Here is a 144,179-nt window from a genome sequence, read left to right as displayed (position 1 = left end):
CACTCCTGTGGAATAAGCTTCAAATACAATCTGAAAGTTGTTGATTACCCCCTTAACACTGATACCATTACTGTGCCAGAAGTCACCTCTTGCCTAGCAGATTGTTGCTCAGGATTCACTCTGGATAAGACTGTTGATAACTTTTCTTTCCCAACAGCCTGCCTAGCCCGAAAGCTATCCAGCAGGGAGGAAGCTCCAATTCAGTTCCAGCTTGAGTTCTTTATTCCTTTATGCTCTGCAGTCAAAGTGTATGGTGTCTTCAGCAATGGAGTCTCACTGTTAGTTCTGGTGGTCTTTCTGGGCCTGAGTACCTCACTTGGTATGGTTTCCGATTCCATCCTTTTTCCTACAAAATTCATGATTTCATTTTTCTCTACAGCTAAGTGAAATCCCAGCTAAGTGAAATATATACCACATTTTCATCACCCATACACCAACTGGTGAACATCTAGGCTGATCCCATATCCTCACAATTACAAATAAAGTGGCAAAGAATATGGATATGCAGATATCTCTGTCCTGAGGTAAGAGTCACTGTGTATATACCCAGAAGTAATATAGCAGCTTTTTAAGGAATTTTCATGTTAATTTCTGCAAGGGTTGTACCAGATTACACTCCCATCAGCAATGGCTAAGGGCTCCTCTTTCCTGCTTCCCTGCCAGCATTAACCACATCCGTTTTCTGGATAATAGCCATTCTGACCAGGGTAACATGAAATCTCAAAGTAATTTGATTTGCTTTTCTCTGGTGGTTAAGGATGTTGCACATATTTTAAAAGATTTATTAACCATTATGTTTCTTCTTTTGAAAACTCTGCTCAGTTCCATAGACTATTTCTTAAGCAGGCTGTCTGTTTTCTTTATATTCATGTTATTAGCACTCTGTATATTCTAGATTTGAATATCTTTCTCTCCTGCCAAATGTAGCTGGCAAAGATTTCTTCCCATTCTACAGGTTGCTTTTTTGTCCCCTGCATTAACAGTTTATTTTGAAGCACAGCAACTTTGTAATTTCTTGAATTCCTACTCATCAGTTACTGCAGGGCTATTCATAAAACTTTACCTATGCCTGTATCTTGAGGCATACTGCCTATTTATCCTCTGGCAGTTTCAGAGTTTCAGACCTAACGCTGAAGTCTTTGATCAATTTGTAATTGGTTTTCGAGAAGGGTGAGAGATCTAGTTTCATTCTTCTGCACATGGCTATCCAGCTTTCACAGAAACATTTGCTGAAGACGTCGTCTTTTGCTCCGGTGTTTTCTTTGTTTGTTTGGTTTTGGTTTTTTTGTTTGTTTGTTTTTGGTTTTTGGTTTTTGAAGACAGGGTTTCTCTGTGTAGCTTTGTGCCTTTCCTGGAACTCACTTGGTAGACCAGGCTGCCCTCGAACTCACAGAGCTCCACCTGTCTCTGCCTCCCAAGTGCTGGGATCAAAGGCTTGTGCCACCACCACCTGGCCTGGTGTGTATTTTTGGCATCTTCAAAAAACAAAACAAAACAAAACAAGACAAACAAACAAACAAACAAACAAACAAAACCATCTAGTGGCTGTAGTTGACTGAACTTTTCTGGCTCCTCTATTATTCAGTATACACTCTGAAAAACAAATTTCAAGTAACAAAAGATTCCTGAAGACGTGCTCTACTTTTTTAGCCATTAGGGAAATACCGGTCAAAAGCACATGAAATGTCCTCCCATCCCACTGAGATCATTATTTATCAAAAAGATAAAAATTGAAAAATGCTGTCAAAAATTGTAGCAAAAGGGTATCTATAGATACTGTTAATGAAATTGAAAATTAATATAGCCATTATAGAGTATAGTGTAGAGGTTCCTTAAGAAATGAAAAACGGGGCTGGAGAGATGGTTCAGTGGTTAAGATTACTGACTGCTCTCCCAGAGAACCTTAGTTCCATTCTGAGCACCCACAGACTGGCTGGCTCACCACCATCTGTAAATCAAGTTCTAGGAGATTCAACACCCATTTCTGGCCCCCATGTGCACCAAGTACAAATGTGGTATACAGACAAAACACCCATACATATTAACACTGATAAAGATTTTAAAATAAAAGAAATGAAAACAGAACTGTAATATTCTACAGCACTCCTGCTTCTGGGAATGTATTCAGAGGAAGTCAGAACTGTGATCCTGTAGACCAATATTTGCTGCTGCACTATCGTCAGTGTTAAGACAGGTAAACACCTAGATGCCAATCAACCCATGAACCAATAAAGAAAATATGAGCTAAATAGAAACATAAAATAGAATATTTCTCAGCTATAGAAAAGAAGGATATCCTACCACTTTCAGAAATATGGATGGAACTAGAAGATGTTATTCCAAACAAAATGTGTTAGATGAAGAAAGGCAAATCTAATGTTCTCTTGTATGCAAATTTTTTAAGATAAATCAGAATGTCTTATAGTGATTACTACAGCCTGGGAAAGGCAGGGCAAAGAGGGAACGGTGGAACGTTAATGACCAGGTGCGAAATACAGTTATATGGAAACCATAAGCTCAAATGATCTACATTATAGTGGGATGAACTATTCTGATTTAATCAGCACACATTGCATATATTCATTGAAATATCACACTGTATCCTTCGAATATGTATAAACACCACATATTAAACATTACTAAATATTTAAGGAGACAGAAACTTTAGCTGTTCTGATTTGATCATTATATGCTGCATAAATATACTAAATTATCACAATAGACCCCCACAAATTTGTATAATTCAGAATTTTGTAAAATTAAATTAATTATAAAATTAAAAAATAAAATAAATAAATAAAAATTCAAAAGGAAGATATGAGTCAACAGAGCATTGTATGTGCAGGTTATTTATAGTCAATGAAACAAATAATTAAATGAAAAAATTCATAGTTTTTGTATCAAAATAAAAATGTTAACTTAGAACCCTAGGTAATCATACCAAGACACTGGAAGAGAATCTTTAATTAGCCAGGTGTCTCAATTTTTGTTGTGTTAAGAACAAAAATATTTTGATAGTAATTTATATTCAAGTATATGAGTGAAGATGTAGTTTACAAATAATTTAAAACCAAAGTAAAGGGGAATAAATGTCCAGGTACTGGGCGGCAGAATGGTGGAAATGAAGACAATTGGCGACTCTTAAAAGCACCCTATGTTGCAACTTGCTGCCTCCGGTGACTCCTTAGTAGAGCCAGAGGTGTTCCCAGGGCCCTGTCTGCCAGGAAAGTGGTTGAAGGACTCATGTCTACTCCATTCCAATAGCTCAGATCCCACGCTGAATTCTCCAGATTATCCTCAAAACAATCTCACAAATGTGCAAATATTCCACTCAAAAGACAAAGCTCTTCAGATGAGATACTTTTAACCCAATCACATGCTGTTTACCAGAAGCACACCATAACAATAAAGGTACAAAGTGGTTATATGTGAAAGACAGAGAAAGGTTTAGCATGGTATATAGACCACAAAAGGCAAGCATATCCATATTAACACCAGACAAAGCAGACCCTAAGGACAGAAATGTGATTAAGGAAAGAGAAGCAGGGAGAGGAAATGGCAGAGATGGTTCAGATGTCAGGAGCACTTCATGAGGACTGGAACAGAGATCCCAACCCCCACATAACAAGGTGCATGTCTAGCACACATTCGCAATCACAGTTCTGAGGTGGATGGAAACCAGAGGGTGGCTGGGGCTAGCTGGCTTCCAGTCTTAAGGGAGAAAACGTAAACCCTAGGTTCAGGGAGAGGCCCTGCCTCAAAGGAACAAGCAGACATCCAACACTCACAAGTGCACAGGCATGCACACTCACACACATTTATTTGCATACACTCACACAGACCCATACCCACACTAATAAATAATAAGTAAATAGTTCTTTCTCAAAAATAGAAATAATAAAGATGCAATCCACCAGAGAGAATTTGCAGCTGAAAATCTCAATGCACCAAATAGCAAAAACTCAGCACACATGAGGCAAGTGTCGATCATGACCATACCACCCAATACTTTGTAGTACATTTTTAAAACATGTGCAGGGGAAAAAAAAAATCAAAAGAATTCACAGCAATGCAATAGGACTGAATGAATAAATAGAAATTATGTATTTATTCATGTCTTTATTGGGGGGCACTAAGAAATGAACTCAGGGCCTTGCACATGCTAAGCACACACTCTACACTGAGCTAGAGCCATAGCCTCTTAATAGTTTCTTTTTAACCAACTCAGCTCTCTGAATTCATTTTGCCCTTGGCAATTTTCTTTGTTTTATTTCTGGCCTAGCAAATTTTAAAGTTATGCATGCTATCTTTGGTTGTATTTTAACAACATAGGCTTTCAGAGGGCCTAGTTCACTACCAGAAGAACAAGCCCATCACAATAGTTACTGTTAAAATTTTCCATGTCTGTTGTCACTGCAGGACTGATCTGTGTTTTCCACTATTTCCACTATGCTTTAATGGCAATTAAAGTGGAGAATCATGTCAGTTTACATTCAGAAATATGTCTTGAGCCCCAAATCAATACCAGTTGATAGCAGGAGAAGCAGTTGCTAGTTTAAAAAATACACAAATAAACCGGGCCGTGGTGGCACACGCCTTTAATCCCAGCACTTGGGAGGCAGAGCCAGGCAGGTCTCTGTAAATTCAAGGCCATTCTGGTCTATAGAGCAAGATCCAGGACAGGCACCAATACTACACAGAGAAACCATGTCTCAGAAAAAAAAAATACACAAACAAATTAATATGTCCTAATCAATGCAAAGAAGATATGAAGGCTACAGGAATACATACAAGGAGAACAGACCTCGTCTAGGAGCTCAGAGTATGCTGTAAGTAGAAGCCAAGAGTTCAGCTTAATACTGAAGAGGCTCAGTTCTCCTATGTGCTCCCAGCACAGGCCCCTGCTTCATGACCACGCTCCCTCTGTCCTTCTAGGATGTGCTCTTAACTCAAGCCTGCCGACACTAAATCCCGGTACCTACAGCGTGTTCAAGGATTGGCTATGTCTTACCAAGACCATTGATATCGGAATATCTTTCTTACAAACCCCAAATCCCATCGAGGGGAACTTTCCATGAGTTCAAAAGACCTTTTTATACCTTAAGACACCATAGTTCGAAGACAGATAGGTCGCCTTGTTTCATCATCTATATGCACAGGTTTGAGGATGAGTCTGGACTTGGAAATTTAGTCTCTATGTCTTGTGTGCTTCTGGGTAAATTGTTTAATCTCTCAGCTCTGTGTTCCTTTACTAAAAAAAAAATCATAACTGGTTTATGAGTACTCAATGAAATGATCTGGGGCAATATCTAAAAGAAACTCAGTCTTGCTTGGCAATTATGGCACAGAGGGTCACATTTAGTACCTAGTCGGTGTCAAATACGTTAGTAATTTCACGAGACCCATGGTCATGTTTTCTGAGCCTTAATTCTCATTGCCATTCCCTCTTGTAGGGGCTCCTTCAAACTTCTTTGGAGTTCTGTGTTGTGGAATATTTGTTTAACAAAGCAATGATGTGTTACATTTGTTTACGCTGCATTTGTTTAATGATGTAAAGATGTGTTGCTGTTTTACCTTGCCTGCCCAAAGCACCTGATTGGTCTAATGAAAAGCTGAATGGCTGATAGCTAGGTAAAAGAGTGATAAGTGGGGCTGGTGGGCAGAGAGAATAAATAGGAGGGGATGAGAGGAGAAGAATGAGAGAAAAGAATGAGGGAAAAAGAGGGATACACCTGGGGCCAGAAGCCAGGCAGCTGCCAGCCAGCCACAGGAAAGTCAGACTTACAGAATGAAAGAAAAGTAAAAAACAAACAAACAAAAAAACCCAAGGCAAAACACAAAGAGAAACAGATTAAAATAAGAACTAAGATAAGGTCTTGCATTCAGAACCAATAGTAAGGTTTTTTTTTTTTGTTTTTTTTTTTTTTAGGGATGGGCTGGTTGGTGGCCTAACAGAAAGCCTGCTACAGCTCTGTGGGTTTTTTGTTTGTTTGTTTTTTATTTTTGCTTTGTTTTTGTTTTCTGGGGGTTTTTGAGACAGGGTTTCTCTGTGTAGCTTTGCGCCTTTCCTGGAACTCACTCTGTAGCCCAGTCCTGTTTTTAATATTTCCCCTCTGTAAACAACAAAAGGTGCAGCAGCTGTGATCTTAATACAGTATCTTAGTTTGAGAACTGTGCAATGAACACACCCCACTGCCCAAGTCCCAGATGGGAAGATTTTAACAGTTCTTTTCAATTCTGCTTCATCAATCCCTCCTGGAAATGGGCCATTGCATTCCACAGACTCAAATTCTCATTTGGGTAGGGGAAAAAAGGTCAGAGTGCACAGGATTGTTGCCATCATCTGCTGGCTCAGGGAAGTGTCGGTTCCAGAGGAAAGAGCAGAAGTGTGTATGGAGAACAGGTAGACAAACAATGGAGCCGGTGGATGGATGGAATCATTTACAGCTAACACTGAATGTCCCAAATAAAATGAGATACCATGAGGACTATGTGAAGGGGATGCTTACAGGACATGCAACACAGGATGTCGAGTCAGGGTACTGGATCATAAGCCGGAGGGATTTGACAGGGTTACCCCATCACTGTTCTCTCCTCAGCAGAATGACTTCTATGGGACAGTTGTGGAGATGGTGATGGTTTCTCCAAGCATTAGCGAGAACATCCTCTCAGAGCCTTTCATTGACACACAGTACCACAGTCTGGACAGCCGTACTTTCTTTACACACGGAATGGGTGGGGAAAGGAGGTCAGGAGAACTACTTCAGCTATATCACAAGATACAAATGGAGGGGCCAGTGACAGGAAGACATGGGTGTGGAACAGAATCCAAGGTGCAACTCCAGCCCTCTCTCTACAGACTGAAAAAGTGCTAATTGCGGATCCTCCCAGTGTATCAAGAGAATCCACACAGGCAGCACAGGAACACAGAGAAGCTGGTCCCCTAATGTGAACTGTGGACTGAAGGTCCAGCACTACCTGTGTGAGGCAGTGTTTTTTTAAGATTTTTTTTTATTTCACTTATTTATGGTCACTTTTAAAAAGCATAAACAAAACAAAACAAAAACCCAGCTCTCCATTCAAAGGGAGTAAGAGAGTTTATTCCGAAGCTAAAATGGGAGTGGCCATTTAGCATTTAGGCTTCCTCTCAATAGAGTGTTCCAACATGGAAACAGTTGAATGGAGTTTTTATGGTAACAAAACAAAGAAAGTTATAAATCAAGGCATTTTTAAAATACATTGGTGAAAACACTGGGGATGTGGGTTACCTCACCAGATGGGGAAATCTCAACTATAGGCTTCAAACGTCTTCCAATAGCATTCTTAGCCCTTCCGTTGGTGGAGGATAGTGTTTGGTTGATACATTCCAAAGGATTTATCTCTTTATTCATATGTTGGGCCTGACACAGATGTGGACAAGGAATTGTTGGATTAGGTCTAAAGACAGAAGAGAGAAATTGTAATTAGACTCTTCACCTTGCAACGTTCCAATGTCCCAAACCTTCCACAGTCACTGAAGTTTTATTCAGCTTTTGTAGATACAGCTTCTTTTCAGAAATTCGAGTTTATTATTTATTAATTGCTTGGCTGATTGATTGGTTGATGATTGATTGATTTAGTAGGGGCACACAGACGAAACAGAACAGTTAGATGTTAGAGGACAACCTGTGGGAATTGGTTCTCTGCCTGCACCTTATGGGTCCCGGGGATTGAAGCCTGATATTCAGGCTTGCTGGCAAGCTCCTTTACCACTGAACCACTTTGCCAGCCCAAAAGGCAGCACAAAGCTTAACAATTGGATCAACATGATCAGAACAAGCCACCACCACCATAGCACATTTGCCTACCCGAGCTCAAATCATCTCAATACCTCTGAAATAGTCTTGCAGGTTCTTTTCAAAGTGCTTACAGTCGCTGGGTTCAGACCCCTCCTCAACACTGCAAATCTATGTGTGCGCAAGTGCATTCATTCATACTCTAGTGCAAAGGATCCTTAACAAAACTACTGTTAAAAAAAGACAAAATATAGACTGCATGGCTCTTTGCTCTTCCCTCTTCCCCTACTGCAGAACTGTAGCCTATGGCAAGATGTCCCCACCCTGTCCACAAACATCATTAAACAACCCCCACACTCATTCATTTCAGAAAGAACCAGAGAAAATCTCATCGTTACTTTCAGAAGATCCAACATGCTACCCTGTGCCTGGTGCCATTTTATTCCTGTCTCTTGCAGCATCTCTATCTGTCAAATGGCCCCAGAACGCTTCCAGCAAAGAGGACTCCATGAGGAAGGACGGTCCCTCCATTGATTCTATCTATATTCTCGTGACTGTTCATGGCCAATATCTTGCAGTTTTGTTTTGTTTTTTCCTAAACCAGCACTTTTGAGGCTTACCAATGGCCTTGCGCATTTACCATGGTGCTTAGATTTGATTCCAGTTAGGCCTGGGCTAGGAGACAAATCTAAGGGAAAATACAGCGGGCTTGGCTCAGAATGGCCCTTCCTCCCTGGTGACTCGGTTTTTGTGACTTAGCCAAGATTATTTTCTTTCAATCTGATTCTCTTCCATTAGCGTGAATTGCATCCTGGGGCAGATGGAGGTGGGGACGACCTGACTGGGACCTTCACGTGTTGACTTAACGGGGCAGGCAGTACTGAAGCCCAAGGACAGGACGGTAGCACTTGCCTCATTCATTCATGATCGTTATCATCAACAACTTTTTAAAATTAGACTCCAAAGAAACTCTTTTAATGAATTGTTTGGGTTTGTAGTGGTGGTCTGAAGGTATTTAAAATACCTCTTGTGGGAAGAACAAATGTTTCTAAGACCCAAAATAGACAAATTGCACTGGCCTAGTTTATACCAAGTCCTAACAAGGCATAAACAATTTAAAATAATAATAATAATAATAATAATAATAATAATAAAATAAAAAAACCTCCCGATTTTCTTCCAGTCTTAACCAGAAATAGGAAAGTGTTGAAATCTGCCTTGCAGTTTTCAGCCAGTCAAGAGACTACTTTTTTGAACTGTAGCATAGGGCAGCTGGCACCCAGGGGCAGCTCCAAATTTTCTGCACATACATGCCCAGCCAAAAAAAATGAGGGACAAGGGAGGAGAGACTGCAAATGGTCTTTCTGCTCATAGCTAATAAATTTACCATTGGGGGAAAAAAAAAAAGAAAAGAAAAGAAATGTATCTTTGTGGGTAGGATCAATGGACTCCCTAATGAAAACCACATTGCACTGCCTGCCCTAACGAGATTCCTGGGAGAGCAGGGAGCAGCAAGCCTGAGTTCTGTGCAGCTTTCAACCCTAACTGCTTCCAGGTGCCCAAGGATAGGACTCTAAGAGCTAGGCTAGTGTTATTTTCAACCTTGTGCCGAGCTGTCTTTGTTCCTGGGAGTGTAAAGTTTCCCCTCATTCCCCTTTTTATGACCCCAGGTCTCTGGGTTGCCTAACACCCAATACAAGAGCACCAAAGGACTTTGGTTTTATTGTTTGGTTGTGTTTTATTGACTACAAGTTTTATTCGGCTAATGCTTGCTGGGAAGAGAGGCAGTAACAGCTCACTTACACCACCCCAGTTTCTCCTCTTCTCAAGTGCCCAGCAGACTTTTTATTACATCCACATGCAGATGTTTTGGTTTTTGTTTTTGTTTAAAAAAAAAAAAAAAAGACACAAAGGAGGAGCAGAGGCACTTGGTAAAAGTGTCAAAGCTGGACCCTGCTCCTTCCAAGAGTGATCCTTGAAGGCCAAGTGTTTTCCAAAGAGTAGCTAGCGGTTTGTTCCTGCTGTGGGCATGGAAGCAACGTTCCACCCATCCATCACAGTCCTCTGCTCCCACTCCTCACCCATCTCCTTCTCTTTGGAGTGAAGCCAAGGTACATTTCTTCTCATTTGCAAACCGGGGCTCGAGGAGAGTGCTTCGTTTTGCAGCAAGTCTCCAGGTACCCATCCAGCCTTCCGGTTTAGTGACTGACAGCTCAGCAAAGATGATATCTCCTCCACTCCCTGGGTTCTGATCTTATAGTCCTCAGTCCCCATAACTTCGCCAAGTCATATGTCAGAAACCACAGAAGCTTGAGCTTCAGAATCAGAGAAACCAGGGATGAAGTCCCAGCTCCAGTCTCTCCTTGGCACTGTGAACAAGTTCCTTAATTTGTCTAAGCTTTGATTTTCTCACCCATAACCTGGGAACGAAGGCACTGGCTGTAGAGTTACTGGGAATCCCCTATAAGACCATTACAAACATCACAGCTTGCCTGAATGTTACACTTGTTTGCATAGCATCCTAATTAGGTTTCTATTGTTGTGATAAACACTACGCCCAAAAACAATTTGGGGGAAAGGCTTTATTTTAGCTTACCATGTATAGTTCATCATGAAGGGAAGTCAGGGCAGAAACTTAAGGCAGGAACTAGGAGGTAGGAGTTGAAGCAGAGGCCAGAGAGAAGCATTACTTACTGGCTTTCTCCCCATGGCTTGCTTAGGCTGCTTTCTTCACAACCCAGGGCCACTTACCTAGGTGCCGTATCACCCACAATGAGCTGGACCCTCCCCACATGAACCATTAATCAAGAAAATGCCACAGAGACTTGCCTACAGGCCAATCTTAGGGAAGCATTTTCTCTATTGAGATTCCCTCTTCCCTGATGACTGCAGCTTGTGTCAACTTAACAAAAAAATTAAAAACTCACCAGCACACATAGTTATAAAAACACCCCCTCAATGTTTGCTCTTTGCTTATTGACACTTATTATCATAGGTTAATTGTGCAGAATAATGAGCCTATTATATTACTGCCATTTGTTACATTGGTAGCACATCAGTAGTTGTACACTGTATTCATGTTGTTTTACGTTTCATTGGTCATAATCTTCTACTGAGTAGAGGTATCGTGATGTTTTAGCCATTTCTTCATTATACAACATTTAAATTTTCCTTTACACTTTTCCTCTGACACATTTGTACATAACTTCCCCAACATTAATGCCTAACCCTTAAGACAGACGACTTGAAGAGAGCCTATAGTGTCAGAAGCTGCAAGTCTTGACTCAATACTTATTCCTGAACTGTTTCCTAAAAAACTTCTCCTGACATTTTACAACAATGCTAACATCATTAAGTCAACAGAAGTGGAAAGCCCCAATTTGGCTTCTTTCATGAAAAATTCATATTGGAGCACAAAGGCCATCCTCTCGACATTGCAAGAGAAATAGAAAACAGTAGCATCTATGCAGCATCCAGAGGTTAACAAGGAAGTGACTGTTAAACTGGCTGAATATTTTCTCAATTGTCCACCTTCCTTTTCCAGACATAATCTCAAGACCACAGTCCATTCTGAAGGTCAAATGGTTTTGATCATAGAGTAAAAATAATTATGAACTAAGGCACTCAGTGTCTGAAGGGAATCCCCACACAGCAGGGGCTCCCTCCTGGTCCCCAGATTAGGCACAAACCACATCCAAACACCTATTTTTACAGAGAGATCCTTTATTAAGTGGAGGAGAAAAGTTAAAGTGGCCGCTTTCTGACTCAGGCAGAAAACAGCAGCAGCTGACCTTTGCAGGTGTCATTGTTAAGAGGAGAAGAAGGGGAGGTCTGGGTTAGAATGTGTCAGGATGTGGTGGTAAAGGTGATAGAGGATGAGGGAGAAGGGGAAGAGGACAAGGAAAAGGGGGCAGGGATATTTGTCCCTGAGAGACAAAGGACTGCCTCTGGACAGAGGAGACAGACATGACATATAAGCAAATGGCAGTTTATAAAAGCAAAGGGGAAACCCCGTGTTAGGATGAGGTGTTTAATTTTAATCAGGTACATAAATTAGGTAAACCAAAGGGGGCTTTTGTTTGCCTGACTTTGGTAATCAGCCTCTGGAGGAGGAAGTGGCCAAATAAGGGACTAGACCATTGTGGATAGCTTTAGGAATGTAATCTAATGGTTTTTAGCAGGGCAGAGGGAGTGGGGGAGAAGGGCAAGGCCTGCCAGAGCCACATGCTCCAGTGAGCTAGTGTCTCTTCAGCTACCCTTATGGGTGGAACAGGCATTTCGATCAATGAATTTGAAAGTCAGACAGGAGAGAATAGTTTGGGTGTGACCATGAATGAAGAGATAATACCACAGTAGAAGGTTATAGGTGACCCACCGCAAGATCTGATAATTAAATAGAAACCAAGAGAATTGAAGGCCTCTACCCAGCTAATCAGCAAGTAGGGGCATGACAAGGCAGCTGTACAGGGGACGGTCATCCATATAGTCTTCCACCTAACACCACTGAAAGACAGTGACCTTCTAGAGATAGCCCGATTCTAAGGCCTGCAGCCACCAGACTTATGAACCCTGATAGATGCAGCTGTGTCTGAGTTCAGAAAAAGCCATCAGCATGCACTATGTGAGGATAACACATGGTGAAGTTCTGCCCTGCCTGTAGGAGGTAGGCACAGAAGGTCTCGCTGAGGCAGCCACAGTCTGAGCTTTGGTGCAAGCTCAACCACACTGTTCCATCCACCTCCCCACATCTGACATGTTCCACTTCCACTCAGGGAAGAGTTGCAGAGGTTTGCTCTGTAACAGAGCAGAGCTTCCAGGGTAATTCTTGTCCTCAAAAGACAGCAAGTGTCCTTGGCTGTTCAGTGGTCTGCACTTTCACAGACAAACTCATCTGTTAATTTTCATATGGCCTTTGAGCCAAGAATGACTTTCATATCTTTTTAATAATCTTTTACATTGTGTGTATGTGGAAGTACACGTGTACATGCACCACAGTGTATGTCCAGAGGTTACAGGACAACCTTCAGGAGCTGGTTCTCTTCATGCAACGCGTAGGTCCAGAGACTCAAGCTCGGCGGCGGCAGGCACCCTTACTAGCTGAACTACCTCTCTCAGATTCAAGTTCTGTATTTGCTTAAGAGTGGGGTAAGAAATAAGGCATAAGGACATACAGAAGAAGCTTTATAGCCTGACAAGCCCAGGGGGTCTTCTCTCTGGGTCTCTACAGAGAAAAGTTACCAACCCTTGACTAGACTGTAGATTAACAAGTGTTATTTTCAAAGCTCTGACTTACGTTCTCTCTCTCTCTCTCTCTCTCTCTCTCTCTCTCTCTCTCTCTCTCTCTCCCTTGTTTTTTTAAGACAAGGTTTCTCTGTGTAGCCCTGGCTGTCCTAAAACTCACTCTGTAGACCACATTGGCCTGGAACTTAAAGATCTACCTGTCTCTGCTTCCTGAATGCTTGGATTAAAGGCATGCCCTAACATTTTGCCTCTTCTCAAAACCAAGGTGGGGGATACCGCTCAGTGGCAGCGAGTTTATCCAGAAAGCATGAGGTCTTAAGTTCAATCCACAGGAGAAAACTGGAATTCAGAGGTAGCATTGTGGTTCGGAACACAGATTTCAGGATCAATAGGCCCATAGTCTAAGACAGTCTCTCCACCATTCATGAGGGATACCTTGGACAAATTGCTGTAGTTCCAGGAGTCAAGATTTTCTCCAACATGGAGGGAACTATACTAACCTCAAAAGGTTGTCATGGGAGTTACATGAAATTATACATGTATTGCATAAACTGGTTTCTAAACTATGAAATCCTCCACAGGTAAAGTACAGCTTTTACCCATTAGACCTGAGACGAAAATTCATTTAAAGAGACAAAGTTTGTCCAGACTACAGGGCAATGACTTTCCATCTTTGGAATGGATGTCTCTTGAGAATGTCCCCATGCTATTGAGCTCTTGGCCCAGTGACTCTCAACCTTCCTAATGCTGGGACCCTTTTATACAATCCCTCATGTGGTGGTGACCCCAGCCATAAAGTGATTTTTGTTGCTACTTCATAACTGTAGTTTTGCTACTGTGCTGTGTCTCAGTTCCTAAGAGCGTTGGAAATCTATGCTTTCTGATGGCTTCAATCCACAGGTTGAGAACCACTGTCTTAGGCACACTAAAGAAGGTTGTGGTAAGGGGACAGAAATGGGAAGGAGCAAGAGACATGGACTTCTTGTGTTAGCACTACTTGCTGCCTCATGTAGTCACGTGACAGTGATCTGTGCACTGACAGGCTCAGGCCAGGCTGTAAGCAATAGCATGTGTGCATGGATATTTTTAAATCCTCTAGAAAGAACTAGCAGGCTGTCCAGAAGAGAGCTACTCAGACCTTTGTCTTCCACCTCTGCCCTCTGCTGAGTGTGCAGTTCAGCCTCCAAGTCCGAAGATGAATGCCTGTCCATTCCCAAGCATTAGGTTCATGTTTTGAGCAGGGAGAATGAGGAAAGAATCAAAGTGTTAAGGACCAAGAGCTTCTCTCTTTAAACAGAGTTTCCATGGAGTTGGCTGGGCCACCAACAGTAGATGGAATTAAAAATGAAGAGAGAATACATCAAGAGAAAGGAATGATGTCACAGTCTGTGGGCATATCTTTAGCTCTCATCCTTACCATCTCATCCTTACCATCACCCATGGGAGAAGTTCTCATCTACACCCCTAGTTTTGAGATGAAGAAAGAAACTCCAAAGCAATTATAAGACTTTCTTTAGATCACAGTGAGTAAAAACAGGAAGAGCTGGGAACATAGTTCAGTCGGTCCCTTGTCCTTACCTCACAATGACCTGAGTTCAGTTCCCAGAACCCACATAAAAATGCCAGGTGTGGTGAAGTATTCTTGTAATCTCGGCCCTGGGGAAGTTGAGGCAGGAAATTTTGTGGGGCTTGTTGGCCAGCCCGTCTAGCCTAATTGGTGAACTGTGGGCCCATGAGGGATCCTGTCTCTCAAATAAATGTGGACAAGGTTCTGGAGGATGACACCCAAGGTTTTTCTCTGGCTTTCACATGCATACACCACACACACACACACACACACACACACACACACACACCTATAAAGAATGAGGAAGTGAAGGTCTAAGAAGTGATTATCTTGCAGAACCAACCAACTCACATACCCAAGTGCAAGTCTACCCACTGCCTTCCACGTATCCTGCACAGACGGGGCCTGGAGCCACTAGGGTTCTAGGCAACATTTCCTCTTGACAAGAAAATATTACTGAAATGATGCAACACACAAATGCTTTTGCAGTATGCCATCCATATGATGGTGTCGACTTCCAAGCTCCATCTGAAGGACATATCGTTCTATAACCTATTGCAGAATGGTATGGGCAGGAAGCATTTCCTCGTCAGGAAGTAGGGTAACAAAAAAATGGCTTCAGTATATATTTATTCCACTTGAAGTGGGGGGGGTGGGAGGTCTGTGAGCAGTTGTACTTTCATGTTAATTCTCTACCATTTGTCTACCACTACAGTATATGAGTCACTGTGCATATTTTAGCTTTCAATCCTAGGCACAGTAATGTAGTCTATAGTTTCATTTTGAAGCTTTTAAAGGCAGAATCAAAATTAAAAGCATTTTTAATCAAAAGGCTGAAAATTAGTACATGTCACCTTGATGATTTAAACCATTTATTTAGTGTTTTATTTCTCATATCAATTATTGGTAGGAAGTGTTATTTGTTTGGCACTTTTTTATTTTCATCTCAGTGTACCAAGCTATATCCTTTAGTCCTCATATTAATTGGAAATACCCCACCAGGTCTGATTCTGTGTGCGGGGAACTTTATTCTTATGACAACGACAGTATTCAATTTTAAAATCTCTACTGTATTATTCTAGAAGGTATAATTTATGCCCAGAAGCTTTTGTTAATATTGCTACAAACTGGGATTCCTTTGTCTGGGTTTCATTGTACCACCGATTTCCAAAAGCTGAAACGCACGTCCGTTTCTCCCCTGCCTTCTCAGAACAATTCAGCTCTCAGAGACACTGTCTCCCAGACCAATGAAACCGAAGGAAGCCTTCCTCTACAGACACACCACAGGACCCATGCAGAGCCTCAGAGGAGAGAGGGAAGCCCTGGGGCTGTAACGCCTGCATTTTACTTCATTTTATTTCCTCTGCAATGGTTTCTGAACGTGTGATGCAGGAGACTCCTGGTTGAGGGTTGGAGACCCTGATCTTTGTGGCAAATGCCCTGGGCCAACGTGTCCTTTTCAAATAGTGACTTGAACCTCTCTGCTCTGTGAAGCTTTGTTCTTCCAGAATGGCTCCGATATTTGTAACTTTAAAAAACATTGTCAAATGTGGTGGTTAGTCTTCATTGTTAACTGGGCTGGCTTTTAAATCACTGTGGGAACATGTCTCTGGGTAAGACTGTGAAGATATTTCCAGAGATATTTAATTAAGGATGGGAGACCCATCCCATGGGCTGAACCAGCCCAGACTGAAAGTGAGCCGGGCCCCACCTTTCATCTCCCTGCTTCCTGATGGAGAAACAATGTGACCCAGTGCCTCAAACTGTGGGGCAAAATAAACCCTTCCTCCCTCAAGTCGCTTTTATTGGGTGTTGTATCAGCCATGAGAAAAGTAGCTAATGGAGAAGGTTAAAATGGGAACTAGAATGAATCTGAGCAGTTACCTGGATAAGCAAAATATTCACATTTGCATTGTGTTTCTTAAGTGACAAAGCAGGGTTGTGTGCCTGGTCTTATTTGAATAATCCAGTAATGTTGTGTGGCAGAGAAGAGGTTACTAAGAACTCAGGTCCCCACCCTGCCTCCACTATTAGCATGTGGCTTTGAGCAGTTCACTTACCTGCTTTGCACCTTAGCACATCCTCAATATGAAAGCTAGGTGAAGAGTTCTTATGATGAGCAGTAAGGGAGGAAAGAGAGGAAAGGATGTCAGGCCACACACAATGCAAGCCACACACTCAGATGGATGCCAACCATGACCATGTCTTCTTCACCTCCTTGGAGCTTGCACTTGCTGTGCTCCCAGGGAACCGGGAGCTTCAAGTAGAGGATTCTATTGAGGGGCTTACATGGTTCCTACACTTCCCGACTTCTGGTATACCTCCCTGAAGTCATAATCTGCAAAAGTAAGTTCATTTCCCAGACTCCATTAGATTAGAGTCCTGAATATGATGTCTGTTTGACTATCTGATGGGTTTGGGTAGGGCTCCAGACACTTGCTTGACTGATTAGCAATGGAGTGCCTTTCTGGAATTGTCGGTCATCATGGAAGCTACCTGATCAGGCTCTGCTATCTCTATAGAGACATGGGTGGGTTGGGTGGTTCACTTAGGTTTCTGGCTTTTAGAGTTGTTCCAAGAAGCCCAAGCTGACATCTGTTTCTTGCATGTCCACTGTGATATTATATACTTTTATATACTATTTTTGTAGAACCAAAAGGAACGATTCTGTTGTCTACAACTAAGAAGAATCTCAATAGAGAGGATGCAGGCACTTCCCCTATTTTATAGACAAACTACAGAAGATCAAACTGTGATTCAGAGGCTGATATTTATTCTGCCACATCACAAGAAGGGAAAGGAACAGTGGCCAATATGAAGCTGGATTCATTAATAAGTCTGTGAAACACAATCATAATCACACCATGCTGGAAGAAATATACTGGACAATGGGACTGTTCCTGAGTTCCAATGAAGCTCACTGAATTGTCCTTAGAGTACTCTGAATCAGTTGAAGAGGAAAAAAACTAAAGAAAGTAACAAAGATAATCTATGATAGAAGTACTTTCATGAAGACATAAATCTATATAGATATCGATAAATAGCTATATAGATATATATTCAATTAATTTTTAAAGTTAGAATAGAAAGTGATGGATTTCATTATTGTATATGTTAGGCTTTATTATGGAAAACATTGCAAAAGGCCTCCATATCACACACAGGGCTGAAATGTGGCTCAGTGGTTAGAGGCACTGGTTTCACTTTAAAGGACCCAGATTTGATTCCCCAGGACATCATGGCAGGTCACAACAGTGTCACTCCAGTCCCAGAGGATCTGAAACCTTCTTCTAGCCTCTGAGGGCCCTGAATGCATATGGCATATGGACAGGCATGCAGTCAAATCACCCACGCACACAAAACAGTAGTCTTCAACACTACCCAGCCTGTGACTTACAACAGTGACCTTCCTACAAGATGTACTGGTACAACAGCAGCACAGATGCTGTGAGAATAACCAACCACTTTTCACTTGGATTTAAGGCTTACTCTATGAGATACATACTGACTGGTAAAAATGACCCAGGACCTGAGACAAGGTACAGGTCATGGACTTAGGGAAGAACTTACAACTGTTATTTTGTTAAAGACACACAGCAATAAAATGACTTCTAGTGACATACTGCTATACCTATAGCTCAGACTACCACTCACCCCTCATCAGAGAAGCTCTTCTTGCAGTAGATTGTCATTAACAAAGAGATCCACAATGGAATAATGTTCAAAGAGCAAGAGACTTTGAAGCACTGGGCCCTAAATGGTATGTGTTTATCAAATGCCTCACCTCAAGGCTCAGGAATCTATCCAGAAGGGAGATGGAAAGATTATAAGAGGATGGTGAATGAATCCAAGGAAATAATATCTGTGGGACACAATAAAACCAATACACATATGAACTCACAGAAACGGTGATAACACGGACAAGACCTGCTCAGGCTCAAACCAGACAAAATCTCAGCATGGAAAAGGGGAATTGGACATGAAGTCCCACCCCTAACCATGATGCTATTTGAAATTGGTAACTTCTGGAAAGGGAAGATTGTTTATCTCCAGTGGAGTGCCACTGGGTGTATCACCTATACTCGAGGCCCTGCCTCATGCCCAGGAGTAGTCAGCCAACATGAAACAGGATCCATGTGTTTTTTGTTCACCTTTGTTTGTTGGGTCTTTTTTATTTGGTCTCAGTGATTTCCTTCATTTTAGTTTATCCATTTTGATTTTCATTATTGTTCTTTTCTTGTTGCTTTTTTGAGAAAGAAAGGGAGAGAATATGAAGTTTAGACAGGGAGATGGTAGGATTTGGAATGAGTTGGGGGAGGGAAAAGAATATGACTAAAATATGTTGTATAAAAAATTAATAAAAAATTAAATTTAAAATAATAATAAATTCTAAAATTTAAAAACATCACACACAAAATTAACTAGAACCAAAGTCCATGTATCTCAATGAACTTCCATACAGTTAGAATTGTGGTTGATATATTGTACACCCCAATAAACCATCATTTGGAAAAAAAGCTGTGGAGCTTCATATTGGGTTTTGTACATTCACTGTCAAATATCTTTGTAAGCACCTAACAATCACTGAAACCAAAAAATCCAAGACAGTTAGAACTAGATAAATGATTAGCTTTCCATATATATCATTATATTGCTTTCTTATTCAGCTACCTCCTTTATTATCTTCCCCAGCACCCTTGACCACCTCTCTCTGCCTTTCTTTCTCCACAAATTCTGTCTTCCACTCTCATGTCACATATATTTCCTTATCCCCTTCCCCACTCCCATCCACTCCTTTAAGAAATCTACTTCCTTCTAATGGTCCCCCTCCTTTACATACACACACACACACACACACACACACACACACATACACACACACACACACACCAGAGAGCCTGTACAGCATTGGAAGCATCAGGATAGATTTCTCACGTGCCATCAGAAAAGATGAATGGGAAGGAAGCAATTCCAGACAATGGCAACATCACACCCAGGGGCATGGAGCACACCACCACCCACGGTATTTATGTGGTTATTCTGCTATTCAAATAAAAATCAGCATTATTTCATTTAATATTGTATTAGACTAAAATTATTATACTTCATAACCATTCTTCTACATTCTTAGTATTACTAGGTATTAGATAAGATTTAGACCATCTACATAAAAGCTGTGTAAAAAGGCAGTAAGTTAGCAAAAAAAAAGTGTATGATTGTAGAACATTTGGACTTAATTTCATTAATATAAATTGTCATTCTCTTTTTAGGACAATCAGAAGCCACTGTGAATGTAAAGATGCTGTCCTCAGTCTTCAAGAATCCTGCATACTTGCACAGTGTCATGTGCTAGAGCAGACTGGGAATACCAGAACCTTTGGCTTATTATTATTAAAAAATTAACTGACTGGTCTGGAGAGATGGCTCAGTGATTAAGAACACTGGCTTCTTTTCCAGAGGTCCTGGGTTGGATTCATAGACTCCATATGGTGGCTTACAATCATTCATAACTCCAGTTTCAGAACTGTTCAGGCCTTTGTGAGACTTCAGGTATCTATGACTCCAACCCTTTGTCACCTTCCTGCACCCTGAGGTTTATGGGAAACGTGCTCGCTTGTTTCACTTCTTCACTCTTGACGATCTCCTGCCTGCCTCCAACCCTCAAGCCTATCTTAGAAGCCCAACTTAAGTGCTACAGATCTCCTGTTTAAGACATCGGAGGACTCCACAGCACATGGTGGTAGAAATACAAAGAGAATGAGGAACTTGGGGATCATCTGATGACCTTGAGTCCGTGGCACAGTCACATCGCCTCCCTGTGACCCCAAGTTCTATTTGGAAAAATCTCACCAAGATACAGGTCTTCCCAAGGCTCTGCTGGAGCCTGAGCTCTCCATGATAGTGAGCCTGTGGGAAGAGAAGTGTCTCTCAGCAATAGATGCCTTTGTGTTGGGTGGGAAGAAACATGAATGGGAGGGTGTCTGTTCTGTCTGTTGTTTAGAACTGGAGGGGATTGAAAAAAGCATGGAACTCTTCAATCTGTGATTCTAGGGTTAAAAAACTCTACACACATTGGCAGTGCCCACTACTGAAGTGGCGAGCAGCTGAGGTAAATGATTCACACAGTGCCTATAGAATGAATAACCAAGGAAACAGATATCTGAGTAATGGAAGGGAAATATAATTCCCTAATGTGACCAGCTGGCTCATACAGGCTTCTGTTATCATCTTAAGAAGTAGAATTTTTTTCAAATCAAAAGTTGAATAAATAAGATGAAATTCAATTACAGACGCCGTCTGGACGAAAAGACTTCCAAAGGCCTGTTGAGGAAGGGAAAGTCAGAAAGTCTGATTCTCAGCTGGGTCTGCATCCCATCCATGCGGCTCTCTACTTCCAGGTAGCCAGCCCACAGTCTTTAACTCCATGCCAAGACAATCACAGGGTGCCAGGGAAGCTCAGTGGTAACTGAGAAAGGGAGAGCATTTCACTGGGTCTCACTGAACATCTCTGGGGGATTCCAAGTTGTGTGGGAGTCCTGGGCTCCCAGTTCTTCTCTTGTATATAAAGTAGACTTCATGCATGATCTGCTGAGCAGGAGATACTGAGCACATTTGGTTCTCACAACAAGCCTCCCACCTCCTATTGCACAGAGAAAGGACCTCAGATTCAGAAGATGTCCAAATTTGCACAGCTAATAGGAAAAAGCAGAGCAGAGGCACAGACCAAGGGCTCAAGGGCACAGTGAGAAGTTGTTTAGTTTGTGGATGTTCTATCGGATCCAGCCTCGTCTTCAGGCTGCTGTTGGATATTCTCCATCAATTTCCAAGTGATAAAGAATGCAAAAGCTGCTGTCTATGAATGGTCCAATACTAGCATTTTCCCAGCCCCTCACCTCTCATCCTCTTCACTCCAACATGAAACCAGGATCCAGAAGAAGAGAGGGTTTGCAAAAGTGTATAGCTAAACAGCCAGGATGAAAAGTTCTATGTTTAAACCACATAAACTATGTTTAAACCGGATATAGAGATAGAGATAGATAGATAGATAGATAGATAGATAGATAGATAGATAGATAGATAGATAGATAGATGATAGATAGATGACAGATAGATAGATAGATAGATAGATAGATAGATAGATAGATAGATAGAGATGATATACATTTACACCTAAAGAAATCATAAGAAAATAGACTCTAGGCATGAAAAGAAAGACTCTCAACCCTTACTGTAGAAAGCACAGGAGACATGAAAACAATTCCATGTACAAGATTCTTCCTTAGGAAGGATTAAAAGGTAAGGACCACAGTTGTCTTCAGAGTCACTCATGAACTGTAAGTGAGTGTGTTTCAGATGACCAAAGGATTCTGTGACTACTCAAAAGCATTTCAGCATCCACCTTGAACAATAAGTGGCTTGCCTGAGACACAACCGCTGCTTTTAGCTCCGGTTAGAATCATTTTTAAAAAGCTTTCTCAGGTTTTAGGTGGAAGTGCAAGCCAACACGTTGGGCAGCCAAATGTAGCAGAAGTTTTCTCCAGTCCTGCCCAGGCCTCACAGTCCCACATTCCTACGGTGCCATCCTGGCCCCTGCAGTCCAGTGGCTGCTTATAAAATAATCATTCAGAGGCTTGATATTAATTACCAGTTGCATGGCCTATGGCAAGCTTCTTGCTAGCTAGAGCTTATAACTTAAATTAACCCATTTCTATTAATCTGTGCTTGCCCTGTGTTCTATGGCTTTACCAGTCTGCTGGCATGTTGTTCCTTAGGCAGCAGGCTGGCGTCTCCCTCACCCCTGCCTTTCTTCTTCCTGTCTCTCTCTTGGATTTCTTGCCTGCCTCTAAGCTGCCTTGACATAGGCCAAAGCAGCTTCTTTATTAACCAGTGCGAACAACAAATATTCACAGCATACAGAAAGACATCCTCCTTCAGAGAGCCTATTCCATAGATGGTGCTGGCAACACTGGATATCCATCTGCAGAAGAATGAAATTAGATACATAATTTTCACCTTGTACAAAAATCAGTTTTCACTGATCAAAGACAACCTTAATTTTAAAACCTGGAATGCTGAAGCTACTAGAGGGGAACACAGGAAATCCTCTTCAAGACACTGAGGCTGGCCAGAACTTTCTGGACAGAGCATTAGTAGCACAGAAACTAGCCCCGAGTGTCCACAGATGAGTGAACAGACAGCCCAGAGAGCAGAGGAAAGTCCGCACCAGCTGCACAGGTAGCTAATGTCCAGAATTTACAAAGCATGGCAGGAATGACAGGCTGGAGGGGTGGCTCAGCACTCATGAGCAGCTGTTGCTCTTGCAGAGGACTTGATAGCGCACAACCATCCCTAACTTCAGTTCCACAGCATCTGATCCGCTCTTCCTAACTTCAAGGGCACTAGGCACACGTGTGTTGGACATACATGTATACATTCAGGCAAAGCACTCACACACATTGTGTCGGCTCACCTTAGTTGTGGATTTAACCATGTCCAGAATCAACTAAAACCCAAGCTGCTGGACACACCTGTGAGAGATTTTCCTAACCAGATTATCAGAAGCAGGAAGACACACCTTAAATCTGTGCCACACCTGGTGGCAGCCCAAATAAAAGGAGACGGAAGAAGAAAATCTTGCTTCTTGCCTGCTTGTCCTTGCTCTCCCTGGCAAGGCTGGCCATCCTCCTGCTTAAGCCAGTATTAATTTCAGTTTCTTTAGCATTCCAACATAGACTGAAGGCCAGCAGCTCTCCAAGAACCTTGCAGGGATTCCTGATTGGGATTCAGACTGGGACTGCTGAGCCCTCCAGCTTCAAGGACTGACCCACTACTGGATTCTCAGCCTTTGGTCCAACAGACATTGTTGACGAACATAGACCACAGCCTGCAAGCTAGTCTAATAAATCCTATATACCCATATATATCCATATATTAATACATTAGCACATATATATAGTCAGTTATGTTCCTAACTTTTTCAAAGATTAAATAACAGAGATTAAATAACAAGGAAACAAAACTGCCAATCAACATCAGTGTAATGGAGTGAATAGTTTTCAAAAGAAGAAACACAGACAGCCAATAACTGTTTTAAAAGTTTTAAAAATGTTCCACATCCTTAGTCATCATGAAAATGCAAATTAAACCTACTTTGAGATACCATCTCACCCCAGTCGGAGTGGCCATCATCAGGAATTATGGCAATCATCGGAGAGGCTGTGGAGAGAGAGAAATCCTTATTAGCTGCTGGTGTGGGTGCAAAGTAGTACAGTCATTATGACAATCGGTTTGGAAGGTCCTCGAAACATTAAAAGTATAACTGTCTTATGACCAGTTATTCTAGTCTTTGGCACACATCCAGAGAATTCCACATCCTGCCATAAAGGTGTTCATACACCTGTCTTATTGCTGATCTAATTATGACAGCGAGAAATAGAACCAGCCTAGATGTTCATCAACAGATGACCAGATAATGAAAATCTGGCATGTATATATAATGGAATATTATTCAGCTGGAAAGAAAATGAAATTTGCAGGGAAATCATTGGATTTAGCATGTACAATATTAAGCAAGTTCAGCCAAACTCAGAAAAGAAACAAAAACCACATGTTCTCCGGCATATCAGGTCTTACCTTTCAGTGTGTGCATCTTGATATATAAACAGCTGGAAGTGTGGGCATAGGATAACATGTAGGAAGGAGTCCAGAAGGGCAGCTAATATTAGATGGCTAGTGAATGAAAAAAAAGAAATAAAAAGGAGGACATGAATGCTCCTAGGCATGGTGGAGGAGAAGGCTTATTGTAGATATCAGGGAGAGCACAGCAGAGGCAGAGACATCTGGGAGAGTCCAGAGTGGACATGACATTGAGCTAGGCCATGTGAGGGAAGGAGAAAGGGGAATGGGGAGAGCCAGGTGACCAAGAGTCCAGGAGGGCAAGGGGTAAAAGCAGATTAAAATGGACCGGCCTAGCCAGAACGGCTAGATTATATAGGGGAGGGCAGCAGAGAGAAGGGCAGCCCAGCCCCTAGGCTGGAGAGTTCAGGGCAGAGAGCAGGGTATGCCAGCCCAAGGCTGTAACTGATAAGGACTGAGGGATGCTGGGAGAACCTGAAGGCCAGGTCTGCTTTGACATGTTAAATGGGCACCTTAGTTAGCCCTTTTCCGGGGGTTTGAGACCTAACATTAAGGAAAACAGATTCAGACAAAAAGGCACATGAGTCCTGAAGGAGGATGTGAAGACAATTGTTTTTCTAGTCAGTGCTTTTTTCCCCTTGTGTGAGGTTGGGGTGGGATGGATACAGCCATAAAAAAAAAAAAGTTGACAGTGTAAGTACCAAGCTCTAAGCAAAGCTCCATGGCTATGACGCCCATTTTAACCGCATAGAAGTTCACTGAGATACAGAGTTTGAGACGGGCAAGTGTCTGAGTGGCTTCCTTAAACTAACTGTGTGATATTTTAATTTGTGTGTGTGTGTTATTTTAATTTGTGAGCCCATTACAATAAAGTGATTTTCAATAAATAAATAAGTAAACTAAAAATAGGCCTGTCTAAGTCAGAGAATCTAAAATCATAAACATGTAGAATAAAGAAGTCAAAAGATGGAGCTGGGGATTTAGCTCAGTGGTAGAGCGCTTGCTTAGCAAGTGAAAGGCCCTGGGTTTGATCCTCAGCTCAAAAAAAAAAAAAAAGTCAAAAGATCTCTTGTGTAACCCAAGTCATCTAATTCACAGCAGTGAGATTCCTTTTTTTTTAAAGTAAGTACTCTTTTTTATTTCTTTTTAATTTATTTTTATGTGTATTGGTGTTTTGCCTGCATGTATGTTTGTGAGTGTTACAGACAGTTGTGCACTGCCATGGGGGTGCCGGGAATTAAACCCGGGTCCTCTGGAAGAGCAGTCAGTGCTCTTAACCACTGAGCCATCTCTCCGGCTTGCCTAGCAGTGAGATTCTTATGTTCAGATATTTTGCTGAAGGAGATTGCAACTTCTCTTGCCACAGAGAGAGAACAGTATGTCAGTGTGTGACAGGACGTCCGTCACATCATTCCTCCGCTGTCACCTGTTGACTGCACATGTGTCTTCTGACACTGTGTTGCACACTTTGAATGTACCCAACAAATTTTATTTTATACAATTTAACCCAACCATTTCATTTTAAGGATTATGTCTCAATGAAATCATTTTTGATATGCACAAAGATGTCTATGGATATAATAATGGTGGAATAATTTTCTCACTGTCTGTATCAGAGTATACAAGAAATACTCACATTCTCTGTAGCTTTTAAAGCAAAATAACATAGTATCAATCCCATTCAATCCTGCCTGAATGGGGACGTGAGTAGACCCCTTTGAGGGAGTTCTTTATCATTCTGGGACATTTAGAATCTGCAAGCTCTGCACACAGCAGCCACCCCATGTCCTGGAGGCAGTACTTCCTTATTTCTGGGCCTTGCTTGTAGACAGGGATGTTTCTAAGCTTGTGCCTTCAGTGCCCAAGGTCAGACCTCAGCAGCATGACCCAGGGAGGTCCTGCCACTCTGGGGCACAGTCAGCCACAGGCTCCTGTCTCTCTTCTCACACCCTCCCTTTTAGGACCCCAAACTCCTCTCCCAGACAAAAGCCACTTTATTCTTTGCATAATCCCCTCAATAAACTGAGATTTACTCAAACAAAGGCCAGGAAGAAAGAACCTCTTCAGAGCCCCCAGGACAAAGGAGCCCAGAGGCTCCAACTCAGTTCTTGAAAAGGGGCAAGAGTGAAAACTGGGCAGAGTGGCCAGGACACGGCTGTGACTCTTTCGAATCCACCAGCCACCTAGACAAAAGCAAACTGCCAAGTCGTCTTCGCGAACTGTTCTTGCCCCGTTGGGAGAGCAAAGCTCCTGGCAATAAAAGAAGTGATTTGTAACGTGAGGATATTCAATTCATTACACTCTCCCCATGTGAGGAAAGGTCAAACTCAATGCAGAAGGCTTCATCCCAGACAGTAACACAAAAGACAGGGGAGGCAAGGACAAGGAGGTGGACACATTTCAATGCACTGCCATTTCTAGAAACTCAGAGTTGATAGAATTAAAGGAATATGATTGTACATGTGTCTATGGATGCATATACATATACTCTATAATATACAAATGTACCACGCAATGCTCACCCTGCACGGTGGAATTTTACATGTTTTTCTCCTTGATTGAATCTATACAATGCCATGTCCTATATTTGTGGCTAAGTTTCCCTCTGCTGACAGCAGCTTCAGGCCTCCGTCCTTGGCTGGCTTGGGGTTCTGGCAACTGCCTCCAGACTGCTAAGTTGGAAGCAGAAAGAGCAGAGCCCCATGTCATGTGAGTTATAATTGAAAACATTCTTCAAGGGCTTTAAAAGCTTTATTGGCTCATCATTCCCTGCTGAGGACTCATGAGCCTGAGTCTGCATCACAGGGACCAGGCCATGCAAGGTGCAAGCTCCTGGAAGGGAGGACGTGCAAACCAGAGGGAGGAGAAGGGAAGGGGAGGAGAGGGGAGGGGTGGGAGGAGGGAGCATGAAGAGGCAGTGCTCTTCTGACTCTTCCTAGAACAGGAGGTAGAATCTGTGGACAGGCTGGCTGGCTCCTGGCCTGTGTATGCATGATGCCTGGTTTACAGTGCTGTGGTAAGGAGTTTTCAAGAACGCAGTTGTGGCTGTCTAGCACTGCCCCAAATATCTTACTATACGTGTGCCTGAGGAAGCTGAGCAGGCATCAATGGATTGCAATTGCCAAATCAAACTAAAGGTTTCTCAAGGGCAGGGCAGGAAACGTGAAGGTTAGGAAGCCTGTGGACCAGTGTGGGCTCTGCACTAGCAAGCCCTGGGGCTTGGAGAAGGCTCCAGTCTCCTACACACCTGAGTCCCCTGGAACAAAAGGCCGGGTCTGCGCTGGATCAGTGCTTGGTGGGGTCAACTATAAGAAGCCATAAGTGTCCCTGTGGAACTGGGTGGGGGTGCCATGGGACAACCCTGAATAATTGGTTCCCTCTCTTTCTCTCTTCTTCCCCTTCATTTTAAAAACATTAGTGGCCCCCAAAGGGAGTGACACTATTAGGTGTGGGTTTGTTGGAGTGGGTGTGGCCTTGTTGGAGGAAGTGTGTCACTGTGGGGGTGGGCTTTGAGGTTTTCTAGGCTCAGGATACCACCCAGTGTGTCAGTCAACTTCCTGTTGCCTGCAAGATGTAACACTCTCAGCTCTGGCACCACATCTGCCTGTATGCCACCATGCTCTCCACCATGATGATAATGGACTGAACCTCTGAACTGTGAGTGAGCCCTAATTAAATGTTCTGTCTTGTAAGAATTGCCATGGTCATGGTGTGTCTTCACAGCAATAGAAAACCCTAACAAAGACACTTAGAACTGATGGGACTTGATCCTGCACTTCCTTTCCATTGAATCCGTTGATGATTTTTCTTTTCTTTTTGGCCATGGCAGAAGCAATTGGATAATTCTATACAATATTAACTACTTTCTTCATTGATGTGACCAAATACCTAACAAGAAGGGCCTTAAGAAGGAGATATTTGTCTCATAGTTTGAGGGATCCAGTCCATCACAGAGAGGAAGGCATGGCAGGGTTCAGGGTGATATGAGTGGGCAGTTTAGGTGCCGTACATCTCACCCCACATCTCACCTCACATCTCAGCAAACCAGGAAGCAGAGGGGAAAGGCAGAAAGTGGAACCAAACTGTAAACCTCAAGTCCAGCCCTCCCCTGCACCACTATTATTTCCTTCAGCTAGCCCTTACCTCTGAAATGTTCCACAACCTTCCAGAACAATGCTACCATCTGGGAACCAAGTATTCAGACACACAAACCAGCTGGGGACATTTTACATCTATACCACAGAAGCTACCAATGTTGAAAGGTCACATGCGGCAAAAGAGCTGCCCAATACAGGTGCCTGTCTGGACTCAGAGCTTTTGCTACATCTTCTCTCTTCTTACTTAAAAGAAACTAAGACATCCCCTGGGCTGCCAGAAGATGATGGGCCCTGAGCACCAGGGCCATGCACTACGTGGGGAGCCAACCCTACCTCCCTCTACCCTGACTGTGCTCAGCAAATTCTGGGCTGAGCTTTTTCCTGTCTTGACCTGAGGCTGGATGCGAATGCCCCAAAGGCAGTGTCCAGTTTTAAAATGACCGGGAGATGAAGAGTTAAACACAATCTGCTGTAGGAATTTCTAAGGTTGGTTCTCCAGGGGAAAAACAAAACAAAAATGTGAGCTAGAAACAATAAATAAATCTGAGTTAGCAAACCGCCCTCCCCCTGCCCCCATTCCTTCTCTCTGTACTTTACTATCATGAAGGGAACTATAGGCAAACAAATAAAAAAAAAAAAAAAAAAAAACAGTTTGGAAGAAATTAGAAGAACATTCTCTCATGATTTTGCATGGTTTCAGCAATGTGCATTGGAATTCTTTCCAGAATAAGATGCAATTAAGTACTCCATGGAGACAAAAGACAGAGAGCCTCATAAACAGAAACACAGACCAGGGCACCGAATGGGAGACACAGGGAATCATAAAGGGTTTTTTTTTTTCCCAATAACTTGAGCTCAGTCCAAATGCCTAACACACAAAATGAGTCTGAGGCCTCAACAAGGCCTCATGGAAAGTGCAGGAGTCAACTGGGGATGGTCAGAGAAGAGAATAAGAGAGGGGCAAAGAAAAGAAAGAGCAACGGACAGGCTGCCAGTTCCATGCCCTGCCTGAGTGGCTAAGGGCATGGAGCACCAGGGTCTCTATTCTCCCTGTAATGCCAAAGAAGAGAGGACAGTCCATCTTCTGATGGAAGTGGACATGGCACTATGTGGAAAATAGGACTGATGAGGGCTGTTATGTGTGCGCTCTGTCTCTGTCTCTGTCTCTGTCTCTGTCTCTCTCTGTCTCTCTCTCTGTCTCTGTCTCTCTCTCTCTCTGTCTCTGTCTCTCTCTCTGTCTCTCTCTGTGTCTCTGTGTCTCTCTGTCTGTCTGTCTCTGTCTGTCTGTCTGTCTGTCTGTCTCTCTCTCTCTCTCTGTGTCTCTCTCTCCCTTCCCATCTCCCTCCTTTCCTCCCTCCATCATCTCCCCTACTTGAACTACTTTACACAAATCTCTCATTGCATGTTGCAGTACAATCGTTTCCAGACATCAACATGAAGCAGCACTCACTATCCTCCAAGCCTGTCCCACTGCACTAGGGTCCACCCAGCCTCAAGCTCTGCCCTGGCTCCTTAAGCCTTGTGACAGGTTCTGGGCCCTGGAAGCAGTAAGTTTATGACATGTAAGCATAGAGAGAAAACCCCAGAGACATAGCTAGAAAGAAGATAGAAAGAAGAAGATTGGTGGCGTACGCTTTAATCCCAGCACTCGGGAGGCAGAGCCAGCCGGATCTCTGTGAGTTCGAGGCTAGCCTGGTCTCCAATGCGAGTTCCAGGAAAGGCACAAAGCTACACAGAGAAACCCTGTATCAAAAAAAGAAAGAAAGAAAGAAAAAAAGAAAGAAAGAAAGAAAGAAAGAAAGAAAGAAAGAAAGAAGATAGGATGCTAGGACATGTCTCAGATGCCCCTAAGGAAGCCCTGGGCCAGAGAGGTGCTGCTAAGCTACTGGGGTTTATTCAGATGTGTTCTGTTTGCTTTTCCTAAGAGTCTGACTTTTCACTTTCCCTTATTACTTGCTTAACTCTGGCCGTGCATCCTGCTGTCCTCCACACTCTACCCACCCGAAGTCCACACCAGCAGCAGCAGCAGCCAAGGTCCGTCCACCTGGGCTCTACAGCAGCCAAGGTCCACTGTGTGCTTCCCAGCAGGGGACTGTTCTGAGCACCTTCCAGCAGTTTCCAGTGACCTCATTCCCAAATGATGGCAGTGAATCTTAGAAAGGTTGTTCCTTACCCAAAGCTGCCTGTGGAGTCCATGCCTTAGAGCACGGCCCTCTACTAGCTCAGTAGATGCAACTGATGAATGTGTAAACAGGTGGGCCACTGGTAAAACCTAACCCCAGCTCAGAAGTCAACACAAGGATATATTACAACTCCATCTGACATACATACTCCCCACAGTAGGATATCAGAGGACCGGATCTGATAAGTTCCTAGGACCTGTACTTGGGCAAAGGTGTAGAGGGCTTGCAGGCTGAACTTTATGAGTTAGGTTTGAAGAAGCAAGGACACGATAAAGCTTTGAGTACACACATGTACACACACACACACCCACACACACACACCAAAACAAGCCCCCTGGACTACATGAAGTCCAAGCCATGGAGTAAGAATTGATGAGTTGGTGAGGGTAAACAAAGACGCACTGAGAATTACAATTAAACCAAGCAGGATAAGCCTTTGCAGCGGAGCAGAGGCCTGGCTATGACAGTGCAGGTCCGCAGTCAGCTTGCGGCCACATAAACTCAGAGCTTGGCTGAAGTCCAGGGCATGAGTACTGGCGGGCCTCCAGGCTCATATGCATCTCACCCCTTCTCTGCCTGGCAAAGCTGAAGGACATTTCCAGTGACTGTGGACCCTACCAGCCAGGAGTTCTCCCTGTCACTCTCTACCTAATGGGTGACACTGTCTTCTGCTGAATTCTCCCTAGAAGGGTTCACCCATTTGTCAGCTCTCTCCCAAGACTCAGAAACCTGACCCCAGATAAGATTATTGCTATCCTCTTCTAGACCAGGAAGAGGCCCGGCCTTTGTATCTTCATAGTCTTGTATGGAAGGATGTAGCTGATCCTGGGTAGGCACAGGCCACCTAGCTCCATGAAGTTGCAGTTACCTCCAAGTCTGGGCTCAGAGCACTAAGGCCATTTTCTATAGAAAGGACCTGTGTCCACCACCTCTGAGTACCTGGGCACAGTGTCCATGGTTCACCTCAAGACAGACAGGCAACTCTGGTGGACACTCCCTGGGTGGCTCTAGTCGCCTGAGTCATGTGGGATATCAGACAACCCGGCACTCCCTCGCTCTGCCCTGTAGATGAGAATCCCACCCTCATTGCTCTGTCTTCTTTGTGTCTCCTGGCCAAGGAGACTCCTAAGAATGAGTGGGGCTCAGACTACCCAGGGCTTTTGGGGCCCCAGCCTTTGAAGGGCTTCTCTCAGTAACAGGTTTTCTGTCCCCACCAAATTTCACTGTCTGAAATTTCCTTTGACGAAAGTTCTCAATGATGTGAAAGGTAAAACCACTGGGCCATGTGGCCAGAGCAAGTACCTTCCAGCTGTGGCATTCCATCATCCTATGACAATTCCAGGCACCAGGTGTGGAGGCCCTGCAGGAGCAGGCGAGCTTTTGTTGCCTTTCTGGTCTCCAGCCAAGAGCTGGCCCTGCCTCTGCTCTGAAGCACTCCAGTGTCCCAGCCCCCAGGGAGGCTCCAGTTCCCGCTTCTGGTTGATGGACCACACTTGGCCAGGTGCTGGCATCCACTTCACAGTGCTGGCATTTCCTTTTCATTCTGCACCGTACATTTGGAACCTGGTCCTGTCAACTAGCCCCCCAAGCCCAAACCAGCTTCTTTTGTGGACTATAGAACCCTGGAAAAGTTAGAGAAGATAAACTCAGCTGCAAACTTTCTGGATTTGCTAAAAATAGCTACTGCACTCCCTGGGGGGGACGAGGAGCCTAGAAGAGTGGCCTGCTCACAGCAGCATGTTCCCATAACCTGCAGGGCTCCCACTGTCCTCAGTAGGTCCAGGCTGTAATTCTGGATGAGGACAAAGGAGGGTTCCTGCCTTTGGTTCCTCTCCTGCACACCAGCAAGGCTGACAACGCTAAGAAGTACATACAGTCTGCTCACCTGTTTGACCTCGGTGAGACAGACACCCCTTCCCCCCAGAACTAGAGCCTGGTTTACCAGTTAGAGCTTGCTCTGTCTAGTTTCCTCACCTGTAATGCAGAGGTAGTGACTCCTACCTAGCTGGAGGATCCAAGAAACCATCATAATGGCAATATCACAGTGACCGCACAAAGCGAGCACGGTGTTTATCCCAGTAATTGCTAGAAGAGATGTGGGTGCTCCTTCTGTTTAGGCTGCTGTAAAAAAAATCATCATGGACCGGGTGCCTTAAAAAGGGCGAAGTTTCATGCTAACAATGTTGTATGCTGGAAGCCTAAGACTGGGGTACTAGAATAGTCCATGTCTCATGACAGCTCTCTGTTTCATGGATGATATCTGCTTGCTGAGTCCTCACACTTTGAAAGGAGAAGGAGAAAGGAGATCAAGCTGCCTCTTGTATAAGGGCAATAACTCCTTTGTGACAGATCCATGCTTATAATCCATTCACCTGCCAGACCCTGCCTCTTACTTAGTATCACTAGGTTAAGGTCTGGGGTTCACTGTACAAACCTTCAGATCATGCATGACGATGATCCCTTGATGCTGGTCAAACTTCCCAGACTCTTTCCAGATACCAAAGGACCTAAGGTGTTGTGCTGTTAATTTTGGAGTCATTGACTTTGTGTGTATATATAATTTTCTTTTTTAAAAAATGTGTTTGGGTGCTTTGCTTCCATGTATGTCTGTACACTACTTGCATGCAGTGCCCACAGATGCTGGAAGAGGGCATGAGATCTCCTGGAACTGGAATTACAGGCAGTTGTGAGCTGCCACACAGGTGCTGGGAACTGAACCCTGATCTTCTAGAGGTGCAGTCAGTGCTCTTAACTGTTTAGCCATCTCTCCAGTCTTGACTTTCTATTCTTATTAGAGAGAGGCCACACTGCTGATTACACAGCATGATTGCTTACATGTATGCATCCACATGATTGCTGTGTGCATGCTGATATAGGCCACAATACATGTGAAGTACATTCTAACACAATGCCTAGGAGATAAAGCACGCTCAATAAATGTTATTTCTGAGAAGTTCTGAAGCTCCTAATCCTCTACCATAGATAGTACCTTCCTTCATTATCATAAAAATGTTGGATACTTTTTTTTTTTCTGGTTCACTGGCCCATTTCCACCCCCAGGAGTACATTACTCCTTTTTAAAATAAACTCTCTATTTCTATTACTAACCATGTGTCCCTGGTCTAACTCACAGTTCTGGGGAGAAGAACCTGAAAAACTCAGCAAACACACATCATACTTAGACCCATGTCCATAACAGGTGGCAGCAAGCCAGGCAAGGGGTAAGCAAATGGCCCTGAACTCTGCTCTCTTCTGTAACAAGGATAGGAAAAGCACTACCATTTCCCCCTTCCGTAGCACTTGCAAACTGCAGGCTGATTTCTGTGGGAGGCCTGATTTTGGCCTGCAGGGGGGAGGTGGTCAAGTTTAAACCTGTTATATCTCCATTGCCCCCTCATACATCCCTGCTGCGTGTCAGCTGAGGGGTATTTCTCAAAGCTTCTTTCATGCCCTATATGATGATATTAGTTGAGCTCATGCAGACAGTCACACAATGATGGTGGCTACTGAGTCCAGACTCAAAATCCAGAGGCCAGTGAGAAATTCACGTTTAATCCATGAGGTGCAAAGATCACACCAGTGACCGATGGCTCACACCCATGCAGAACTGTCTTCCAATCACAGGCCAAGGGCCACAAAGGTGGTGGTCCAGCTCCTGATAACACTAGTAAAGATACATATGCCAAAGCCATTCGACAAGAAAGCCTTTTTGTCTGAACCCAGATGCCTACTAGTGCAAATTTTTGGGGAGGGATATCATGGGCGAAAAGGTAGAAGAAATGATAGTTTTTATGATCTGAAGTGGAAGAACCTATAAGGACAGTCATTCATGTAATCAGAACTAGCCAACTAAAAAGGGTTCACTTGAACATCACTGGGCAACTAGTGAACACTAATTGGTCACATTTAAATCTGTCCCTTACCCTGATTTTCTCTTGCCTCATAGAGACTCCCAAAAGCCCAAATTATCTGTGCCCATGACAGAAGCCCTTGCCACCCACCCTGCTACATTCTGTTTTTCTTTTTGCTGCCCAAAGACTTCCTAGAACTCATCAACCGAACAAATATGCTAGTCCAAGAGCCTCCAATAATTCAGGAGCTTCAGGCCCAAGTCACCTGGAGGACACTGCATTTTTGATGATTAACAATTGAGAACTGCAGAAAAGGACCCATCTGTGACACAGCCATATTACCAGGCTGCGGGTGCTCCCTGACATAGATAGACAGACAGAAAAACAAAGAGAGCTTTTCCAGTTGTCTTAGTAGGGTTTCTATTGCTGTGAAGAGTCACCATTATAAAGGAAAACATTTAACTGGGGTTGGCTTACAGTGTCAGAGGTTAGTCCATTATCATCATGGTGGGAAGCATAGTGGCATGCGGGTAGATATGGTGCTGGAGAAGGAGCTGAGAGTTCTAGGTCTGGATCTATAGGCAGCAGGGAGAGACAGGCCACACTAGACCTGGCTTGAACTTCTGAGAGCCCAAAGCCACACCTCCTCCAACAAAGCCACACCTCCTAACAGTGCCACTCCCTTTGGGGGCCATTTTCTTTCAAACCACCAGCCCAGCCCACAGAGTTAACTTTATTTACTCCAGAGATGGAGGGAAAAACATCTTTTTACTTTGTTAATGTATTTGTGTGTTGTGTGTTCACAGCTACAGCGATGTGATTGTTCATAAGTCAATCTCTGTTAAAACACCATGGGACACAACCCAGTCTGCCCCTAGAATTCTCCAACATAACTCAGCATGAAACCTGTGGCCACATCAGGTTTTTGTCCATTCATTTTTTTTTATTGACTGCTTAAGTTATTATTATTTTATTTTTCAGCATACCTACATTAAAAATGTGTATATTCATATGTGTATATGTGAGTGTTTGGGGTTATATTAAAAGGCCTTGTAAGTACAAACTGCCTTATGAATTCATATATTCTTGACTTCTTAAGACCTATTAAATAGTATCTTGGGGTCTAGGAAATGTTTCATACAACCTTAAAATGCTACTTGTTCATATAACACAACATTCACTGGAGTCATAAGATGCAACTTTCATTAAGCTATGAAATTTCAGATACAGAAATTTGATGATAAGGATTCCCTTCTCAATCTGACTGAAAGGGGGAAAAGTTAATTAAAGTGTTATTGCATGAGTAACAAAAAGACATAAAATGCTTTATTCTAGTCAAAATACCTCAAAGTGATGTACATAAAATTTTTAATAGTTTAATTGCTTGAATTTCTGTTTCAGAAATATTCTGAATACACAAATGGTTAGGTATAAGAATTGTTAAACTTGTTCAGGTGGTGGTGGTGCACACTTTTAATCACAGCACTTAGGAGGCAGAGGCAGAGGCAGGAGGATTCATGTGAGTTTGAGGCTAGCCTGGTCTACACATCAGAGTTTCCAGCCAGCTGGGACAACATAGTGAGACCTGCAGATGGAATTTCTCTGGTCCTGCCTGGCCCCAAGGTCCAGACCAATCTTTCCCACCCACAGTCCTGCAGCTGCTTATAAAACAATTACTCAGAGGCTTAGATTAATTACAAACTGTATGGCCTATGGCTTCAGCTTCTTGCTATCTAGCTCTTTCATCTTAAATTAACCCATTTCTAAAATCTATATGTTGCCATGTGGCCTTGACATTACCGGTCTGCTGGTATCTTGTTGCTCCTTGGGCCTCTCATCTCTCCCAACTCCTCCCATTTCCTCTGTCTCTCTGCTAGGATTTTCCACCTGTCTGTAAGCTTTCTTGCCATAGGCCAAAACAGCTTTATGTATTATCCAATGGGAGACACACATATGCACAGCACACAGAAAGACATCCTACAGCAGAGACCCTGTATTAAAATAAAATAAAACAAAGTAAAAGTTATGATGCATAGAAAATTATGGACTTAAATCTTTATTTTGAATTTCCTTTTCACAATGAAAATTTCAAGGGACACAGTGGCAACCAGCAGTGACATCCAAAATCCAGAGTCATGTGTAACAGAATGGCTGTTATTAAGTCAAACTAATAATAATATCTTACATTTTAAGATAAATTTTAACTTACCTTTGTGACTTTAAGATATAAAAATTATTGCTTGTCTATTTATGCTTTCTTCCAAAAAGTACAAACGAACAAACATTTTTCAAAGTTTTAACATCTTATCCAATTTAAAACTTAAAAGGCAGGGGTGGGGGCAGTAAGATGGTTCAGCTGGTAAAGGCGCTTTTGTCCAAGCCTTATGACCTGGATTTAATCCCCAGAACCCACATGGTAAAAGGAGAAAATTAAGGGGCTCCTGAAACTGTCCCCTGATCTTCAGAGGAGTGTGCCTCCCCACAACTACATAAACAAACAAACAAATAAATAAATAATAAATAGTTTTGAAGGTCATCTAACACCAAAACCTGAAGCCTGCTCAGCCTACTTAAACTGTGTCAATGATCAGGTTAGGCTCTGTGTGTCTTTAAAACCAAAAATATTCTACATTATTTATATTAAGACCTTGTCTCTATAAATACATATATGGATTGAAGATTACTTAATACTGTGAGGAGAAAAAAAACGAACTGATAACAGTCTAATCTAAAATTGATGAGAATCAAAAAATCTTTGGTAATGTTTAAATTATATGTACATGTATCAACTGCGCTGGCATGTTTCTACTGTTTGTGTGTTATCAGAGTGGCTCATAAGTGCTCATATAAATGTCAGTTTTAAATTAGTCCTGCATGGGCCGGGCAGTGGTGGCGCACGCCTTTAATCCCAGCACTCAGGAGGCAGAGGCAGGTGGATCTCTGTGAGTTCGAGGTCAGCCTGGTCTACAGAGTGAGATGCAGGACAGGCACCAAAACTACACAGAGAAATACTGTCTCAGAAAAAAAGAAAAAAATATAGCCATACATCCTTTTAGTTGGCAGTGTGGGCAGAGTTTGAGGCACAACTCCAGCAGCCTAAGCTCACTAAGCAGGGCCTCCTACTCCAAGGTCCCAGTTCAAGAGACAGAGCAATGGGGATGGGAGAAAACAGATGTAATCAGTATGGCTACTTTGCCCCCCGGACAGAGTGATCTGAGGACCCCAGGATGTTAGGGTATTGACTTAAGCTTGAGATTTAAGTAAAGACAAACAAACAAACAAAAACAGCATTTTAAAAAATCTCTCAACTAAGAAAGAAGATGTGAAAAAGTTAGAAATAAATATGCTTTATGCTTTGATAAAGCAAGTTTTTTTTTTTTTAAATGGAAATGTTTTCAGATGAGAGGATTTGTACTCGATTTTATCCTAAGGTAAAGGATTGTTCTAAAATAAAAATACAGAGATTGGGACAAAACTAGAAAGTTAAAGTGTGTCACAGAAAGGTTTATGGAAATTGAAACTTTAAAATAATATTGCATTTATAAAATAGAAACTTGCCTAACTGTTAAGTAACATCTAATTTTATTTTTTCCACATTTATGTGTCTGTGCACACACATGTACACATGATCGAGTTCTCTGATGCCCATGTACAGGTCAGAGGACAATCTTCAGGAGTCAATCCTCTCCTTTAACCATGCAATTTCCAGGGATGGAACTCAGTGGTCAGTGTCAGCAGCCAGTGCCCTCACTAGCGGAGTCACCCTGCAGGCCCAGCATCTAAATCTGAAGCCACAATTCATTGTTATTATCAGTGCAGCTGACCTTCTGGGTATTCAATAACCATACTTGGGGGCCTAAGAGCTAAAAAGGACAGCAAACATTTTAGCCCCTGCCTCCAGGACAAATAGGTCCCAGGTGGTGATGGGACATCTCTGAGGTCACATCTGGATCACAGAGGCCATAGAGGCTCCCAAGTCTGGATTCTAATTAGTGCTCATTCTACACATAGTAGGGTCAACATAGAGGCAAATGTCCTCAGTGCTCCCAGTGGAACCCACAAGGTCAGCAAGATCCTGACCCATTCCAGCTGATGGCAATGAAAAAGCCATGTCCCCAAGAATAACCCCTAAGAGCCTCAATCTTAACAGCTTTTTTAAATTGCCTTTTGGCAACACTGGTCTTGAACACCTAACAGAAAAGTATAGCCAAAAATAAAACAATTGGTAACAACACAGAGAAAAAAAACTAGACTAGACTTTAAATGAAGCAAACAGGAATTCTGGCCTTAACAACCTTCCCATTAAGTCCTGAGTGTGGGCTACACACATGCCAGCAAGGTGATCGTGGCCACCCAGATACAATGCAAAGACAGGGTCCATTCCAAACTTACCAACTTTATATTTTGGTTTCCTCCATTGTTTCACTATTGATGCTAATATTGATACTCAGTTGTTACATCCTCACTCTGTCTTTCTTTTAATCTATTAAACCATTGGGTTCCTTCTTAAAATTATTCTTTATATCTAGCTACATTCTAATATAACCTTTTTTCCCTTTAACAGCCAGAGGTTTCACAATCCCAGTATCAAACCACATAAGAATTGGTCTCTTGGGACAACCATGGGCATGGCCATACTGGCTCTCACCCTTTCTGTGGTCATTGGTTGATATGACTGGGTTATTTTTGCCTATATCTTATATTTCTAGTCTTGTAAAGTGTTTTTTTTTTCTAGTATATAAGTTTCAGACTAAGTTTAGATTCCAGCCAACTCCTACCACAGGGAAATCAAAGCCTCCTCTCCAACCACTGACAAAGGAAGAGTTCTGTGCCCCTCCTGGGTGGCACCAAGCCCTACTCAGCACACAGTTAGAGGAGGCTGGTCTTCACCAGTCAGCCACCCACAAAGATTTCTGTGACCACAGCTGGGGAATGAAAGGAAAGTAGGGACAGAGAGAGAAAGACATGGGGGGGGGGAGAGAGAGAGAGAGAGAGAGAGAGAGAGAGAGAGAGAGAGAAAGAGAGGAGAGAGGGAGGAGAGAGAGAAAGAGGGAGGAGAGAAAGAGAGAGAAGCAATGAGATAGACAGAGACAGAAACACAGAGAGATTAACATATCAAAGAAACAAAGGAAGCAGGAGAGGTGAGAGAAGGTGGGTCTTAGACAAATAACCTATGGCTGATGGATAAGGTATAGCCAGATGCTTTCTAAGCCTGTTTCCAGATCACTAGATCACTCCCCACCCCTGCACCATGAGGAGAGGAGAGGGCAGGGGAGGGGAGAGGAGGGGAAGGGGAGGGGTAGGGAAGGAAAGGGAGGGAGAGGAGGCGGAGGGGGGGGAAACCCCAGATCACTGAAGAGGGAGGAAGATCGTGAATTCAAGGATGGCCTGGACAACATAGCAAGATCAGTGGTCATCTGCCTTCTGCAGATTCTGCCCTTGGAAGCTTCACCTAGACTTTTGATACCCATGTCATAACCAGTTTTGGAACATTTTATTACCCCAAAATACAATCCCATAAGCCCTCATTCCCCATTTATTCCTCCCTTCAGGCTCCCAGAAACACCGATCTATTTCTATGGATTTGCCTACTATTGGCATCATACACCATGTAGACCTATGTGTCTGACTTCTTTCATCTTGCATGTTTCCAAGGTTCATCTTTGTTGCAGAGTATAGTGAGCTCTTTATTCCTCTCTGTTGCAAAGTAATATTTCACATCGTGAACACACCACATTGTATCCATCCATTCCATTGTTTCCATTTGGGAAGTTGCCATGTTACTGTAAACACCCAAATGCACAAGCTTTTCTTAAAGTTACACAAAGGCATTCATCTTTTCTTCAGAGTGGTAAATAAATAGAAATAGTTCATAAGAGATGTCTTGCAATCAACCAGGAAAAGTAAAAAGTTAAATACTATTATTGCCTACTTTGGCAAATACAGCAGCTTCGCTTGATACACAGGCTTCATGTCTAACAAAGTAGTGTGGTTCTGTTGCCATTCAAAAATCTGCTTAGCTCACTGGACCCCAACCACACAGGACCACAGCACCCCACCCTGCCTGTCCTCCACAGTTCATCCTCAATGGCTTCCAGCCTAGCACTACACCCCTCCTTGTCTCCACAAAGGGACTGTGAGCTCCTCTTGATGCCAGTGAATTAGTACATCCATTTTCTTTGTGAATAGATTCTGCCAGGTGCCCTGGTGTGACTGTATTTCAAATAGTTAAAAGGATGAAAGGCAAAAGGGAAGTGATCGGGATAGCCTTGTTCATTTCTTGCTGGTATTGAGGTAACTGACATGGCAGTCTATTCATCTTGAACTTCTCAGCCATTCTCAAACAAGTTTAGTGTGAAATACTGCAGCATCTGTAGCTGAAGTTTTCCTGTGTTCCACCTGGTCCACAGCAACTCAGACCCAAGTAAATACACAGAGGCTTGTATTAATTAAAATGGCTCTACCATAAGCTCAGGCTAACTACTGACTAGCTCCTGCACTTAAACTCAGCCCATTTCTGTTAATCTATATGTCGCCCCATGTTCTGTGGCTTTATCTGTGTGCCATTACATGCTGTTCCCTGGATGGTGGACTGGCATCTCCTGACTCAGCCTTCTTCTTCCCAGAATTCTCCTTGTCTGCTTATCCACCTATACTTCCTGCCTGGCACTGGCTAATCAGCATTTTATTAAACCAGTGTACAAAAGCATTATCCCACAGCATTTCCCCTTTTCTGCTTAATTAAAAAGGAAAGTTTTAACTTTAACATAGTAAAATTATATATAACAAAACAGTTATCAAGCAAGAATTATAGTTACAATATCTAGCCTATTTGTATTTGGCAAAATTAAAGAAGATATCCTATCTATTCTATATTTGTGAGTCTAAGGTTCCATATCTAACTTATCTCTTATCATAACTAAGGAAAACCATAATTATAACTATCTAGTCTTCAACTACATCAAAGACTTCAGAAGGATATAATATTACCTAAGTAAATAGGAAAAGCATTGGAAGCAACTTCCAAAAATCTAGAATGACAGAGATAGCTGCCTGTGTGGACAGTCATCCAAAGTAGCTCTGCAGCATTCATTGAGGCATCCATCTTCAGCCATATAGGCCTAAAGTCTCTCAGTCTCTTTCCTCTGTGTCCTGTAGAACGTCTGGCAGTTTCTTCTGTGAAGCAGGAACATGAAGGACCATTTTGCCTTACAAAGTTCAGTAGTCATCTTCCTATGGGTCCTGCATGTCTAGTAGATACAACATTTTGTCAAGCAGTCCAGGCAAGAACAATTTCTTTCCCAAATTACTATTTTTGCCAAGAAGAAGATAAACTCCATATCGAGTGTTGTAGATGCCCGTCTTTCTCTTTGAAGTAAATCAATGCTGCCAGGAGCAGATATGTCTCATTGTCCAAAAAGTCTAAGTTTTTAAAATATTTTAAATGCCATATTCTGTAGGTCTTTGAAGTGTTTGAAGATTATGTACCCAATTGAATTTTATCTATGTATACCTAGAAAACTTAACTAACATGACTATACATTTGACTATCATAGATGACTAATTATTAATCTGTATTTCTTAATTATCCATTACAATTTAAATGAGTTACATAAACATAACACCTTAAATGAGAGTATGTATATATATATATATATATATAGATATATATAATATATATATTAGATATATAATATAACAAAATTAACTTTAAATTTGTATCAATAAACTAAAATCTATAGCAATGTAAAATATTTATCCTGTATTTCTGTCTCAAGGATCTTCTCACTCCATGCTGCAAAACCCCACCACGATCAGGTTGTTTTGAAGTCAGTGTGTTGCTGTGTTTGTAAGTCTATGTTATAGAAACATCCCACCTGGCAATCCAACCAGCAGACTGCAAGTAAGGCTGATTTTACAAATTCCATCTGTCCTCATTTGACTAGCAATTCACAGAAAACATCTGGGATCCCTAGAAGTAAATGGCAGGGACCTCTGTGTAACACGAATCTTAGACAGTCTTATTAATTAAAAAAAAACAAAAACAAAAACAAAAACAAAAACCAGGTATTGGGGTGAATGCTGAAAGATCAGAAAAGCAGAACAAGCCACAGCCACCTCACCTCGCCAGCTTCTCAGCCGACCCTGTTTCCTCAAACTGGAAGCCTCTGAGTCTTCATCCAAATGGATCTCAGCTGAACTACTGCTAAGAACCTAAAAGCTTAAAAAGCCTAAAACCCTCTAGTTCCTGGTCCTCATGCCTTATATACCTTTCTGCTTCCTGCCATCACTTCCTGAAATTAAAGGTGTGTGTCTTTCCCAAGCAAGACATGAGATCTCAAGTGCTGGAATTAAAGGTGTGTGTCACCATGCCTGGCTGTTTCCAGTGTGACCTTGAACTCACAGAGATCTGGATGGATCTCTGCCTCTGGAATACTAGGATTAAAGGTGTGTGCTACCACTGCCTGACCTCTGTGTTTAATGTAGTACCTGTTCTGTTCTCTGACCCCCAGATAAGTTTATTGGGGTGCATGGTATATAAACCACACCTCTGTGTAGGCTGTGACATGGCTCATGTACAGCCTCCCTCTCTGGCCTCAAGTAGGTGCATCAGAAGTGATGACAGGTGAAGTCTGTCAGCTATGGAGACAAATCATGAGGTGTACTGGGGACAGGACCAGTTTCCACCATCTTCATCTTCTGACCCAACGGCGAAGTCCAAGGACTTATGAGTGACTCATTGCCTGTCCCTGTCCACCATTGCCACCCACCACCTTTCCCCAAGTTGAGAATATAGCCTCACACTTTTGAAAATGTGGCTTTAATCACTCCATAGAGATTTAGAAGTAAAAAACACAAGTTCATAGGTGGTGGAGATGGCTCAGTTAGTACGTGTTGACTATCCAAGCAGAAGGACCTGAGTTCAATCCTCAGTGCCCACACAACAGTGTCCTGCTAGCCTTGCCTACTCAGGGAGCCCCAGGTCTCAGTGAGACCCAATAGTGCTTTAAACTCGATTGCCCCCATACGATTGTATAATTGCATGTTTAATACCCAGTTGATGAGCAGTCAGGGAATGATTAGGAGGTGTGGCCTTGGAGGAGGTGTGTCACTAAGCATGGGCTTTGAAAGCCTATGGCTCTCTCTCTCTCTCTCTCTCTCTCTCTCTCTCTCTCTCTCTCTCTCTTTCTCTCTGCCTGCTGCTCTTGGCTCCTTCTCCAGCACCATGTCTGCCTACATGCTTCCATGCTCCCCACCAGGATGATAATGGACTAGGCCTCTGCAAGTGTAAGCCAGCCACCCCCCTAGAAAAGCAAGCTAGACAATTCCAGAGGTTAACTTCAGGCTTCCACATGCATCCATACACATGTCCATTCTCACTTGCCCACACATGTACCCCCATCTGTATGAACACACAGTAAATAAAATAGATATTGCTATGCTGAGCCCTTCATCACTGCCCTTGCTGACCATCTCCTCTTTCAAATCTAAGTCTCAAAACAATACCATTTGCTGACAAAGTTGGGCTCTGACAGGCATGAGCATATGCCACATGCTCACTTGCTGAGGAGCCTTGGCTCTAAGCACCCCAGCTTTGCAGAAGCACAGATGTTGCTGTCTATTCCTTCACCAATTGATCTCATGCCCAGTCCAACACCAGCCCAGACTTGCTACCACGAAGGGCCAACGCAAGTGGTTTCAAAGGGAGCAGCTGTTTATCTAAAATAAGGATTTGTCCTAATCTGTAATTACCCAGAGCTCTGCTGGACACTCTACTTGAGTGTCCCAGGGGTTTCGGACTCCACCTGGATATGACTGTTCTTTCCCTTAGAAAGGAGTTTCTCCCAACATGTGCGTGTGTATCCTAGCACCTCTCTGCTCTCACTTACCCACTCATACCTGGAGCATCAGGCTCCTCACCTCCTTCTCTGGGTCCCTATACGCACTGGCTTCACTTCCAAGCTCTGACTGTCATTAGCTGCTTCCAGTTCCACACTGGTGGCTGCCAGCTTGAGCCGTTCAATGGCTGCCATCAGATTAGTGCAATCGTTGAGTAATCTGCAGCCAGTTACCTACGCTTTCTCTGGCCTCTGACAAAATGAAAAGAAAATGAGACCAGAAATGGTTAAAATCCTGGGGAAAAAAACAAAACGATGTTTTTTCAGAGAATATGATTTCACATTTGTTCTAAGTCCAAAATGAGGCACTTAGAAGTTATTGTTATGGTTTGAGTCGTAAACTCATGTTGAAATGTAATGGCCCGTGTTATGGTATTGGGAGGTATGTGTGTTGAGAAGTATTTGGTGTGTAAAAGCATCCCTCTCATGAGTGGGCTTGAGGCCCTTGTTAGAGAACTTTTGGGGCAGGCACTGTGTCTTTGACCTTCTGCTTTCTACCATGTGGTTATGCAGTGAAAAGATTCTCAACAGAGACTTCCTGACCAGTGCATTTTTGTTTATAAATTACCCAAATTGTAGCATTCTGTTATAGCACTACAACATATGCTGACACAGCCATGAAGCTAACAATCTCAGTGATTAAATAATAACTATGCAACTAAGAACACAGGATAAACCAAAAGAATCAGATATACCCTGTGGTGATATTGTGTTCCCCAAAATATTGTGCACCATAATAAACTTATCTGGGGTCAGAGAACAGAACAGCCACTAGATATAGGGGCCAGAAAATGGTGGCACACACGCCTTTAATCCTAGCATTCCAGAGGCAGAGATCTGTATGGATCTCTGTGAGTTCAAGGCCATACTGGAAATAGCCAGGCTTGGTAACAAGAGCCTTTAATCCCAGGAAGTGATGGCAGAAAGCAGAAAGGTACATAAGGCATGAAAACCAGGAACTAGGCTGGTTTTAAGCTTTCAGGCTTTTGAGCAGCAGTTCAGCTGAGATCCATTTGGATGAGGACTCAGAGGCTTCCAGTCTGAGGAAACAAGATCAGCTGAGGAATCGGCAAGGTGGCTGTGGCTTGTTCTGCTTCTCTGATCTTCTAGCATTCACCCTGATACCTGGCTCTGGGTTTGTTTTTATAAAATTAAAAAAAAAAAAAAAAAAACAACTTTTAAGATTTTTGCAACAATACCCCATGTATGAGGCATAATAAAATAGAAAATATGGTAGGGTACTCCTCAAAAATTACAGGAATATAAATAGCCACAAACACCACATAATTTGTGTAATACTTATATTGTGGTTTGAATGTGAAAGTCCCCTATAGGATCATGAGTTTGAAAACCCATTCCCAGCTAATGTCACTATTTGCAAAACATTCTGAGCCTTTAGGAGGTGAAGCTTCATTGATCACTGGGAGCTGATCTTCAGAATGTACAGCCCAGTCTCACTTCAAGTTCACTCTCTGCTTCCCAAGTGCAGATGCAATGTGACCAGCCAGCCTCCTCCACTCTCCACTTCCTGAGTGCAGATATCATGACCAGCCAGCCTCCTCCACTGTCTGCTTCCTGACTGCAAATGCAATGTGACCAGCCAGGCTCCTCCTTCTCCTCCTAATGCCTTCCTTGTTTCCTGCTTTATCTTCCTTACCACAATAAAATGATCCCCTTGAACTGTAAGCTAAAATAAACCTCTCTCCTTTTAAACTCTTCCTTTTCAAATACCTAGTTGCAACAGTGAGAAAAGTAACTGGCACATAAAATTTGTACTGAGAAATGAGGCTGTTGCTGTGATAAACCTGAACATGTGATTCAAACTGGTTTGGGGGAGAGATGCGGGAGTGTTTTCAGCCATAGAAAACAGAAGACCTAAGATGCCATAAGCAGAGCTTCATGGGCCATTCTGGTATGCGTTTGGAAGACTAGAATGCCAGGATACCAAGGAGAATGAAGACATGCCTTGTGAGATTTCAGAGTGGAACAAGGACAATGTTGGTAACTGGGAGTAGATGCCATTTTTGCAACCTTCTGGCAAAGGAAGCTAGCTTCCTTCTGCTTCTGTCCTGAGAACTTGGATGAGGCTGTTTTTGTTTTTGTTTGTTTTTGGTTTTGTTTTAAAGCAATGGACTTATTTCTTCTATGGAGGAAGTTTCAAGGAAGCATAGCATTCAGACTGCAGTGTGGCTACTGCTTGCTGCTCTTAATTCAGATTTTCACTGAGGGAGAACAAGTCAGCATTATGAAAAATGTGGGGTTTGGCAAGAAAAGGTATATGAACAAGGTTTAAGTTGCAAACAAGGAATGTGCCCATGTCAAAGACTGTTAAAGATTAGTGCCATTGGAGATAGAGCCCATTCTCTTCACTGGGACAATAGGAAAAGTACCCTGAAGGCAAGGCCTTGCTCATCAAAGTCTCCAATATGGGAAAATGCATCATTATTTGCAAAGAGAAAACCTGAACTGACAATGCATTTGAAAGGATTCCCTGAGTAAAAGCAATTACTAAGGAAATCAGCTTTGCATTTTCAGCACCTAGTCATCTAGGGGCCAGCCATGGTTCCATAAAAACAGCCTTCATCCCTAGCCAGCAGAAGAACTTGGCAGCACTGTCCATATAAAACTACTTTTGCAAGTATAAAAGATGCAAGATTCAGGGGATGAGAGATGTTATTACAAGAACCCCTAAGGGCACCCAGGCAGGGGGATCAGGATCCATCCTGGTCTATGGGCAGGCTTCTAGAATCCAGTGCCTGTGGTGTGATACCTTGCACAGCCTTGGGACAGTGGGAAGGGCCTTGGACTTGCCTAGGCTCAGTATGCTGGGCTCTGCTGACTCCCCATAGGAGACCTCGATTTGGGGGATGTGGGGTGGCTTTAGAAAGAGGGCTGGGATGGGAGGAGGGAGGAAGAGGGGTCTGTGGATAGCATGTGGAGTGAACAGAAAATTTTTTAATAAACAAAAATGAAAAAAAAGAGCCCCTAAGACCAAGAAATTGGGGGCAGAGTTGGAATCACTGCAGAGAGACTCTGTGAGGCCACTGAGTAGAGGTTGTGAAGGGGACACCTAAGTGTCAATAGAGGCCAGGACCCTGTGGTGCCCAGCAAGGAAGGAAGAGGACACAGAAGGAAGGCAGCCCAAAGCTGGGTGGATGGGGCTACCCAAGCCACTTAGAGATCACCAAGAGCCCTGGTTGGTGGGTATAGAGCTTTGGGATTTGCTGTTTTCCCTTCTAGCTTGAATTTTGCTTTGGTCCAGTCTTTCCAGGTGTGTCCCCATTGCTCTCTTTTGCAATGGGAATGTATACTCTCTGTGCCACTCTACGTGGAGGAGGCATGTCGCTGATTTTTTTTATCTGATAGGAGTTCAAAGTTAAGACATTCCCTTGGGTCTCAGAAGGACTTTGGACTGTTGAACAGCGTTGGGCCTGTTAAAGTCTAGAGGGACTTTTGGAACAGACATATTCTGCATCATGAGATGGCTATGGGTGTTTTGGAACCGGGAATACAATATTGAACATGAACTGCCCTTCATGGCCTCACCTGTTTGGTCTCCAGGTGGAAATATGATTTTGTAAAGTTCTGGAGCCTTTGGGAGGTAGGGACTTGCTAGAGAAAGTGGGTTAGTGGGGGCAAGACTTGGGGTTCTGTAGGCCAGTTCCACCTCTTTACTCTCTATTCATAACTGCAGACATACTGTGGCTGGTCAGCCTGTGGCTGCCATGCTTTCTCTGCCTGAGACCCTGTCTTCCTCATCATGACTGGATGATTCTCCTTTAACCTTAGACTGGAATAAACTCTCCTTTAAATTGCTTCCTTTCAGGTATTTGGTCAAGAAAAGTAATTAATACAATTTATATGAAAACTACAAATCACTTCATGTTCTCAGAGAAGAAGAATCATTATAAATGTGGCATTTTGTCTCCCAAATTAACTCCAAAGCTCAATTTCATCCTATTAACAACACAGACTATATCATAAAATTTGACAATTATTTGACAACCCTGTATCTACAGAAACAGGAAAATCTATGGAAATTCATAGATGAAGACAATTATCTTGGCACTCAGTGTTCACTGGGGGTGGATCTCAAGACCAGTGAATGCTCGAATCATCAGAGCAAAGGGACTTTTTAGGTTTGAGTAGAAATCATGAATACAGATATTTTAAATCATTTCCAGGTTCTTTACAACATCCCATCATACATCAAAAGTGTTCTATTACACCTTCTTGAGGAATAAATGAGGGGGAAAGTGTCTACATGTCCAAAACAGATAGAAATTTTTCTTCCTCCCCCAATGTCTCAAGTAGCTCTGGCTGGCCTTGATCTCACAATGTATCTGAGGATGGCCTTGAACTACTGAGTTAACCTCCTGCTACAGCTGAGATTGCAAGCCTGCGCTATCAAACCTGGTTTATGTGGTGCTGGGAATCAAATCAGGATCTCATGCATGCTAAGCAAGCACTCCACCATCTGAGATGCAATCCCTCTACCTGCAATGTGTGTGTGTGTGTGTGTGTGTGTGTGTGTGTGTGTGTGTGTGTGTGTGTAGTGTGTGTGTGAGTTGTCTTCCTTAATCACCCTTTAAACTATGTGTTGAAAGGGAGAAAAGTACAATGAAAGGAATATAAAGATGTTGTATAAGACACGAAATGGGTTGGATCATGAAGGACCTCAAAGGCTACATTGTAGAAGTTCATGTTGACCTCAAGGGAAGTGGACAGCTGCAGAGATAATATATGAGATGAGGGTGTTGGGTTGGGATTTGCATCTGACACAGCACTCTGGTTACAGGGAGGAGAGTAGCTTAGAGTTCAGCTGCGGTGGACTGGCTAGGCCACTACAAGCCTTTGTAAAGATCCTTCAAGTGATGATAAGCAGGATTGTGATGGAGACAGAGCAAGGTATGGAGACTGCAAAGATGATCAGGAAGTGAAGTTGATCCTGCCCTGCTATGGGGATGGAGATGAAGAGAGAGGCATTGGGAACAATGGCTGAGTTCTTGGTTTGTGCAGGTAGATGGTTTGTAGATGCATGAAGTAAGACAGACAACCATGATAGAAAAATATGCTTAGAAAAACAGTTCAAAAGTCCAGTTTGGAGCCTGGTAAGATGGCTAAGTGGTTAAATCTAAGCCTGACAACCCAAGTTTAATCCTCAGAATCCACCTTAGGGTGCGAGGAGAGAACTGATTCCACAAAGTTGTTCTCTGACCTCCATATATCCACCATGGCACTCATGTCCCTCCAATAATAATAATAGTAATAATAATAAGTTAAAATACGATTTTAAAGTTCAGTGTGAGGTGTGTTAGACTAGGGGGTTTTTCAAGGACACACTGTCAGCATCATGAGTTCTGACCGACAAGATGACTGGAATACAAGACTATGATGTGAGAGTCCAGGAGAGAAATGCTCTCTCTGACTTCAGGCTCAGCCTCTACTTTAGATAAGAGATGCCTACACCGTGAATGATGTGCAGCCTCTCTGAGACGCCATGGCAACTGTGGGCATCCTTCATCTGAGTAAATTCGAGTGGAATCTGAGGACCAGAGGATTCTGAGCGTGAGAACCAGGTCTATGTTATCACAGTAGTCATGGCAGTGGCATTACAAGTAACCATTATTTTTCACACCTGTTCGTTATATGTAACTTTATTTTAATGAACATGTGTTATTTTACTAGGCTATTAAAAGATCAATAGAAATTTCTTTTGATAAATAAGCTTACAAAGAAAGAAAAATAAATGACTTGTTTCTTTTTTTATTTGCTTCACCAGTTACAATATTTGAAAAATAATAATGTTTGGGAGAGAATGAATGTAAGAATGGGTGAGGGTCTGGGTGGCCCTCAGTAGATGGCTGCATGGGAGAGGGGAAGAGGAAGAACCCCACAAGGACCAAGAGAGAACAAACTAGTTCAAAACTAGTTTCAAAACCAGTGACAAATTGCAGGTAGTCTCTACCTCAAAGGAAGATGTACTGTGTGTGTGAGAGTGTGTGTGCATGTGTGTGTGTGATGTGTGTGCATGTGTATGGTGTGTGTATGTAGTGTGTGTGTATGGTGTGTGGTATGTGTGTGTGTGTGTGTGTGTGTGAAGTGTGTGCATGTGTGCAGTGTGTATATGTGGTGCGTATGTGTATGTGTGTGCAGTTGCATTTGCATACTTACATATGGGAATCAGGTTAACCTTAGGTGTTGCTCCCCTACAGTCATCTTCCTTGCTTTTTGAGACAGTCACCCACTGACCAGGAGTTCACCAAGTGTGTCAGGATGGCTGGCTGGTGAGCCTCAGGAATCTGCTGTCTCCATCTCCCCAGATAGGGATTATAAGCACATGACACCACCTCAGGTTTCCCAGGTCTTTGTGTGCGTTCTGGGAACCATACTTGGGTCCTTATATTTGTATGACAATCACTTTACTGCGGAGCTATCTCAAGCACCAGGCTCACCGTTTCTTTTTCTTTTTAAAAATTTTCATTATTTGCTTTTTGTATGTTGGTGTTTTGCCTGCATTATTCCTATCCAGCACATGTGCTTAGTGCCTCCGGATGAAGGTGGGTGTAAGGTGCCCTAGAGCTAAAGTTAGAGATGGTTTGGAACCACTATCTGGGTGCTGGAAATTGAACCCAGGTCCTCTGTAGGAGCATTCAGTGATCTTAACAGCTGAGCCATCTCTCCAGCCCCAGTGCTGTTTCTTAACAAGATGTATTCAAAACCGTTTCTGTGATAGCCTTGTCCTATGCATCAGAGTCACCCAGTGCAGACTCCAATTCAGACTCATTAATAAAAGCTTAAATTTATCAAAAGAAATTGAAAATAAACAAAGCTCTCCCCTCCCCTGCCATCTCTCTCTCCTTTCTGCCTTGGTATGAAGATGCTCACAAAGCGTCTGTCACAGACTGACTCCCTGGTTCCCTGGACCTTTGGGACTGGGGCAGAAATGCCTTGATGATTTGCTCAGATGCAGCCCAGGCCTGCTCTGCTGCAATCCAGACCCTGTCCATGTACCTTTCTCAACCTTTCCCTGTCACCGTTGAATCCTCACAGTGTCTCCCTCAGCTGCATCTCAGAGTGTGAAGGAGAAGATCTGACACCTGCTTCCTGCCAGAGTCTGCTGCCTCATTTCCATCCCTGCAACCTAAAATTAGAAGACATCGCCAGGAAGATGTTCATCCCAAGAAAAGAAGTCTACTTGGCAACAGGGGCCCAACTCTGCAGCAGCTACTCCTGGAGACCCGCATCAGACCTGCGCAAGGAGGGAAAGAGGAGGAAGGATGCCCCGGAAATGGACCACACAAACAGCTGAGGGCACCACCATTCCTAAAGGGGATTCGAGGCCCTTTGTTCTACACAAACCCCCCTACCCCACCCACAGCTCCATGCAGAGCCTAGGAAGTTCTAATTCCAGGTTACACCTCTGTTGGGTTTTTGTTGTTGTTGTTTTGTTTTGTTTTTGTTTTTGTTTTTTTCAGCATGTAATGTAACACCTGGGGCCAGGTTAGTGCCTCTCCTCTGATTAGAAATTGACAGCGAGCAGCTGATAATAACTCCACCTGAAATGCCCCTTCTCTGACCCACATAAACAATATATATGTGTGTGTTTGTGGATATGCATTTTCAGATAGAGATAGAAATGTAGATCAACAGACTAGAGAAACAAGGAGTTAGTCTCATTTGCTTGTTTTTTTTTTTTCTAATCAAGATGCATTTTTGGAGGCTGCATTCAATTCCAATTAAGGGATGCTTTCATACCTTTTATAGAGGAACAACTATATTTAACATCGCCATTCACTCTAAATAGTAATTGGATTTTATAAGGTATGAGGCTTTTAAAGCTACCCCGAGTCTCAAAATCTTCTCTCTGCCGCTAATGAGCCATGTTGGCTGAGCTTGAGGCACGAAGGCTCTGGCAGAGGTTCCCCAGGCACCAAGAGCTCCCACCGCACCTCTACTGTGGCAGCAGAGGCCTGCGCAGGGCCTTGGTTAATTTTCACAGCCAAGGGAGGAAACAGTTCCTTCTCGAAAAACTACAGAAGTGATTTGAGGGAATTGGCACACTGGCTTTTTAAAGAATTCAGAATTGGGTTTTAAATATAATGACTGCAAAGAAGAGGGAAGAAATCACACATTCAGAAACATGCTATTCTATTGGAAAATACTTCAGCTTTTAGAAAAAGGGGGCTTTGGCAATATTCATTGAGATTATTCATGATGTCATCAATCTCAGGCTGCTTCTCTGGCTACAAATAAAAATTTCTCCAATGTCAGAAGACCTTTCAAAGAAGCCTGAAGGACACATTAATTGTACTAAGAAGATAAAAATTTTAAAAGCAAACAGCAAAAGCCAGAGAATCCTCTTCTGGAATATGGGAGCGTGCCCATACACAGCCTGGAATTCTACCAATTCCCCAACATTTACTTTCACGTGGTAGTCAAGAGATAATGCAACATGCATCAGAATACATCTTCTGGATTTTGGGAAAACAGTGGAATGGAAGGGCCAGGAACTTGCCTTAACACCCACACAACAGTCCCACTGACAGAGCCTGTCTACCGTGACCATGGAAAACTGGAGTCCCAAGGAAAAGCACACATACCAAACTGCAAACTTCCATCCATTTCAGCTCTTGATTCAGCGATGGCCACTCATTTCCCACCTCCCAATGCCAGGGGCCCACGTGTTCCTGGGCCAGCGGGCATGTAGCTTTGAAAAGCAAAGACAGTCAATGAAGACCTGGTCCTCAGAGCCTGTGTCCTGAGCACCGAGGGCTGCTTCCGAGCCAGAGGTAAAGATGCTTTGGAGAGGGTGATTTCTCACACTTCCAGAGATGGGAAAGTAATGCTTCCTTTTCCCGGTCTTTCTCTTTCTCCTTTAGAAGGTGGGCATCACAGCTTAAGACACTGAAAACAAGCCGGATTCAGAAAGTTGTTCCTCATATGCTGTTTCCCATGTATGGAGTCTGGGTTTATATCTATGCACCCAGATACACAACATGGAAACAGAAGGGGCTGGGGGGGTGGTGAGAGAAGACATGGGGGGGCAAAGAAGAGGGTAACATGGAAACAGAGAGAAAGTATCACATTCATATATAAAATATAGATTTAAACGTGTGTGTGTGTGTGTGTGTGTGTGTGTGTGTGTGAGAGAGAGAGAGAGAGAGAGAGAGAGAGAGAGAGAGAGAGAGAGAGAGAAGAGAATAGGAACAATTTCGGAGCAGGAAGGGAGCCAGTGGGGTCGGGAAGGCATGGGGAGGCCTGAGGGATGAGTAAATAAGAGTGAGGCACAAAGGCACATATATGAAAATGTCATAATGGAACCTATTAGCTTGTACATTAATGTAAAAAGTAATTAAAAAGCAAACGCACACCAGGAGGAACGAGGATGCCACTGAGCATGCCCATGTACAAGACCAGCTGCAGAAAAGGCCCGAGAGGTCCCTGAGGTACCACTTTAGGCTCATCTCTTAGCACAGAGATAGCCTTTAGCTAATAAGAATAAGACCAACTCAAACAATTCCTCGACTAGGTGAAGAATCGGACTTCTGCAGTTACCAAATTATAAAAAATTCAAGTGGTTAGTTTTTTCTTCAACAACAACAACAAAAAAAAAAACCACAATGCATAAAAAAATTCCCAAAGAAAGACAAGTGCTCACATGACATACTATCTAGAAAGCATTTTCAACAGCATCTTAAAATGTCCAACAACCTGAATGAAGAGATGTAAGAGGTCAGCAAAGTAATGTGTGGAGAAAGATAATATCCATAAAGAGAAATAAAAAAAATGGAAAAAAAAAAATCCTAAAAAAGTTTTTCTAGAGTGATTTAAAGGCAAATTTGAGTATACACAGGAAGAAACAGTAAACCTAAAGGTGAGACAGTTGAATGAGCCTGAAAAAATGAAATGGACTAGACACAGTTAGTGAGCAGAGGGTCGAGCTGTGGGGTCCACAGCAGTCCCACATTCCCACTGAAGAAGGGTAGAGCTGTGTGTGAGGTCCACAGCCACCCCACATTCCCACTGAAGAAGGGTAGAACTGTCTGTGGGGTCCACAGCAGTCCCACATTCCCACTGAAGAAGGGTAGAGCTGTCTGTGGGGTCCACAGCCACCCCACATTCCCACTGAAGAAGGGTAGAGCTGTGTGTGAGGTCCACAGCAGTCCCACATTCCCACTGAAGAAGGGTAGAGCTGTCTGTGGGGTCCACAGCCACCCCACATTCCCACTGAAGAAGTCTCAGAGAGAGAAAAAGAAATAAAAGTGAACAGAGAGATTGCTTAAAGACACAATGGCTGGAAACTCCTCAAATGTAATGAAAGACACGGATGTAAATATCTACAGAACTCAACAAACTCAAGGACCCTACCTCAAGACATATTCTAGTCAAACTGCCAAAAGACGGAGAAAAATCTCAAAAGTAGCAAGAGAGAAACATCACAGACAGTAGTCCTCCATAAAAATAAAACCAGATTTCTCAGCAGCATTACAGGAGTTCAGAGGCAATGGACTTATATAATAAAAGTGTGGAAATTTTTTTTAAAAAAAACCTAATACTGAAAAAAAAAAAACAACAACAACAACAATGCCAACCCATAAGCCTACGTCTGTCGAAAGTGAGCAGTTGTGCTATCTTTTTGCTTTGGTTTGATTTAGTTTGGTTTTGGTTTCAGTTTTTAGAGACAGGGTTTCTCTGTGTAGCCCTGGCTGTCCTGGAACTCACTCTGTAGACTAGGCTGTCCTTGAACTCACAGAGATCCACCTGCCTCTGCCTCCCAAGTGCTGGGATCAAAGGCGTGTGCCACCACCATCCAGCTAGTTGTGCAAAGACCAGGGACTTCCATGTCACTAACCCTGTCCTAAAAGGGTTGCTCAAAGGAGCACTATGTTGTGACTAAACTGTTTAACTGAGGGTTAAAGCACACCTTACTGCTGTATGAAGGAAAACTGAAGTAAAGGGGTTTTACAAAGTCAGTAGTTGGTAACTTTATTTCTTCTTTTCAACATGACTGAGGAGACCAAAATATTCCAAGCAATTATGAATCTGAATCCCCATACAACCGGATCTTTGACTTGTAATTCCACACTTTATGATTCTACAGCCCTTAAGAGACTGATGCATTTTAAAAGAAGTTATTAATTTATGGGTTGGGACCTATTAGGTATAAAGATGTAATTGGGCATCATAGACATGACCTTGTGACATTAGCGGCTGAAAGACGCAGTGCTGAAACCCGTACAGCGCTTTGAGAGTGACTGGGCCTTTCTCAGGCCAGATGTGCTTGAATCAAGGACTCCGGTGCTGGACAATCAGCAGTCACCAAAAATCAACCCGGGGCAGTGGCTTTCCAGCAAGTTGTCTCACATCAGTGATGACTAAAGTTGTGATGCACACCGGGGTAAACAAAGTGAAAACAAGCTCCCCAAAAGAATATTAAAGGAAGGTGGGAATTTAGGGGGAATTAAAAGAAACTCCTAACAGTGGGAAAGATCCCAAGGGGGGTGGGTGGGAGGGGAAACACACATCTGTGCTGTAAGGGCTTTTAGAGGACGTATGGCTGAAACTGGACAAAACTGACATAATTACAATTAAGATTGGCTAATTCTCAAGGTGTATCATGGATAGAGCCTGGTGGTTGGGGGTGGGGAGTGATCCGCACACTCCTGGCATAGCCCCTTGGCCCAGCCAGAAAGATGAACAACATGCTTTGCCCACTGGCTCAGTTATAGGGGTAGCTGTGCATTACAGCCCCTATCTGCCCACCCTCTGACTCGCTTTTTTAACTGTTAACTGTTTCCTCAGCTCATCATTCTGGTCTCCATCTTTGCTAGGATGGTGTCTTGCTGGCTGTTAATTATACCGTCGGTGTTCTCATGTTTACATGACTAGTTTATAGTTTTCCCACAGCCTTTTCCCCCTTACTGCCATAGAGAGCTAACTCCTGCCTCAGAACTATAAAGGAGCATATGGTTTTTGGCAGTGCTAAAGATAGAACCCATAGTCTCACATACGCTAGGCAAAATCTTTACTACTGAGCTATACCTCCTCCAGCCCAGAGGAGATATGCTGTATATTATTGATGTTATGTTGATAGAAATTCTAATGAGAGTGTTATAATTTTATATATTAAATGCAATCCATGATAACTATAAATGGAATAATTACAAAATACACACAAAAGTAAATTATAAGAGAAACATTTCACCAATTAAAGTCAAGTAGATACAAAAAACAGTATTTCAGTAAATGAGGAGCAAAAAAATGGATGTCGTATAGATAACAAACAGTAAAATGACTGAAATCCTTCGTCAGCAACTACTTTAAATACAAATGGATTAAACTATCAAATTAAAAGACTAAAATTGAAGAACAGATTTAAAACACATGACTCAGTTTCATTTTCGTTTATAAGAATCAGTTTAGATCAAAAGACACAAAAAGATTGAAAGTAAAAACATGGTGATAATAACAAAAAGCAGTGGTAGATAAACTGATACCAGACAAAATAGACTTTGCATCTAAAAAAAGATCCTAAGAGGCAGTGAATGTCGCTGTACACTAGTAAAAGTTTCAATATGCCAAGATCATAATAATTTATGCATTAAGAGCAGACCATCAAAATGAATGAGGTGAAACTTGATAATGCTAAAGATAGATTTCAGAATGTCATTGTCATATCTGTTATAGCAACTAGACAGAAGACGTAAGGGCGTGGGGCACTTGGCCAGCACAATGAACCAATGAGATTTAATAGATAGATTTCAGAATGTCATTGTCATATCTGTTATAACAACTAGACAGAAGATGTAAGGACATGGGGCACTTGACCAGCACAATGAACCAATGAGATTTAATAGGCTTATCCAGAATGCTCCACACAACAGCGGAATGCATTTTTTCCCAAGTGCACATGGGATACTCACTGTGATAGACTATATGCCAGCCTACAACTAAAGCCTCGACAGAACTTTCCAAAGCCAGACATTAGGAATGGTGAGATGGCTCAGCAGATGAATGTGCTTGCCTTGCAGACATGAGGACCTCAGTTTGCATCCCCAGAACCCACATAAAAAGTTCACTATGACTTTGGAAGTCAGTGTGACAGTCTCTTAGAAAACTGGGAATTAACCTACCATAAGACCCAGCTATATCACGCTTAGGCATAACCTCAAAGAATGCTCAATCATATCACAAGGACACTTGCTCAACTATGTTCACAGCAGCTTTATTTGTAACAGCCAGAACCTGGAAACAAACTAGATGTCCTTCAACCAAGAAATGGATAAAGAAAATATGGTACATTTACACAATGGAGTACTATTCAGCTGTTAAAAACAAGGACACCAGGAAATTTGGAGGCAAACGGATAGAAAAAACCATCCTCAGTGAGGCAACCCAAACCCAGAAAAACAAACATGGTATGTACTACCCATAAATGGATATTAGCTATAAAATAAAGGACAACCATGTTACAATACACAGCCCCAGAGAGGCTAGGTAACAAGGAGGGTTTGTAGGGGGAAGCCCAAATCTCCACGAGAAGAGGAAATAGAAGAGATATTCCTAAGTGAACTGAGAGCAGGTTGGGGTGAAAACACAAGCGATCAGATTGAGGGGGATTGTAGCACAAATCTTAAAGGGTCTTATTAATAAAAATAAACCCAGAGCCTGGTATTGGGGTGAACACTGGAAGACTAGAGAAACAGAACAAGCCACAGCTACCTCACCTCGCCAGTTCCTCAGCTGATCTCATTTCCTCAGACTGGAAGCCTCTGAGTCCTCATCCAAATGGATGTCAGCTGAACTGCTTCTTGAAAGCCTAAAAGCTTAACCAGCCAAAAGCTTGGCCAGCACTAGTTCCTGGTTTTCATGCCTTATATACCTTTCTGCCTCCTGCCATCGCTTCCTGGGATTAAAGGCATGAGTCACCATGTCTGGCTGTTTCCAGTGTGGCTTTGAACTCACAGAGATCCTGGTGGATCTCTGCCTCCCAAGTGATAGGATTAAAGGCATGTGTGCCACCATTTTCAGGCCTCTATGTCTAATGACTGTTCTGTTCTCTGCCCCCAGATAAGTTTATTAGCGTGCACAGTATTTTGGGGAACACAATATCACCACAGGGGATGAAGGGAGACTAAAAGAGACTACTGGAGAGTGGGGGGCACATTTGGGGGTCAGGCAAAAACCTAGCACATGGGAATCACCCAGGAATCTTCAAGGATGACCCCAGCTAAGAATCCTAGCAATAGTGGGTATGTAGCCTGACCTGATCATCTCCTGTGACCAGATTGGTGCCTAGCCCAATTGTCATCAGAGAGGGGTCATCCAGCAACTGATGGAAACAGATGCAGACCCATAGCCAAACATTAGGTGGAGTTCTGGGGATTTCTGCAGAAGAGGGGGAGGAAGGATTAGAGGAGCCAGAGGGGTCAAGGACACTCACAAGAAAACTCACAGAATCAACTAACCTGGGCTCACAGAGACTGAACCAACAACCAGGGAGCCTGCATGGGACTGACCTAGGCACTTTACATATATGTGACAGTTATGTGGCTTGGTCCTCTTGTGGAACACCAAGCAGTGGGAGCAGGGGCTGTCTCTGACTCTTTTACTGGCTTTTGGAACCTTACTCCTCACACTGGGTTGCTTTGCCGGAGCATTAATCCACAGAAAGGTGTTTAGTCTTACTGCAATTTATATGTCATGTTTTGTTGATACTTATGGGAGACCTGCATTTTCCTAAATAGAAATGGAGGAGGAGTGCATTGGGGGATGGGAACAGAGGAGAGATGGGGATGGGACTGGGAGGAGAGGAAGGAGGGGAAACTGTGGAGGGAGGTAAAATAAATTAATTATTTTTTTTAAATTGGCTATGACTACACACATGTGTAATCCTAGAATTGGGAAGTAGAGACAAGCAGATAGAGAGTTCACTGACCAGCCATTCTAGATGAAAGCAGATTTTGTTTCATGAGATACCTTGTCTTGCAGGCAGAGAGCTCTAGTGGAAGACAGAGGATGGATCTGGCCTCTACATATGCACATAGATGAATGTAGTCACACACTATGTACATATATGACACACACTTATAACACCACCACCACCCACACACGTGATAGACAGTAAACTTCTTAGACCATAAGTACATAAGGTTAGAAATCAGTTAAAAAAAAGATTAACCAAATTGCAGAATATAATATACAACTGAACAGAAAATTGATCACAAAAGAAAACTCAAGAGAAACTAAAAATCCTTAAAGCTTTTAACCGTAGGATTCATTCATCCCACTTCGGGGTGTATACTGGGAGTAATTGAAAGTAGTCTGGAAGATATATTTGTGCATCTGTTTTGGCAGTAAATTATTCACAGCAGACAAGCCATGGCAGTGACTTGAACATCCACTAATAATAAACAGGTAAGCAAATGCACTATGTATACCACATCATGAATGAGCCTAGAGGACATGATGTTTATCATGAAAGGTAACTTTAAAAACCTTAAGTTCCCAGTTAGATGAGTTACCTAGAACCAGTAAGACAGAACATAGAAAGTTGATTGTAGGGGCTTGAGATAGGGTCCCTGGGAGTTGCTGTTTAATAACTGTCTAGTCTCCATTTTACAATATGAGCAATTTAGAATGTAGATTGTGGTAAGGTGGATGTGCTTAATTCCACTGGCCTGCACAAATAGATAGTGTGTCACATTTTATAGTATACATTTATCCACATTTTTCTTACATTAAGAAATATTTTCAGATACGAGGCTCAGCTCACAAAACCTATGGCATCCTGATTCCATAGGTCACACAGTACCACTTTCCCTTTCTTTTCTGTATGTAGTGTTAGCCCAGAGGACAATGATAAACTGTATGTGCACAGACAGACAGACATCCCTATCCTTACTGGGTGCTCAATGATTGCTATTTCCACCTGTTGTTTGACTTTCTGGATAGATATGAATAAATATCTACTCACCCGACAGACCAAAGAAAGAATTCTCCCTAATTTTGGCATAGTGAGGGACTACTTATGAAACACGGGTTACTCCAAGGCAGATGAGTCACTGAAAAGCCCACCCCGGCATAGCAACTCATGACAGTTGCATCCCTGTAGCTCCCTGTACAGCTCGTAGGCAGCTGACGATTGGGGCATCTCCTGTTCCCAGCAACCATTGCTGCCTACAGAACTTTAAGGAGGGCCACTGTGAGTTTTGTTTACTTCCTCAGTCTTATGGGAGCCTCCTTCCTCCCTAAATCAGAGCATGTTTCAATCCAGAGGAAATAACTACAAGACATCATCAGTTTCTTTAATCAAGCATGCCATAAGAAGTTAATCAGGCACACAAACCCACAGAGTCTACATTTTTCCTTCTTTTTCCATTGCACACATCTTAGCTGGCACCAATGTTTTCTTTCATCTTTATTTGCAATTTTGACATAAGTACAATACAACCACCAAGATTACATAGCCTTATAATATAATTAGCCAGAAGAAAAGTAAATTTGGAACCCAATGTCAATAGTAAAATTTTGTTTAATTAGAATATAAAATAACCAGTTTCCTTGTGGCATTTTCATGTATACTTGGTCTGAGTTTATCCCCATTCCCTGTAACTAGTCTCCTAGTCCTTTAAGAACTAGGTGTCTCTCTCTGCAGTCTTGGCTCCTTCCCACCCACTAGTCACTTCTGGGCTACAGGGTCTAGAAAGAACATCTGGGTCCTATCCCTTGCTCTGCTCCAAGGCTGGACCCACACTTCAATTGCACTGGCTGCTATGATTCTCCAAGTCTGTCATTTTAACTGGACACCTCAGGCTTTGTCCACACAGCCCCTCCTCCTACCAAGTCCTTCCATGGCAGCCATTTTTACAGCCTAACTTCACAGTTGCTTTGCCATGAAATGCTTTCGGGCTGCTTCAGCATTTGACTATGCTGGCTGCAACAGCTGAGCACATTGCTTGCCTCTTTCTGGCCGGAACCAGTGCCTGTTCCACGCCTTGTTCCCAGTCTTCTGTATGAGACAGACATGTATATTAATGGAACCTACTTTGTGCTGAAAAACAACTGTGGCAGTCATGGCATACGTGGTCAAGATACCTGGAATTGAGTTAAGTTTGGAGACTCTGAGGTGGGAGTTCCCAGTGGACAGCAAGGACCGGGGGCGGGGGGGGGGGGGGGGGAGTGAATGGAAAATTACAACCTGGTCCCGTGAGAACAAGGACAGCATAGTTTAATTAAGGCAGCAATGTGCCAGCCAAGGTTGCAGATCAGCAATGCCAGCCAGGGCTCGCAACCAGGAGGAGAGCCAAGAGGCGGACAGTGGGGCTTCAACACTAGATGTCTCCTCCTCACACACACCTGGGCAAGCAGCCTGTGAACAGCAGAAACTCACCTCCCTGGTTTGTGCAAGGAGGCATGCACAACACATGTGGGTCCTCTAGTGTTTCAGCCTGTGATGTCCCAGAGAGGTGGCCAATCTTAGTAGAAATGACTGGAGTCTTTGTCCAAGTTCTCCGTAAGTCCTGTAAAAAATTCCTAGACAAGGCTCTGGGCAGGTTTGCCCTCCTAGGAGTTCCTCCCACCTTCCTTAATTTTTCACCTTTTTTTTCTCCACTTTCCTCAATACAATCCGCTTTGACTGTGATCACCCTTTCTTTGTCCACAACTTTACTACTCATCAACATGAGATTAAAAAAAAAAAGGAGAGCCACTGTCTCAGGTTGACATTTGGTTAGTGGGGACACTCCAGCACTTTATCCAGAACCTTAGTGCTCTGTCAGGCCCGTCTCTGGCCCCTTCTCTCTCAAGGATCCACATCAGCACCCATCAGAGATCCAAAAGAGATACAGGCTGTGTGTCATTCCACATCTCACAGAGCAGCCAGATACAATCGTGCTTTGAAAATAGGGCATCATTGGAGGAGAATTTTTTTAAGCACCAGCATAACAGCTCATATCTATTGGTCACACCCATTGTGGGTCAAGGGCAGGCTAATTGGAGTTGTGATGCTCAAACACCGAGTAAAGCCTCAGGTTGAGTGATTGAGTCAGATGTTGATTTTCACATAACCGAGTTTGTATAAAGCATTTCAAGCAGCCCTTTGGTTCTATGTTCATTTTCTTCTCGAGTATCCATGGGTCACTTCATATTTATTGACATTGTTAGGAAGAATGCAAACAAAAGATATCATCTTTGATTCTGTAGCAGAAACAAGGTTTTGAAAGGCAAGCTCCAAAAATGTGAAACAAGGGTTGGGATAGGAAGAACCATGACTTCAAGTGCTTCTTGTTTACAAACCAAAGGCAAAGCCAGCCAACTTGCTGTCAACAGAATTTTACTATAACTCTAGCAAGGAAGAGCTTAGATAGAATACCAGAGGATTGTACGCCATAGGACAGGGTGGGCCCCGCCCTTCCAGCCCACTGGAATGGAAGAAGAAGCAGATCAAAGGTGTCAGGGCTCTTATCAGCTTATCTTAAGGCAAACCCTCAAACCGACGATCAGATACTTGAAGTGAATAGGGAAGAACCCAAGAAGACTGCAGCCATGGCCTGCTTCCTCGGATGAATACAGCATGAGAAAATCTGCAGATTCCACAACAGCTCTATGTGTAGCACGAACATACATCTAATGTGGATAGAAATGGGATGGTGGCACTGGGTGAAGGGACTATCAAAACTTTGAGCATACCCACCAGGAAGGATCTAGAACAGCAGTTCTTAACATATGGGTCACCTAAGAGCATTGGAAAACACGGATATTTACGTTACAGTTCATAACAGTAGGAAAATTACTATGTTATGGTGTAGCAATGAATATAATTTTATGGTTGTGGGGTCACCACAATGTGAGGAACTGTTTAAAGGGTCACAGCATTAGAAAGGTTGAAAACCACTTGTCTAGAAGTTCCATGTGCCTCCCGAGTTACTGGACAGACACATGATTCATAGAGATAGGACAAAGAAGACGCAGAACATGAGACTTGGGATCAAAAGAAAATAGTCTGGACCAGAGTTGTCAGCACTGAGTTCTCATGCAAAACTCCAACATATGTGATTCAGTCACAGATGAGCCTCAGGAGCAGGGTGGTGATAGCCACCAAGATGGGAAGACAAAGAGAATACAGAAGCTAGCAACAGGTTCTGCACAATGTCTTCAACAGCACTGACCTCCTGCTCCTCAGCCCCCAGAGCTATACCTTGTAATCCCTCATCTGGAATAAGCAAAGAAAGACAGAAAAACTCTGGATGCCTTGAAAATGTAGGCAAAAGAGATTTACCCATTGATTCTATAAATACAAAATTCCCACCACGTGAAAGACAACACTGTGGGTACTAAGAATACGTAAGTGAACCAAAAGGCTAGAACTTTCTAAGAGAAACTGAGAGACTATTTGGAAAGGATGAGGTAGGCAGAGATGGGGCGGTACAAACACAAGCAGAGTGCAATAATATACATGTAAGTCTCCTTGTGTGAGAATGCATAAAGAAACATTATATTGTATAGTTATATCAATAATTTATCAAAAACATTGATAAAAAGAACTCTCACTGATAGATCTTGGATTTTAGTGGACTAGACCTACATATCACAAAAAGAGACAGTGTCATACGTAAGAGGATGGTGTTGCTAAGTGCCTAGCAGGGGACTGAGAAGTACAAAAATGTGCTGCTTTATGTAAAGTGATAGAGAAAAGTAGCATAGGAGCAGAGAACAGGAGTGAAACCTCAAGGGTTTCTGGACATTGAAGGTTCTGTGAAGAGGGCACAACAGGCACAAAGCACTGGCATGGGATTGAGTCCTGGGTGCTCAGTGATAATCAAGGAAGTTGTTGGAGGTAGAACACTTGGGGATAAACAAACAGCCAAGGAGCACATCATGCACTTTTGCTCTGATGGAGAAAGGAGAAACAACTGATGGATTTTGAGCACAAAAGTCACATGATCTGCCTTATAGCATAAACAGGCTACCTTTATGTGTTAACAAAATGGCAAAAGCACAGGTTCCCAACTAGTAAGAGGGAAGACACAAGAGAGAAAAAGAGAGATACATAGAAAATATTTATCTAAAAAAATGATATGATTGCCCATGCACTCATACATCACAAAAATAAATAAATGTACAAAATTTTCCAGTAAGTAGGCCAATAATTTCAGGAAGGATTAAAAAATGAGCTGCATGCTGTTTCTAAGACACACTTTAAGCATAAGATCAAAATATGGAACATAAAAAAGTGGAACTACTAACAAAAAGAAGACAGAACAAACTTCAAGCTGGAAGTGCCACTAAAGATAAACACAATCATAGACGCTTGAAGATTTTACTCACCGGTGACATTAGCCACCCTGTTGGATTTAGAAACAGACCCATTCCTATGTGAAACCTCTTAGAGGAGTACTTGCATATTGCTAAACGTGGGTGCAAGGGTATTGGTCAATAAATGGCTCGAAGTGGATGGTTATCCATATGAGAAAAGAAAAGAAAGAAAGAAATTAGCTATCTGTTTCAAACCACACCAAAGGTCAACTCTTTAAACGAACCAAAGACTTGGATTTCAACAGCAACTATAAGTGTTAGAGATGGCAATAGCATAAACATATTTGTCAATAATAAAGAAGGATTTTAAACATAAAACTCACAAACTAAAATACTAGTACAGTTTTTTAAACCCAGCTCTACTGAAACTAGGAATTTCTACTCTTATATGTGAGTAAAGTTTTTCTATAACAAAATATTATTAACATAAGAACTTCTGGCCATGTCTGGTGGCATAGGCCTATAATCCCAGCTACTGGGAAAGCTGAAGAAGGATTTCAAGGATGGCACATACTATAAAGTGATTAAGAAGTCAGCCTGGGTAACTTAGTGAGACACTCTTCTGAGGAGACCCCAGCTGTGGTCCAAGGGTGCAAATGCTGCACATCAAGCAAGCAGGTAGCCAAATTTGACAATGAATAAGAGTTACACATGTACCATGTGATACTAGTTTTGAGCACGTAAGAGATATGTGGTGATATTTTATTTGTGCTTTAATAAATAAAGCTTGCCTGGAGATCAGAAGAAAAACCAAGCCATTATAAGTAAACACAGAAATCAGGCAACAGTAGTACATGCCTTTAATCTTATCACTTGGCAGGCAGGGATCTGTCTGGATCTATGTAAGTTCAAGGCCACACTGGAAATAGAGCCAAGTGTGGTATTAAATTCCAACACTAGTTAACCATGGAGATCTGGAGGTCTGGAGGTCTGTGCATACAGACAGCAAGTAACAGAGCTCGGCAGGAAAAGGAAGTGATGTAGCTGGACAGAGAGAGCAAATCAGATGGCAGAACAGCAAGGCATAAATATATTTGTGATAATAATATACTATTAAACCTATAGGCATGGGTAGACAGGAAGTTGCTCACATTTGGAAGCTGCAGAGTTGGTGAGGTAAGGTTAGCTGTAGCTTTTCCTGTTCCTCTGATCTCTCTCAAGTTTTAACCCCTATATCTGGCTCCATGTTTTGTATTTAATAAGACCATTCAGAAATTTGGGGCTAGGGATACTTTACAGAGATATAAGACTAAGGGGGTTGTAAAGTATGGCTGAAATCTGGTACTGTTTGGCCAGGAGAGGCCGTTGGTCAACGTGTAGCCTCAGTTGTAGTGGAAACCCCAGGACCTTGGAGATGCAAAGTTTGTGAGATGTCCACCAAAGACAGCAGCAGGTATGGAATGGAGCAGCCTGATCCTATGAGTCAAAACAAGCTGTGTGTGCTGCAGATGACAGAGCCAGAAAAATGGGACTGCCCAAGCTCCTTGGAGCCCTGAAGAACAGGAGTGTGTCCCAAATGCCAGACACTGAGCTGTAAGATTTGGATTTATAATGCTAAATTTTGGCTTTGCTTTAAGCGTGATTAAAACAAAAGAGTATGTAAGTTGCTTTTTATTTTACTGGTTCTCAGTTAAGAAACTTTAGATTTTTAAACAGACTGTGAGGTTTTAAAGAGTCAACACTTTTAAGAACTGTGAGGCTTTTAAAAGTTGGGCTATGGTATATATTGTAATGTTAACATGAGATCTTGGGGACAAGAAATGAAAGGGTATGGCTTAAAATGATGTGTTTGTTTGTCAGATGATGTTGGATGGAGTACCCTAGTTAGCTTCAGCTGTCAATTTGTCATAATCTAAGCCACCTGGAAAGAGAGAACTAGATTAAGGAACTAATGGGCATAGGTATGTGCACCATGAGGCATGTGGGCATGTCTGAGAGGCGTTGTCTTGATCCATGATTTATTTACCTGGAAGGGACCAGCCCATTGTGGGTGACACAATCCTTAGGTAGGTGAGCCTGGATTATATAAAAAAGTTAGCAAAGCACAGACTCATGAATGATCCATCCAGAAAGCAGCATTTTCCCATGGCTCCTGACTCTAGGTTCCTACCTTGAGTTCCTGTGTTGACTTCCCTTAATGATGAACCATGATATGGAAATATAAGCCAAATAAACACTTTCCTCCTCGAGTTATTTGAGTTGAAGTGTTTCATCACACAACAGAAACAAATAAGAACAGACCCTGTGTCAAAATTAAAAATAAAAAAGGAGTTCAAGCGATAAATATCAGTAATAGAGTACTTGCTCAGCATGTACAAGACCCTTGGTTCCAGTCATAATAGAACAAAATAAGGAAAGAAAATAAAAGCAAAAAGAAAGAAAAGAGGGGCTGGAGAGATAACTCAGTAGTCAAGAGCACTGATTGCTGTTGCAGGGAACCTGGATTCGATGATTCAATTCCTAACACCCACATGGTGGCTCACAACTGTCTGTAACATCAGTTCCAGGAGATCTGATGCCCTCTTCTGGTCTCTGCAAGCACTTCATGCACATGGTACACAAACATACACTCAAAATACCCATACACATAAAATAAAATAATAATTTATAAAAAAGAAGAGAAACTCTGCTACGAAGACATAATAAACATAATAATGATAATAAAATAAATCATAAATTAAATTTTATTTAATTCAGCAAATTAAATGATAAAGAACTCATATAAAATGTATGTTCGTCAAGAACAAAGATAAAAAAATTGGACAGAAAAGAGATAAAATAGAATAACATAGACAAAACAGAAATGGGCCACAGGCTTCTATTTAATTTCATTAGTAAGCAAGAAAATAATTATTAAAACCATACTGAGGAAACATTTCACACCATTCAGTCAGCAAGAATGGAAGAGCTGGACAATTGCAACTGTGAGCAAGCTTTGGTCAAGAGTGACTCCACTCACTTCAAAGGGAAGAGAAGATCATTTCAACCACTTTGGAAAACAAGAAGACACTATCCAATAAAAACAAGCGTGTATGTGTCCCACAGTGCAGACACAGCTCTCTACCTCCTGAGGCTTTACACATGTGCACCAGGAGATAAGTCCAAAGTCACAGTAGCCATCCTTTTAAAAGATTTATTCTTAAGGTTTATTCAGTTATATGTGGTTGTGTGTGTCTGCATGTGACTACGTGCACATGAGTGCAGCTGCCTGAGGAGATCAGTGGCGTTGGATCCTCTGGAGCTGAACTTACAGCCACCATGTGGGTTTTAGGAATAGAACCCAGGTCCTCTGGAAGAGCAGCAAGCGCTCTTAACTGCTGAACTATCTCTCAAGTCCTCACAGTAGTAATCTTTATAGAAAATGTTAGCAAACTCCTCATGTGAAGGACCAAATAGCAAATATTTGACTCCTTGAAGATCATCCAGCAACAACTTATTTCTGCACTAGAGTCAGGAAAGCAGTAATTCAACAGTACAGAAGTGGCTATGGCTACATTCCAACAAAATTTGCTATGAACCATGAAATTTGAATTTCAAATTTGCGTGTCATTTGAAGATATATCATTCTTATGCTGTGGGCCACAATGGCTCATCTTCAGTATTGGCTTGACTAGACAGAGCATTACCTAGGAGACACACTTCTGGCATGCCCATAAAGGTGCTTCTCCATAGGCTTAACCCACAAGGTGCAACCCACTCTAAATGTGCACAGTGTCATTTCATGGGCTGAAGTCCTTGAGTAACTACAAGGAGATGGAGGGGGCAGCTGAGCATCTGCATTCCTCTGTCTCGCTTTCCTAACTGATGATGCATTGTGACTAGATATCCCATGCTCCTGCCTCCACACCTTGCCTGCAATGAATGTTGGACTGAATCCTGTTTATTCTGTGGGCCAGAATAAATCTTTTCCCTCAATTTGTTTACTTGTGGTTTTCACACAGCAAAGAGAGAAAAAAGCAATAACTACTATACAGAAACAGGCATATTTAGTCCACAGAAGATTGTTTTCAAGTCGCTGGTTAAATTGTGTGTTTAAAAAAAAAAAAAGAAAGAAAGAAAGAAACCATAAAGTTACCTGCAACAAATAGCTAAGTAAAATTTAACATATAAACAATTGAAATTACACAGTGGAGAAAAGGAATAGATTCACACATCAGCATCAGTGGAATGCAAAAAGAAAACCTTTACCACAAGAAGCAAATCAAGAGTGAGTCAGTGAGATGGCTCAGCAGGTAAAGGCTCCTACCATGGAGGCTATCAAGCTGATTTTCACCCTGGGGACCCACAGTGTGGAATGAGAGATCCGACTCCAGAGAGTTGACCTCTGACCTTCACATGTGCACTGTGACTAGCACACAGGCCCACTTTAACTACATAAAATATAGTTAAGAGAAAAGCCCAAAGTGTTGGAGGGTTTACCTTTCAAGTTTCCCAAGAAGCCAACGCCAAGGTGGAATTAAATGTACACGGATTTTATTTAGAGAAAATAGCTTTGTGGAAGATGGTAGTCAGAACTGGAGAATGTCTAGAAGAGCCACCAGTTTGCACGTGAGCTGACTTCATGAAAGCAAGACAGAAAAGCATAGAGAGAAGCAGGATAGAGCAGTCTAGGAAAGGTAACTCAAACACCCCTTGCCCCCAGTGTGCCTGCAAAAGAGTTGCCTAAGAAACACATCAGCCTTAATGTCCTCACCACAGCCAATCACCTCCAGTAAACAGAGTGTGGTACCAGCACAAACCCTATTGATTTCAGTTTGACTCCTGAGCTCGTCATTCCAATCTGCTCCCATGTTGATGGATGCCTGGAAAGTAAGCCTCATGGCCTCATAACCACATACAAAATGCATCCCACCCAGAGAGTTCTAAAATAGCAAAATAGAACTATTTTGTGGTTTATACAGAGGCATTGAAACATACAGATAAGCCTCAAAATAATGATAATAAACATGAACTTGGGATTGTGGATTACTCCATAGGGAAGGGTGTAGACAAAATTTGATATGTTTTACACCAGGGCTCAGTGAGGTAGAGTGCCATAAATATCTGCCTCAGCTGGAGGGAGGGCATGTGGGCGTGCATTTTATGATTCATTAAGCTGCACACATATATCTTAAGTATTTTTGTATGTGATGCATCACCCGACATTTTTTATTGAAAAATTTTTTGCATATGTAAGGAGTGGTGTGTGAAAATATTTAGTTATGGGTGAAGAATAGTGGCCATGTGCATATGAAAACCAAAACCTACCTGGGAAAGGCAACCTAGTTGAAACTGGGTAGATGCAAGTGTTTTTTCCCTCTATTTATTTCCACCTACATCTCAAGACTAGCTTAGAGTTCTTCTGGTTCTTGTGGGAAAATATTAACTGACATCAGTCAACAGAACTCAACCATCACTGCTCAAAGGGTCCTCAAAAGGCAGACTTTGAACCTTTCTCTCATCTCTGTGGATATGGCCAGTCCCGTGGATCTGCCACCTTCTTGCTTTATACTCACCGATAGAATGGGTCAACCAAAGGTGTACCTGTTTTCCTTAGTAATCCAGCCCTATGTGACTCCAGCCGGTGCTGAAACTACACCAGAAGTTCAGAAGTCAATGCTATACTCTCACACTGCTATGGTCCTAGCAGTTTCACGTGTAGTTATGATCCCCCAGAGGCCTGGCACTGGAGGCCAACAGTTAGAATCCAAGAAGAGACCAAGATAAAAGCTTGATGGTGTCAATATAGGGTTTTTTTTTTTAATTCTTAGTTCATTATTATTTGTGGGTAATTGAATTTAAATTTTAAGTAATGCCACCTTTTTTTTAATCACCAAGAATATTTTCTTTTGATCTATGGACATACCATGAGACATTTCAAATACTTAATCACTACTGCATTCCTGCAATGTTGTAAACTTGGTCATGAATTCAACCCTGCTTCTAGAATGCTGGTCTCAAATTTTCCAGGCTACAATCAAGACTTGCTTATTTTCATAGCTCAACTTGGACAATTTATTTTGTGGTCTGAAGGTAGATCCCAGGGCCTCATACATGCAAAGCGGGTGTTCTGCCGTGGAGATACACCCCTAGTATTCTTAGGTGGAGGACTATCTACATCAATTATGTTGCTAAGGATCTTAGTAAATGAATAAGGAAAGTCCACGCATTTCTTTGTTCTGTTTCTTGTACATTTAACAGATAAAACCACCTGCCCAGGCCCCCAGGTCCTTTCTTACATTCAAGCTTGGACATTTCTGGAAACAGAACTTTAGTTTTTCATTCTTACTTAGTACTTGTCTTCTGAATTTTGAGAGCCTTTCTCAATTCCACTCAAGATTGCAAGATACAAATTTCAATTTAGTCTATTTGATTAAACTTCATAATGTTATTAGCTACACTCTTTGTATTCATGGTTTAAGCAGCTTAATCTCTTTAATATGTAGGAAAATTGGCTAACATCATTCTTTTCCAGGTTGTAATTCTTCTTGTGGTCTTTCCTTTCTTTTGTAATGATCTTTTATTGTCAAGTAAATGACATTAGATGACTTGCTCTTCATTTAATGAATATTTCTGCCTGTCCATACAGTGTGCCTTGTATGGATTATCAAATTAAAATATCCCTCCATCAATTTTCACGTTTTATGCCTTTAATTCTTTTTTGTTTGTTTGTTTGGGTTTTGTTTTTTGTTTTGTTTTGTTTTCTGATATTTTGTTTTTTGTTTTTGTTTTGTTTTGTTTGGGGTTTTTGTTTGGTTGGTTTTTGTGTTTCGAGACAGGGTTTCTCTGTGTAACTGTCCAGGCTGTCCTGAAACTTGCTCTGTAGCCCAGGCTGGCCTCAAACTCACAGAGATCTACCTGCCTCTGCCTCCCGAGTGCTGGGAGTAAAGGTGGTGTCCCACCACCACCCGGATGATTCTTAATTATATATTGCTGCGAAAGTATTTTATTTGTGATTTTTAAATGTTTTGTTTTCATGTTAACCCAATATTTTGGCTTTATCTTCTGTCTTTTTTTAAATTATTATTTCTTTTTTCTATTTTTTAGATGAATCTGTCTTTTACAAACAACCTACAATGAGATTGTATTTGCTAGGCGTTTTAACTTCAGAGTAAAATTAATCATTTGTATTTAAACATCATAACCTATGTATGTTTAGTGTCATGAATATGTGTAGTTCATTGACACCTGTCTTATTTCATGCTGTGAAGTCCCAGGAGATGTTTTTCCCATTTTTTTCTGTTTTCTTATGATTCAAACCATGCTTTCCACCATGTTCTTTCCTGCAATGACATGAACATTGGCTGATTTTGAACTTTATGTCCATGAACATGCTTGAATTTTAGACTTAAGACTCAAAAAGTCTTACATGTGAGTTTTATAATTAAAGCTTGACACTAGATTTCTGGAACATCAAAACTCAAAGCTAAAATCTCAAGTACAGCACTGCTGTATATCAGAACGTTCAGTGTCCGCTTTACATTGTTCAGTTAGCTGTGCTTTGTTTCCAGAGCGGATGAAAGTAATTCTATGTAACAACTTAGTTTTCCTAGTCTTTGCTTGAGTAATACGACAACCCAACTCTGTCTGTTCTGACTCATTTCTTAGACAATTGAAATGTGTTGTGGGATACTATTTCTATATAATATAGAAGTTTTATTATGTTCTAATATTTAATTTATTATCTATTTCTAAGGGAGAGTTCAAAAGCTTTTGCAGTTGTCCTCAGCGTTTTTATATTGTTAGGATCCTGGGTTCCATCCGGTCATCTCCAAAGGCAGATAAGACAAAAATTAAAGGTTCTTGCTGGTATGAAACTGGAGGTGGACCAGCAAGATAGCTCCCTGGGTAAAGGAGCCTCCTGCCAAGGCTGACAACCTGAGTCCAATCCCTAGGTCCCACAAGGTAGAAGGCAGGAACCATTCCTACAAGTTGTTTTCCGAACTTCACATGCACACTGTGGCTTGCGCATGCCCACACCACAGACACATGTATATACAGACAGATGATCAATAAATACAGTGTAAATGGATGGATGGATGGATGCATGCATGCATGGATGGATGATAAATAGAGGATGGATGGATGGATAGATAGACGGATAGATGATAGGTAGGCAGACAGATAAATAGATCTAATAAAAATAATTTAAAATACTATAAAATAAAGGAGATTGGAAGTGATAAAAAGATACATCTTTCAACCAGTGATTTAGTCTAAGGCCACACCTGACCCCATCAAAACATTGGAGAGATGTAGTGCCAACTGTAAACTAAAGAAAATAAAACTTCTATAGAGTTTTCCTCCTGTTTGAGTAACTATAGGCAGGCACACACTTATACGGATATATGGAGCCAGATCCAGGTATATGTATGGATGGAGACTTATGTATAGATACATATCTGTAAATAGCATAACACCAAAGGACAATGGCCTTCTCTCATGGGTTATCAGTTATCTCATTTATTAGCTCATCTGTTTCAGTTACACTTGGCACATCTCGGGCTTCAGACGACCCGTCCTGGATGGCTCAGTCATCATTGTCTGCTGTTTCCCTGCTGCCTAATGTTGTCTTGACATCACACTGAACTCTGCGCCATCTCCACTCACTCTCTTAGTTCCTTGGTATTGTTCTTCTCAATTTTGAGAGCCTTCCTCAGTTTGGCTCAACCTCAGAAATGGCTTATTTTTAATAGTTAAATTAAAAATAAAACAAAGTAATTATTTTTAATAGTTCGGATGGCCAAATTATGAGTAACTCCCTTTTAAGAAAGAGGTGAAAGGAAGCCACTGCATTAGAAATTAGGCTTTTAAAAAGCCTAACCACCTTCCCATTCTTTTTACCCAGTGCCAGCTTTTGAGATACCCCCATGTGTCTCTAAGGTGGTAAATTCCAAAAACATTGCATTTCTGGTTAAATTATCCACAGGGTGAACTTGGGTCTTTGCAGTTTCAAAGGTTGCTTTGGGATCTAGGATTTCATGTTTTGTCTATAGTGTCCCTTATCCCCTTCCGAATGTCATGGGCCTCAGTCTTCCACACACCTGTCAATGGAAAGCTTGAGTTCCACATTTTGAAAAGGCAACAGTTCATGAAGAGGCCACATTTCTTAAGATTTGCTGCCATTTCATAACACATTTGAAGTTCAGTGATTGTAGTTCCCTGTGAGAAGTCAAACTTGAGAAGAAGCCCAAATTTACACGTTTCTTTTCACTGAAATTGCCTAATTATACATTTCAAAAATATATTCTGAATGACTGAAAACATCTGTCCAGAGGTGGGAGGGGCACCGGATGTGGAGGCAGCTTTGGGAAGCACATCAATTGAGAAGGAATGCAAAGCGCTGTACATTTTTTTGTTAAGTTTTTGCGTCCAGATCTGCTATCAACCATTTAAAAAGTCATTAAATTTTAGTTTCCTTAAAAGCTTGTCCTATCACAAAAATCTCCCTTTCATCAAAGTCTATTATGTTTTCATCTCATGTTTGGCTTCCTGAAGTTTATTGCATTCAGAGTCAGATATTTCTCAAAATTTTCTGCTGGTTCCTATAATTAAAAAAAAAAAAATCTCTCAAGGAACACTGCTCACTGCCTCCTGAATCCCATGTTCTCTCTTGTCTATGTTCAGCCCTTTGATCAGGGAGACGGGGATCTTATTCTCCCTGGCTGCTCATAAACAGCATGTGTGGCTTGGCTTGCCTTAGCATCCCTCCCTGCCTCCTATGACTCTGCCCAATTCCAACCACCTTCCCTGGGATTTGCAATGATGTCACTTTAGGAAGAATCCCTGGCTAGCTTTCTACTTGGAAGTTTTCTTTACTTGTTTCCCAAATCTTTTTGTTCAGTTGTCATATTGTTGAATTCCCATCAGCACAATCCAGTAATCACAGACCAAGAACCAAAGGAGACAGAGATGGAAGAATACAGACAGGCAGACCCTACAGTGGGGAAAGATTTGCCTTTGGTCTCATTTTAGTCAAATTGCTTTACTTTATTTTGTGAGGTTTCCTCCACAGTCTGTAAAGTAGAAGAAGTTCTTCCTAGTTCCCAGCAAGTTACTAAATAAAAGTTTCTGGTCCCCAGCTGTACTGGAAATATGAACCCCATCTCTATTTCCAAACTTATTCCAGTGGGATGGGGAGGGGACATTAAAAGCCCTTCATTTCCATATATTATAATTCACAAAGCAGTAATCCAAATACTTTAGACTATAGATCAATCTGCCTGCAATTATTCAGAACAAATGAGAGAGTAACATTTTCCTTTTGACTGTAGAGAAGGCATAGGAGGCCTGGGCATGTATGTACATAGGTGTGTACATGCCTGTGTGTGCATGCCCAGGGGTCTATCATCAGATGGATAAAGAAAATATGATACTTATACATAATAGAATTTTACGTGGTAATAAAGAAAAATCAAATCATGACTTTTGCATAAAAATGGATATAACTTGAAATTATCACATTAAGCAAAATAAGCCAGACTTAAAAGAAAAATGATGCATGTTTTCTCTCATATGCAGAACCTAGATTTAAAATTGTTTGTTGCACAGGTGCTGGAGACATGGCCCAGCAGTTAAGAGCACTGCCTGCTCTTACAGAGATCTGGATTTAGTTTCCAGCACCCAAATAGAGCACACAGTGGTCTGTAACTCCATTTCCAGGGGATCACATACCTTTTTGACTTCTATAGGCTCCTACATGCACATGGTACAACACACACACACACACACACACACACACACACACACACACACACACACACACAGGCTCAAACATACACTTTAAATAAATACTTTGAAAAAATAATAAATTTGCTTTAACCTCAGCATTAGAAAGGCAAGAACAGGTGAATCTCTGTGAGTTCAAGGCCAGCCAAGTCTACATAGCAAATTCCAGGCTAGCGGCCTACCCAGTGAGACACCTTGTCTCAAACAAACAAACAAAACAAAACAAAACAAAACAAAACAAAACAAAACAAAAAAAACCCACATCAGATGCAGGGAGTAAAAAATCAAAATGAAGGAAAATCACAATAGTCATGGTCTCTATTTTCTAAAGCTGACCACCACTGGAGGAGTTCAGGAATGGAGATGGGATTGTTTTGTTTTGAGATAGGATTTCATGTCTCCCAGGCTGGTCTAACACTCAGTAAGTAGCCGTGGATGGCATTGAACTCCTGATCCTGCTGCCTCCACATCTCATGTGCTAAGATTACAAGTGTGCTGGACCACCCCCACCCCCACTTTATAGGCTTCAGCGGAGGGGTGGACCCAAGTTTTGTGCATGAAAGGCAAGTCTTCTACCAACTGAGCTATGACCCTAGCCAACGTTCTTGATGGTAGCTGGATAGTCTTATTAAGAAAACCACATATACCAATGGAAACCTGTGTGGTCTTTGAAACATCAGAACTTACCAGAACCAACCAGGAAGTAGTAGAAAGTTAGATTATCCTTCTGTCTATGAAAGAAATAGTCTATTCTCCTAAACTAGTGGTTCTCAACCTTCCTAATGCTGTGGCCCTTCAATGCAGCTCTTCATGTTGTATTGACCCCCAAACATAAAATAATTTTCATTGCTATATCATAACTATAATTTTGCTGCTGTTAGGAACTGTAACATAAATATCTGATATGCAGGATATTTAATATGTGATGCCTGTGAAAGGGCCATTCCATCCCCAAAGGGGTCATGACCCACAGGTTGAGAACCACTATTCTGAATCCTCCCACAGAAACAAGTTCCAAGTTGACATAACTTCCACAGTGATTTCTTTCAAACATTTGAAAAGAGAACATTTAGTTTACAAATTTCTCCAGCGACTAGAAAAGGCAGAAATATTTCCCAAGTATTTTATTCTCTTCCAACACATTTTAAGAACAAAGCCATAAAATCAAACATTGGTTATAGAAGAACATGAGTTGACCTCCTTCCTAAGCATAGTATGGAAATCAAAATCAAAATATTAGCAAATATAATTAAGTTATATATAAAAAGGAAAATTAATAAAGTCCATTCAAGTTGAGTTTAAAAAGCCACATTTGGGAGCTATATCACTTGTTCAGTTTTTAGAAATGAACTTTTAGCAAATTGGAGAGCAAGGGAAATTTCTTTAATGTAATCCAAGGAACCCATAAAATAAACATATACTCAACATGGTTAACAGATTGAATTCTATATACTTAAGCTTGAGACAGATGTCATGCCATTGTTCCTTTTTTTCAGATTTTACTTATTTTATATATATATATATATATATAGTGTTCTTTCTGCATGTATGCCTGCATGCCAGACGAGGACACCAGATCTCATTATAGATGGTTGTGAGTCACCATGTGGTTGCTAAGAATTGAACTCAGGACCTCTGGAAGAGCAGCCAGTGCTCTTAACCTCTGAGCTATCCCTCCAGCCCCATTTTCCTTTGAACATTATTCTGGAAATTCTAGTTAATGGAAAGTAAGAAAAAGTTGAGAGTTCAAACTATTGAGCAAGGTGTTAGAAATGGTGGGCACATACATACACACAGTAAAACAATGCAATGTAATGGAGAGGAATTTTAAATGACCTAAAATAACTGGAATTGTGTTCTATAACCAAGATGTGAGGACTTAATATTTACAGGTGTCTGTATGAATGAATCTGTAATGTCTATGTAATCTTAACTAAAATCCAGCAGGTCCTCCTATAGAAATGGACGAGATAGTTCTAAAATGTATATGAAAACAAAGAGGACAAAAATCTTCCAGACTGAACATGAAGACAAAGCAGGATTTAATGACTTAACTGGAATATCTTCCAGAGTCCCACTAAGCTCCAGGTCTTAAGACTGCATAGCTCCAGGAACAAAATGGAGTCCTGTGAATGATGGCCAAGACATTAGAGTGCAGTCCAAAATGGATGGCCTTTTCCATCTTGGGGTTGGGCTGAGTCATATCCAGAAAAGTAAAAATGAACCTGGGTCTGTATCTCTTACCAGAAACAAAAAAGCAATTCTACCCGGATTACAGATGCAATCATCACAGGGAAAGTAAATAAGACTTCAGATCAGTAAGTTATGCAGTAGACAGCAAAATCCACACACCTGCAGGCAGTTTATTTGGTTAAAATATACATGTAGGTGTAGCAGGAATCTTAACAGGTCTTATTAATAAAAACAAACCTGGGGGCAGTTATTGGGGTGAATGCTGGAAGCTCAGAGAAACAGGACAAGCCACAGCTTCCTCACCTTGCCAATTCCTCACCTGATCCTGTTTCCTCAGACTGGAAGCCTCTGAGTCCTCATCCAGAATGGGTCTCAGCTGAACTGCTGCTCAAAAGCCTAAAAGGTTAACCAGCCAAATGCTTCTAGTTTCTGGCCTTCAGGCCTTATATACTTACATTTCTACTTTCTACCATCACTCCCTGGGATTAAAGGCTTGCTTTCTGTGATTAAAGGCATGAGTCACCATGCTTGGCTGTATCCTTGAACAGATGGATTTCTGCCTCTGGAATGCTAGGATTAAAGGCGTGTGCTACCACTGCCTATCCTCCTGTTTATTATTGTGGCTGTTCTGTCTCTGACCCCAGATAAGTTTATTAGGGTGTACAATATTTTGGGGAACACAATACTACCACATATAGAACACATAAACATTAAGGAAAAGATTGACCAATTAGACTTCAATAATTAAGAGTTTTTGTTTATCAATAGACACTATTATGAGTGTGAATAGGAGAAGAGATTTTTTCACCCAGCACCTATTATCATATATAATCCCTACATATCGGTTGTCAAAAGGGACACAACAGGTGCCTATTTAGCTCTAGGCAGCCGTCTTGGACAGAACTCCATAAAAGAGTTCATTGAAATGGTGAAGGAATACATGAAAACACTCCCCACAGCATCACTTCTCAAGCAAATACACATGAAATCACAATGAGATGTCTCAATGAGCAGGCTACAACCTTTCTTAACATAATATAAGGCCAGACATGGTGATGCATACATTTAATCCCAACAGTTGGCACACTATTAGTTCAAAGCCAGCTTAATCCATAGAAAGAGTTCCAAGCCAACCAGGGCTACATAGTGAGACTTTGACTCAAAAGAAAAATTGAATGTAGTGATATCACTTATTGGAAAAAATACTGGGAAGCTTGAATTTTGTGTGGACAACTGATGAAGTATAAATAGGTATAACCACTTCATAAAACTGTCTGTCAGTATGTATTAAGCCTTATTTATGCCTGCTGCCTAACCTGGCTATCCCTGTACAACTCAGAAGAACTGCATACTGCATATATGTATGCTCCAAAGTATGTAAGAAGACTATTCCACGCACTGCTATTTAATAGTCAAATACTAGGCTAGGTAAGTAAGTCAAGGTATCATGTATAACATAATACTACACTCCATTGAACAATGATGAGCATAGTAGCATGGATAAACCTCTGAACCACATAGTAAGCAGAAGATGGACACAACGAAAGTGAAGCCATGCCAAACAAATTTGTAGTGGAAAGTTTTCTAATATCTTGAGAACAGGGGACATGCTGTCTCAAAAAGAAAAAAAAAAAAAAAAGCATGTGGAATGTTGTTACTATGGTATTCTGTTTCTCCAGCTAGGTGTTGGTTCCACCAGGTTGAATCCAAGCTGACCTATAAAGTGAAGGACAGATTTCAAACCCAAATATATCTGACACCAGAATCCTAGCAATCATAAGATGGGAACAAATGTGGGCAGATGGTGGTGATGTGATCCACTTTTAAAAGGACATGAATGGAAACGTGTTCTGATGACCTCCTTTTCATTAGCTATTCGGTAACGGAAACTACAGACCTGGGGCTGAAAAATCCACTGCCGCCTAGTGGCAGCCTGTCCTAATTACAGGACCAGACATTTAAAGTAACTTCAAGTGGCCAGACAAGTTTACACACCGAGAGAGAAGTGGGGTGGATGAAGGGAGAAGGAGGCAGAGGGGATGAACTTCTGTCTTTCTCAAGCACTTACTTGTAGAATGCAATTGTTTTTCTGCAGATTTTTTTCAACCTACTAGTCAAAACATTCAATTTTTATCACATATTTGCCATTACACTGACATCATCAGGAGTGATGCCTGCTGACTTCTGAGCTGTCGCTTTGGGTCAGACACTGCTCTGGTGTCTTTGCATGACTGTATTATTCAGGTATTATAATATCTCTATGAGGGGACAATAGCTATTGTGCCGATCTTAGGGATGAGAGAACATGCCTATGCTGAGCTTTCTCGAGGACAACCTAGTCACTAAGGGACCAGTTGGAATTCGTGTTCATGTCTGCTGGACTCCGGACCTCTCACTCTCTTGTCCCCTAAAGCATCAAAGTTGAACATTGGATCTTCATAAAAGGGAGTCCAGGGATATGAGTTACAGGTCCGGAGAGTCAGAATGAACCATAAGCAAATCACTTCCTTGATAGCCAGAAACTCGGCTTTCTCATCTGTGAGTTCCAACATTTACTCAGATGATCTCTGAGGCCCCTTCCCACCCCATCGTCTAATGGCTCCTGAGTACAGAAGAAAGACATTAATCTAAGTCACTTGCAATATGTTTTTACAGTGTGGTGCAACTATTTTTAGAGCATGGCAGAATAAGAGCTCATTTCATGGAGCCAGTCACAAATTTCCCACAGTCTTTGGGGGAAATCCAAGCCTGAGTGAGTCTAATGTTTAATGAGATGATGTAATGCAGGGAAATATATATCGGGAAGGAAATTTTATTACTGTGAGTAAATGTGCATTTTCAAATGAATTACAAGACTTTAAGAAGCCAATGTATATGCCCCGGGGGGAAATCACCTAAGACTTTAAAACAGAGCCTGCAATGTTCTTTTCAGGCAGGCTGAGAACCTCCACAGATGGGAATGAGAAGGGAAAGTTGTGGAGAACCTTTAACCTTATGAAGAAAAACAGATGACCTCAGAAAAACATCTTCAATTAAGCAAATAGAGGGCACCTAGTGACAGGTGCACTTGCCAGATAAAGGGGCTTTTAACAGCTTAAGCTGATGCATTCTTTTAGCAGGGGCATCCTTACGTGAAGCCTGCTAATGTGAAACCCACAAGATTAGCAACTTTATGAACAATGTGTGAGGCTGGTCTGTCATTCAAATAAGGAAGCAAGCACTCCCCAGTTCAACATGCTTATTTGAAGAATAAGAAGGATAAGGTTAGGAATAGGAAGAAGAGAAAGAGGAAGAAGAGGAGAAGGAGGAGAGGAAGGAGGAGGAGAGGGAGGAGGAGGAGAGGGAGGAGGAAGAGGAGGGGAAGGAGGAGGAGAGGGAGGAGGAGGAGAAGGAGGAGGAGGAGGAGGAAGAGAAGAAGAAGAAGAAGAAGAAGAAGAAGAAGAAGAAGAAGAAGAAGAAGAAGAAGAAGAAGAAGAAGAAGAAGAAGAAGAAGAAGAAACAGCAATAGCGTGTTGGCAGAGGCAAATCCAAGAAGTATTATTTTGAGTCATTTAAACTGCTTGAGGTGTTTCCAAATTGCCACACAACTGTCATAATGGATGGCACATGTGTCTTCAGCACATTCCAATCTTATGATATCTGTTTCAGCACTAGACATTTTGACAGAGTCTTGGGGACTAAGAAGTTTGGATATTTCCATTTTTGTCTCAATAGCTAGCTTTAAGTAGCTGAAAAGCAGCTGCATGATGAGAGATGCCCCAGAGAGATGCCCTTTCATCCTGCTTTACCTGTTTTTATCTCTACAGAGGCACTCCTGGAATTTTTCAGTCATTAAACAGGAATTTATCAGTGTGTGAGCTAAAAATAAACTCAGAGCCTAGACATCTTAGGGAAAGAGATACAGGGATGCATGCCAAAGCAACAGAGCATCATGGGAAATCCTGACCTTGACAGGACTGACACAGCCTTGCAGTCACCTGCTGAATGGTGTAGTTCACAGCACTCAAGGGGCCACTGTAAACGTAGGGGATGAAGAGACTCAAGCACAAAAGGATGGTGAAGTTATTCATGTCTTCAACATACCGAGTGTTGGTGCCTCCAAGCACAGCCTGGTGGTTGTTGTACTGTGAGGTGAAATGCACCCCACTCTACACCCGTAGACCTGCCTGGTTGAATACTTGGTCTCCAAGATTGTGGAAGAGGTGGAGCCTCATTAGAGGAAGTGAGGCAATTAGGGTGGAGCTTGGGGTTTTATAGCCAGGCAGCACTTCCTGTCAGGTTTCTGCTTCCTGTTACCTCAGGATGGACGTGAGGAGGTCCAGCTGCTCATTCCTGCCACAATGAAGATACCTTCTACCATGCCTTCCTCTTCAGAATGGATTTCAGTTTTTCACACTGGGAGCCAAAGTAACCCTTCAGTTCCTTCTTAACAGGTGTCAGGTCTCAGTAGCAAGGAAGGTAACTAACACATGCTTCCTCTTTGCAGTGTTCCTCTTTGTTCCTCTGGGCACCGTCAGCTTTCTGTTCTGTTCACACTGAGCCCTCCCAGTGTCTCTGACCTCCCGGTACTGCTACCCCACCTTGCTGGCTACCTAACTCTGAAGCCGTATGTCTCCCTGACCTAATCATAATCATAAATGCACGAGACACTCCATTGAGGATAAACATCTCATTATACTGACCCAATCCAACAAAAATCCCTCAACTCTGAGCAGCCAGACTATTGACTGACATAAAATAGATTCCCAAAATTATTTACTGGACTCCAAAGTTATTTATTGAATAAGTAAGTTGCTCATATCTTCTGCCTTCTCTGAGCTCATCTTCCAGCTAAAGACATGGGACATGTTCAAAAGCAACCACAATTTATGGTTGAGAAACCAGAGCCAGTCAGAAGGGCCTGATGAAAGAGGCAGCTTTTGAGGCAGACCCTAAAAGATGGATGGCAAAGAACAAGACACAGATAAGGAAATAGTTCATGTTTTCTTCTGAATTTTTCTTTTTTCCCATCTTGTTTCTTTGCTTTCAGTCCTGAGACTCTCACCCTTCTGTGCTTGAGGCTGTATCTCTGCTCACCAAAAGGGGGGCTAACCCAGTCTCCTGTGGGATTGGGAGTCATGGAGATGGTGGGGGGAGGGGAGCATACCCTGCTCATACACTACATCAGCTCCCTGCCGCCTTTCACACCATTTAATCCAGTCTTGACTGACCTGACCAAACTCTAGTGATACTTTCGCCTTCATTGACTAGCCTCCTCAACATCTCACAGAACTCTATCTGTCTACACCCCATTGCCTACAGGGTTCTTCTGTGGTTAAAAAAAAAAAAAAAAAGAGGCGGAGTTCAGATCCTTACCAGGGACCTCCAAATTCAAGTTTCACAGTGACTTAAGGGAAGTCATTGTGAACATAGTAGCCTCCTGGTCCCTCCTTTAACTGGATATCTACAAGATGTGTGAGAATACCACACAATTTCTTCCTGAAATATATAATTTCCAGAATCTTCTCTGGCTATTTCAGATGAAATCAGATTCTCCATGGGAAGTGACTCTTCATGAGCAAGAAAAAACACACTCCACTGTGAAGTGCTCTCCCCTAGACTTTGCTTAGGTCTTGACTTCAAGCTACTGAGCAAGGCGTGGGGAAAGGAGCACAGAGAAGGGATGATGAGCACTGCCTGCCTGGGATCCCCACATTCTTCTCTCCAAGCCACATCTTCATCCACACAAAACAAAAGCAAGAAACCTCCAGCCCAAGCTATGTGAGTGCGCCTAACTGAGCATTTAACAAAGTTCAGGGTATCCCGTGGCCAATTTCCTCTTCCACTGGGCTCCAAGACACAGGAGAGGAAGGGTAAGAGAAAAGCATCACAGCTCCCGCCCTCTAGGGTTAATGTGTCAAGTTCTGGAGCTAATTGCTTGCTATTTAAATAAATGTGTTGGAAGACAATTGAGAAAGAAGTCAAGCCTTACATTTGAACTCTCTGTTTTGCAAGGTCAGTCTCCGTTCTGTGAGACCCTATAATCCAGGAGGGAGGCAGATGGCTTCTGTGCAGGCCATAGCAGCATGCCACGTCAGGAGTCCAGCATTCATCAAAACAACACTGCTCTCCTCCCAGCCAAGATCCTGACAGCTACAGTGTAGCTCTGTAATTATCTAGAAAATGTCTTCTCCCATTGTTAGTAGCAGCACCCTTGCCCTGCCGTTTGGCTTCTGTCTCTGCAGACAGCACAGCCATGAAGAGAATGCGCCTGACTTTTGAGATTCCTAAATCAGAAGGGGAGCGGCCCGAACTGCTGTCTTTCAGTGGGCCTGTTCCCGGGCTCCTGTGGCCAGAGTCTACATTACTTATATAAAACAAGAACAATGATGATGATGATGATGACAGATAGAAAGGAGGAATTGGGGTTTTGTTTTATAATTTGGGAGTTTTTGAGACTAGATCTCATGCAGCCCAGTCGGTCTTTGAACTCAAGATCCTGCGGCCTCTGCCGCCTGAGTGCTGAGAGTACAGGTGCCCATCATTACCCTCCACTCCTGAATTGGTTTCATTCATACAACTGCAGAGACAAAACAGAAAATGCCAGCTGTCTGGCATCTGTTTCTCTGAGGCACTGACCTCACTTTGACCTTTTAGAGATGAACCTTCTCCTGTCCCCTACGGGTTTCACTTTCTTACATATCCTTTGTTGTATTTATTGAAACTGTATGCCTACGCAAGATGGAAGGTGATCCGTCTTCTCCCCTCTACAAGCCCGACTGGCTTCTATGTGCCACTTTTGAATCTTCCCTGGCTCCAGGCACCAATAACCTCATAGCATTCAAGCTGGCTAACTTTGAGGTCTTTCGCCAAGTGGTTTTTTTTTCTGTTATATTCATTCTGTTCCCTCTCTCTCTCCCTATCTCTCTCTTCCTCCCTCTGTCCATCCCTCCCTCCTTCCCCACCCCCTCTTCTCTCGCACACAGAATTTTATGCTTTTCAAGTCTTCTGTAACATAAACCTATGGCTGTTATTTTTATTTATTTATTTATTAATATTATAATTGTGTTTTAATTTTACACATCAGCCATGGGTTCCCCTGTCCTCCCCCCTCCCACCCCCACCCCCACCTTTCCCCCATCCCCTCTCCTCCATTCCCACCTCCTCCAGGGCCAAGACTCCCCTGGAGATTCATTTAAACCTGGTGGATTCAGTACAGGCAGGTCCTGTCACCTCCTTCCAGACTGAGCAAAGTGTCCCTGTGTAAGCCCAAGGTTTTAAACAGCCAGCTCATGCACTAAGGACAGGTCCAGGTCCCACAGCCTGGATGCCTCCCAAACAGTTCAAGCTATTCAATTGTCTCACTTATCCAGAGGACCTGATCCAGCTGGGAGCTCCACAGCTTTTGGTTCATAATTCATGTGCTTCCATTAGTTTGGCTATTTGTCCCTGTGCTTTTTGCAGTCTTGGTCTCAACAATTCATACTCTTACAGTCCCTCCTGTTTCTCGACAGTTGGACACCTGGAGCTCCACCTGGGGCCTGGCTGAGGATCTCTGCATCCACTTCCATCAGTTACTGGATGAGAGTTCCAAGACAACTGTTAGGGTGTTTGGCCATCTGATCACTAGACTAGGTCAGATCAGGCTTTCTCTCATCCATTGCCAGCAGTCTAGAGAGGATGTATCATTGTGGATTTCTGGGGACCTCTCCAGCACTCTGCCTATTCCTGTTCTCATGTGGTCTTCATTTATCATGGTCTGTTATTCCTCGTTCTCCCTTTCTGTTCTTGATCCAGCTGGGATCTCCTGCTCCCCTAAGCTTTCTTTCCCTCAAATCTTGCCCTTCATTACTCCCACTGTCATCCAGGTTGTTCATGTAGATCTCATCCATTTCTCTGTCATTGGGTGATCCCTGTGTCTTTCCTAGGGTCCCCTTTTCTAGGTAGCCTCCCTGGAGCTGTGTAGCAGTCTAGTCATCTTTGTTTTACATCTAGTATCCTCCTATGAGTGAGTACATACCATGTTTGTCTTTCTGAGTCTGGGTTACCTCACTCAGGATTTTTTTTTCTAGATCCATCCATTTGCCTGCAAACCTCGTGATGTCATTGTTTTTCTCTGCTGAGTAGTACTCCATTGTGTATATGTACTATATTTTCTTTATCCATTCTTCAAGATCAACTCAAAAAAATCAGTAGCCCTCCTATATACAATAGACAAACAGACTGAGAAGGAAATCAGAGATACATCACCCTTTACAATAGCCACAAATGATATAAAATACCTTGGGGTTACTCTAACTAAGCATGTGAAGGACCTATATGACAAGAACTTTAAGTCCCTGAAAAAAGAAATTGAAGAAGATGTCAGAAAATGGAAAGACCTCCCATGCTCATGGATAGGCAGGATTAACATAGTAAAAGTGGTGATCTTACCAAAAGCAATCTACAGATTCAACACAATCCCCATCAAATTACCAACACAATTCTTCACAGATCTGGAAAGAATAATACTCAACTTCATATGTTATTTTATCATTAAATGGTAAATACAAATGTGTACATCTGCATTTGTACATACCATTGTCTCTGCTCTGCTCCCCTTCAGGGTCCTTTCCTGGCTCTTTTCCTTAGCCACTACTTAATTACTGTTATTCTGACATCCTATCTTCTGTTGTATTCTCTTTGTGCTCTACACATGTTCTTTGAGTGGCCTCCCCACCTTCCTCATCACCTAGAAGAGATCTTTCCTTTGAATTCGCCACCTCGAACAGTGGTTTTCTTTCCAGAAAGGCATCTGGAAGTGAGGACATCACTTTGAAGTCAAGGTCTTTGCCATTCCCCTGAAACACCCCCCCAACACATACACACACACACATACACACACACACACACACACACACACACACACACACATACACCTTGTTCTGATTGGCCATGTTCCTCCCTTGAGATCCCACACTGAAAATCTGGGTATCATTCTCAGTCCTACATTCAGTTACTGTCCAGGTCCTATTAATGGCAAGAAGTGTTGTTCCCTCCAACACTAGTGCCTCTGTTTGGACCCTTTTCACTTCCCACCTGTACTACGTTAGAAGCAGTCTCCAATCACAGTACTTAACGTTAGTCACCACCTCTAGTTTCTCCAAGCCAACCTCAACACTCCCAAATGTGTTCCACTAAATGTCACATAACTGTGATCTTGTCCTCTATCCATAGGCTGAAGCTCTTGAGTGTTTACTATTGAGTTCAATATAAGGAAGAGAGTTCCCTTATTCTGGGTCATGCCCCTGCCTCACCACCCCCACCTCTGCACCATGCATGCTGTGCCCTAGCCTTTACTCTGCACTGTGGCTCAGATGTGGCTGGCCACCCACCCTCTTTGCTCCTGGCAAAGCCTCTTTCTTACAAAGAATCTCGCCTATTCACCCAGGGAGCTCTTCTCCACCCTACCACTTCCCTTTCAGCCTTTGAGTCCACTTCCTAGGATGGCGGTAGCCAGGTGCCCTAGACTAGGGTAATGAACTTCCTCTCAGTTCTGGAGACTAGATGTCTGCAAGTTAGATGTCTGCAGGGATTGTTCCTCTGGTGGCTGTGAGAGTCTGCTCACTGCACTCCCTGTGTTCCCACAGACTCAGACAGTACTGGCTTTGAGACAGCATTCTCTCTGAATTCACAACATCCTCCCTCTGTGCATGTCATGCTCCATTTAATATCCTTCCCCCACACTTTTAAGGATGCCAATCAAATTGTATCAGGACCCACCCAAATGACTTCACTTTAGTTTCATCAGCTGCAAAGACTATTTCTAAATGAGGTCACATTCACAGGTACTGAGAAAAAGACTTCCTTATCTTCATAGACTGAATATCCACAAATCTATTTGTGTACCCATTTCCCCTCCCTTCTAACTGACATCATCACTCCACATCTTCACTTACTTGTAGGGCACTCTTAACCCAGAAAGGAACAAGCCAAAGCTGAGAAGCCCCCATAGCATGCATGCCTTGCTAGCTATTTGCCCTTGCAAAGTACCAACCAACTCCTCCTGTGGCCTCCTGGTGAGCCCAGGACCAAGGAACAAAAGTGAAGGCCAAAGTTCACTCCAAAGTTAAGAGTCTGACACATTGTCACCCTCCGGAAAGAGGGCGCAAGAAGCCACTGGATTCCCAAGCTGCATATCAGAACCACCATTGCTGGTGCTGGGCAGAAGGGAGAGAAGAGAAAAGTGTAGGAGGACATCCACCTTGGAGAGGGGATAAAACAGCCTGAGCACCTACCCTTACCCACAAGGGATCTTAGATACCCCTCGTCCTTCTCTCAGATCAAACTGAAGTCTTCTCTAAAGGTAACTGTGCACCCAGGCAGACAGAAAGAAGGGGGCCAAGACAAAATGACTAGTGAGAGAAATACATTGCATCTTTAGAACAAACAGAACACACTTCATTGTTGTTGTTGTTGTTGTTGTTGTTGTTTGTTGTTGTTTTGTTTTGTTGTTGTTGTTTTGGTGACTCATTGAGTTGAATTGAGGCTGCTTGCCTGAGCATGGGGATGGAGTTCTTTACTGGACCATAGGCAACATACCGGCAGCTACACTACCAAAGAAACTTACTCCCCTTCACCCAGCAACCATTAACTGCCAATAGTTCCTCAGGAAGGGGCAGGGCCTCCTGAGGCCGGCCCCATCCTTGAGGGAATGTTGAGGAGGTCCCCCTGGTGCTGGGCCTGTGCAGTCCCACAGCTGCTGCAAGTTTGTGTCACAGCCAGATGACAGTTTCACCACACTCCCTCTGCCCTTCGGTCCTCCTTTACCGCCCTCTCTGCTGCAGAAGCCCCCAAACCTTGGCGGGTGGGAGGTAGCTGCATAGACATTCCACTTAGAGCTGTGCTCTCAGCAAAACATGGGAAAGAGCCTCCTTAGGAAGAAAAGGGGGTTCAGTAAGAAGGGGAGGGAGAATGTAGTGATGATAACACACTACGAGTTTTGTGTATAAAGTGTTTTTCAAAGTAGACAAAGCAAAACCATATAATGCTGATAAGCTATACTGACTGCACTGAGGAAAGAAGAGAGGAGGGAAATTCTTTAGGCCCTTTTGTGATTAACACTTAAAATTCCCATTCCAATAATATGCCCACATATAATAAACATACATGTAATGAACTCATTCTCCTGACATTTGATTAAATTGCTTATTTACTTCTACCCCTGTCTTTATTTGGCAGGAGATAGCATAAGATCCTTGAAGAAACTGGTGCAACTTGGAATCCAGTGATGATGAAAATATGGAGAAGCACCAGGGTTTTCATCACAGTCCAAACAATGCTGTGGCAGGGACCTCTGCCAGCAGCAGGCACAACACCCCAAACCCCAGAGACTCTAGAGGCATGCCTCACCCCAGTGATGTAAGTTCGGTTCCTGTCCCTGGTAGGAGGGGAAGGGATAAAGAGGTGTCAGACCAGCTGACAAACTCAGTGGCCTTGAAGACTGTGAGATGGAACCCACACCTGACACTGTTTGGCTGACCAAGAACCTGAGACTAGAAAGCTTGGGGACCTTGGAAAAAAACAAATAACACTGGTCTGAAAAAGAAAGAACACATAGTGATAACATGACTCCTAATGACATTCTGCTATAGACATAGATCGGTGCCTTGCTTAGGCATCAGCAGAGAAGCTTCCTCCTGCAGCAGATGGGAGCAAATACACAGACCCACACCAGACATTCTGCAAAGAGTGAGAGACCTTGGAACACTCACCCCTAAATGGGATGTCTCCATCAAATCCCTCCCCTCAGAACTCAGAGAACCCCATGGAAGAGGAGGTGGAAAAAGTGTAAGAACCAGGGTGGGTGGAGGACACCAAGAAAACCAGGTCCTCTAAATCAGCAGTCCTCAACCCGTGGGTCGAGTCCCATCCTGGTTCAAAACAGTAGCAAAAAATACCATTATGAAGTAGCAAAGAAATTAATTTTATGGTTGGGGGTCACCACAACATGAAGAACTGTATTAAAGGGTCGCAGCACTAAGAAGGTTGCTCTAAATCAACATGACCAAAGCTCATATGAACTCAGAGACTAAAGAAACAAGCCCACACAGGGCTGGCACAGGTTGCACCAGGTCCTCTGTGTTTGTATTATCGCTTCCAGTTTAACGTTTATATGGAATTCCTGAGTGTGAATGAGTAGATCTCTGGTTCTTGTACCTTCTTTGGGGCTCTCTTCTTTGTATTTGTTTGTTTTGTCCAACTCTGGTGTGATAGTTTTTGTTTTATCTCTCTATATTTTATTTTGTTCTATTTTTTTAAAAAGGAATGGACAAATGGATGGATGGATGGATGGATGGATGGATGGATGGATGGATGGATGGGTTGGTAGGTGGGTGGGTGGATGGATGGGTGGGTGCATGGATGGATGGATGGATGGATGGATGGATGGATGGATGGATGGATGGATGGATGGATGGATGGATGGATGGATGGATGGATGGATAGGTGCATGGGTGGGTGGGTGGATGGATGGATGGATGGATGGATGGATGGATGGATGGATGGATGGGTGGATTGATGGATGGATGGATGGATGCATGGATGCATGGGTGAGTGGGTGGATGGATGGATGGATGGATGGATGGATGGATGGATGGATGGATGGGTGGGTAGATGAAAACCTAGCCACTAGGGTAAAAGGTTAACAACTGAACTGTCATTTACACCTGTTGAGAGAGGGAAAATCTGTTTTCTCCAATGGAGACACTGGGTATATCTACCACTCCAGGATGGGCCTCATGTTCAGGAGTAATTGACCAACATATAATGGACTCCACAGTCTTTTTTTCTATGTTTTTATTGTTGTTTGATTACAGTTTGGTGAGTTTGGGGGGTGGATTTTGTTTTCTAGGTTTTGTTGTTGTATTATGTTTCTATTTGTTTTTGAGGAAAGACTTCAAGTTGGGTGGGTACAGAGGGAAAGTACAATCAAAATACATGTAAATTCAAAATTGTTCTAAGTAAAAAGCTATAAAAATATATATGATGTATATAAATATATTAAAATAATAAAAAATAAAAACTATGAAGGGACCTCAGAAATCAGTTTTAGATAAAAGTTTAAGGAAGACATGTGGGGGGTATGCATGTGTGTGGGGGTACACATGTGTATTCAGTGCACATGCATACATATGTGTGCACATGGAAGCCAGAGGTCAACTTCAGATTTTTCTTAGGAGCCATCCTGGCTGTTTTTGAGACTTTTCTCTGGGACCTCATTTGAGCAGGCTGGCTTCCCAGCAAGCCCCATGGATCTTCTCTCCCAGCTTGCCCACCACTGGTACTACAGGCATGCGCCACCACACTCAGCTTTTCACCTGGGTGCCAGGGATCCAGTTCTGGTTCTCACCCTTGTGCACCAGCCACATTAACAATGGAGCCATATCCCCAGCCCCATAAACAAGCCCAGCTATTGCACTTCTGGTAATACAACCAAAGCCCAGGTAGATTAAGCCATAGTAGACAATTCGTGGAACTTTGTATAAACTGCTATGATTCTCTAAAAACAAATCCAATCCATAGACATAGTTTTGTGTTCTTAAGCTCGGGATCCCATCGCAGTTGCTGAAACAGAAGCAAAGGGCCAGCTCCAAGCAGGAGGAACAACATTGTGGGTATCAGCTACATACATTAAAGGCATGACCGGGATGAAGATTTGGCAAGGCACTGAAGGAGAGAAATAAAACCATCTTAGAGCCTTAACAGTTTGCAGAGCATCTTCCAAACCGGCTCAGATCTAAAGGGAATTCAATCAGAACAAGACAGATACAATTATAAAAATCCAGCTGGGAACTGGTTTTCACACTCAGAGACCAGGAAACATCCACCCTGAAACAAAGCACTTGCCCGGGTGAGAACGGGTGAGAAGGCAGAGTGCTCTGCTCCTGCGAGAGTCGGAGCTGTTCACGCTCGGTACCTTCCCAATGAAGAGCTGAAGTAGGCCCAAGAGAGAGCCATTTCCCTCGGCCACACCTGGTTAGACCTGCCCTTGGTTCCCCGGTGAGGTTCTTAACTCTGAACTCCAGACCCATCAGTGCAGGAGTAAAACTTATTGAGGATCATTACGCTGGGCTTAACTCTTAATGAAGTGAGTGGTGTTATTCCAAAGAATGGGTTTGCTCAGGGAGTTCTTCGTTAAGGAGGCCCACGGGTACCATCAGAACAAGGCCTCTCTGGCCTAGTTGGGCTCAACTGACAGGCACAGTACTTTCTGGACAGCACCGAGAAAGCAGTAGCACCAGTCCTCCCTCAGGCTACAGTTGCCCTCTCCCGGGCGTCTACCCTGGGGCCCTGCACTTCTCTGGGCCCCAGACTCTTTTAAGTGACAAGTGAGCTGAGCCACATTACTTGAGGAGAACTGCATGTGATTCCTCTCTCTCCTTTCACTGTTCATCACAAACCTCAAAACAACACAATTTCTCCTCCAGATCTTTGGGTCAGAAGCCTGGAATGGGTCTCACTGGGCCCATATCATCCTGCCAGCCAGGATAAGACTCTTGGAGAGCCCCCAGACCAGTGAAGGGGAGCCATTTCGTTACCTTTTTCTAGTTTCCAGAACATTCCTTGTCTCTTCCAGCAATGTCAGCCCGGGTCCTTCTCCATCTGCTATTCCTCCGATCCCCTCTTCTGATTTCTTTGTTTGGTTTGGATTATTTTTATTTTTCGTTTCTAGAATTTTGGGGTGGGAAACAGAACTTGGGGTGTACAGGTCCCCCTAGACTGGAATTTCAGCCCTGCTGCTTGCTGCCTGTGCTCTTAGTAGCTCTGGGCCCATGTTCCTTTAACTACAGAACATGATTGCGAGGTCTACTTCACAAAGCTGTCTTGAACATAAAAACCGTCTCAAGTGCCTGATTCACCATTGACATTTATTCTCTCATGTCACCAGCTCTGTGATGCCACTAGTCACTTGGTTCAATCTGCTCCTTCCACGTTATGACTCCCGTGTGCACATTCTCTAGCTTTCCTCCTCATGGTCCTCACTCTCCCACAGCCTGCTAAGTGTCTCCACCCCAATGCTTTACCAGTGCCTCAAAATCAATGCATCCGATCTGACTTCTCCCACCCCACAGTCCACGCAGGCTCCTGTTCGCCTTGTTCGTAATTAGGACACACACCACTGGCCCAGCATTTTAGGCCAGTGATTTGAGCGCCTTTTGACTCCTCCTCGCCTACAACTACTGAGTTATAATTATCACAGTGGATAGTCTCCTCCATCAATGCCACCATCAGTCAGTCAGGGGGATCTCTTTTGTGTCCTGCATGGGACTGCTCACTGTCAGGGGCCATCCCCTCCAGTCTCTCTGCCATGATTCACATTTCTGTAGGAGTGATGGTTAATTGTGATTGTCAACCTGACTAGCTCTAGAACCACCTAGAGTACCACCATCCCATAGTCTGAGGTCCCAGACTGAACGGAGAAAGTAAGTGATCCACCAGCGTTCCTCTCTCCCCGCCCTGACCTGGAACACTATGCAGCCAGAACCTCCCACTTCTGCTACCAAGCCTTCCCCTAGTGTGGTGGACTTCAGTCCCTCAAATGGTGGGTCAGAATGAACTCCTCCTTCCTTGAGTGGTTTTAGTCAGATATTCTGTCAGAGTAATGAAAAAGGAACTAACATCATGAGCAACATCACTCTCCTGGCCAAAGGTCTCTAATAGTTACCAGATGCTGTCTAAAGCTACACCCAAACTCCTTACAACATCTCAAAACCCTTCACCAGCTCAAACCCCTTCCCTGTTCCCCCACCATGCCTAGCCCTCCCATGATGCATTCTAAACTGCAGGCAAATCGTCATGTCCCCCACTGTTGCCAAGCTCCTTATTTTTGCCTGCTAGATGGCAAACATTCCCAGTGTTCTCTAAGCCAATGTGGCTTCTATCTAGCCCTGCTTGAGTCTGTTAGAACTTGTATGAATCAATAGTATGCTCATTGAGCAGTACTGTTTAAACACCTTCAAAGAACATAAAGGTGACTATAATATATGATTTGCTCAATGCATTATTTGGTCATTTGTGCATACAATTGACTCTGGTTATATATTCTTAAGGACTAGATGGGCATAAGGACTATGCCTGGGCAATCATCTCCACTTCTTGCTTACAGGCTCCTCCAACTGTAAGGCTGCGTGGTTTTGAGGATCACAGCTGTGCCTCGTCTCTGAGTTGGCTTTCTTTTCATGCCCCTCCACTGACCTCCATCAAGGGAGTTTGCAGACCCAATAGTGCATTATTATGATTAGCACCACAGAATGGGTGGGGGTCAGGTGTGCAATAGTAGCAAGGAATTCTGTGGAGTGTATTACTTGGCAATAGAAACACTATGTTTTTATTATTATTCCTCTAACACAGTTGCTTTTGAACAGTCACATCCCTCAGACAAACTGATGTCACTTCCCATCCTGGCAATCTATGACACTGCAGTTATACAGCTTTGCAAACCATGTTTGCCTATCCAGAGCCAGTGAGCAATTTCATCAACTTATTACAGAGGTCTTATAGATCAGGAGCCTTTGAAGGGATCCAGGCTGAGCTCACTGACCTCAGTCTGACCTCCCAGCCTGCCCTGCCAGGAGATGCTAGATAGGAAGTGTTAAATGATTTACATATTTTCCCCTGTGTGTTAAAGTCATGTAATTTTGAAGCAAGAGATAACTTGGTCCCTGCAGAGGCTCCCCCACTCCATCTCAGATAAAAATAAGCAAAGCTGCTTTTAGAAGCTTTGTATACTTTTTCCCCTTCTGACAGCCTTCAAGTGGCAGCATATGATTTGGTCCCGAGACATACAAAGTGTTTTAATTAAAGGTTGTCTAAAAATACAGAACGTTTCCACAGCCACATCTGCCATTAACTCTTCTGACATTCAGGCAACATTAAGTCCCAGAAAAAGGCTTTACATAGTCAAAGGGATCTGAGTGTGCCTGTGCAGGGCTGTCTGTTTGCACGACAAAACCAGAACGCCATGTTTACAATCAGTGGCCACAGTAATTATAGGCGCTGTGGGGCCTCGCTGCAATTTGTTGCTACAATTTGAGAAACAAGCTTAGTGATGCTGTGGCATTTTTGCTGAATGGCTTGCTTAGGCATTCTAGAAGGGGAAGCAATGGCAGACGTGTGGCTGGACTAGTCCAAGAAGCTGGCTTCTCAGCCCAGATAATTGTCAGCTCTTCCAGTGACCTCCAACATGTCAGTAAGCACCTATGGGCCTGAGCTGTTTTATATCTGTACTTGCTATTGAATAATGAAAATGTGCCACATCAGTGGAGGCACCTATTTCCAAGGAGACCTGCTGTGTCCTTTCGTGTTTCCTCTATCATGATAGTCAAGAAAGACTTCTGTTCAATGGGTGCTGGGAAGTGGGGCTAAGAAGTATGTATGTTGTAGAGAAAAGGTCTGAGTTCAAATATTGGCTCCATCCTTCACTGGCTGACAGGTATGCATTAACCACCTACTGTCTCTACACTTCCATTTGCCCATCAATACACCTTGGTTAATTATACTATCTTATTTGAATGAGAAAATTCCTTATAGCTTCATGTATCTGAACACTTGATCCCAAGTTGGTGGCACAGTTTGAGAAAGTTATGGAATCTTTAGGTGGTGGAGCTTTTCTGGAAGAAGCATGTCACTCCTCACTTTCCTGAATTTGAGGACTTAGAGCCTTTACCCCAACTCTATTCCATCTCTCTCTCTCGCCTTCTTGTATGCAAGTGAATATGATTGTCTTAGTTAGGGTTTCTATTTCTGTGAAGAGACATCATGACTATAGCAACTCTTATAAAGGAAATCATTTAGTTGGGGCTGGCTTACAGTTCAGAGGTTTAGTCTATTATCATCATGCCAGGAAGCATGGCGAGATACAGGCAGACATGGTGCTCGAGAAGGAGCTGAGAATTCTGTATCCAGATCTGCAGGCAGCAAGAAGAGAGTAAAACACGGGCCTGGCTTGAGCATCTGAGACCTAAAAGCCCACTCCCAGTGACACACTTCCTCTAACAAAACCATACTCCAACTACTCCAACAAGGCCACACCTCTTAATAACACCACCTCCTATAGGCCTATGCGGGGCCATTTTCATTCAGACCACTGCAAGGAGCCTTCTGTTTCCTAACTGGATACCAGGCCTCACACTCCTGCCTCCGTGCCTTCCCTTCCATGATAGAAGCCTCTGGATCTGTAAGCCAAAATAAACCCTTTCTCTCCAAAGTTGCCTTTTCTCCCGGGTATTCTGCCAAAACAACAGAAGAGTAACTGTGGGAACCCAGCTGGGTGATCGGCTCCCACACTTTACAACAGGGAACTCTTGAGGAGTGGGGATAAAAGATATTAGAAAGAAGGAAAGAGGGAGAGAAACAGATAGAAACACAGGATAGCTTTGGGAGGACCTGGATCATTATCCACCAGCCCCTTCTGTCTCTTCTAAAGGGCTATTTATAGGAACACCAAGGGGTGGAGCAAAAGACCTCCCCCTAGCTCAGGCAAGTATAGACCATTCCAGTCATGTAGTAACCATGCACGTGGTCAAGCAATCCCCTAATGCAGCTCTGCTGGGTAAAGCAAGCTCAGATCTCACTAGGAAACCTTTGTGGGCCTCCACAAGTAATGAACACACTTAGAGTTTGTCCATATGAATTACATATTCCACCTAAGCTGAGATGTTCAGAATGGTGTTAGTATGCGTGTGCTGGGCCCCATTGTGGTGAACCAGGTACAATCCAGGATATAATCTTCAAAGGAAAATACAAATTGTTTAGTCAGGAGAGAGAGAAAGCTATGCCTTCTTGCAGGGTTTCTATCCAGATGTGGCTCTAGAGACTCTGACCTGAGCCAGAAGGGAATGACTTACTGGGCTGGGCTAGCTACCTAGAAGACAAGGTAGAGCGTAGCTGCCATAGCTCGTTCTCCATTGAGATTTGGCAGTGACTAGCAGCAAGGCCTTGCCAGATATGTCACAGAATTGTTCTTTCGTTTCTCCTTCACCCTCAAATTTCCTTCCCGTAAGTGAGCTGTTACCGGGCATCTTCCTGAGGCTGTTGTGGGTAGCACAGGAGTTCTGGTCTAAGATAACAGATTGAAGGTCCCATACATAGAAACCTACTTTACTTGTTGTCTTAAATACTGTTCTACTGCCGTGAAGAGACACCATAGCCAAGGAAACTCAAAGAAGAAAGCATTTAATTGAGAGCTTGCTTACAGTTTTAGATGGTTAGTCCATGATCATCATGGCAGGAAGCATGGTACTGGAGCAGTAGCTGAGAGGTTAAGTTCTGATCCTGAGGCAGGGAGCAGAGAAAGAGCGAAAGGGGACCCAGCATAGACATTTGAAATCTCAAAGCCCACCCTCAGGGACATGCCTTTTCCAACAAGACCACACTTCCTAATCCTTACTAAACAGTCCACCAACTGGGAACGAAACATTCAAATACATGAGCCTAGGGGGCCCATTCTCATCCAAACCACACATGTCTTAGGAGTAACCTATAGCGGTGAATATTCCAGTTATTTTAACCTGAGTAATCTAGAGAGAAGTATGGATTATCAAGAGAAAAGCAGCTCAAAGGGAAACAGAACTCAAGGGTACATGGGGCAGATGAAGGGTTATGAGAAAAAGAGCGTCTCCATTCAGCATGGGGTAAAAGAAGTAGAATATGGGAAATTTTGTATGGATCCCTGTTTTATGGGAACAGATGCAGTCCATGAGGAGGGTGCTTAGATACCAATGCACAAAAGGGGTTAAGAAGCCCTGAGTGTGTTAAGAATATCCCTATCTAACATCCCTAACTCCCCTCAACTAGTTTTCAAGAGACTAGTAAAAAAAATATTTGAGCAATGTCTCCATATGAAAAATACACCTATTTTTAACCCAGGGCCCCAGGACCACTATCAGCAATAGCCCAGAAGGCGAAGTGTACATGTAGGAAGCTCCAAGAGATTCCTACATCTGTCAGGACATGGTGAGCTTCCAGCAAGCCCATGTGGGTCCAGAACCAATTGGTTCTCTTCGGTTACTGTTATAAATCTAACACGCAGAGGCCCAAGCAGGATGACTCTTGGTCAACTTCTCCAGCTGGGAGGAACAGAGCCAAGGACCCTGTGTTCTGTCACTCAGAAAGGCCTGAGTGAGATATCTCTCCTCTCAACACAACAAGCGTTTTCATGATTTCTCATCTCTACACTCTCAAATTCCCCAGAGCTTCCTGTATTCTCCTCATTCCAATGTGGTCATCAGTAAACACATGGAGTTGAAAGTCCTCGCATAGTGTCTCGTGAGCCCCCAGTGTGGTCCACTCCCTCTTCTGGGCTGCTCTGGTGTCATCCTCCACACTGGATACCCTCACCCCAGTCTTCTGAATGAGGCCCTCTGAGCTGTGCCTCCTCTGCACACCCTCTGCTTCCCTCCTGACCCCATTCCACGCTGTCATGTTACCACCCAGTATCCCTTTCTTGGACAGTCTCAGTACTCAAAGCTTCAACAATATCCACTGTGTCAGAATAATTTCTGGAGCTCCACAGTTCCCTCGTCATACACTTTATGTCTTCATTTGTATATTTGAGAGAGAATTAAAATCCAGGGTGTTTAATACAAAACACGGGATCACCCCTTTGCATGAGGTTCTCTGACAATCATTGTTGCCTCTGCAGATATAAAGCTCATAACAATGATTCCCACAAACACCTGCTTCTTGCTTACCATATCCCAATCTATATATACAACAAGAGGGCAAGCACCTCCTGTAATGATCTACTGCTGTGCACAAGAACTCTAAAGGCTGGAACCCCATTGGCTCTATACTACAAATAAGGAACTGAGAAATTCCTTCATTTCCCCTGGGCACTGTGTTAGCAAGTGGTATGTCGAAGTTTGGATACATCATGGCATCCATGGGCTCACGTGTTGAAGGCCTCAACTGGTGATGGTATTTGGGGACATGCTGGAAACTTTGGGAAGTGGGAGCTTCCTAGGCAAAGTGGGTTACTAGGGTACTTTGTCCTTTGTGCCTTCTGTTTCTCTGCTCCCTGGCCATTTTTAAGGTAAGCAGTTTTTGCCAAATACTCCAGTTGCAATAACATACTTTACCTTGAGCCCAAAGCACTGGATCCTGCTAACCGTGAAGAGATACCTCTGAGGCCATGTGCCACATAAATTCTTCCTTTTAAACGGTTTTTCTTGGGTATTTGTCATATCCAGAAACCAGGAACACGCTGGCACTTCCCTTCAATTAGCTCTGGCTAGTTCATCACCAAGTATGATGGTTTACAGTATGATTGTCATTGTGACAGGATTTACAATCACCTTGGGAACAAACCTCTGGACATGCCTGTGAAAAGTTGTCTATATTAGGTGGAGAAGAATTACTCTAAATGTAGGCATGCACCATTCTATGGGCTGGAGTCTTGGGCTCAGTGCTAAGGTGAAGGCATAGCATTAAGAGCTGAGCACCAGCATTTATCTCCTCTGATTCTTGATCGCAGATATGCCCAGCAGCCTCAAGCTCCTGCTGCTGTCACTTCTGAGCCATGATGCTCTTTATGCTACAATTATGAGCCTAAACAAACTCTTCTTCAAGTGGCTTCTGTTGGGTATTTTTTTCCTGGCAACAAGAAAGGTAAGTAATGCATCCCCTAGCCACACTAATTTGATGCCTACTCTTTCTTCAGAACTCAGATCAAACTCAATTTTTTTCAGGGAAAAAATGCATGCTTTTCCAAAATTATACTTTCCTTTTTTCATGTACTGGCTTCATTGAATAATCTTACAATGTCATTATTTGATTGATTTCTGTCTCCTTATCTGACTGGAAGTCCCTTGAAGGTACCAGCATGTCGCTTGTGTTGACAACTGCATCTTTCTCTAGCCACAGACATGGAAAAGAATTAGCACCTAATGCTGTCTGTTGGATGGGTGAGTGGGAAGGGGATTGGGGGAGGGGAGTGGAGGGGTGAATGAGTGAGTGGGTGGGTGGATGAATGGGGGAGATGGAAGGGTTAATGGGTGGGTGGGAGGGTGAATGAGTGGATGAGTGGGAATGGGGGATTGGGGGAGTGGGTAGGTAGATATAGGTGGATATTGAACAACAAGGGACAGAATAGCCCTGTTCTGTCCTGTATATTCACCTGAAACTCAAACGGCCTTTTCCTCTTTGCACACTGAGCCGTGCATCAGTGTGTTGCATGGATGTTAAACACCAGCCATCAAGTGGTTTCTGTAAACTTGAAGGAGGCTGGCTGCTAGACTCGCTGGGGAGGAAAACAGTTCTAAACCACCACAGGAGGCAGAGCAGGAACACAAGCCTGCTGTCTGCACACGCGCTCCCATCACAGCCATGTCACACGTTAGCCACCCGGCCCGGGAGAAAGCTGCTTTCCTGGTTGCTCTAAGTGCTTTGTTTTGGAAGCTGAAAACACAATTCTGCCTTCATCTCCCAGAATTCCTGTTTTCTTATTAATATTTCAGAATATTTCAATTGTATTTGACTCCTTCCCACAGAGGACTCCACACAGATACAAAGCGGGGTTTTAAAGCTGGAACCCTCACACAAGGAGTATATTTGGCTTTTAAAATTGTATTTGGCATCATTTCCAAACCAGCGTTAAGCTGCATTTTAAAATAGCAATTTAAATGGCCCACTCCTTTTTATTAATCTGTGGTCATTTTTCTGCTGCTCTATAAAAAAAACCCTTACATCATCGTTAGAATCATTAATTTCTCTTCATCAGAAATGCAGCTGAGAAAGTTCTTTTCTACACTTTAGCTCATATCAGTTGCCAATCATCTAAATGTCAATCATCAAAACATTTGCTTCTCCTAAAAAATGTTAATAAACTATAAATACCACAAGTGAAAGCTGTTTCTTATTTTAATACTCGCTCGGCTATCTGTACACTTTCCAGAAATTACCTCTGAGAGCGAGGCAAAGCAGGCATCAGATGGGGTCAGATAAGTCCAGTCAGGGAGCTGGAGAGAGACCCCACTCTGACGGAAAGCATGAGTTCATTTCCTCTCTAAGTGTAAACATACACGTCCACTTGGCTGCTAATAAAGACGACAGAAGGACAAGAGAAGTGTAGCTGACATGAATAAACATGAAATTATGAATACTTGATGACCAAATGCCCCAGTTAAGAGAGGAAGAACATGTAGTCTGAATACGTCTGAATACATGTGAGCTTCCTCCAGCCACAGGAAGAAGGGTCTGTAGGTGTGAAGCTGAACTGTATATGTGTGAGTTCCATGAACAGCCTCAAACAGACTTCTGGGAAAGGGTGCTGGGAAAGAGTTGGTATTTTAAATACAGAAGGAAAGGAATACTGGTGAGTGGTGTGTTCAGTATGTTGTATGAGTTTTCTTGGAGAGTTGTGAATAAATGTCTGCTTACCCCAGATAGACCATGGATGACAGATGAGAGAAAGGACTCCATTAAAGTCTAGCTTAGTGAGCCAATGAGTATTCTGGGGTTACTTAAAGGAACATGGGTGACTGGGAAGCCCACCGTAGCATGAGTGATGACTCAAAAAACCACATTCCTGGAGTTCTCTTCACAGTTCTGAAGCTTCTCAGCCAATCAGAGAGTTTGCCAGCTGCTGTTGTTGCTTATAAAACTTAGCTTAGCATCTTTGTGAATCCTGTAAGTTTCAGGAGCTTCTTCAGGCTTGTAAGTTTCATTTACTTCCTGTATCTCTTGAGCCTCCTGCCTTCCTCACTCCAGGAGGGAATGTTACAATTGGGAGGAAACAGATAGATGGCAAGGATTTTTTTTTTTTTGTGATGGGCTGAGTGACCCAGGGTTGAAGAAGCCTGAGTGGGATTTTAAAGAAATACATTCCTCTTTAACAAATGGGTTCGTTTCAAAAGTTCTGTTTTTACAAACCTTTTAAAAAATGTTTGTATCCAAAAAGCAAACAAGGGCTCTATCCAAAAAGAAAGCTAGATGCAGGTGAGAACCATATTTTGTTTAAAGCTCTGACACCCTTCCAGATTAAGGAACCAGTTCACACATCTCAGCTGGGAGGACTGTAAACACACACACACACACACACACACACACACACACACACACACACACACATTTTAAGAGTCAGTTTTCCAACATACACTTTATTCTCAAATTGGAGTCCCCCAGAACCCTTCATTATGAAATTCCAGGAGGTGATGGGTCATCTTTATGACTGGCTAGGACTGTGAGTTGAAATTTTCTTTTGACTCTGAGTTTTTATAAAGAAAGATTGGCCTTCTGATTTTCACAGGGGTGTTTTGTGTGTCAAGTTATCATCCCAGACAACTTGATCTACCCTCTGACAGCAATCAACTATTAACTCAACAGACAATACTGGGTGTCATCTACCTTGTCTTCAGCACAAGTCAGGTGCTAACTGACCCAGTCCTGAAATGATCACATTTGAAGCTGGTCCCCACAGTCATCCTCTCTACTCATCACATGCACTCCTCAACCATCTTCACTTCTACATTCTCTGGCTGTACCAGTTCTTCACCTCAATCTTTATAATCACAAAAATTTGACATCCACATATGTCAGTATTATGATTTTTAAATGCCAAAATAGAGTACTCCTGCTTCCTGTGTCTTTTTAAGATGGCCACAAACAACAAGGGAACTACACATCCACATGCAGAGTAGGTTTGAAAACTTGGACACACACACTTTCAAGAAAATTTATCATTGAGGAATACCAATCTACAATATCTGCCAAGTCCTGGTGACAAAGTATAACTTTAATCTTAGGAGAATCCAAGTGCTGTACAGCACACTGAGTGATGAGGAGAGTCCCCACAGTGCTGATCCTCCCGCACCAAAACTTCCCTACAATAGCTCGGCTGAGAAAATTCATCTTATTCAAAACTAAGTGGGATATTTAAAAATATATATTTATACAGAAAGACTATAAAAATGGATCAAGAAATTGGGAAGATAAATAACAAAGTCATCTCATCAGGAAAAAAACTGTTATCGGTATAAAAAAAGTTGTAGTCATTCATGTTGATACAAATTGTCAGAGCTTAAAACCGTCACAGCTATCAAACAAGAGCAGAAACCAAGAGAGCAGGCAAGATCGTGTAGAGAGGAGACAGCATTAAAACTCACGGAAGAAAAGAAACACATGCATTATCCCCAGACAGCTCACTGGAGGTGGTACAAGGCAGAAGAGAACTGTGAAGACATCATGATGGTTGTAAGATCCAAGAGTGTCTGAGTCACTGCCCTAGTGCTGCGAAGAGACATCATGACCACAGCAACTCTTTATGAAAGAAAGCATTTAATTGAGGCTGGCTTACAGTTTCCGAGGTTTAGTCCATTACCATCATGGTGAAGTGTATGGCAAAACACAGGCAGACATGGTGCTGGAGACCTTGCTGAAAGTTCTACAACAGGATTGGCAGCCAGCAGAAAGAGAAGACATTGAACCTGGCTTGAGCATCTGAAACCTCAAAGGCCACCCCTATTGACACACTTCCTTCAACAAGGCCACATCTACTCCAACAAGGCCACACCTCCTAATCATTCTCAAGTAGTGTCAGTCCCTAATGACCACACATTCAAATATGTGAGCCTGCGAGAGGAGGGTCATTCTTATTCAAACCACCACAGTGAAGAAAAAAAAATATTCATTTTGGGGAAATAAAAGTCAAAGAGGTTGAAATTTATTTTTAATTTTTAACTGAAAGTCAGACAAAGCACATAGGACTACAACTTTACAGAAAAAAATGAAATAATTGATTAGATTTAAAGTGTTTTTAAAATGCAATTTGAGATAATTATCCAAACAGAGCTGAAGACTATGTCTACTAATCAGCAGATCAGAAGAGCATCTTGTTTGCTGCTGGACCAGAGGAAGTGAACAGAAGTAAGGGGAACAGCAATACATACCCTAGAAACCGGATTTCACAGACAAACAATTATTTTCCTGAGCCTGATGGAAACATTGAGTTACTATTAGGGAGTAAGAAAAAAAAATCCAGAACTTGAGATTTCTCTATAGCTATGTTCAGCCTCACAGGGTCCCCACTAAGCAAAGTCTACCAAAGCATATGAGGAAGGAAATGTGAATAAAGAATCTCCCTTTTTTTTTTTTTTTTTTTTTAGAAACTGTCTTATTGATTTCCAAAGTGGCTGTACAAGTTTGCACTCCCACCAACAGTGGAGGAGTGTTCCCCTTGCTCCCTATCCTCTCAAACATAAGCTGTGATCAGTGTTTTTGATCTTAGCCATTATGACAGGTGTAAGATGGTATCTCAGAGTCATTTTGATTTGCATTTCCCTAATGACTAAGGATGATGAACAATTCCTTAAAGTCTTTCAGACATTTGGGATTCTTCTGTTGAGAATACTCTGTTTAGTTCTGGAGCCCTTTTTTTAATTGGATTGTTTGGTATTTTGATGTCTAGTTTCTTGAATTCTTTGTACATTTTGGAGTTCAGCCCTCTGTCAGATGTGGGGTTGGAGAAGATCTTTTCCCATTCTGTAGGCTGTCATTTTGTCTTCTTTATCATGTCCATTATATTCAGGTAGTGGTTTCCTGTGCCAATGTGTTCAAGACTACTTCCTATTTTCTCTTCTATCAGGTTCAGTATAATTGGATTTATGTTGAGGTCTTTGATCCACTTGGACTTGAGTTTTGTGCATGGCAATAGATATGAATCAATTTGCATTCTTCTACATATTGACCACCAGTTATGCCAGCACCATTTGTTGAAGATGCTTTCTTTTCTCCTTTGTACAGTTTTGGTTTCTTTGTCAAAAATCAGGTGTTCATACATATACATGTGTGTATTAATGTCAGGGTCTTCAAATAAGTGAGACAGTCATGTAGCTTGATCTACTTAAGGGGTCCCCTGGCAGTAGGATCAGGATCCATCCCTGGTGCATGAGCTGGCTTTTTGGAGTCTACTACCTATGGTGGGATACCTTACACAGCCTTGATGCAGGGAAGGAGCTTGGACCTGCCTCTACTGGATGTACCAGACTCTACTGACTCCCCATTGGAGGCCATACCTTGTTGGAGGGAGAGAATGGGGGGGGGGTTGGGTTGGAGGGGTAAGGCTGGAGCCTGGCGAGGAGAAAAGAGAGGGGGATCTGTGGTTGGTATGTAAAATGAATAAAAAATTCCTTAATTAAAAAAAAAAAAAGAATCTCCCATTTTAGTTGCTGGAGAGATGGATCAATGTTAAGAATACACACTCCTCTTCCAAAGGACCTGAATTCAGTTTTCAGCACCCATCTGATGACTCACAACTCTCTATAACTCAAGTTTCAGAGTATCCAACATCCTCTTCTGGCCTCCAACGACATTATACTCACATGTGCACATACTATGCATGTACATATGCACACATATGCATAGTTTGAAATTTTAAAAAAATAAAGAAATTCCAATTAAAAGTACAAATAAGCATGTTTCCCATAAGACCTTCCTGGTGGAACTACCAAGAGAGGAATCTCATGCCTTGAAGAGATAAATGGAGAAACAACATTGAAATATGTGACACCCTATACTTCATTCACTTAACTGTTCACTACAAATAAACAGAATATAGAATAAGTTCTACATGAGCAAATGTAAATGATATTTATTTTGATGTTATAACAATTATTGAGGAACAAGGTTGGGAGAGGAGAAAAAAGGATAGGAGGCTACATGATATGCTAAATTTCTCACCATTTGTAAACTATTACCTAAAGTCAAGAAGCCATGGTGACAGGGTTATAAGTATATAGAAAGTTGTAACTATAAACAATAAGAAAGATAATATAATCCAAGTAACAAATTAAGAAGGGGGACAATAAAGAAATTGAACTTATTTCCATATTGCTCATAAAAAAATTGAAGCCTAAAAGGATAGTTTCCAAGTTAACACTAGAAGATAAATATAAATCCTTAAAAATGTGGAGGAATATAAACAAAATTTTAAATACTGGTTAAAGGTCTTGAATCTGGCAACTGACTAACAGATAGTGAACCCACATTGTTACATGTTTTAGTTTTATTTTTAACTAAACACATCACATATACCCCACTCCCTCTCAAATTCATCTCTTCTCTTTCATTATTATTGCTACATATATGTGAACAAGTAAATATATAAATACAATCTCCTGAGTCCATGTAGTGTTGCTTGCATGTATATGCTTTAAGGGCTGACCACACAGTATTAAGTAGCCAATTGGGGACTCATCCTGGAGAAAACAGAGTCTTCCTCTCTCAGCAGTCCTTAATCACGTAATTCATCCAGTGCTGGGGCTCCTGAAGAGCCCCCCCCATCCACACTGAGGTGTCAACTGCTGTTGGATTTGTTCAGGTATTATTTGGGCAGCCATATTGTTGAGTTTTATGGGTGAAGCTGTCCTGTCATATGCAGAAAACAGCCTCATAGCAATCTTGCTGGTTCTCTGGCTTTTGACAACTTTTTCATCTCCTCTTTCTCAGGGTTCTTTGAGCCTTATCTGTAGGTGTTTTATTGTAGATCTGTCCACAGAGGTCTGGTACTCTTCAGTCAGTTGTTCTCTGCATTTTTGCCAGTTGTAGCTTTCTGTAATGGTTCCCACCTACTGCAAAAGAGAAGTTTCTTCGATGAGGAGTGAGTGCTGCACTTCCCAGTAGGTGTAAGGATAAATGCTAAGAATGCAGTTAGGAATTATACTGGCTTAAGGAAGTGGCAGTAGTAGTAGCCCCAGGTAGTTGGGTGGGTTTACAATACAGACAAGATTTTCCTCCTCTTGATCAGGCCTTAAGTCTAATTAGAGAGCTGTTGGTTACTGCCAAGATGTGAGTGCCACTACTGCATCTTTTGAAATATCTTACTGTGGATAGTGAGCCAAAATTTTTTTAAGGAACAAGTTACTTGGGAATTGAAAAGCTATTTCTTCCACATGAAAAGACACTCCGCAGGATTAGTCACCAGGAAAATGCAAATCAAAGCCACAGCAAGAAACTGACACACCCATAGGCCAACCATGATGAAAAAAGACTGACATGAGGAGCAGTTGGCAAGGATGTAGAGAAACTGGAACCCTCACACATTACTGTGAAATGGAACTTGAAAAATAGCTGGATGTTTGTTTGTTTGTTTGTTTGTTTTCAAAAAGTTAAAAAATGGAGTTAGTATTTGACCCAGCAATTCCACTCCTAAAATACCTGGCTTGTCCATTCAGGCTATGGTAACAAAATAGCTTAAACAAGACAGCTTAGAATAAACAGACATTTATTTTCTCACAGTTTGACATGCTTAAAAGTCTGAGATCAAACTATTACCAAGTTTGGTCTCTGGCAAATAGTGCATTTCCCCATTCAAAGACAGCTATCTTTGCATTTATAAGCTCACATAGTAGAGAGCCAAAGGTCTGTCCAAGAGAAATAAAAATATGTCCTACTAGAAACTTTACACAAATATTCACAGCAGCATTATTTCTCTAATAGCCAAAAAGTGGAAAGAATCACTTCTGTCATCTACTAGGTGCTGTAGAATATTATTTTAAGATGTGTTACTTTTGTTTATGCTCTGGAACATTTGTTTAATGATGCAAAGATGTGTTACATTTGTTTGATTAAATAAAATTCATCTTAGTCAGGAGGCTGAGTCAGGAACTAACTGATAGGAAGTGGGGTGGGGGGCTTTTAAGTGGTGACTTGGAGAAGGGCAAGAGGCTTTGGGGGAGACCTGAGTAAGGAGAGGAGGTGAGCTACTTGCTATTCAGCCTCTCTGAGGAGCAGAATTCTACCTCAACCTTTGAATCATGAGTTCTTTAGAAGAACAGAGATTTAGATAAGTTCCCTTGTAGCTTAGAAAAAGTCGGTGCCTAAGGGAACAGAATCCCCTCAGGCTGCAGCCTTTGCAGCCTAACTACTGCTGGTAGCAGCAGAGTTGCAGGTGCTAATTAGGACAACCATTGCTTAAAAGGCAGAAACAGATTTAAAGAAGGACAATAACTAGGTTTGATAAACAAACCTTGGATTAGCTCTACAGTGGAATAGTATTCAGCTGAAAAAAAAAAAGGCAAAATAATGGTCCATGAGGCAACACAAATAAATCAGGAAAACATTATGCTAATATATCAAAGAAGCCAGATACAAAAGGTAACATAACAAGTCTATAAAATAAGAGGTTCTCAAGGGCTCTGTAGAGTGTGATGGCAATGAAGCTTCATTTCTTACAGATTCAAGATTTCCTTTGTGATAATACAAGTGTTCTCAATCCATCTTGGTGACAGCTGCACATTGACTACTGAGCATCACTGAATCACACAGCATCATGTGACTCATATCTCAATAAGGCAATGAACGTTAGTTGTAAAGAACTCAAAACGATAGAAGAGGAACCAAAAACCTTCTCTTTGGTGTTTCCGAGACCCTGCCTTATACTAACACTCATAAAACTTTAAAGTCCCCAGTGGAGACCATCAAGAGACAATCTGGGCAAGGGTTGGCCCCCTTATGTGACATTTCTGTTGAAAGTCAGCTCAGCATTCTGTATGTGCAACAATAACAATTGAGTTTTGAAAACTGGTGGTATTGGAAATAAATAATAAAAATCAAATCCTTAGGGGTTCTAATAGGCCATGCTCTGAATTTTGATTGCTACAGCTCCTAAATGCCAACCTATTTCTAGCTGTGCTGTAGTTCTCTACAAAAGGATGTGATCAGCGTTGAAGGAAACGAAAATGATCGTGACCCTGACTTGATTGTTATACTTCTTGTCTATGTATCATTATCACACTGAACACTATAAACATGCGCAATTAAAGGTAACAACAACAATCATAAAGTTGGCCTGCAGAGATGGCTCTGTGGATCAAGTGCTGAGCTTGGAACCCCAGCACATAAGTTCTTGTAAGTGCCAGCACTAGGGGCCAGAGACAGGAGATCCCGGAGTCTTTCTGGCCAGTCTATCCAGGGAACTCCAGGCTCAGTAAGAAAGTGATTCAGGATAGTATTGATCTCTGGCCTACACACACACACACACACACACACACACACACACACACACGTCTGTAAATATATGCACAAAATTTTTTCAATTATTAAAATGTTATCTTATGTTGTTTTTAATTGTCCAAACTAATCTTAATGATCTTTTAGGTTCTTTCAGGGGAAATTTTATCTTTTATTAATTTATTTATTTGGTTGTTTGGTTGGTTGGTTTTTCAAGACAAGGTTTCTCTGTATATGTAGTTTTGGTGCCTGCCCTGGGTCTCATGCTGTAGACCAGGTTGGCCTCAAACTCACAGAGGTCTGCCTGGTTCTGCCTCCCAAGTGCTGGGATTAAAGGTGTGTGTCACCGCCACCTGGCCAGGGAAATTTTTTTCAAGATTTATTTTATTTTTGATTTCATGTATGTGTCTGGAAGATGTGAACATGAGTACAGGTGTCTTTGGATGCCAGAAAAGAACATCTGGTCCCCTGAAGCTGGAGTCAAAAGCAGCTGTGAGCATGGGAACGCTGGGGGCCTCTGCAGGAGCAGCCAGTGCTCTTAACTGCTGAGCCTTCTCTTCAGCCCCTCAGAAGCAACATTTTTCAAAATGCAGCATTGCTACTCATGAATAAACACAAAATTCCACAACAACAAAACCAATGTTCCAAAGACATGGTGGTGCTGGATCAGAACGGGATCAAAACCACAAACAGAGGGAAGTGAGGGAGCAAATGTTTCCATGTTTTTACTTCACAAGGGACCCAGACTCCAGTGCACATGCTGTCCCATCCTGAAAAGAAGAAAACACATGTGACTTATGTCTCCTGTTAGCTGATTTAAAGACACTGGGCAGTGACATGGGCACACTAGTATGACCCCAACCATGTCACCTTCTGACAGGAGGACCACCATAGACAGAGCTCGCTGGGAAGAGAGGGACAAGCTCTCTCAATAACAGATCACCAACTCTGGGGGTCTGGAGCATGCTGCATTTGTTCAGTATTTCAGAGCATACTGGTGAACATCTCAGCAAAGCAGGACATGCCAAGGAAGAGGTGAGGATAAGGGTACCTGAAGGTGGATTAAAAGGAAGATACACAGAGAGCCTGGCAGATGGCTCAGTCATTAAATGCCCTTGCAGCCAAGCTATAAACCTGAGTCCCATTCCCAGAATCCACGTGGTAGAAGGAAAGAACCTACTCTTAAAGCTGTCCTCTGACCTCTGCATTTGTGCCAGAACGTGAGCACACCCCCTGTACTCCAACAAATAAATAAATAGATGTAATTTTTAAAAATACAGTAAATGAATAAAAATCTCCACCAGAAATAAATAGCAAATGCTAAAACTGATGATTCTGAACAAGGACTTAATGCAGTAAATAACTAGGGAATCCTTCTGAGTTTTAAAAGAAAAGGAAGAAAGATAGACTCGTAGATTAAAAACACCTAAGTTCCTGAGCAGCATGCCATCCCAGATAAACACGTAATAATCTAACACAAGTCAAGCCTGTACTTGCTGCCAACACCACCCGAAGACAGCCGAGGACAGCGGAACACGTGTGTAGATGAACTATCACAAGGTCCAATGATTGCACACCTGTGCCTGTACAGCTTCGTTGGAGACCTTGCTTCAACTGTGAAAGCATGACTTTTATGTCACCTCGGCTCTGGAAAGCACTGCCCTTTATATTCTGAGATATCAGCACACTGTGTTCAGAGTCCAAGACTTCCCAGCATCCTCCTCTAGTACTCTGACTCTTGTTCAGCTTTTTCCTACATCGAGTGTAGATAGTGTGTGCAATCAGCAGGAAGTAGCAGAAATAGATGCATGCCTCAAGGCTAGGGCATGAGGATACTTTTACTTCAGGTTCTCTAGTGCTCCCTCAAGGAACATCAACTATCCATTGTTGTTAAAACACATAAGACCACAAGACACTCTGGAGCTGCCTGCATGGAGTGCTGGCCCAGACTCCCATTGCTGACCTGCACTGGTTCTCCTGGAGGAGAGTGAGTCCTCACAGACTGGTGGATCATTCTACCATAGTCATATGCCTTAGGTGACTACATTGTCCCAATCATTATCCTCAGTACAGCTTCATGATGGGTCCAAAGCCAGAATCATCTGGGTCATCTCAAACCCCCACCACACAGAAGGTATAGTAAGAAGTATTTGTTTGTTTAGCTGGCTGACAGACAAACATAAAGCTCTAGACACACCGCACAGTACTGTGGTTGCTCCAAGAGAGATGTCGGTGAAATCAGTCACTTTTTTCATGAAACAGGCTATTTTCCAGAATGAATTAACTGATCAATTCTGATTTTTTTTTTTTGGAAGTGAACACATGACAGATAGTTTTCTTAAAAATGAACAAAAGCATCTTCAAAGACAAATGATAATTTTGGAAGATGTATGACTGCAGTTTTTGTTACATAAAGTCATTTTAGTAAAATAATCACACTGTCAACTAATGCAATCTTTAAAAGTATAGGATAAGAAAATATGTCAGCATGTTCTTCACCTGTACCACTCAGGAAATCATATGACGAATGCATGACTGCAGAGGATCCATTCCAAACACAAGGAAGATAGACTGAATCTGGAGAGCAGCTCGGCAGTTAAGAGCACATGTTGCTCTTGCAGAGGACCTGGTGTGAACAAATAAAATTTGCCTAAAGATCAGAGGACAGAAAAAGGCACTAGATTAAAGAGAGAGGCCAGGCAGGGGTGGCACATGCCTTTAATCCCAGCACTAAAAGGTTGAAATAGGAAGTGATGTGGCTAGGCAGAGAAAGGAATATGAGGCAGGAGGAGACAGGAACTCTTGCTCTCTTTCAGGCTGAAGAACTGGTAAGGTCAGAGGTGGTAGCTGTGGCTTGCTCTGTTTCTCTGATCTTTCAGCTTTCACTCTGATATCTGGCTCCAGGTTTTTATTAAATCCAATTAGGATTCATCAACAATCTGGGGTTCAACACACACACACACACACACACATACACACACACACACACACACACACAATTAAAAATAGTAAAACAAACTTTTTTTTAAAGAAAGACTAACGGATTGTAACATAGGACAGGACAAACAATCCATGTTGCAACTCACCTTTAAGACACCACCACCAATGTTAATGTAGTATCAAAGGAAACTATCTGTCAGTACCCAGAAAAGCTTCATAAATACCTCAGTGACAAATAATTACACAGCCTGTGACTGCGGATCTCCTTTATCACCAATCAAAACAGTGCAGTACAGTGAGGCGGGAAAAGGAGAGATGGAATTCAGTTCTGGTTTTAGTCCCACTTCAGGAGATTTTCTCAAAGATGCCACGATGTTTCTGTTCTCATTGGACTTTGGAATGTAAACATATAATGTGTGTTGATGTAATGGGTTTACTATTTAATGAATTAACAGTGACGGTTTTTTAAATTCTGTTTTAATGTCTAACATGGTAATTATTGATCACAATAAATGACAAAAACAGGTGTTTGAAGAGGAAAGTCCCCAGTGTCTCTAAACTATTGCCCTGGCAGAGTAAAGACACCTGTCTGTCTGACTGACATTTCTCATGTCAACAGACACAGAGTAGACTCTGAACCGGCATGGCTGCGACGTGGTGGCAAATGCCTCCAAAACCCAGTGACTTGTGACAGGAAAGGTTCCTTTCTAGCTTGCACCCTAAGTTCTCAGTAGAACAGCATCTACTGTTCTTCCTAAAAGAGGAAGGGCAGCTCCATAAGGCAGGGGTTGACCTCAACCCCTCCCCACAATGACAGCTGTCTGGGTTCACAGGTCTTTAAATAAGGTGGGTTCTGAGGACAAACCTAATTTTTCATGGGAGGGCACCAAATACAATAGAACCTATCTCCCACATTTCAGGCAAAAGTCAGAATAACCTACACCACAAATTTTTAAGCCAGGGTGGTAGCATATGCCTGCAATCCCAACACACAGGAGGTAAAGGCAGGGAGGTCAAGAGTTCAAGGCCAGTCTTGGCTACATAGCAAGTCCAAGGACACCCTGAACTAAATGACACCTTGCCTCAGGAAAACACAATTGAAAAAGAAATGCCTGAGATTAAAATGACAATAGAAGTATTCAGGAAGAGGCAGGGAAAGTGGAGAAGGAAAAGACAGGAAAGGGGGAGGCAGAGGAGGGTGGGGGACCCCACAGATCTTATTCTCCTCGCCATCTTGTGTCAGGAGACCGTGGAGTCGCAAGTGTGAAATGATGTCACCCAAGAATTATGCTGTCATATTTCAAAGCAATAGAAAGCCATCGGAGACATGTAAGGGCTCAGCAACACACCTCGCTGACACCACCTTACAGGTATTCTCTGCCTCAGAGTGAGCAGCTGAGCATGGGAAGGTCACATTCTAAGTGAGATAACAGTGAACCCTGAAGCGGGGGCTGAAGTAAGACTAAACACTGTCAAACATCCTGTGGCCAAGTGGAAGGCCCAAAACAACGCTAGTCCTACAACGGAAGCAGTATATAGAATGAAAGCCAAGGCTCTGCAGCGCTCTTTCAGGTGAGGATTAAGCAGGGATGGATTAGGTGAGGTTAAAATGTTTCAGTTTCTATTTCTGAAATCAAGTAATGTGATGCTCCTGTCAAGTCTCATAATTGGCAAGTGGTAAGTTAAAAACTTAAGTTGTAAATATGTTCAATAGAAATAAAGTTTTATCTATGTGCTTCAAATATAGTTTGTAAAAAAAAAAAAAAAAAAAAACAAGCTTTTTTGTTTTTGTTGGTTGGGGGGGTTGTTTGTTTGTTTGTTTTTGAGACAGAGCTTCTCTGTGTATCCCTGGCTGTCCTAGAACCCACTCTGTAGACCAGGCTGGCCTTAAACACAGAGATCCACCTACCTCTGTCTCCCTTTAGGAGGCTAGGATTAAAGTCATACACCACCACTGCCAGGCCAAAATACAAGATTTTTAATAAGAAAACAGAGTTCAAAAAAATAACAGGCTTAGAGATGACACACTTATTGTCTAAATTTTAAGTCCTTCAATTTTGAATTGGGCAAAGTCACCAAAGAAAATAGATCAAATAAGAGACAAGAAGTACTAAAATGAAAGTAAAGATTCAAAATGAATTACCAAGAGATGTAAAACAGCTTTAAGTAAACAGCAGTTAACAAATACAAAAGAGAAATATGTTTGTCCATGTAGCACAGGACATTAAAAGTCACCAATAAGGCTTTAATGCAGTCTAGGAGCAGAAAAGCACTCTCCAGTTTGCTATTTTGGGGAAGAGTTTAAATGTGGCAACCTTAAGATTTCTCATGATAAAAAAGAGAACTGTAGTATTTTGAATAGGAATGGGCCCCATGAAATCATATATTTGAATTCTTGGTCATTAGGGATTGACACTGTAAGGAGTTGTGTCCTTGTTGAAGTAGGTGTGGCCTTTGGGAGGGAAGTGTATCACGAGGGATGGGGTTTGGGGATTCAAATGCTCAAGCCAGGCCCAGTGTCTCTCTCTTCCTGCTGCCTGCAGATCCAGACAGAGAACTCTCAGCTGCTCTCCAGTACCATGTCTGACTGCTTCCCACCATGATTACAATGGATTAAACCTCTGAAACTGTAAGCAATCCCCAATTAAATGCTTTCTTTTATAAGAGTTGTTGTGGTCATGGTGTCTCTTCACAGCTATAGAACACTGACTAAGACAAGTACCCACAGATACAATTTTAAAACAAAGTATTTACAATGTATAGGACCCATAAGTCTAATTTTTCAGAAGGTTACTATTAGAAAATGGGCGTGACAGTACATGTGCTTCAAATGCAAAAGGAATCGTTCTGATAGTTTTAGACCCCCTGGGATATAAATCAGATATGGATTTTTACAAGGTCATTTCACATCATCCAAGAAGTGGGATATAATTTAGACATCAAGGTGATGATGAAAGGGGCCAGAGAGACGTTCTGGCTGCTAAGATCAGGCACTGTTCTTGTATAGGACCAGGGTTCAGGTCCTGGCACCCACATGGAGCAAGCCAGAACCTCCGGTAAGTCCAGCTCCAGAGGACCTGAAGGTCTCAGGGTAGCTGCGCTCGCATGCATATACCCACATACAGACACACATATGTACACATAGTTAAAAGTAGAAATAAATCTAAACAAAAACAAAGAAAAAAACAGTGATGAAGGTGTACCTTGCTGGCCCTAAAATTATTTTCTTAATGAATAAAATGGGTCCTGAGACTGAAGGGAAACTGGAGAGACACAAGAAGAAGAGGTTCCACAGAAGGAATTTTGCATAGCATTTCAATAATTATCACCACCAATCCTTCTCCAAGCTTCCACAAACTGAAGAGGGGGGCATATTGCAGTACTCACTTTGCAAGGCCAGGTAAGGATGGTAAAAGAAAGTTACAGAACGATGTCCCTGATGAACACAGAACTGAGAGTCAATGTCATCAAAGAAATCCTAGCAGATGGAACTTAATTAGGAAAAGTCACAAAATTACTATTTTGCAGAATAGCCCCTAATTTGGATTTTTTAATATTTTCGTTATTACACTGTAGTTACAGTATTTTGAGTGAAAGTCATAGAAACGATGGCAACTTTGTCCCATCTTACCATGTTCTGACATCTAGAAGCATGGAAGAGCAATATTCAAATCAGCCTTCAGCACCTCTCTGTGGCAGGGTTCCTCCAGCTTTCTCACATTTCCATATGGCAGCCATAGGTGAAGCTGGGCTCCACCTCCTTGAAGGTGAAGCGTGCATACAAAATTGGAATTGTTTGCGATTTTTCTTTTCCACTTAGTCATTCGGCCATCATTTTTGCCAATGTGAGTTCACCAGCATTCATCTGATCCTCTTGGTTACAATCTAGGGCCACCTTATTTTCTTCCCCTTGTATTTATTATTCCAGCTTCACTATGGAGAGCTCCTTCAGCTGGGTAGTAGCCTTGTGGAACACTGCACACACACACACACACACACACACACACACACACACACACACACACTTTTTGGTAAAGGAACTGAAAACTTTCTTTTGTGTCACTATAAGATTGATGGGCTTCATTTTATCTTTCCCTGCCCCGGACTCAGCATCAGCACTGCCTCCAAGGGGTCCTGGTGTTTTTACTTGGAGAATTGTGTCAGAAACTAGGATGCAGACATATTAAATTACCTTTTAAAAACTGGTGTGATTTATTGCTGACAAATATGTGTTAAAACTGGCATTTATGCCCATTTCTGGTAAAAGAGTAAGTGGTATATTGTTTCTAGAAAGCAATGTGGCAGTGCGTGTGGAGTCTTAAATTTTTAATACAGATTTGATATCATATTCTCACGGCTCACACTGTCACCTAATAGCGCAAAACCAGAAAAGGCAAATAAACTTTTAATCCTAGCGCTTGAGAGGCAGAGGCAAGAAGATCTCTGTGAATTTGAGGTCAGCCTAGTCTACCTCACAAGTTTCAGGCCAGCCAGAGTTACACTGGGAGATCCTTTCTTTAAAAAAAAAAAGGTAGGAAAAAGAAAAAAACAAACAACAGATAAATAAAAGTCAAGTAACGTGGAAATCATTTACAATAAGAATCATTAAAACATGAGTCTAAGACACCTTAAATTATTGACCTTTTAAGGTAGAGAAATAAAGGTACACACACTTATGCCATGGAGAGATGACCTGCATGTAGATGAGAAATGTGTGTATACCTGTATGTGTGTGTGGTGTTTGAATTTGTGTGTGTGTGATCATTTGCTTGTATATAAATACATGTGTCACAGTTTTTTCATGGAAATATCTAAGCATAAACGAAATATTTCCCAAATAGTCAACGATGACTTCTAAATAGGATTATACTGTTTATTCGGTCTGATATATTTTGTTTCAAATATTCTCTTTAAAGGTACCTTTAATCACAAACATAAACACAGCACACTGTCATTGCTGTGTAAAGCAGCAGTCTGAATAACTGCTGTGGGTAGTTATACTTCACAGATGGCTTATAACCTTGATAAGTCACAGCCTGAGTACCTCATGGTAAGATCCTTGGGGCCTAACCAGAAGTCAGAGCAGACCCTCAGTCATATAGTAAATGGGACAGTAGTTGGATCTGCATCCAGGGGCCACAGAGCACCAGAGAACACAGGGTGGGAGTCTGGGGAGAAGTCTTGATTTCTCATTCCGTTCCAGGCCTCACTGACTTGTCAGATATTAAAGCATTTTCCCAGAACAGGAGACACCTGGAGGAAAAGAAAACATGTCTGAGGCTATCGCAGACAGTGGAACATGCTGAAATTACAAAGTTAAACAAACTTGGCTTTCAGAAGATGGCAGGCTGGTAATTAATTCACATAGGACTTCAAGTTCCGGTTTGTTTCTCTCTTCTGCGGATCTGGGTTTGTTTTGGTGGAGAAGTATGTAAGTAATAATTTTATGTCGTCTCCCCCAGCTACAGAGCTAGATCACATGACTCAAAAGTTTTACCAAAAGCAGCACTTTTATTCTGTAAAGTTGCCAAGGCAACACCAGCTGCTTATGACATCATGTGACTGAGGGGACACAGACTGATTTTAGAAGCCTAAAATTATCACTCAATCTGCTCACCAAAATTCTGAAGCAGCCAAGACAGCCCTGAGCCCAAGGAAAAGCTCCGGAGACTCTGCTCATTGGAAAGGGTGATGGCAATGAATTATGCATTGTTCTCTGGTACCACAGCCTCAAATCACATTGGAAAAGCATGCTCGCTGTCCACATATGCTGAGCATGCAGGGTACATCTGCTAACCTGTTTCCCATTAAAGCTTCGCCGTCACCATCATGGAGGGAAGTCGTCTCCAGCTTTTAGTAAACGGACTTGGAAAAAAAATAAAATGTAGTTTTTACTTATGTCAAAATTATTTCTCAAATTATTCTAATTGAAGACATACTACAGATAAAAACTAAGAATAATCCTTTTCTAGCCTAATACAGTATTACAAAGTAACTGGAGGTATAGTCAAACAGTAATGGTTTTCATCTTTTGAGACTTTATTTTCTTTTGTGTGTATGAGTGTTTGGGCAGCATGTGTCTCTGAGCACCACGTGTGAGCCTGGTGCCTGCAGAGGCTGGAAGAGGTTGCTGGGTGCCCCGGAACTGGAGTTACAGACAGTTGTTAGCTGCCATGTGGGTGCTAGAAATTGAACCCGGATTGGTATTTTTATAGAATAAGCAGTCTATGGATCATATGGAAAGTCTAAATTTTTAGAGGTTTTCAGAGTTCAAAAGAACTGTGATGTAATTTTCAGTTACTCGTGTCCAGACATCAGAAAGAGGCAACTGGTCTCAACCATACATCATCCCCTCCTATGAAACGACATTAGGATGGAAAAGAAAATCTTCACTAACTGAATAGAGCTGTTTACCAGTTATTGTCCAGGGTTTGTTAATTTTTGCTTAAAAAACACTTTTAAATTAAGATAGTTTTGTTAAAATTTCTGCATACAATAATGAGTAATATCATTCCTAAAGAATAGTATCCAGGGCATAAACATTTCCTTTAAGCAGAAATATTTTTAGTTCCTTGTAATTAATTTTGCAAATAAGAAAAAAATGAAGCACCCATTATGTGCAGGACTTTCTAGCAGGTCTTGCAGTGACCACAATGCACATAAGATGTCTCCTGTTTTAATTAAGATATGGTTAAAGAAAATGAAAAGCACTGTGAGAGCCCAGGAGACCCAAGCATCCACCCAAGACAATGGGGATGGACAAGGGGTTCAGAGAAGGAGGGAGGAGGTGGCCACTGTGTTCCTGTGATGGAGTCACTGACAAGACATGGTAGCCCACTGCTTGAGTGTGGTTGGAAGAAAGGATTGGAGGACATTCCTCTAAAATGTCACCAGAGAAACAGAATTACTCATTCAAATGCAGTTTCATCTAAATCAAAGTATCCTCACCTGCAATATAAACCCAGCCTCTCCCATTTCTATTTTGGAGTATCAGGTAGAGAAGAACAAAAATTTTCCCTAAGTTACATCATTCCCCTTTTCTGGTTTTTTTGTTATTATTATCATTATTATTATTATTATTATTATTATTATTATTATTATTATTATTTGCCTGGAGTGATCAGGGACTAAAGGAAGGAAGGTAAATTGAGGTTCATGGAGATGTACTGCTGGGCAGAAGAGGTAATGAGAGACCAGAACATGTCTCAGGGCCATGTGTCCCCATGATACTGACACTGCAAATTCCTGACTCATCTCCACCCAGTTACAACTCACAGGACCCAATACAAAGATTCTTTCCTTGAGCAAATTCTAGCCATCTTCCTCTCAAGCCCCTTCCGGACTGTAAAGACTTAAATACTTTCTTAACATCTCAAGGGCACATCCTATGATGACCTAGAGTGCTCACCTGAGAAAGCTCAAGGCAGCTCTTTTTTTTTTCAAGAGCCCTTAGCCTCTGTGGAAGGAAAGGAACCAATCTCCCATAAACACCAGTTAACAACCAACCATGGATGGGTTTCCTGTGGACTTGCCCTAACCCCACTTCCTGCTTTTTGTTTTTTACTTCCTTGACTCTGCTGAGCTCCCATAGTGCACCTCAGCCCTACCCAGCCATCTCGTAACAAACAGGAATTGCAGTTCATTCTAGGTTCCTTTCCCTAGCAGAATAGCACACTGTAGATTAAAACATGTCCTTATGACTGTCCCACTATCCATACTCTGCTTCTTGCCAACAGGCATCTAATCCCTTATCTCTTCCTTGGGACATCCTGCAGAACTCTATACCTTTTATATCCCATTTATAAACCCCAGTTAGAAAATCTTTAGCTGTCAAGTCACTCTCTTAACAGAACCTTTAGTCTGCAAATGGTCCTCTCTCAAACAAAATGTATTTAGAAAAACGTATGCTCTGTGTGTCATAGTTTCACACAAAAGCTGAACCTATCTGAGGATCTTCACTATTCATTATGAGTGGATAAGCAGGGATGGTAAACCAAGTCTTAATTGGCACTGGAAGGAAACATCTAGCACAATCTGTGTTTGGGCTAAAATATAGACATGACTGAGGGTACAACAGTCACCCACAAGGCCCTGGAAATGCTGAGCTGTCTTAGTGTACTATTTAACAACAGCACTGAGAAGCCAGGTTGTACACCTCTTGAGCAGGTGGTGAACATATTTTTTTCTTCATGAAGCAACACTATAAAGTGATGTGGATACAAATGTTTGGATAAAATAAAAATGTCTCTCTCATGAATTTTTTGCTTAATTGACATACATACTCAAATATTTTGCTTAAGGCATGAAAGGTTCTGGTCACATATATGAAAAACTTTAGCTCCAAATCATCACCAATGATGACCAATGTGACTGTTTACAGACAGAGATGCAAAAATTAAGCCTTAATTATTGAAGTCCTTCATCCAGTTTGCCTGTTTTCATTAGCAATTCTATGTGAAACTTAGAGCTGGCCAGGACTCCAGAGATAAAATTTTTATGGTAGGCTGGTTTCCCTCAATGCTTCCATAAGGTTGTGTACTAGTCTGGTTTTCTAGTGGAACAGAACTGATAGAATGAATGTGTATATATTAAGGGAGGGTTTATTAGAGGGGCTTACAGGCTATGGTTCATGTAGTTCAACAATGGCTAGCTCCTGACAGAAAGACCAAGAATCCTATAGTTGCTCAGTCCATGAGGCTAGTTGTTTCAGCTACTCTTTAGTCTGTGTTGGAATCCCAAAGAAGTGGGTTCTAATACCAGCAGAGGACTATCTCAGTTTCAGGGGAGATGAACTTGCCAGAGAGAGTAAGGAAATAGTCAAAAAGCAAAAGTTTCTTCTTCCATGTCCTTTGATGTGGGCTGCCATCATTTAGGGTGGGTCTTCCCATCTCAAATGATCCACACAGATGTGCCCAGCTGCTTGGTTTTTAGTTGATTCCAGATGTAGCCAACTTGAGAACCAAAATTAGCCATCACAGGTTGCCATGTATAGAAACATTAGAAACCCAGGGTCTTGGTGGATTCCAACTCTGTGTGCATACCCAGTACCATGTGTGTAGTGAAGAAGTGGTCTGTTTTTTTCTTCCTTGAGTAGAATCCTATGTATTCAAGGTCCACTGGTTTCCTGAAGCTAAATGATAGAAAGTATAAGCATTAAACAAAAGAAGACAAGCCCAACTTGAGAAGCATAAGTGAAGATCTGACAGCAGTTCTCAACCTGTGGGTTGAGACCCCCACAGAGGTCATATATCAGATATCCTGCGTATCATTTATTTATATTATGATTCTTAACAGCAGCACAATTGAGTCATGAAGTAGCAATAATTTTATGGCTGGGGGTCACCACAACATGAGGAACTGTATTAAAGGGTCACAGCATTAGCAAGGTTGAGAACCACTGCTCCATGGCATGGGCTGTAGCATGTTTCAGCAGCTCAGCCTAGCAGAAACTCTTAGACTTTATGGGGAGTAGAATAGGTTCTTATGTCACTGTTGATAAATACAGACAGACAAGGGACACGGGTGACCTGGAAAACATCGGGCTAAGATCCAGAAAGCTCTGACCAGCAGGCAGGTCTCCCTGGGAGACTGTTTGGGGCTCCTTCCCTCATCCAATCCCATTGTTACCACATGTTCTGCTGTCAGCATCCATACCCTACTCATATTTCCTGATCACTTTCCATGTCCTGATCATAAATGTTGTTGGCTTTTGATCATCAGAGATTCAGACCTGGAAGCTTCTTCAGACACCCTCTTTTTCTCCCTCTGACCCTCCACTTTAAACTCCACAGTTCTCCCAGCTCATAACCTTGACGTCAGCTCCAGAATCCATTTCTCTTTCCCAAATGTAACCCCTCCAATTTTGAAATCCTTTCTGTTGTCCTCTGTGTCTCCCATTTCCTGTGTTTTCATGAGTTACTGAAAATATCTATCATCTCACTAGATTCCAATTCATGAGATCAAGGCCATCTTTCCAACCCTGGCCTCTGGTGCAGTTCCTGACTCAGAGTTGACTTGGGAATGTTTCGTTGGTGGGATATGATTCAGCCAACTTCTCTATTGCATGTGTTTCTTCCCTTGCTCCATATTCCTGCCAAATGTCTTCATCATCTTTCATCTAGACAGTCAGAAATGTGATGCTGAAAATTCATACAGTGCCTGCTAGGAAGAAAGTAAGATCTAATAACGAAACCGAGGCAAATGGTGGGAGGAGATACTAATTAAGGTAAATTAGCCAACAACATGCTTGAGGGGGTGACATATGGGAAGAAGCACAAATGATAAGAAGAGAAATGAGTAGTCACCTGGGGAAACAAGCCAAGGTGGGAACGGGTGTGTCCTGCTAGAGGCAGCAACAAGCCAGCTGAGCTTGGGCCTTGAACCAGGGGAAGAAGTCCAGCGGACTAGGCTTCAGAAGAAAATAGCACCAAGACTGTACCCTTGTAAATGCATTAAGATGGACGGATCCTCTGAAATTCAAGCACTTTGGGGTAAGGAGTTCCAGGTCATACTTGGCTACATAGTTCAGATCAGTCTAGGCTACAGGAAGCCTTGTCTGGAAGAAGAAAAAAAAAAAAAAGAATGATCCTATCCAAGTGCAATAACATGGTCCTAGAGAACAGAGTGGGGGGTGGGGATTTAGCTCAGTGGTAGAGCACAAGACCCTGGGTTCGGTCCTCAGCTCTGAAAAAGAGAGAGAGAGAGAGAGAGAGAGAGAGAGAGAGAGAGAGAGAGAGAGAGAGAACAGAGTGAAGCCATCTGAATTACATGCTTCAAAATCTGTCTTCAGAAATTGTTGGATTCTGTAAGAGTAGACCCAAATCTGAGGGAGAGTTCACTTAAGAGAGAGAGGGCTGAGGGAATGGTTTGGGCAGCAGAACTCTCTTGCCTTGCGAACACAAGGACCTGAGTTTGATCTCTAGAACAAGGGATCCTGGGGCTTGCTGGCCAGCCAATCTGTTGTAATCGATGAGCTTCAGATAAATGAAAGACTAATTTAAGATAAAGATGTTTCAGATTGTTCTAAGGAAAAAAGAGTAGGGGGCTAAGAAGTAGGTGGATTAAAAATAAAGATCAAATGGGAGATTTTAAAAAGCAGTAGAAAAAGGGAAGACAGTAATAAAAGACTAATGGCATTCGGCTATGCCCATAGCCCAGTGCTTATTCAGCCATCCTCAGAGAAGCTTCCTCTAGAGTAGATGGGAACTAACACAGAGACTCACAACTGGACAAGGTGCAGAGTGAGAGACTTTGGAACACGCAGACCCCTCCCCCCAGAGCTCAGGGAGCTATACAGAAGAGGAGGCAGAAAGATGTAAGAGCCAGAGGGGATGCAGGGCTCCAAGGAAACAGTGTCCTCCAGACACAACAGAATTAGCACACATATGAACTCACAAACATAGTGGTAGCATGCCCGGTGCCTGCAACAGGTTCAAGGCAGATGGTGTCCCAGTACAAAGAGGGGGAAATGGACACTAGCCCTCACCCCTAGCCAAGAAGCTATTTGCAATGGCACCTGCTTGCAGAGGAAACAATTTTCTCCAATGGAGTCTCACTGTGTATGTTAAGCACACTTAAGGCCAGGCTCCATGTCCAGCCAACACAGAATGAACGTGATGATATAAGGAACTCGATGACATTTTATGTTTTTATAGACTTTGTCTCATATTGGGCCTTTTTTTTTTCCTTACTGATCGTTTGCTTCTATACTACGATCTACGATTTCTGGTTCTGTGTTTTTAAGGGATTTCGATCTATCTATCTATCTATCTATCTCGTCTCTCTCTCTGTCTCTGTCTCTCTCTCTCTGTATGTGTGTGTGTGTGTGTGTGTGTGTGTGTGTGTGTGTGTGTGTGTGTATGCTTTCTCCTTGGTATTTTTCTTTATATTCTGGTTTGTTTGCTGCTTCTTTTTTTTTTTTTTTTTTTTTTTTTTTTTGTCTATTTGTTTTCTTAAGAGAGAGGAAAGGTGTGGAGTTGAGTGGAGGTGAATGGGGAGAACCTAGGAGGAGTTGGGGGACAGAATATATTTAAAAGAGAGGGGCCAGGGAGTTGCTTTCACCTCAGGTCTAAAGTGAATGGTGGGGCCAGTACCTGAGACTGGGAACACAAGAATGGCATTTTTGTCGAGTGGATGAGCTGAGAAAGCCAACAGAGTGAGAACAGATCCATGATAAGGTTGAAAAATCATGTGGACAATGCATCTGGGACTAAGAGAGAGCTGAGAGAAGGTAGTCAGTGGTGTTCAGAGATATACAAGCATGAACAAGTTTGGCGAAAGCTGTGTCATGATCTTCTCTTTGGTTGAGATTCACAGGTGTCCACAGTGCCTTAATCAGATTGCTTTTACACATTAGAATATTTTAAGTTTTATATATTCTTTTATTTTAAACTTTATTATTAAAAAATTGCAAAAAAAGTCAAAATTAACCAGAGATAAGGGGCAAGAACCCCAGGAATTTACATGGCCTTTGTAGGGACATCAGGACACACTGTCTCTCACAGAGGGCCAGAGTTATGCAAATTCCAGTGTGACTTAGACCAAATTGTCTTGGAAACAGCAACTACAACTATGGCTGGGGAAATAGATCAAAGAGATGTGGAGCCAAGGATAAGCCAAGCACAGGCCCTAGAAAGGCCATCTCTATCTCTTAATAGAGCTATCTGGTCTCCATAGATGTGCAGACGCTTGGAAACTTTCAAAAGCCAAAATTTACTCTCTTCAACTGTAGCAGAGCTTGGGAGCACACTGCTGATGGATTGGAAACCTCGGGTCTATCCTCGACCGTGAAATTCATGTCAAGATCTGTTAGAATAGGCCGAAAAGCACCACTCATTCCCAGACTTCTTTAGTGACTCCTGTGTCTACCTAGAGTGCTCCCACCATGACACTTTGGCCCCAAGGTAGGGCTGACTGTGAACCATCCCACCATGGGGCACTTCAAAATTCCTATTAGTGCTGTCCATTGACCTTTGGGAAGTTCATTTGTGTTGTTGGCCGAAGCTTTAATTCATAGAGAAATTCTGTTCTCAATCTTTAACATACGTTAAAATGTTGCTAAGCCCCATCTACACAGTTTCTGATTCATGGATCTGAAAAGACTCAAACATTTGCATCTCTGACAAGAGAATAGGTGGCTTGGAACCTCCGGTTCCGAGTCCACATTTTGAAAATTCTTCTAGGATGTTACATTGTGTGACAACAGGCACAGCTTATTCATTTATTCCACTGCTGATGGGCATCTGAACTTTTTATCCAGGGATCCTATAAAGAATGACTCCATGAATACCACACACATGTCATTTGGTTTACATATGTGCCACATTTCTGTTGGATCCTTGGGAGTTACAGAGCCCGCATATGTACAGCTTTGCTAACTACTGGCAACATGTTCTCCCCAGTAGTTCAACACATTCTCACTCCCATGAGCAGCAAACGTTTGAATTTCCATACCATCATTAAGACTGTGACGTTTTTACGCTTCTGCCACTCTGGTGACTGTGTGTGGTTTTCATTGCGGTTGTCATATTTATTTTTTATTTTATTAGAGTGACTAATGAGGTGGAGGACTTTTAAGTTGTATACAGGGCATTAGTGTTTCTTTCGTATCTCTGATTGATTTGAATAAGGTTTTTTTTTTTTAATGTATTTTAGATACTGGGACATTGTCAGTCACCCGTGTTACAAACATCTTATTCTCCCTGTCCATTCTAATGCTTTTCGGTGCCTTCTTTTGGAAAAGAATGTTTTGTGAAGACAATTTTCTGAATTTTCTCAGTTTCCTTAGCACAAGTTGATACTTTGAAAATACAATGAGATTATTTAACTCAAACTGTAAAACTTGGAGGTGTTCAGATAACTTTCATGTGTTATTTTCAAGAAATGTACTAGAGAGACCTGTCTGTAAACCTCACGCACACCCCTGAGGATAGTACACCAGGGAATGAAACCAAGTCTGGGAAACATGATGGAAGTTCTGGCATCTGCCCTTATCAACTTAATTAAAATAAAATCAAGCTGCTGTACTAGTTAATTTATTGTTGCTGGGACTGAATATCTGACAGAAGCAAATTGAGGAACTTAGTTAGACTCATGGATTGAGGACACAGTCCATTGTGACAGGGGAGTAAGTCAGCAGTGGTTGGAATGTGAAGTGGCTGGTCCTGTAGCATCTTCAGTCGGGAAGAGACAGATGGATGCTGGCACCCAACTTACCTTTTCCATCTCTTTAATTCAGTCCTGGACACCAGCACATGGAATAAGTCTTCCCTCTTAATTAATCCTCTCTGAAGACAGCATCACAGTTCTTCCCAGAGGTGTGTCTCCTAGGTGATTTCCAAATCCAGTCAAGCTACAATGAAGAGTGACCACCATACCTATCTACCATGATTTTCACTGATGAATGTATGTTAGATGTCCTCTCCCTCCTGCCTTCATCTTGAAGTTCCCGTCCCTCCATTTATGACTTTACCTTCACTTCTCTCCTTATTCATGAGCCTCTATCTTCCTTGAAGTTTTGAGATGTTTAAAACAATGGTCTGCTATACCTACATGCATTATACTTATTAATGAAAAAAAGGAATTTATAAAGTTTAATGGCTTGTCAAAATGTCCTCAGATTGTTTTAAAATCTGAGTGGAAATGTCACAAAGAGTAGGATGTGGCATCTTCAGAGCAAAACTTTGATTTTAACACAGCATTTAGAAATTCTCCTGCAAGATACAATTACAGATAAAATGGGACAGCAAGAGCAGAAGGTGGCTTTGTTGGATTACGGAAAAGAATATTTGAGCTGTATTATTATATAAAGGGAAATTAGCATGTGGTGACTGACTTCACCAATGTTTGCCATATTTTCTTCTCTGCTAAGAGGACTTTTAAAATAATGTTATGGCTCATAGCTATTCCTGCTTCTGTCTCTGTCTCCAGATTGAGCTTTGTGAGAATAAGAATCATATCTTATTCATCCTTGCAGTTAGTGTTTTATTCATAATCTTTAACACATTAAGAAAGTCTCCTTCTATTCCCAGTTTCTTCAATGCTTACCAGGAGCCCACATCTAAGTTTTCGCAAGGTTTCTCCTGCAGCTATTGAAGTGATCCTGTGGCTTTCTGTTTCTCATAGACACATCCAACCTTTTGACTTTGCAGCATGGCATTGTCGTCTACAAAGAAAAATATGCATGCCATACTAGGCAGTGGAATTACAAAGCACACACACACACATACACACACACACACACACACACACACACACACACACACACATGCCTCATAATACTTGAAGAAGTTTTCAGTTTTTTTGGGGGGCTGCATTCATAGCTCTCTTGGGACATATGCAGCATGTGGACCACAGGGTGAACCCACAAAACTAAGCTAGCTTGACATTTCCTGGGATAGAGCATTTGATAATGAGTTGTTAGCACTTTCATACACTGCTGATTCTGTGTTGTTCTTCCTTTGTGACCTAACCAGACCTTATGAGAAAGTCCTAAAGCAGTGATTTCTGCAGTGATTAGCTGTATGTGTGCATGTGTGTGAATATACACTTGTGTTTGTGTGTAATACAGAGACTAACTATAAATGTTCTCTCCTCATGTGTGATCCACTTTGTATTTTTGAGATAGAATCTCTCAAAAGAACCTGGAGCTCACAGGTTTGGCTAGGCTGGGTGACCATCAAGTCCCAGGGATCCTGCTCTTGCTGCCTCTCAAACCCTGGGATGACAAGTGAGTGTCACCACACCCAGATTATTTTATGTGGGTGCTAGGGATTGAATTTGGGTCCTTTTTAAAAAAATTATTTATTTTCTGTACATGAGAGTTTTATCTATATGTATGTATACAAATCAAGTGTGTGCCTGGAGCCGACAAAGGTCAGAAGAGGGCATTGGAGCCCCTGAAACTGGAGTCACAGATGGTTGTGAGCTGCCATGTGGGTTTTGGGAACAGAACCCAGGTCTGCTGCAAGAGCAGCAATTGTTCTTAACCACTGAGCCACTGCTCCAGCCCCTGGGCACTCATTTTAATGTGGAGTATAGCATGTGTCTCATTGAAAGGCTTTTATGGGTACATCTAGGACATCTAACTACTGAGAGCAAGCAGTAGTCTCCTCTTCGTGGTTGCAATGCTTTTATCTCACCTACTGCCTCTCACGTGTTTGGCATTAATGATCACGCATTTTAGTCTAAGGACTTGGGAAGCTAACTACCACAGAGAAACTGTGACTATCATTTTTCTGGTAGAAAATTAGTGAGTAAAAATCAAAAGATTCTAAACACCTTGAATCCATAGTTGACTATGAGGCTTCCAAAGCCTAGAGCTAATTAGAAGTTAAAATCTTACATCTGGAACATTGATTGTTCTAGTATATGTTTTCATGTGTTATCCACCATAGGCATCCTAAATAAAGGTCAGTGTGCCTATACCTCAGTACATCTATAGAAGAACCCTACTCATAATGCTGTACTTCAAAGACATTGCCTCTTATGAGATCCTCTAAGGAACAAAATCTACCTTCTTTAGATTTAAACTATTGAATGGAATTATAAATAAATCAGTTCATAATTACATCAAATTTTATCTCCAGATACATTCTTTCTAAGTTGAGCACTCACTCACCTACTCCACTAAGGCCTCTCTCTTCATCTTCCCATCTTTTCTAGAACCTTCTGTCTATAGAAATCAATGATTGACAATTGGTTATGTTAACAATGAATTATTGGCAGTCTCTAATGGCTTGTATGCAAGTAGATTGTGGATACACCCCTTATATGTGGGTTAACGCAGTTACTCAATGCAGACATTTTTTTACTATAGCCTAAGAGGTCATGGGGAGCCTTCCTCATAGCTTGTAAAACTCAAGTCAGTCTCAGAGAATGTTTACATCAACTGTGTAAGTGCATAGATTCAAGAAGTTTCAGAAAAACTCCTAGACAGTGTATTCTTAATATCTGTACCATGCCCCTGTAATTTATTTTAAAATGCCACATGTACTACTTCCTGAGCAAAGTGTAATCGTGACCCATGATTCACAGGTGAAAAACTACATACATGTCTAATGGTGTAGACAACTGAGTTCCCAAAGCATAAGGAAAAGAACTTACATTAATTGACATTTTCCAAAGAATTATGAAACACATAGAATATGTATGTGGATATATACATCTATATTTGGGAATTTATTGGGTTAGCTTACACTATCAGAGGCCGACTATTTTCACAATGGCTATCTGCCAGATGGAGATCTGGGGACACATTAGCTGCTCAATCCATAAAGATAGAAGCCTGAGAGCAAGAAAGGGCAATGATGTCATCCAAGATGAGGGCTGTGGGCCTAAAAGGCCCCAGAGAGCATCTGGTGCAAGTACACATTCAAGAGTTGGAGATTCTGGTGTCAGACACCCACAGACAGCCTCAAGATTCGCATCTGCTGAAGCATGAGTAATATGAGCTTCCTTGGTCTACTCTCCATTCCTTTCTGTTCCCCAACATCTGGATTATGTTGCCCACATAGAGAGGCCTTCCCTACTGAATTCACTGGCCCACCATAGTTTTCTCTGGAAGGACTTACAGACATGCCCGGAAACATGCTTTACTGGTTTCCTTTGCATTTTTCAATCCAGTCAAGTCGGCAAGCAGGACCAGCTCTCACAGACCTGCAACCTGAACACAGATCTCCTCACCTCAGCTCTCACTACTGGAGGATGTTAGAAACAGCTGGTCACCAAGAGAGTGTGGCTTTACAAATGGTTTGCCCTTGAATCCCAGGACAGAGATGATACCATTCTCCTTGGGTTCTACTCCCTGTGCTTGCCGGCCTGGGCTGCGGTCGCTTCCTCTCAGCGTGTGCGCCGAAGTCCACACTCCTTTGTGTGACCTGTACATGAGAAAGTGCCCAAGTGTCAAGGTCAGCCTCAGATATGGTACCTCAGGCACTGTCCACCTCATTTCGTGAGACGACGGGTTCTTCATGTGGTCTGAAACTGATCAAGTAGGCTAGCTGAGCTGGCTTAGGCTCCTTTTTTTTTTTTAATCTCCTCAGTGCTGGGATTACAAGTGTGAACTGCCAGCCCTGGGTTTTATTTTACCTGCACCCTGGATGTAGTTCCTCATGTTCCTCATGTGGACTCAGCAAGCACTTTATCCACTGAGCCACGCCAGCCGCAGCTCCAAAGCTTACACTTGCTGGCATGACGTTCATGAAGTGCGTTTGCGGCCCCGGCCAGCCACTCCCTGTCCAAGACTGCCACTCTGCTCCACTGTGGCTCCCTTCCCTCAGCCTGCCCACTGTGTGGACTGCTATTGCTGTGGTGTCATGCTACCTCATTTCCCAGGGTGACCAGACAGAGAGGCAAAGGAGGGCATTGAGATTATTCACACTTTAGAAATTAAGAAGCTGAAGATCAAAACAGTGATTATTGAAAGTCGTGGTGGCCAGAAAGTGGTAGATCAAAAGCCCCTGGAGCTCAGAGCCCTTGGGCTAATGCTATCCTTTAAGGGTGGCGGTGAAGGGGGCTCTCTACCAGGACATGCAGTGAGAAGTGAGGGACCATAAATGAAGACAAACAGAAAGGAGGCTGGCTTTGTTTGAAACCCTGCTCGGCTCCTGAAGCCTAGTTCCAAATGCCCCTCCCCTACTCTCCAGACCTCTGAGTGTCCTGGGAGACAGGCACTACATGATGAGTATAACATTTGGCCCCTGGAATATAAAAAGTTCTGTACCCTCAACAACTCTCAAGTACCAAAACTAATTGTATGGTACTACTAAGCCTCCAGCAATGCCATCAATACATGGGGGCGGTGGGGGGCGTCCACAGAATATAAGATGTCACATGGTAGGAATCATAACAACAAATGTCTGTAGTGAGTTCTGTCCAGAACAGCCTTTGCTTTAAAATTAATTAATTAATTAATTAATTAATTTTAAAAATTCTTGATTCTTCCTCTTGATTTCAAGGTAAAAAGCAGACCATATTAATGAATTAACTAGCCTTGTAGGGAAAACAATGCATGAAATGAAATGGCCACATGTCCCTGCTGGGAGCCCCAAGCCAACACTGCAAAGCCCTGGGCTCTGGAGTATAACTTCAACCAACATGGCCTCTTCTCCAAAGCCTCCATTCTTCCTTCCTTCCTTCATCCTCCTGCCAAAATTAGCATCTTTAAATCCAATTATCAAAGTAATAAGTCCTGTTTCAGAAGTCCTGACTCCCATCATCACACACAGTCTAACCATGTCCCCCTACAGCTTTCCTAGGACACCTGTCTCATCCAGCACAAAGTAGCTACTAGCTCAGTGATCCCAGAACCTCCCAGAGTGTTTTAGCTTGATCCCCATAGCAGTGTCTTAACCGCCCCCCAACACACACACATGCCCTTCAAGCCAGAACCATACCCAAAGGCCACAGATCCCTGCCCCACTCCTAAGATTCAGATAATTCATGATTTTCTAAGCAGGGTGTGGAGAACTTGGGAGGCAGAAGCAAAAAGATCAGGAGTTTGACATCATTCTCAGCTACATAGTGAATTCCAGGCCAGCCTGAGCTACATAAGTCCTTGTTTTGAAGGAGGAGGAAGAAGGAGAGAAAGAAGAAGAAAGGAAGAGGAGGAAAAAGAGGAGGAAGGGGAATAAGGAGGAGGAGGGGAAGAGGAAGAAGGGAGGAAGAAGATGGAGGGGGCTAGAAATAATGTGATCTATAGCTAGGTGGGTAGCTAATACTCTTCATGGAGCTGGAGAAGAGGATACAAGTTGAAGAAGGAAGGAATGCTAGTGAGCAGGAGATGAGAGCTCAAACCAATCATGTCACCTTCTGGCCCCAATGAGAAGCTCTGACCAGATTTTTTTGCTCCCCACTTTTTCCCCCTTTCAACCACATTGCATTTAGCATCAGAGCCTTTACAATAGATGGTACATTGCATGTAGAGGAAGAAGAAAATTGCAAGCTAGAAAGCCAGAAAAGCAGGAGGAGGTCAGAAGATCTACCCAGGAGTCCCATGAGGACCCCTTAACCCCTTCTGGTGACCTGCTTTCGTTAGTCTGAGGTACTCCAGCAGGTGCCACACCACCTTCCTACACTTTCCCAATGGGGACCAACTTCCATCCTATGAATGTCAGAGAACAAATATACAACATCTAAACCATCTCTTACTACATTGATCTTTGCTGGCTTTGCCTGCCTTAGATCTGAAATCTCAACCTCTCCCCTGATACTTGCCCTTCAATAACACAATTCCTGTTCTTCTATTCTTTTATGGCTCCTACTCTTGGGGCTGTGGTAAACAGAACAGTGGCCTCTAGGTGTGATCTGTGAATCTGGTATTCAGTGTGGCAAAGGAGACTTTGCCAAAGTGACTACATCAGGGACCTGGCAGTGGGGAGAGAAAACTGAATGGTTTGGAAGAGGTGAATGCAATCATAAGGGTTCTTTAAGACAGAGCAGAGAGTCGGGATCAGAGAAAGAATTGGGCCAATGGAAAGGCGGATCAGAGTGAATAAGAACTGGAAGAAGGCCATGAGCTGTGGCCTATAGAAGGAAGAGGGACCTCTCCTCCAGAGCCTCAGCAGGAACACAAACCTGCCCTTGCCATAATTTTTGCCCCATCAGAATTGATTTTCAGAGATGGGCATGGTGGTGAATGATTTTTATCTCAGCAGAACCAGGTGGATCTTTATGAATTTGAGGTCAGCCTGGTCTACCTGGTGAATTCCAGGCCATCCAAGGCTACACCTGTCTCAAAACAAAACAACAACAACAAACAACAACCATTTCAAAGTTTCTGACCTCCCCACTTACAAGATAGTAACTTTCTGTTGTCTTAAGGTACTTTATGACATTTCCTACAGCATCAATGTGAACTAATACACATTACATTCCTCTAGTCTTCTTTTGTTACCCATATCAATTTCTTTACCATCTTCTTTTATCATTAACCTTTTCTTTTAAAAAGATTTATTTTTATCTTATAAGTATGGGCCTTTTGCCTGCAGTATGTCTGTGTACCACATGCATGCCTAGTGCCCACTGAGGCCAGAAGAGGGCATCCGATCCCTGAAATTGGAATTATAGATAGTTGTGAGGTACTGTGAGGGTGCTAGGAAAGGAGTCCTGATCCTTTGAAAGAGCAGCCAGTGCTTAACTGCTGAGTCATCTCTCCAGCCCCTATTGTTAACTTTGTAATGATTGTAATCTCTTACAAAATTGCACAAGCATATTTTCCTACCATCTCTCTCTCTAGAACATTCCCATTTCTACACTTTATGATCTTTGTCTCATCAAAATATTAACTATGATTCATTAACATAATCCACAAAAATTTTCATTGTTGAAAGAGCAGTGTCTTGTCCCTTTACAAGTTGAAGATCATCTTGTGGGCCTTTTCTTTTTATGATTAGACATCTTTTCTTATTGGAAGAAGAGAGAGGTCATGAAAGTACCTGGAAAAAGAGAAAGGACTTGTTGCTGCTCCTTCAAATTTCCCTATGCCCTCTGTCCTCTCTGGCTCCTCACCCTGCACTAAAACCGGGTCCCACACTTTACCAAACCTGACCCAGAAAGGCTTGGCTTATTTCCTGAGCCTCTTCCAGATCCTTTTATGAATAAGAATTATCCTCTGTCTCCCAGTTTACAAAGTAGTTCAATCTAGAGTTCCCAATGATTTCAGCACATGGGTTAGGGTTGGCTCTTCTCCTTTCTTGAGGGATGCAATGTCTCTCTGGGCTCATCCTGGACTCTGAAATCAACTACTATGTCTTTCCCAAAATACCTCCTCCCAAGCCTTACTCTGTTTGTGCCATCTGATGCAATAAAATGCCTTGATTGTGCAGTGCCTGGTGACACATACTTCAATCACAGCACTCAGGAAACACAGACAGAAGGATCTCTGTGAGGCCAGCCTATTCTACAGAGTGAATTCCAGTACAGCCAGGGCTATGTAGAGAGACCCTGTTATAGGATATTTGTACACTGTGTGAATATGTATTGCTGTGATTGGTGCAATAAAAAGCTGAATGGCCAATAGCTAGGCAGGAGGTATAGGTGGGACTTCTACAAAGAGAGAACTCTGGGAAGAAGAAAGGCAGAGTCACCAGCCAGACATGGAGAGGAAGCAGAAGGTACAAGATGGAAGAGAGGTAATGCTATATGGCAGAATGTAGATTAATATAAATGGATTAATTTAAGTTATAAGAGCTAGTTGAGACAAGCCTAAGATAAAGGCCAAACTTTCATAATTTTTTAAAAAAAAAGTCTCACTTGCTTCATATGGCACCCAACATGGGACTTGAATATTCAAGCATAGGGCCTGAGAAAGCTAACAAAAGTTCTGGACAAGGCTTCCTAGTCCTATGGCCTCTCAAGCAGGCTGGTGCTTGGTGTACACAAGCATGTCTACTAGCCACTGCCTATGGACTGGATCCAGCCTTTAGTGTCATACAGGCTGGAGGTCACAACAAGAAAGCTTGCTTCAAGACTCTGTCTCAAAAACAAAGACAAAAGGCAGAGATCTGGGGGGACAGGTTGGAGAGATAGCTCAATATCTAAGAGCACATACTGTTCTTGCCAAGGACCTGAGATCAGTTCTCAGCACTCAAAACAGGCAGCTCACAATTGCCTGTAATTCTAGTTCCAGGTGACCTGATGTCTGTCACATTGTCCCCCACCAAGTAAGTAATATTTTTTTAAATGCTTGCTGTATTGGGTAGAAGAGTATGGCTATATTTCCTTTAAACACTGTCCCTAATAAGGATGATCTTGCATTGGCCTCAGCAACCATGTTGGCCTACTTTCTTATTATATCTTTTTCGGCATCCAGTTTCCTCAGCTTGGCTGACATTTGATGCTACCACATCTCCAAAATTTTTTCTTTTGCTTTGGTTACAAGGTTCTGAGATATAGAGCTTTAACTTCAACTCCTCCTTGCATAAAACTCAGCAGCTGAACCTGTCCTTAACCCCATACCAATATGTTCCAGAATAGTCTCCAGGGTGGGAAAGTTAAGTAGCAGCTGGGCATGCAGCAGAAGCTACATTCTGTGCTGACAAGCAAGTTCCCAAGGTCCTTTTATCCCATTCCTTAATAAGGACAAGCACCATAAATTCCTGCCATTCTTTTCTACTCTGGTTGAGTTGACACAAAACAGCAACCAATCAACAAACAGCAAACTTCAGCATATCAAACACATGACTGCCAAAACTCATTTTGAATTTTCAACAAAAGGATAGGAAAAGTAAGTGCTTCATGGTCCAAGCCTAGAAGATCAAACACTCACAGTGTAGATTCCAGAAAGTTATATTAGAACAAAGAAGAAGACACCCTTTCAAAGGTGGAAGAAAGTTCCCCCTCCCCAACCAGAAGGAAACAGAACCCTTCAGACCAAAAGTCCCCACAGAGTGCTGAGGTAAGGTGACTGAGAAGTGACCCTCACCCCCAACACATCACCATGACAGTTCAGAAAGCAAAATAATCAGTAGCTTTTCTGCTGGCCTGATAAAACACGAAGACAAGAAACAACTTAAGGAATAGAGAGTTGATTTTGGCTCACATTTCTGGGGGAACAGGAGTCCATGATTGTTAGTGAACCAATGAGAATCTGTTAAAAGGGTATCAAAGATCTATTAAAATGTGGAGAAAATGCACTCATGGATACAGACCAAAGTAAGCAGCCACTGTGGTTCTCCATTCTGACTTGGGGTGAGTGGAACCAGCAGTTCGATCTCCGAGCACCACAAGAGAGAGCATGCATGCCTCTCTCCTCAGTTTTAAGCAGTCACATAACCCGCCAAGAGGCCGTGCCCTAAAGCTAATACTCGAAAGCTATTGGTGGAACAAATACCCACAACACATGATGGTGGAGGTGAGGCATGCGGACAAGTGGCAGGCATGGTGAGAGTCACAGGAAGTGAGAACTCACGTCTTGAATCTCAAACAGGAAGCAGAGAGAACTGGGACTCGTGAGAGTCTATAAACTCTCAATCTTGCCTCCAGTGACACACTTCCTCCAACAAGGCCACGGCTTCTCGCCTTCCCCAAACAGCACCACCAAATGGAGACCAAGTGTTCCCATTCATGGGCCTCTGGGGGACATTCTCATTCCAACAGCCACACTAGATCACCTGGATGGGAGTCAGACACTGGAGGTAAGGTTTCCAGCATGGGATGCTGGGTGGTGTACCACAAGGGATGTGTGTTTGCTTGATGGCACAGCATCCTTAGAAGTGCAGAGAACTGACTGGTGGTAAACTAACGTCCAGAAAACAGCAGCTCCAACCCAATAGAACAAGAAGCAGGTTACCATCTGTGACAGTCACGTGATAGGCTGAGAGAAAGGACAGTGGAAAATGTTGATATAACACATATTGTTATATAAACATGCATTGTAAATGTAGTGATCTCATGCTAAGTCCATAAGTGCCCATTTGTATGTCCAGATTATGTAGCAGGCAAGACACAGACAATATGGTGGTGATAGGTTCCAACAACTCCTGCCTTCATGTAGCCCACGGTCTAGCCATGTTAAAAGCCCAGTTTCCCTTCCAAACACTCAGTAGAGCTGAGCTGGAGCTTCATCCCAGGGCCACAGCTCCTGTGTGGCAACGTGTGACTCAGCAGAGCGCAGCTGCCGACACTCCGATTGGAAAAGGAATTTGCCAAGGACGGCATTCCACTTTCGCCCTGCTCTTCATCCTCCTGCCTTCTGGACCAGGGTGTCTTCATCTGTATCTTTCCAACCTGGTCCTCAGTCGCCCTAATCCACCCTGTGCTGCGCTTGGCCAAAACTCCGCCCGTGACCCCTGCTCTCGGGTGACGTCTTCCCACTACTTGAGAGCAGAATGAGAAACAGGGCGTGGCTTCCTCTACTGATGACCAGACTTCCCTGAACTGCGAAACAAATGGGAGAAAACTTTTTAATTTCTCTATGCAGAATGAAGTGTGACACCAAGGTACCCATAATTCAATCTGATTGCAATCAAATTCATAAAACAGATGGTGAGCTGCTGAGGACAAAGGCTTTACCCCATCCACCCTTGTCTTCAAGGGATTGGGCCATTGGTGGTGGTGTCTAATTATGCATAACAGGACACAGAAAGAATTATCTCTGAGAATGAACAAAATGGACTTTTCCTTTTATTGATTAGTGTGTTTTGTTTGACTTTGTTTTTTCCCTCCTGTCCTCCTTAAGGGACGGCTTCATCCTGCCAGATCTGTATGTAAACCCAAGTGATACTTTTCTTAAGGTTCTTAGAAAAATTGGTCATTAAGAGCACTGTCTCTCTCCCTCTGACAAGTCCCTTTGTTCCTAGTCCCCTATTGACCTACCACAGATAAAACTGCGTCTCTAACAGCCAGCCAAACTAGTGGAAATGCATCAACTGTGGACCAATAGCTGAGGAGCCCCCGTGGGACTGGACTAGGCCCTCTGGATAGGTGAGACAGTTGTGTAGCTTGAACTGTTTAGGAGGCCCCCAGGAGAAGGATCGAGATCCATCCCTGGTGCATGAGCTGGTTTTTTGGAGCCCATTACCTACGATGGGATACCTTGTGCAGACTTGGTGTAGGGGGGAGGGGCTTGGACCTGCCTAAATTGAATGTTCCAGGCTCTGCTGACCCCCCACGGGAGAGCTTGCCTTGGAGGAGGCGGGAATAGGGGGTAGGTTGGGGGGGAAGGCTGGGGGGAGGGAGGAGGAAGGAGAGGGGATCTGTGGTTGGTATGTAAAATGATTAGAAAATCTCTTAATAATATTTTTTTAATGAAAAAAAAGCTGCATCTCTAAGCACTTTTGCTGGCCCCCACGGCAATCAGGCTGAGTCTCCCAGGCACATGGCTGCTGTTTGGAAAATCCAGAAGTAAATCTACATTGTAACCAACAGCATGGGGAGATCACCACCAAGGAGAAGAGTATTTCAAAGAGAAGGGCTTGTGCCCCAGCAGCACAAGGTAGGAGTGAGGAAGGAGAAGCGTGGGAGCAGAGAAAGGCGGGGAAAGCGGGAGCTGCATGAGAAGGGGAAAGTGGGTGAGGTAGGGAGAGGTTGCAATGGTCAGAGGAAGGAAAACAGGAGGGGCAGGGATGGACCGACAGCAGAAGGAAAGAGGTAAGTGAGGACCAGGGGCTGCTGGAGCAGGAGGAGGAAAAGGCAACAGGTCCACCTGGCTTTGATGCAGAAAGGTCCCGTCTTCTCTTCACACATAAGCAGGTACCAGAAGCATCAATGGAGAGCAGGACAGGGAAATATGAAGTGTCCCCAAACTGGCATTTGAGGCTATTATTGGTCAGGCCTCTACTAGACACATTGTCTGTGGGGCTGCATTGAGTCCTCCTAGTGTAATCTGCCTCCTGAGAGAGAGGGAGCAACAGAGAGATGGGGGTGGGGTGGCGAGAAGGAATGAGCTCATCTCTCAGTTATGGATGAGGAAAGTTAAGTCTAAAGGAGATTATTTTTCTTCATGCTCAAACATAAAGTGACATTTGTATGTCCCCAAAAGTCCTCATTCCTGGAGCTGAGCAGATGGATCAATCGGTAAAATGCTGGCCTTGAAAGCACAAGGACATGTGTTCAATCCCAGGAACCTCCAGGATGTATGTGCCCTGCCGGGGTGCGTGTGTGTGTGTGTGTGTGTGTGTGTGTGTGTGTGTGTGTGTTATGTGTGTGTGTTATGTGTGTGTTATGTGTGTGTGTTGTGTGTGTTATGTGTGTGTGTGATGTGTGAGTGCTTTGTGTACGTGTGTGTATGTATGTGTGTGCGTGTGTGTGTGTGTGTGTGTGTGTGTGTATGTGTGTATGTGTGATGTGTAAGTGCTTTGTGTACGTGTGTGTATGTATGTGTGTGAGTGCTTTGTGTACGTGTGTATTTGTGTATGTATGTGTGTGTGTGTGTGTGAGAGAGAGAGAGAGAGAGAAAGAGAGAGAGAGAGAGAGCTGTCTGATTGCTTTTGTTGTTGTTTCTTTGTTTATATTGGCCTTAGTTTCTGTTTTGTTTTGTGGGGTTTCAAGAGAAGGGTGAGAGAGCACTAAGTCAGGGAAGTATGGAAGTGGGGGGACCCTGGAGGAGTTGGGGAAGGGAGAAGATAATCAAAATAAGTGGTACGAAAACAAAATTTAATGAAAAGCTTTTTAAGTTAAGCAGCATGCTCCTGCAATCCCAGAACTGAGGAGGTAGAAACAGGAGGATCCCCAAGACTTGCTTGCCAGCCAGCCTGGCTAAATTTGTAAATCCCATGTTCAGTGAGAGACCCTGTGCACAGTGATGAAGGAAGACATCCAAGATTGACTTCTGACTTCCACATTCACCATATATACATGTGCACCTCTACAGGTACACACACACACACACACACACACACACACACACACACACACACACACACCCATTACTAATGAAAAGCCTGAAGAATTATACAGTGCTTTTAAAGTCTTAACACAGCTTGGCAGGTCTTCCTTTATCTGCTTTAAACACTTACCTAGTAAAACAGTCAGGTCACTTATTAACACTCTAATGTGACAAATGAATAAACTGAGCTACAAGTCACAGCCAAGAAAAAAATTCCACGGCAGTTGCTCTAGCCTATCCTCTCAATGCTCGATGCTCTGACAAGTGAGTTTGAGTTTTCTTCAAGTTAATAGAAAGGGGCAGGATCTGCTTGTGAAGGAAAGTGACGGTGCTTCTGGGCTGACAAGGTGGCTGAGCAGGTAAAGGCACTCGCTACCACCAAGCCCAACGACCTGACTTCAATCCTGGGACTAAATGATGCAAAGAGAATGGACTCCTGAAAGAGGCCCTCTGTCCGCTATATGCAAGCACATCAAGTCGAGCATGTGCACACGCACACAACACACACACACACACACACACACACACACACACACACACACACACGTGAGTGCACAAATAAATGCAATGAAGAAAGATTTTGTAAATACAATGCCACTGCTGCCTCTGGTGGAACAGACTCACCCAGGGACAAGCAACAACATATATGGACCCTCTCAAGCTCCATTAGCTGAAATGACCAGGAGCTGAGTCAGATGAATGCTTTATCCCAGTGCAGAAGCAAATAGATAATTATTTCTCATATGAAGCCTCCAAGAATGCTCAGGACACTGGATGGCATTCTTCCCAGTGGCTTTTGAGGGCCTTCCACCCTATAATTCTGCCTTCTTCATCATGTGCTTTCTAAGAGAAACATGGAAGGGGGAGAGAGGACTTGGGGCATAGGAGTTTGTTATGGTACCTGTGACCTTCAGACATACTCAATTCTCCTAAACTTCAAATAGATTTGTGTGCAGGGCATGCTGGGCAACATGATGTCCAGAGAAAAGGGAGATAGGAAGTGTGTACCAAAGCCCACTGGACGTCAAATCATTCTCCTATTGTGTTGCATGTAAAACCCCATGCTAGCCACAGCATCTGGATGCAGGTGGGTGGGGGGCGGTGAAGAGGTTTGGAAACCAGTGAACTGAGAAGGGAATATTATCCACTCTGTGCACACTAATGAGGCAGGGCTGAAACCACCAATAAGGATCTCATTCATAAAGGAGAAGAACCAGAGACCCCTATGTAATATGGCTGTTCCCTCCGATGAGAAATATTCTCTCCAAGAAGGAGGGGCAAGCCAATGAAACCAGAAGATAAACAAAAGGTTACATGTCTGGAAGAACAGGAACTTAAAAGATTCCCTACCACCCCTCCCCAGCAGAATACAAAGGGGTATATAACTGCTGGGGGTTGAGGGGACTGACCAGCCCAGCTGCAGAGAAGAGAGTCTAGACAGTCCAGCTGCCTCAGCTCTCCTGAGTTGTCACCCCTGCGGGGGAGGGCTTTTCTGTGATGCAGCTGCTCTTGAGTCATCCCTGCTCCTTACATATAAAACCCTCCCCCCATACTCCTGTTGGTATCCCCAACAAAAACTCTATTGGTTCACCACACTGGACATTAAGTAGACACATTGCTTCAAGCTGTCATGATTTCCTTTCTTGTGTGGGTAGCTCTGTGTTGCGTCCCCTCCAACCACCCCACCCCCAGCGTCACTGATCCAAAGCAATGATGAAATTCATTCCCTCATGACCCCAAGAGAAAGTCCCCTCCCCAGAACACTACCATTTAGGGGAAACACGTGATCATTATACTCATGGTCACCAACATGACCGTCACCATTGGATGGACACTGGTGAAGATGCTTTTCTTTGAAGGCTTCCTCTCGCTTCTGCAGTACTTGCTTAAGGGGCAGACCTTGTTTTAGGCCTAAATCAGAAACTTAAAACATCTGCTACTGATTTCCTTGGCAATTAGATTCTTTCAAAACATAACAGCTTCCTGAAATACTTTCTCCCAGTTGGTTCCATGATCTAAAGGCTTTCCTGGGTCTAATTCTCAAGTCTCTTTTTTCCCCAGCTCCTCAGCTCCATTCCATCTCTCTACTTGAGGTAGTGAGGTCCCATGGTTACTCTGCTCCTGACTCCAGGATTGCATGGTGCTTTACAGCTAAGCCTTTCCAGCCCTTTGTCTAGAGCACTGGTTCTAACCTCCCTAATGCTGTGATCTTTTAGTACAGTTCCTCATGTTGTGGTGAGCCCCAACCGTAAAACTATTTAATTGCTACTTCTGTGATTTTGCTACTGTTATGAATAGGTAAATATCTGATACGCAGAATGTCTGATATTCAACCCCTGTGAAAAGGTTGTTCAACCCCTTCTCCCAAAGGGGTCTTGACCCACAGATTGAGAACCACTGGTCTAAAGCCTTGACTTTTCTCTATAGTATTCTCTTTCATTTATGTTTGGAAACTGATCTACCATCATTTTATGAGTATGTCTATTTCTCATAAGATATGGAGCAAAACAAAAAGCCAGAGCATCTTTAGCAGTTCATCAGATGGGAAGCTCCTTTGAAATGATCAAAGCTGATAGTTCACTAAATGCCTTACCACTGTTTAACACAGGTCTTCTCCCTCTCTCCAGCATCCAGCAGCCGTTATTTTCTCGTGACTTCTTTAAGGAGGTAATGAAATGTGGTACACAGTATTTAAAGATTTTGTTGTAGACACATCTTACTGGAAGTTACCGGGTACCAGTCTCTGAATTAGTTAGGTACTAGCTGTTACATAACGATAAACCATGAGATCTTGGCAGTATAGCAAAATACAGTTGGACATTCCCTTACCTAGTATCTAAAATCCAAAATACTCCAGAATTCAAACCTGAGTGCCAACAAGATGCCACCAGGGTAAAAATCCACACATGGCCTCACGCGATGAGTTGCACAGGTATGATAAAGCTACCGTGTAAAATTCCTTCTGGCGACGTGTGTCAGAAGTACAAGAAACATAAGTGAATTTTATATCGAGACTCAGGCCCCAGACCCAAGCCATCTCATGTAGTACACACAAGAGTCTCCACCACTGAGGCTTTCTGATACAGGAGCTATTCTACTCCCAAGCATCTTGAGTAAAGGACACTCCACTGTGGTGCCTTTCTCTATCATGGGAATCTAAAACAAGTATTTCTTGAGCAAACTGCTCTTCCCCCAGAGACAGCTCAGGGGCTCAGAATCCCTCCACGTTGGAGCTCCACCACCTTCATAACTGGAACACAAATTCACGAAGAATATACAGGAGGCAAGACACTTGCACTCCCATGCCATGGGCTGCAAATCAATCACGTGATCACATTCTTTATAAGAGAGACTGGGAAACGTGACCTAACTGCATTCCCAAAAGAAGAGGAGATACAGAAAACCTCCAGTTCACAACCAGCCAAAATCCTTAAAGACCACTTGAGACCCTTTCCCCTTAAGGATGCATTAAGCATTTGCCGTGTGTAAATGAGCCTGCTATGCAAGGTGTGAAATCCGAACAAAGGAGCCAGTGTTAGGGTCTCTGTAACAACTCTGCCTTTTTCTACTGCCTTGTTCCCCAGTGTGCTGGGCCCTGGGTTTTATTTAAGATAGGAGACAGAAGCACTTGGTTTTGATTGGAAACTTTCAAGGGGGGGGGGGGGTAAGATGAGTGTTCTGACTACATGCTCCTTAGACAGTTTCTGTCTCAAGGGAACATCTGTGCATCCCAGAAATGTCTCTGTGCTAGTAGGCATCCAGACATTCCTTACTGACCCTCCTCTCTGCCAAGTCAATAAATTCAAGTTTGACAGCAGCAAATGTCCATGTGTACAGTTACCCTGTGCTCACGACCTCTGGCCTCATTAGAAACCAATAGACACCCATAATGCCGTCCCTGAGCCAACCAACTCCCCAGGCACTGATGCTGAAGGTTTCAGACTTTTTAGTGCTTTTGGCAGCTCTTATCTGGGCATTCCCTGCCTGCCTATGAGACTGGAGCCAGCTGAAAGGAATACATGTCACTATTATTGCCTTCTCTAAGAGCCAAATGGCTACCTCACCCCAATAACCAACCACCCTCTCTTGCCTCCTGTTCATTCAGGCACAGCTTGATCTGTCCTCCACAGCACATCTCAAAATGAATTCAGCTATCCCAAATGAATAAAGGAAACCTCAAATATGATCAGTTTTATGTTCAAAACCAGACAAATTCACACACACACACACACACACACACACACACACACACACACACACACATAATTTTTTATTAAAAATATTTTCTTTCCTTTTACATACAAGCCCCTATTCCCTTTCCCTCCTCTTCTCTCACCCTCCCCCAACTACCCCTATCCCACCCCCATCCCCTCCTCATAGAGGGTAAGGCCTCCTTTGGGTAGTCAACATAGGCTGTCATACCATGTTGGGGACAGACCTGGCCCCTCCCCCCTGCATCAAGGCTAAGTACAGCATTGCACCAAAGAGAACAGGGTCTAAAAAGCCAGTTCATGTACCAGGATAAGTCCTGGTCCCATTGCCAGGGGACCCACAAACACATCAAGCCACACAACTTTCACCCACATTGAAAGGGCCTAGTTCGGTCCCATGCCCACTCCCCAGCTGTCAGTCCAGAGTCCATGAACTCCCACTAGCTTGGGTCAGCGATTTCTGTGGTTTTCCCCATCATAATTCTGATCCCCTTTGCTCTTTCAACCCTTTCTCCCTCTTTCAACTGAACTCCAGGATCCTGGCTAAGTGCTTGGCTGTGAGTCTCTGCATCTGCTTCCATCAGTCACCGGATGTAGGGTCTATGATGACAATTAGGGTAGACACCAATCTGAATGCAGGGGAAAGCTAGTTTGAGCATCCTCTCCACCAAACAACATGTTATAAGTCCTTCAGAACCCTTCCAATCTCAGAAGCTCCTTAAGTGCCTTTGTTGAAGTGGGTCCCACATGAACCGATGGACCGTGTTCTAAAGGCAGCAGTATCCTTAGAAGGACCTGCTCCCTTTGTTCCCATTCCACACACACCCTGCCTTGCCTTTCTTAGTTCATTGGTGCTTGCTTGGTTTTTCCAAAACAGAGTTTCTCTGTGTAACAGTCCTGGCTGTCCTGGAACTCTCTCTCTGTAGACCAGGCTGGCCTCAAAACTCAAAGATCTGCCTGCCTCTGCCTCTTGAGTGCTGAAATTAAAGGCGTGTGCCACCACTCCTGGCCCATGCACACACCTCTGGATCTGACCTCGACCTCTAAGCTATTCTACTCTGGACCCAATCTCAGTGACCCAAGATTGACCAGAGTCAGAACGAACTGTAAGCAAAGGACTCACCCCTGCCACTTCCAGGTCAGCATTTGCCTGAGCTGAGTCCCACTGCTGTGGAAGCCAGTGCAGAGAACAGTGACGAGCCAGCAGGGTTCCAGTGTGTGGAGAGGCATTCGAGCCTCTAATTAATTAACTCATTCATCTGATCAATCTAC

This window comes from Onychomys torridus, chromosome 1, assembly GCF_903995425.1.
Source record: "Onychomys torridus chromosome 1, mOncTor1.1, whole genome shotgun sequence".
NCBI classification, from domain to species: domain Eukaryota; kingdom Metazoa; phylum Chordata; class Mammalia; order Rodentia; family Cricetidae; genus Onychomys; species Onychomys torridus.
Note: the sequence above shows the minus strand (reverse complement) of the source record.